Source organism: Labeo rohita, chromosome 6 (assembly GCF_022985175.1).
Source record: "Labeo rohita strain BAU-BD-2019 chromosome 6, IGBB_LRoh.1.0, whole genome shotgun sequence".
NCBI classification, from domain to species: Eukaryota; Metazoa; Chordata; class Actinopteri; order Cypriniformes; family Cyprinidae; genus Labeo; species Labeo rohita.
Window position 1 is genome coordinate 7,512,447 of NC_066874.1, and position 121,896 is coordinate 7,634,342.

Consider the following 121,896-nt stretch of genomic DNA (forward strand, 5'->3'; position numbering starts at 1 on the left):
TCCATCTATCAAAAGTACTGCACATGGCTCCAGGGATTAATAAAGGCCGTGTGAAGCAAATCGAAGAAAAATATCCATATTTGTGACCCTGGACTACAAAAATATTGTGAAATTCGCCTTTAAAGTTGTCCAAATGAAGTTCTTAGCAATGCATATTACTAATCAAAAATTAAGTTTTGATATATTTATGGTAGGAAATTTACAAAATATCTTCATGGAACATAATCTTTTCTTAATATCTTAATGAATTTTGGCATAAAAGAAAAATCAATAATTTTGACCCATACAAGATATTTTTGGCATTTGCTACAAATGTACCCGTGATAAGACGTGTAAGACTGGTTTTGTGCATTTTAAACATTTTAAACATTTTAAAATGCAATCTCCAGTTTTCAGTAACTGTCGTATGCACGGTCATGAGAGAGTTGCGTTCCAACAGATGACGTAGGACAAAGGTGTAGCGTAAGTTCCGGTGGAAATATGCTATTCTTGCAAGAACCAAATTTTGTTTACAGCAAAAACCAGGAAAACCAGTCCAGATGGATGCACTTTACTTGACTTCAAAATTTCAACACCCACTGACTGCCAGGTATAATACTTGGAAGAGCAAAGACATTTTTTAATGTAACTACAGTTGTATTCATCTGAAAAAAAGTCATATGCACCTAGGATGGCTTGAGGGTGAGTAAATCATGGAGTAATTTTCATTTTTGGGTGAACGATCCCTTCAATATCTGCCAGGCTCACTGAATTACAGCTAATAATCTGAAAATAGCCAAATATTGATTGATTAATTGGCCTGGCCAATGAAATTCTTCCAGTTTTTTTTTTTAAATGTGCTGAAATGATATTTCATGTGGATTTTTTGGTAAGGGACAGAATGAATTGTGCAAGACTGAATGTGAGGCTGTTTTACAGCTAATTACTTTAAACAGAGTGTAATAATGTGCACTTCCTTTAAAATGACTTCTCTGTTGATTGTTACTTAAGCTTCCTGGTCTGTTGAAAAATATTAATCAAACAGATATTTGGCATTTACATTCGGTCTGGCTACATATCTGGTATTTTGAGTATCTAATCAATTCTTGAAGGACAAAAATGAAGCCCCACCCTATTTTTTTTCCTAGTTCCTTATCCTGTTTCACTCGGAAATACATCAAGATATGGATGCAGAACCGCAAATGTTAATTAACCTTAACTTCCATGATGTGTCTTGTGTGTTGCAGCAGTGGCAGCAGCGGCGGCAGTCATCCCAGCAGTCGCAGTAGCAGCAGAGAGAACAGTGGGAGTGGAAGCGTGGGCGTGCCCATCGCCGTGCCAACCCCTGCCCCGCCCACAGCCTTTCCCGGTGAGATTCCCGCTCTTTGCGTAATTAAATGAATCTGAGAACTGTCCAAGGTTCTGAAGGAAGTATCATTGTTACTGTATTGAAAGTTATCTCCTGTCCCACTATTAGCGATGATAATTTCTCTTTCTGTTCACTGCCTCTTTATTTCTTCTCTTTTGACTCACTGTACCTATCCCTCCTCCCTGTGGCCCTGTTTCTCTTTTCGACCTTTCTTTCCTCTGTTCTGTCACTCTTGTTCTCTTCTCCCCTGGGCTTCGTGTCTCTGTATGGCGCGCTGGGCTGCAGGTACAGCACCTGCCCCTCCCAACCCTCCCAAACCCCCTCCAAGCGTTACTATCCCTGCCCCTCCCGTACCTCCGCCACCCCCCACCCCAGAACCAGTGCCCCCAGCCCCTGCCCCAACCCCTGCTCTGCCAGCAGAGGGCCCTCCAGAGATACCACCACCCCCACAGCTGCCCCCTAACCTCCCCGTTAGCACCAACACCAACCCTGCTGTTGCAACTAGCACCCCTGCTCAAGGTGAGTCCCCTCACCCCCTCCTCTTATCCATCTCCACACTAGTCCATTTCTGAGTGACAACCTGCACGTGATCATACGTGATTTACTCGACATTACCCTGGATTCATCCCTCCTCCACCTCACCCAGGCTTCACCTGCATGGGCTTGGTTTATCTTGGCTCGCTGTGTGCATCCTTGCTCCAGTTCATGGTTGGATTACATTCCCAGTGGTGTTTGTCTCCATCACATCATGTGGTCCATCTGTACTTCCTGTTTGTGCTTCTTAGGGATTATTTTGGGGTCTTTCTTTTTTTGATGAGATGCTTCAGGAGAAATCAAAGTGAGGAATTTATCATGGGTCAGCATTTTTACATGGACAGATTGGTTTGAGGGTCATGTTCCAAAACTAGTGAGCTGCCTACCTAGACAGTATTTTAAGGCATTGTTTTAAGACAGGGTACATGTTGCCTTTTAGGATGCATCTTTTAGGCAGCATTCCAAGTATCCTTCATGGTGAAGGTAATCCCATAATGCACTCTCACATAATGCACACAATATTTAATGGTATTGGCCAATATTGGAGTTTTTTTATATTAAAGGAATCGTTCACCCCAAAATGAAAATTCTGTCAGAAATTATTCACCCTCACAGGGTTTGTACAAGGTGTTTAAAGTGCTTGAAGTACTTAAATTTGACTTTTTGTAATTTGAGGCATTAGAAAACCCTTTGAAACTAGTAATGAATTATTGAAAGACAACGTATCTGTGAACAATGTATCAAAAACATCATACCCTTTTTTTTGGTTATTTCTGTTAATGTCAGATTGCTAGCAAGCTAATCTAGTAGTAGTACTGACAATGTCATGTAAACATGGCCGACAACACGAAAAGCAGAATACATGAAACAAATCAATTGAGTGAGTCATTTATTATCCGATTAATTTAAACTCATGACTTCGATCTGACTTCGATTAGAAAACTAGCGAGCCAATCCAGTAGTAGTACTGACAGTGGCATGTAAACATTGCTGAAGACGCAAAAAGCAAAATAGTTTTGCTGAATCAGTTGAGTGAGTCAATTATGCTCCGATTGATTCAAACTCTTGACTTTGATCATTTCAAACAATTCACTAGTAAAAAACAGATCAAATAAATAAACATTTATTTTCACATTTCAAATGATTTTAAAAAGCACGTAGGGGTGAAACGGAGCTTTTCGAAACTTTTCAGAATCAGTTAAACCATTGCGTCGCAAAATGATTCTCTCGGATCGCGTATTGCGAATCATTTTATTTAGTTTGGAACTTCATAGCAGGTTTGCGAATCATTTGACTTGGATCAGGACTTCAAATCGCATATCACGAATCATTTGATTTAGATCGGAACAGGTTCATGAATCATTTTGCAAATTGACTGATTCAAATCAAATGATTCACGATACAAGCTTTAAAGTCCCAATCTAAATCAAATGATCTGTGATACACAATTTGAACTCCCGATATGAAACAAACGATTCGTGTTACAGAGCGAATTTGGGAGTGTGCATGGCAAATCATTTGTTTCGGATCAGTATTTTGAAGTGATTTCGTAAATCTTTTTTTCTGATTTCTTTTTTTCTTAAACAGTAGAAAACATCAAACCATTAAGGCAGTGCAGTTATAAAAACTAAACAAAACAAAAAGTATACTAACAGTGGTAGTATACTTTGCAATACTTTGCATGTGCTTCTTTATATTTGCAATTTTTTATTAGTATACATTTATTTATCCATTTATCTTTTTTTTTTTTTTTAGAGTTTGAAAGATAAACATTGTTTGATAAGTGAGAAATCCTTGAAAATCAAAAAAGTAGGGCTTGAAAAGTCCTTAAAGTCCTGGAATTGAATTTTACAGTATCTGTATGAACCCTGCCCTCATGTTGTTCATTTGTTCATTGAAAACATGAACATTTGTTCATTTGACATTTGTTCATCTTCGGGAACACAAATTAAGAGTTTTGTGATAAAATCCAAGAACTTTATGACCTTGCATAGACAGCAACACAAGTGACAGGTTCAGATGGCCCAAAAATGTAGGACATTGATAAAACACACACACACACGTGTCATGGTACTATAGCGAGTGTGTCAAAGACTGACACGGAAGAGATGTAATTGTTGAATGAAGTTGTTTTTTTGTTTTTTTGTGCACAAAAGGTATTCTTGTAGCTTCATAACATTATGGTCGAACCACTGATGTTACATGGATTATTTTAACGATATCTTCACTACCTGGGCCTTGAGTAATTAATGAAAGAATTTAAATTTTTAGGTGAACTATCCCTTTAAGTGAGCACTAGTAGTGTCTCTTGTCAATTTATAGTAAGTGCTACTTTTGCAGACCTGCTGCCTATGAAGTGTTATCCAGATAAGTCAGTTATTTGTTTTATTTCGGATGGGATGCTGCCTGGGAAGGTAGCTGTGTTAGCAGAGAGTTAGGCGGCTCACTTGGCTTTGGTCAAAGCTTTTTTCCTCAGTTCATTCCATATATCGTTGAATGTAATGTGGTCTGCCTATTGTGTATCCCATATTATGATTCAAAATAGAACCAATAGAATTAGTTTTGTTCATTAATTTTCTTTTTGTCTCCCAGGCAATGGTCCTCACTTTTACAGTATGAACCGACCAATGACGCGGCACACCACGCCGTCTGTGGGGGGTTCCCTGCCCTATCGCCGGCCGTCATCAGTTACTGGACAGCCCAACAACATGCCTCAGAACACAAATTCAAACATGATCCAAAACCAGCTCAATGGAGGGCCACACTACAACCAAAACCAAGGTAGGCACACTAGACAAGTGTCCATATAATGGTAGACTGAAATACAATAACTAGAAGAGGAGCTCGTTTGTCATTTAAATCAGCGGGCTCGGTCTTACTGTCTTAATCTGATTTCTCTTTATCTCTTCTTTAACCTAAAATCTCCTACTGTTTTCTTGTCAACTTCCTCTCTTTTCATTTCTTTTGTTTCACCCACACACAAATCTTTTTTTGGTTTCCTTACTTCTGTTTTTCCTTTCTGAACTGAAATGCCTCTGTTGTTGGGGTGGGTAGCCCCTATGGCCCCTCCACCCCCCTCTATTCTCCAGATCACCCCCCAGCTACCGCTCATGGGCTTTGTGGCTCGGGTTCAGGAAACCAGTAAGTTATCGGTTTGGGAAAATACTCTCAAATATATGGAAGTCTGTTTCCACTGCAGAATAAAACAATAAAAAAGGTGTTTTATTTCACAGTTTTGGCTTTTTTCTCACAATTCTGAGTTTACATCTTACAGTTAAGACTTTTTTTCTCAGAATTCGGAGTGTACAACTCAAAATTCTATGGAAGCTTGTTTCAGGTAGTTGCAACTTTTTATCTCACAATTTAGACTTTTTAAAAAGAAAATGCAATTCTGTTTAAAAAAAGTCCAAGTTGTGAGATATAAATTCACAATCGCATTTACACTTACATTTAGTCATTTGTGACCCTGGACCACAAAACCAGTCTTAAGTAGCACGGGTATATTGGTAGAATTGCCAAAAATATATTGTATGGGTCAAAATTATCGATTTTTCTTTTATGCCAAAAATCATTAGGATATTAAGTAAAGTTACAAATGAGGGCAATAGAAGCTATCAAAATCAAATTGCAAGAAAAAAGTCTGAATTGTAATATTAGAAGTCACAATTACCTTTTAAAAAGAAAAAAAATGAATGGTGGAAAGAAATAAAACAGAATTGTGAGATGAGTAAAAAAAAGTGAGAAATCCCAGATGTAAACTTGGAATTACAAGAAAAAAGCCTGAATTGTGAAAAAGTCCCAATTACCTTTTTTTTATTTCATGATGGAAACAGGCATCAATGCAAATGTGTCTGTGATGGATTAATGAATGTTTTTTTGAGTGTTGAGTGTTTTAACAGGTTTTGCATGCTCTTTAAACGTGCATGTTTGTGTTTATGTATTAAAATACATCTTAATATATTTCACAGATCTGTTGCATGTTATTTAACATCTGATTTTATCAATCAATAATCTGCTAGAACGTAGTGTAATGCGCTACTAGTAAAAAGTTTTTGGTGGGTTTTTTTTTTTTTTTTTTTTTTTAAGTCTCTTTTGCTCAAAAGTTTTTAGTCGACATGTCTGCATTTATTTGATCCAAAATACAGAAAAAGCAGTAATATTGTGATATTTTTACTATTTAAAATAACTGCTTTCTATTTGAATATATTTAAAATGTAATTTTTTCCTGTGATCAAAGCTACATTTTCAGCATCAGTACTCCAGTCATCAGAGTCACATGATCCTTCAGAAATCATTCTAATATGCTGATTTGCTGATTTTTTATTATTATTATTATTATTATTATTATTATTATTATTATCATCAATATTTAAAACAGCTGATTACATTTTTTCAGGAATCTTTGAATAACAGAAATACCCAAAGATCAGCATTTATCTGAAATAAAAAACTTTTGTAACGTTATAAACTATACCACTCAAAAGCTTCAGTCTGTCAGTCAGTATAATTTTTTTTTTTTGTTTAGGGAATAAATTATAGAAATTAATACTTTTATTTAGCAAGGATGCTTTAAATTGATCAAAAGTAATGATACAGACATTTTATAATGTTACAAAAATATCAGATAAATGCTGTTCTGAACTTCCTATTCATCAAAGAAACTTAAAAAAAAATTCTACCCTGTTGTTTTCAACAATAAATTACATTTTAAAATATATTGTAATTAAAATCAGTTATTTAAAATAGTAAAAACATGTAAAATTTTTACAGTGTTTGCTGTACTTTGGATAAAAAAAATGCAGGGTTGATGAGCAAAAGAGACTTCTTTAAAAACATTTAACTGTTCAAAAACTTTTGACTGGTAGTGTACATGCATGGAGTTTCCAACAGTGTGTTGTAACCAGATGCAATGTGATAAGATACCAGCCACAAGTGATTTGTCTGTCCACTCCAGACGTGACATGGGTACAAGGTACAACAAAAACGATTACAAAATCACAGCCAATCAGAGCATGTGGGCAGGCTCATACTCTCAATGAAATGAGTACATGATCAAATTTATAAAAACAAAAATTAATTTTAACATTATTCAATATACATACTTAGTGACTTTGTCTTGCTTGTTCACACAGAGGTTACAATTAGAACGTTACAATTAGAACCGAAGATTTCAGCTAAATTATCCATTGTAGCTTTCAACATGGTTAGTTTGGTAATATGGTAACCCTTTTAAGATTGTGCAAAGCACATAATCAGTACCTGTGATCGTCACTGGACATATAGTTCGTATGTTCTTGTTCCCAGCCGTGGTGTTGCAGAAATAGAAACAGTTACAAAAGTAGACTCTCCCCTGTTGCGGCTGGTTAGGACAAACACACTGATTAATATGGAAAAGATAACTCTTTTGTGTGTTGAGGTGTCACGTTGCATCTGGTGAGGAGTGTTAGGCCACGTACACACTGAAGTTGTTTAGCGGTTGCTTTTTAACAGCCTGTGTGTTGAATATGAACCACTTCTTGGTTCATTTCAAGTCAGATATGATTCAAAGTAATGACTCAGGTTTCAGTTACTGATCATTTTTTGAGTAATTACATAGAACTGGCATATAAGAGTCAGACTAATCATTTGTTTGTTTCATCTCATAGCGTTTAAATATGACTAAAAGAGTTAAAAGTATAATTTATTAGATGTAGTGGTGGAGAAAACACTACTTTTGACTTTATTATCTGCAGTGTGTACGTGGCCTTAGTGAAGTTCCCTTTTCAAATTGCTTATTACTGCTCTTTTGAGGTTAGTGGTTATTCTACCCTCTCTAATTTTAATACTCCCTAATTTCTGTATTAACACATTTTCCACCTTAACTTCCCCATCCAGCATGAGTCATTTGTCTGACATCAGCAAACAGAAGTTACCCAAATTTCCCAGGAATAGCTTGTCTGAGATTTTTTGTTTATCTCTTTAGTCTCGGACGCTCCTCCACCACCGCCTCCTGCAGAAGAGGTGGAGTTTGAGGAAGCGACCCCGCCCCCGCCTCCTCCGGAGGACTATGAGGATGAGGAGGGTGATGATGAGGAAGAGTCAGCAGTGGTGGAGTACAGTGACCCCTATGCTGAAGAAGACCCACCATGGGCCCCTCGCAGTTACCTGGAGAAAGGTACGTTACTGTTTTACTGCTTGTAGCCGTTTCTCGCGGTGAACAGCAAACACTTGTTTGGCCAAATAAGAAAGCATCTATTTTTATTGTATGTAATAGGCAGGCAAGTACATCTCCAAATGATTTGAATTGAAAACGAAGTCTCCAACACTGTTGGTCATGATTGCATTTTAGTGTATATCAGATCGGCAAAGAAATCTGACAACGTTATCATAAATGTTGCTTGTTTAGCCCAAATTACAGTGAAAAATGCAGATGTTAAAAATTGCAGATGCTTTTTTATACATTTGGTTGACAATCTGGTAGCACAAGAAAAAAAAAAAGAAGCTTTGGTAAATAATAATTGTGAGATAAAAAGTTGAAATTGACAAGATTGACAGATCAGAATTAGTGAAATTATGAGAGAAAAACTCAGTGACACATTTTTTGTCATTGTGACTTTTGACCTTTTATGACATAATTATGATTTTATTTACCAAAGCGTGATTTTTTTTTTTTTCTTGTTGTGGAAATGGACTTCCATTTAAAAAAAAAAACAAAAAACTATAGGGTTTCAGTTTGTAGAGTATTAAAAATTTTGGCCAGTATAGGTTATTTTTGTATTACGGCTTACCACCCATAAATAATAAATAAATACAATAATATACATGAAATAATATAATAAAAGCTACATATATACTAAGAACTCAAATCAGCCACATATTACTTTTAAATAATAAATATGTTGAATTAAAAAATTTATTAAAAATAGTTTAAAATATTAAAAGTGAATTTAGGCTTTATAGTAATGTACAGTATGAAAATGGATACAGTAAACATTATTTGAAATAAACTTTAAATAAAATAAATACTGACTGAAATAATTGTATTTATTTATTTTAATTCAAACTGTAGGATATCACAAATTTTGTCCAGTGTAGATTATTTTTGTATTACTGCTGACGACCCATAAATAATAAATAGATACAATAATAGGTCAATGAAATAATATAATAAAAGCTACATATATTTAAAAAAAAAAAAAAAAACCTAAGAACTCAAATCAGTCAATTGAAATAAAAACCACATAAAAATAAAACAAACAAAAAAAGCATTTTTAATATTAAAAGTGAATTGAGGCATCACAGTAATGTATGGTATGAAAATGGATACAGTTAACGTTATTTGAAATAACTACTTGAAATAAAAAAAAATGATTTGTATTTATTTTATTTTATTGTAATTCAATTTGTGGGATATTAAAAATCTTTTTTTTTTTTTTTCCTTTTTTTTAATTAGGGCCAGTGACCCATAAGTAATAAATAAATACAATAATATATAAATGCAATAATATAATAAAAACTACATATATTAAAAAAACAAAAAAACAAAAAACACTAAGAACTTAAATAATTCCCATATTACTCATAAATGACAAATATATAATTGAAATAAACACTACATAAAAATAAACCACAAAACCATAAAATAATTTAAGATATTAAAAATGAATTGAGGCATCACAGTATTGTACAGTATTAAAATGGATACAGTAAACATTATTGGAAATAAACTTGAAATAAAATAAATATTCACTGAAATATTTGTATTTATTTAATTTATTTTCATTCAATTTGTAATAGGGTAATAAAAATCTGGCCAATGTAGTTTTTTGTTTTGTTTTTTTATATTAGGACCAGTGACTCATAAATAATAAATAAAGACAATAATATATAACTGAAATAATATAATAAAAATTACATATATTTAAAAAAACACTGACTCAAATCAGTCACATATTACTCTTAAATAACACATTATTGGAAATAAACTTGGAATAAAATAAATATTGACTGAAATAATTGTATTTATTTATTTTATTTTAATTCAGTTTGTGAAAGGGTATTTAAAATCTGGCCAATGTACTTTTTTTTTATATTAGGGCCACTGACTCATAAATAAAGAGAATAATATATAAATGAAGTAATATAATAAAAATAACACATATTTAAAAAACACTAAGACATATTACTCTTAAATAACATATTATAATTGAAATAAAAACTACATAAAAATAAAACACAAAAACAAAAAATCGTTTTAAAAATTTAAAGTCGAGACATCACAGTATAACATGGATACAGTAAACATTTAAATTAATTAGAATTTTTTACAGCAAGTTGTCAAGGCAACATTTCAAATTTTAATTTTACTAAAATAAAACTGAAATAAAAATGAATAAAAACTACATAAACGTATACAAATACTCAAACTACTAAAACAAAAACACAACAAAATTACTAAAACTTAAACTAAAATTAAAATGAAAGCGGAAAATCATCATATAACCAATTTAAAATATTAATAGGAACTATAGTAGTATCTCAATTATGTTACATTTAACAGTGGCATACATAATATTCACTATAAAGTCAAATGGGATTAAAAATCTGTAATATCGGCCTATAACCAATATGATACAGATGTGCATCTTTAAAAACTGTCACGTTTTTATGTAGTAAGCATTTTGAAATAGCATGAAGATATGAGAGGTTGTGTGAGTAGTCACAGCTGATCAGTTGTCTCTAACAGCCTCACAATACAAATATTAACAGTGTAGCACCGTCTATCATGCTGCAATACTTAATTACAGTAAAAACATAACCATGTTTTTCTTCTTTTTATCAAACCATTCCCATCAGTGGTGGCGATTTACGACTACACGCGCGACAAAGAAGACGAGCTGTCCTTCCAGGAGGGCGCGATCATTTACGTCATCAAGAAGAACGACGACGGCTGGTTCGAGGGCGTGATGAGCGGCACCACGGGCCTCTTCCCCGGGAACTACGTGGAGTCCATCATGCACTACGCTGACTGAGCCACCGGGTGGCGCCGCTGCTCCTCTGTCCATCATCTTCCTCATTCTTTTGAGTGCACACATACATACACACACAGACACAAACGAATTCAGCTACACTACGTCATGCACAGGCCTGATGCAGACAAACAGACTGAGAACGTGGTCGGAGAGCTGCGGTGGCGAAGATTTTAACGGGAAAAAAACTGTTCAAATGTGTAAGATAAATACATTAGGAACATTTATTCATCTCTTAATTTCAATAGAAACATGTATCAGAAAAGTGTTGGTTTGCTTGACTTGTGTTGATAGTGATCGCTTTGCTTTCGCTCCTATCCGTCTCTACTCTGGAGGAATGGGTCTGACTAGTTGGAAGACGGCCATCTTGGATGTGCATGTTTCCTTTTACGTCACCTCTTAACCGTGTGCTGTCCACTGACCAGCAAACTGACAGAAAAGCTCTTTTGCCAAGAATGACAGGACAGGGATTTTATGCATACTGTTGTGCCAGGTAATAGAGAGACGCACGGATTCAGGTGAGCTTCTTTTCTTTTGTTTTTCATTATGTTGGGAGTTGAATTGCGTTTAAACAGTTACATTTTGAGTGCAGTTTAGCAGGAGGATATACCAAAGGATTTCAGTGGCGTTTGGGATCACGAACGGGACCGACTACAACCTTAAAATACTTCTTTTTCACCATTCCTTTACATTCGTTTCTTTCCAGCGAGATTTTATTGCTTGAAATATTTGCAAGTATGTGTATTCTTTGTATGTATGATGAAAACAGAAAAAAAAAAAACACTATTAAAATGTTCAGGAAGTTTGTGCCATAAAGAAATGTTCGTAGACGGTCATAATGAGAGGTTGTTTCTTGAATCTCAGCACCGGATGTGGTGTTCTTCAGGAAGAACATGTGTATTGTGATCTTTAACCTCCGACTCATCCCTTTGACCAACTGTGGACTTAAAGATACAAGACTATTCTATATGTATGTTATATATTGATTTATATTATAGAAATACTATTGTGTTGGTGTATGACTGGCGTAGAGACAAGAGAACCCCATTTATCTGCAATAACAAAGGCACAGCTACAAATTCCTCAGCCGACGAGCTATAGAGATTTTTAAAGCACAAGAGATAAACAATGTGAAGAACTGTTTTTTTGGATGAAGAGATATTAAAAAAAAAAAAAACAGAAACCAGCCCAAGTTTTCAAACATCCTCGTACCCACATGCAGATAATGTGGAACCAACTGTACTAATGCACAGAGACTTTTTCTATCGAGTACTTTGATGTCTATATGTAAGTGTGTGAGTGCGTATGTGAGCGTGAAACTGATCGATTTCACTGTTTCTGGATCATTGGTGACTGACTTGCTTGTCTGTGTGCAAATCTTTATTTTCAATGAACGGTCTGTGGCGAGGGTGTGTGAATTGAGTCTTGCATGTTGATCATTTCTGTGATTTTCCTGCTGATGGAGAATAAACTGGATATATCTGGTCTGCTTGTTCACGCTTCATCTACAGCAGTCCTTGCACTGCCGAGGTCCTCTTAGGTAAGAGCAAATGCGGTAGTTTTACTATAACGTCTAGTATGTCATCCAAGATTGTTATTTCTTCAGTTGAAAAGAAATGAAGGTTTTTGAGGAAAACATTCCAGAATTTTCCTCATATAGTGGACTTCAGTGGGGAGCAAGTTTCAGTGCAGCTTCTAAAGGCTCTACACAATCCCAGCCAAGGAATAAGGCTTTTATCTAACAAAACAATCTGTTCAAATAAATAAAATTGTATGTACTTTTTAACCACAAATGCTCATCTTGAACCAGCCCGACCTCACACATTACATAATCGTGTTGGAAAGGTCGCACATGACGTAGACTGAAATACCAACCCAGTGTTTACAAAGCGAATGTGCAAAAAAGGCAAAAGCCCTTAACAAAAAAGCTAGAACAATAATTCTGGATGATTTTAAAGTTGTTTTTTCACCCCACCCTAACTTTTTGAACCAAAGTACACAGATAAAGAACTAACCACACACATGACTTCTAGTGACGAATCTTTAAAGGGGTCATCGGACGCCCATTTTCCACAAGTTGATATGATTCTTTAGGGTCTTAATGAAAAGTCTATAATATGCTTTGGTTAAAAATTCTCAAAGGTTGTGTAAAACAACACCCTTTTTACCTTGTCAAAACGAGCTCTGCAAAAATCATCCCATTCTGAGGGAATTGTTTCTTTAAATGCAAATGAGCTCTGCTCGCCCCGCCCCTCTCTTCTCTCTGTGGAGTGACGCGCATGTTTACTTTAGCTGCGTTTACCCGATAAACTTGATAACTAGCTCCTTATTAGGAAAGGCGATCACAAAGATTCATAAAAACCCTTATGCTCACTTCTGCTGTGAAGGCATCTTTACACAGCCGATTTAAGGCTGCTCTAAAGGAGGTCTGTGTCTGGTCAGAATTCAGTGTGAAGATGCAATGCCGCATTAAAGCAGACCTAAAATATGCTGGGTCTGACCTACCTCAGTCCCTAGTATCAAAGGCGATGCAATGCTGTTTTGATTCAGTGTAAATGAAACGCAAAACAGCGCCGCTGTCATTACTACTGATGTAGCAATTCATAATTGCTTTTAAGTGTTCTTTCCAATTTTGTTAAGAAAAAGAAAATAATTGTCAATACCACAGAAGCTAACATTGTGACAAACTGTCCAGCGCAGATACACTGTAGCACGCGCAGGAAATTTTAATTTAATGCCGTTACATTTTAAAAGGTTGTGTTTGTATGTATTTCTTGTTTTATATTATATTATATACATCCCTGCTCTGGCATCAAAACAATGGAGGCTGGACTGTTTTAGCTGATCTGAGGTAAGACGCTCATGTCAATCAACTATTGTGGGAGGGGCCTCTGTCAGGCATCAGAGAATGGCTCCATTTGAAAAAGGGGATGTTATTTTTACAGATTAATTAAAAAACCACTGCATGGATTTTTATCATTATAGATTTGTACATACACTGACAAAACATATTAATGTTCAAACAACATGTGAAAGTGAACTTTGCGTCCTATGACCCGTTTAAATTTTTGGCCAACTTGATTATGTAATGCGTCGTCATGCATGCATATTGCAGAGCTAGAGCAAGATGGGCATTTGTGGTTAAAATGTGTGTTTTTTTTTTTTCAGAAAATCACATTGTTTTGCTAGATAATAACTTTGCTAGATAATAAACGACTTCTAATTGATCATCATTAACATATAAAAGATCACCAGTCAATGTCCAAAAGCCTTCAATTTAGAACAGCGAGCTGCAAGAACTGCTTACATTTCCAAAAACCTGCAGTACTCAGACAAGAAAAAGTGTACACATCTGCTTAGACCCTGACGTGACGCTAAGCACTTTTCCATGTCAAAGGCGGTTGTTATAAATATGAGCGTTGGTGTAGATTTATTTCTCTTCTGGGACCATGTAGAGCCCTTTGAAGTTGCATTGAAACTGCAGTTTGGACCTTCAAACCGTTGGCTCCCATTAAAGCCAACTATATGGAGAAAAATGCTGGAATGTTTTCCTCAAAAACCTTAATTTCTTTGCAACTAAACATCTTGACATGAACATCTTGACATGGGGGTAAGTAAATTGTCAGAAAATTTTATTCTGGAAGTGAACGAATCCTGTAAATTACAAGAGCATACAAAGATTTTCTTTCTAAGAATAAGCAGAAATGAAGACAAGCAAACTGTTTGAGTGGTCAAATTTTTATTAGTATTAATATGTTGAACATTAAAACCTTTTGGGTTATGTGCAAAGTATAAATCATTCCAACTCATGTTGAACTGGTAGACATTTTAGTAATTGAAACAATCTTTACATAATTCATCCATCAGTTTACTCCCAAAACCTGCGCAGTCCCTAAATGACATACACGTTACATATTTTATTAGTCTGCACTTTGACATTTGATTTAAAGTTTTGGATTTTTTTTTCTTTTTTCTTTTTTTTAAGATTAAAAAAAAAAAAATGTTTTGCATCCTCTAGATTTGATCCTAGATTTTATTTCTCTACTATAGGATGTTTTAGCAGTGTATTAACTTACAGCAGAGCAAAATCTGTCTTTAAAATAAAAATCTAGACTAAAGTTTAACTAGTACAAAAATCAATTCTATGCGTATTTCTTACATGTAATAATTGGCCTTATATCACAAATCTCTAGTCAAATATATTTTCCAGTATATAATCTGGTATCTGTGACAGTTCACAGTTTTAAACGAACACTAAACATTTAGTGCATCTTTTTATAGATTTCATTGTACATTTATCCTCTGTCGAATCCTTCCCTCTCCCATGGTCAACTTTGCTACTAGTTATTTTTATACACTACATCCCACACACCCTGTTGGAGACTTTGAGCTCCCCGCTTAACAGAAACCCAGACACAGAAAAATGTTTACTAAGAGAGAGAAACTGGTCCAAATGTTTGCTTACACACACAAATGTTTCTACGCATTATATTGCTCTTGGCGTTCAGTCTCATTCTCTCTGTAATATTGATTGTTGCTATACAGAGAAACAAATCTGAGAGCCGCACACACTCCCGCACACACGCGCACACAAACAGGGGAAACAGGAAGAGGTTTAATGGAGGGAGAGGAAGGGTCAGAGTGGAATTTGTCAAAAGTGGTTTTATCTTGTTACCCAGCTGTCTTCACCCCACTACGGCTCACAGATAAGCGTCTCCACCACAAACTTGTTTTCAAAGTGGAGGATCTTGTGGCAGTTGAGAGCCTCACGCTTCTGGATACCTGTGAAGAGATAAAAATGAAATGGTGAATGTATGTGGCTTGTTTCACCATGTATTCAGAGTACACCAAATGATAAAATAAAAACAATTTAATAAAAAAAAAGGTCACTGCAACTATCTCATAATTTTGACAAACGTGCAATTCTGAGAAAAAAGTCAAAATTGTAAGATAGAATCAAACAATTCAAGATGTAAACTTGCAATTGCGAGAAAAGGTCAAAATTGTGAGATATGAATGCAATTCTAATGAAAAAAAAAGTCAACTGCAAGATACAAAAAAATTTACATGTCAATTCTGAGAAAAAATATTTACATCTTACAATTCTGACATTTTTTTTTTTCAAATGTCAGAAAAAAAGGTTAAAATTGTGAGATACAAAAGCAAGTCAGCGAGCAGTCAAAATTGTAAGATAGAAAAAAACAATTTTCAATTGTGAGATGTAAACTTGCATTTCTGACTTTATTTCTCAGAATTATCAGATATAAATATTTTTCTCTCAGAATTGCAAGATGTAATTCTAGTACAAAAGCAATTTTTTGTAAAAAAAAAAACAAAAACAAACAAAAAAAAAAAAAACCAACAAAAAAGTTGCGAGATACAGATACAAAAAAAAAAATTTTACTTGTCACAATTCTGAGAAATTTTTTTTTTACATCTTACAATTCTGACATTTTCTCAAATGGTTAAAAAAAAGGTTAAAATTGTGAGATACTAAAGCAAGTCAGAGTAGCAAGACGTAACTCACAACTGAAAGAAAAAAAAAGTCAAAATTGTAAGATAGAAACAAACAATTCTGAGAAAAAAAAAAGTGAATTGTGAGATGTAGACTTGCATTTCTGACTTTATTTCTCAGAAATGTGAGATATAAATATTTTTCTCTTTGAACTGCAAGATGTAATTCTAATACAAAAGCAAATTTTAAAAAAAAAAAGTCAGAATTGCGAGATAGAAACAATTTTGAGAAAAAAATATTTACGTCTCGCAAATCTGACTTTCTCTCAGAATTGAGATGTAAACTCACAATTGCGGAAAAAGATGACAGAATTGCGAGATGTAAACTCGCAATTGCAAGAAAAAGTCAGAACTGTGAGAGACAAATGCAATTCTGAATTTTTCTCTTAGAAAAAATTAATCAGAGAGAAATAATTGTGAGCTATAATTTTTTCCTCGGAATTGCGTTTCTCACAATTGCGAGTTTATATCCTGCAATTCTGTGAAAAAGTGTCATTTATTTGACTAAAAATACACAGTAAAAACAGTTATATTCTGAAATACATTTACAATTTTAAATATTTGTTTTCCATTTAAATCTAATTTACTCCTGTGATGATAAAGCTAAATTTTCAGAGTCATTACTGCAATCTTCAGTGTCACATAATCCTTCAGAAATCATTCTTAATACACTGATTTGGTGATCAATAAACATTTCTTCTTATTATCAAGGATAAAAACAATTGTGCTGCTTGATATTTTTGTGAGACCTTTATTTCAGGATTCTCTGATGTATAAAAAGTTTGAATGTTGAATGTCTAGTTTTGATAGCAAATATTGTTTGTAAGTTTAGTGTGTAATCAGTCTAAGACCAAAGGGACGCTGGACAAAAGTATAGATGAATGCACGTGCTTACCAAAAACGGCCTCTCTACGCTCCAGTTTGTAAGTGTCTCTCCCTCTGCAGAGGCCATAGATGAAGTAACCCAGCTGTTCCACATGCTCCAACTTCCCGGTCACTATCATCTGTTCACGCACCAGATAGGACTGCGGCAGATATGTTCCAGCCTGCAAACACACAACCAAAGTTACGCTGTCACTAGGGGCAGAACGGTTCAGACTTTTTTTTAGAACGGTTTTAGAGTCAAGGTTTCGGTATGTGCTATGCTTAAGGAAAAACTACATTGTCAAATAAAAATAAAGAAAATAAGAATAATCTAACTACAAGCAAGAGCACAAATAAATACAACAAAGTAAATATACAAATTAAATAAACAGCGATTTTCAAGGGTTTTTTTAAGTAGCTCTAACATTAGTTTCTATGTACAGAAATTGAATAAAGTAATCAAATGTAAAACAACATAGCGTATTTTACCGTATAAATTAAAGATTTCTCTTTATTAAAGCTGCCAAAGCTATTTAAACAAGAGCAGTGAGTGATTTCCTTGTTGTTGCTGTATGATTAGTATTAAGAAAGTGCTGTCACTTTAAGAGAACTAGAGTGAATGGTTTGTCTAAATTTGTTTTCCCCCACCATCGCTGTTGTAATGTACTGGGAAGCCAAAATGCATATCCATCAACAGAAACATACATTAGCCGAACCCTGTTTTACATGCTGTTATTTATAACAAACTGTATTGTGGGAGAACCGTACGGTTCGCAAGGGTTGGAACCGTTCCACCCCTTGCTGTCACATGCTTGAACACCAGACTTGTTCTACAACTGTGTTGCAATAGTTGACAACCTAGACTTCATTTCTAAGCATTGTTCAAATGCCTAAGTAAGCAGTTCAGAAGGCTTTGAGGCTGACAATACGAAGCAGATACAAGATAGCAGTGTTGTTGCAGTTACCTTGATGTTGACCAGAAGCTCCAGGAAGTCTTTGGGTGGCATCACAACAGAAGTGTTGAGGGGAATGACGTAGCATTTGTTCAAACGCAGATCCAGATAGGCTGTCAGTCTCTAAAAGCAGAGAAAGAAAACCGGCATGTTACTATTTTGGTACAAGTGGTTTATTTTAGGGAATCTGCTGAAAACGTATGGTTTTGTGAGGGAGATAAACGTCGGCTCTTACCCTGTTGAAGTCATGAACGATGTCAGCAGGGTCGCTGTCGCTGAACTTGGGCACTGGGATGTTAATGAGCTCCACCCCCTCATCCTCCAGAACTCTCACTCTCTCCTCAATCCTCTTGGATGCGGCTGGCAAATCCATGTCGGGGTCCTCCTGGCTGTCCTGCATCTTGTAATTTTCCTCACGGTAGTTCACTCCACAGAAATACATCCTCTCCTCCTGAAGGCCATCATTATGAATAGACACATTCTTTCACCATGATCAACTAGACACACATCATTCTGTTAGACGTTTCAGCAGGTTCAAGGAAATGGAACTTAAGACCTTAATGATATTTAAAACTGATTTTGTAACTAAAGATAAAAAAAAACATTAAATTAAATAGCATGGTTTTTACATCACTTCAGCTAGCTCAATCATATGGATGATACAAGTATCAATTAACAATTTTTTGCATTTTAAACGGCCCAGCCGAGAAAGAAGGGTCTTATCTAGCATTACGATCGGTTATTTTCATAAAAATAATACAATTTATATACTTTTTAATGCCAAACACTCGTCTTGTCTTACTCTGCCTGGACTGTTTTTGTTCCGGTTCATGACAGTTAAAAAAAACTCCCATCTCACGTTCTCCCTCAACTTCAAAATCGTCCTATATCACTGTTTTACCTTTTTTGTTAAGGGTGTTTGATTTTCTTTGCATGTTCGCTCTGCAAAGACTGGGTCAGAACTTCTACAGCAATCGTCTCGCTAGATAAGACCCTTCTTCCTCGGCTGGGATCGTTTACAACCGCATTTAGGATGGTTTGAAGCCGAATTTAAACTGTATTTTGGAAGTTCAAAATCGGGGCACCATATCAGTCCATTATATGGAGAAAAATGCAGAAATGTTTTCCTAAAAAACATAATTTCTTTACAACTGACGAAAGAAAGACATGAACAACTTGGATGACAAGGGGCTGAGTACATTATATGTGAATCTTTGTTTTGGAAGTGGACTTCTTAAAGTTTTATTTATTACAATGTTGTTTACATTGTTTCACCACTAGGTGGCATGGAAGCCCGTTGAACCACTGAATAAAAAAAGGTTATTGCGACTTTTTCTCTCACAATTCTGACAATTCTGTGTGAGATAGAAACTTAAAATTGTGAGTTATAAAGTCCAGTTTTGAAGGGAAAAAAAGACAAAAAAAAAGAAAAAAAAAAAAAAGACAATAACTCATAATTGCATGTCATTAGATATAATCTCACAGTTGTGAGTTATAATATCAGAATTCCGAGATAAACTCACACTACTGACTTTTTCCTCAGAATTGAGTGATTAAAACTCGCAATTCAAACCTTTTTCAGAATTGTGAAATATATTGGAGACGTTGCACGTTATTAGATATAAACTCGAAAGTGCAAGTTATAAAGTCCAATTTTGAGGGAGAAAAAGACTACGAAGAACTCGTAATTGCATGTTATTAGATATAAACTTGCAATTCTGAGTCAAATGGCAGATTTAAACTCACAATTGTGAGGAAAAAAAGTCAGAGGTGTGAGATAAAAAGCCGTAATTACCTTTTTATTTATTTATTTTTTTCCCCAGTGGCGGAAACAAGCTTCTGTACTGTGATGACAAGTGACTTAAAAATTGAATCACTCATTGAAGAGATTTGTTCAAAAATGTTAATTCATTCAGTAATGGAACAAGTGAAGCATTCATAAGTGAGTCATTGAATCATTCATTCAAAAAAAATGTTTTAGTTATTAATTCATTCAAATTCATTACATTTTTATAGATATAGATAGAGGCAATTAATATTTTGTAACAGCCTCTAGTAAACTACATGTTATTTTGTTCAGAATCATGGAAGAATAGTTTCTATTAGAAAAAAAGTGTAACCATAATTTGGACCAAATAGCAATTGTTGCAATGTAGACTAGTAACGTTTAAAGGGGTTATTCACCACTGACAAGATGGGATTTTAATAAAATAGAAAAAAAACAAAAAAATTTGTTACTACAACATGACTAGAGAAATGCACTTTCGATTCTCACAACTTAAAAATACACTGTAACAATACAAAGCTGGTTTAAAAAAAAAAAAATGCACATGCAAAAACTAAAAGAATAAAGCTAAAATTCAATAAAACCCTAGTTAATGCGCATTTTTCCTATTTTTTCCATGGAAGAATTTTAATCATACTGACGAAGAAATCACTAAATCTAAGTTTGGACTTATTTTAACAAGTAAACATTTTACTTTTTAAGGATCCAAAAGATTCACATTCTTACTGTGTTCTCATAGTTCTCAGCTGATGGAAAAGGTTCTCTCACCTCTATGAAGTAATACCTGTACAGGTAAGCTCCGCCCACAACCACACCAGACAGAATGAGGGCCAGACCCAAACACATGCACCAGCACCAGGCCCTGGACTGCTGCCTGATGCGCAGACCATCTTCCAAGTCCTGTTTGCACAAACACACACAGGAAGAAAATATGATTTATGTGTTCCTTATGTGCTGCTTTTTACGCAGTTTATGACTTTATAGAAACAATCTAAATTTATATACGTAATATATGGTCTCACTTTATGACATCATGTGTTTAGGAACTACTACTTGGAACTGTTTTTGTTTCTAAATGTTCACCATTTTCTCTCCGAATTCCCTAGAGATCCTAATCACTAGTGCACCTGCATGTGCTTATTTGTGTTAAAGTAGAGAGTTTTCATGGATTTATGTGCAAGTGCATTTAGTCTGGGTGTGTCTTTTGTACAAAACAATTGCATTGTGTGCAACAGATACTGGGAAATTTCCAACATCCCTCCAGAGACCAACAGGAACAAACACACTGCATGATGCAAATGAACAAAACATCAGCTGACACAGTGACTGATGAACAAGACGAAAGTGAAAACAAATCAGACCGAATATGACGACAATTTGGCACCGAAGCATTTCGGTCCTCGTTTGTTTTTGTCATATTTTTCACATGCAACATAATGAGAGCAAAAGAAGATAAAGTAGCCAAGCTTTCCTGTGTTTACAACAGCCATCATATTGCAGACTCCAGGGAAATCATCAGCAACAAAAACGAGTTTATTTCAGCTATAAGACTATAATATACATAAAGGTTTGTTTACAGGTGTGTCTAAGGGATGCTGTCGGTGCTAAATTTCCCATGACAATGCTGCAATTTAAATGAGTCTAGTCATCATTATCTCTCCTTCCAGGTCAGTAAACACCAACCTCATGATCTCACACAGACATATTTCATGTGAGGTTGTGTCTGTTTGAAAATGATTAGGGCTGCAAACACTGATCAATAATGAAAATAGACAACCAACACATTGTAATATTGATTAGTCATTGCTCTGAACCTCCATCGGTCAAAAAGTTTAACAGGGAAATGGAAGACTTATGATGATTTATTATTATTATTTGATCATTTATAATAATGATTATTTATTATGATAATGTATTATTATTATTCATATTTCTTCAATTAAATAAAAAAAAATGTCTAGCTGTATTTTTTTTTATAAAAACATTAAAATATTCTGCTGTTTATTGCATTTGTTGTTACACACACAAATATTATATATATATATATATATATATATATATATATATATATATATATATATACACACACATTATTATTATTATTATTATTATTATTTCTTCAGTTAAATAAAAAATACTTATTTATTTATTTTTAAATAAAAAAAAAATAAATACAAAAAAATACAAAAAAAGCCTTCATATGATCATTCAATTATTATTATAATTTTTTTTTTTAAGTTATTTACCCAACAAAAATCTACATACAAAAATACACATATACACACCCTGATTATGCAAATATTTGAAGCTGCATATTAAAATAATCACCTACTGAATTACTACTAGACACTGAAGTTACAGTTTTTAAGCCATAATCTCGGACCAATCCAAAATTTACATTATATGTGAAGGAACAGCATCTGCACAACAATGCTTTTAAAATTACTCTAATGCAATGTTTGGCAAAATCCGTTTATGTTTTAAATAATTTCAGAGTTAATTTCTTTTGATCTATTCAACCATGCACACGCTTCAGTATCTTACGGTCATGTGACGTTCTGTTTGCATAAACACACTTCCTGTTGAGGAGTTTGTACAAAATGAGCCTAAAACAAAAGGCTTCAAAGATTCACTTGCACGTTTACTCACAAACACACCTGTTTCAAATACACACCATCTCACCCTCGCGCACACACAGACACACACTGCAGATTACGGCTTAGCTAACAGAGACCGTCTTTGTTTAAATAACCAGAGCCTTCAGGAGTTTTTCCAAGGAACAAAGATGGCTGTTTTTGGTAGTCGGCTCTAGCTGCAACTTCAGTGAGGCTTTGATCACCTGTGTGACAAGAGGATTTCAGACCACACAGCATGATCTGTACAGCTTATCTCATGATGAATTGATAGCTTCTAACTAATTTAGATAAGCATTAGAGTCTCTGATTGGTGGAAATGTCTAAAGGAGCATTGCTCCATGCATGAAACCTTCCGAATCAATTTCTTCCTCTTTTCTAAGACATATGCTTGCCGAAGCAAACGCTCCTTGCTGAAACACTGCCAGTGAGATCAGGCTGCACCGTTGGTCTGATCGCAGTGGCAGTGTTTCAGCAGACACAACAGTGTCTTATGAATGATTCACGACCTCTTCTTCTTCATTATCAACCCGATTCGCACACTAGGCGCTGACTCATCCTCAGTGGCAGCTGATGATCGTATTTGAGGAACAGAAGCAGCCAGACGGTGCATGCATCTGAGTGGGAGCTGGTCTCGCACTTATGAAAGTCTCCCACGATAAGCTGGCTAAACATGTCTTTCCTCTTCCTGATTTTACTATGTTTATGACTGCAACCTATTCAGGAAGTGCAAGGGACAAATTTACACATCCACACTTGTGTTTCATTTTAACTATCGCAATGATTGCACAAACATGCATCAGGCTACTAGAAGAAGCATTTAAAAGTGCAATGCATGATTATATGCATATATACACCTTTGTACATGCATTTCTTTTAATGCAATTTTTTTGAACATTGCATGTGCATGCATTGGAAATCTTAATGGAAAACATCTTTAAAGTGCAATGCAATAAGATTTTTGTGTATATGTCTTGGTGTTTGTGTTGGACTGTCGGCCATTTTCCTGTAAGCTCAAAGCTGTCTGACATTCACTCACACACACACACATACACACTCTGAAACAAGGCAGGAGATGGCTTCCCTCTACACACACAAAAACAAAACTATAAGACAAAAACAGGTTAGAATCCTCACAAAGCCGAAACAAACACTCTCTATGTGTTTCAGTCACAATGACGTAAATAACGTCCATATTCAAACATCAACAATGTTTATTTTTTACTTTGAATGTTTATTTTTGTTCAAATCTTTTGTTTTTTTTTCTTCTTGTATTCGCTTTATGTTGTCGTATGTTTATCTATACACTCTGTCCGACCACTATTACAAGAAACAAACACGTTAAGAATTTAATAGCTAAAAGCAACGTTGTTATCGAGGTTGTTTTTAATCTCAATAGCAGGTTAGCGTTTGTGCTAACAAAACTCACCACATCTTGAGGGATCAAAGCTTCATCCTTCTCCTCTTTTTTTAAATCCTTCTGTCCGAGTGCGGAGTTAAAAGCGAGTTTCACCATGTTTGTCTATGCCTTTTTTTTCACCGAACTATAGCGAAAGCTTGACAAAGCCGACGACCTCTCTGTACTCTGCGGCTTCACAACTTGCTGTGGCGCATTTAGCTCGAACCGATCGGATTCAGAGTGTGTGTTCATCAATGGACAGAAAGGGGGCGCTGTTTCCATCATCGTTCAAAAACCATCGTTTCTTTTTTAATACACTTATATTTCAATATAATATAATATAATATAATATAATATAATATATAATATAATATAATATAATTAGTTCACGGAAAGGGGGCGTGGTTAAAAAATACAGACTGTCCAACCTACCAGGTAATGCTTATCTGAGTGCACGTAAGGTTTATGTGGAAAAATAATATGTTACGAAATCCTTGCAGTAGTATTACAAAGGTAAAGGGTGTTGTCTGATGGGAACGGTTAGAGTCATTTATGTCTGCGGAAGTTATTATGAAATATTGCTAGCACTTTACAATAAGATTCAATTTATTATTAATAAGGTTACCTTTATGTATTATTTGAAATATGAACATGTATATGTAGAAATTAGCATTAAGCTGAATTAATTCAGTAGTGTTAACAAATTTGACTGTTGTAAACTGTTATATAAATATTTTAACCTAACATCACCTATAACATGCTGTATACAGACCAAAATAAATACATGACTGATAAGACCTAATATCTTAATAGCCTTAGATATACACTACCGCTCAAAAGTTTGGGATTTAATGTTTTTTTTAAAGAAGTGTCTTATGCTCATCAAGGCTGCATTTATTTTATCAAAAATACAGAAAGAACAGTAATATTGCACAATGTTTTTACAATATAAAATAATGGGTTTTATTTTAATATACTTTAAAATATAATTTATTCCTGTGATGCAAAGCAGAATTTTTTTAACTGCTGTTACTCCAGTTTTAAGTGTTACATAATCCTTCAGAAATAATTCTAATATGTTGATTTATTATTAGAATGATCAATGTTGGAAACAGTTGTGTTGCCAAATATTTTTTGGAACCTGTGTTTCTTTCAGGATTCTTTGATGAATAACAAGTTAAAAAGAACAACATTTATTCAAAATATAAATCTTTTCTAGCAATGTAAATGCTATCACTTTTTATTATTTTAACACAGTGAATAACAGTATTAATTTCTTTCAAAAAAAAAAAAAAAAAAGAAGAAAAATTTACTGACCCCAAACTTTTGATCCATAGTGTGTATTGTTAGAAAAACTTTCTATTTTAAATAAATGCTGTTTTTTTTAACCTTTTATTGATCAAAGAATCCTGAAAAAAATATCGGAGGTTCCAAAAAAATATATTAACCACAACTGTTTCCAGCACTGATAATAAATCAGCATATTAGAATGATTTTTGAAAGATCATGTGACACTGAAGACTGGAGTAATGATGCTAAAAATGCAACTTTAATTACAGATATAAATTAAAATTTTAATGTATATGAATATATAAAAAAAACATTGTTTTACATTGTAATAATATTTCACAATATTCATTTTTTTCTGTATTTTTGATCAAATGAATACAGCCTTGATGAGCATAAGAAATGACTTTAAAAACCATTAAAAACTTCCTAATCCCACATTTCTGAGCAGCAGTGTAACTTAGTACATGTGTGTTCAATAAAATCACAGGATATTGAGAAGCTGGAATAACATTCAGTAATTAATTACACATAACAGTCAATATGAAAGTACAGAATGTCAATCTAACAGCTTAAGGTCAGGGCATGTGTCCTTTCGACAAAATGAGTGAGAAAAGACCTAGGGTGAGTTCAGTTCACCTGATCCTGAATAAGGACAAGTCAGGAAGTGATAAGGTTGATTTCTTAATTACAGAAAATCCTTTTAACTCTTTTTAAATGGCTGAAAGTCCTGCTGCCTCAGGTTGGCTAATGGCAAGAATAGCTGCTCTTCAGGGGGGAAATCTTCCCACCGCATCCATGTCCAACCTAAGAAAGAAACAACTAATGAATCTGAATCTTTCAGTGAAATACTGCAGCAGTACTGCAGCTGCTTGGCATTTGGGCAGATACAGTAAAATAATTAAAAATGAATCATTTTTTTAGTATTTGCCACACTTATATAACTAACTGAATGAACTAATTTATACCTGTTCACTACTTACTCATGGAAAACATACAACATCCAAAAATTCAAAGCACATGATTTGGTTTTATACAGTGCATGGCTATGGAAATATCAAGTAAATGGTTTTTCCCTCGTGTACCCATATTGGGTTGTTCCTGTTTCCTGTCCTCGTTTAGTCATCATTAGTTAACATTGTTTCACCTGTGCCTTAATTATGTTCATCATTATCACCTGTCTTTATAAGTTGTATTCAGTTCTATGTCTGTGTGCGATCTCAAGGTTATTTTGATGTGTGTTCTCCTGCCTGTCTTGGATTTACCTGTTTGGATTTATTAAATACCTGTCGTATTATTCTCGTCTTTGTGTGCTTCCTTGAAACACACATCCGTGACAATATGAGGTGACCAAACAGTATTTTTTTTAACCTGCTGTTTCTTTCAAAGTTAAAATATAGAAAATATAAAATAATAGTATATGTTAGCACAATTAATTGAATTTAACTCCAACTCGTAATGTCATAATGTATGATTGTAATTGAACGATGTAATCCAGAAGGTCAAGACTTTGAAGTTGAGACGGTGTGTAGATCTACTTTAATGTCTTCTTAATAGTTTGTCTAACATACATTTGAGATCAAAAGTTTACATAAACATTGCAGAATCTGCAAAATGGTAATGATTTTTACCAAAATGAGAGGGATCATACAAAATGCATGTTTTTTTTTTATTTATTACTGACCTGAATAAGATATTTCTCATAATAGAAATTTATATATAGTCCACAAGAGAAAATAATAGTTAATTTTTTTTTTTTTTTTTTTTTTTTTTTTTTTTTTTTAAAAAACCCGTTCAAAAGTTTACACACACTTAATACTTAATACTGTGTTGTTACCTGAATGATCCACAGCTGTGTATTTTTCTTTAGTGATAGTTGTTCATGAGTCCCTTGCTTGTCCTGAACGGTTAAACTGCCTGCTGTTCTTCAAAAAAAAAATTCAGATCCCACAGATTCTTTGGTTTTCAGAATTTTTGTGTATTTGAATCCTTTCCAACAATGACGGTATGATTTTGAGATCCAGCTTTTCACAGTGATGACAACTGAGGGACTCATACGCAACTAGTACAGAAGTGTTAAACACTCACTGATGCTCCAGAAGGAAAAACATGCATTAAGGATGTGAAAACTTTTTTTTTTCAGGGAGTGAAAATTTTTGGAATTTGAAGATCAGTGTAAATTTAACTTATTTTGTATTTGGGGAAACATTTTAAGTATCTTCTGTAGCTTCTGAAAGGCAGTACTAAATTAAAAATATATATTTAGGCAAAATAAGAAAAATGTACACATTTTCATTCTGTTCAAAAGTTTACACCCCTGGCTCTTAATGCATTGTGTTTCCTTCTGAAGCATCAGTGAGTGTTTGAACCTTCTGTAATAGTTTCATTTGAGTCCTTTAGTTGTCCTCAGTGTGAAAAGATGGATCTCAAAATCATATAGTCATTGCTGGAAAGGGTTCAAATACACAAAAATGCTGAAAAACCGAAATACTTGTGGGACCTGAAGGATTTTTCTGAAGAACAGGGGGAGTTAACTGTTCAGGACAAACAAGGGAGTCATGAACAACTATCACTAAACAAAACAAAACAAAACACACAGCTGTGAATTATTCATGTAACAACATAGTATTAAGAATCAAGCGTATGTAAACAGGGACATTTTTATAAATTCAACTATTATTTTCTCTTGTGGACTATATGTAAACATCTTTTATGTGAAATATCTTATTCAGGTCAGTACTAAATAAAAGATAACACACATTTTGTATGATCCCTCTTATTTTGGTAAAATGATTAACATTTTACAGATTCTGCAAGGTGTATGTAAACTTTTGACCTCAACTGTATCTATTAATTTCAACCATAAAAAACATGTAGTTTAAGCCTTTAGTGCTTTATAAAAAGCATTGTCATCATTATCTTATACTGTATTCAAAAAACATTTGAATATTTGCTCAAAACTGCTAAAACCTGTTGTAATGGTGACTGCCAAGTTAGTGTGAGACAGGCAATAGTCTCACATGACAGATTTTTATCACTATCATGAATGATCTGTGGGTGGGCCATCTGGGTTTGAGACAACACATGCAACAACACATCCAAAGAAAAGGTTTACCTTCATTCTTCTCCGGCTCCAAATTAACTGGTTCAGCAGTGAAAGACCTGTCTATTTCTCCCTGCATGAAGATTGTGACATAATGGTAATTTTCCTCCAGCTTGATGGAGTTGACGACAGATGCAAAGCGAATGTTCTTCAGTCGGATGCCAGCTTCTTCCATCACCTCTCTCTGGGCGCATTCCTCCCAAGTTTCTCTGATAATTGAAATTAATTTACATACAACCCATGTGTATAAATGCACTAGCACATAAGAAAAGTTAACATAAATAAACAGGACTTATAGAAAAACATAAATTTGAGAGTGTGATGATGGTTAACATTAGTAAAAGGTCACACGGATGCACTTTTGTGGCAGTAAACTCACCCGAATTCAATGTGACCTCCTGGTAATTGGTAGGTGCCTTTCCCAACTATGGTTTTTCTTTTTCCTAACAGGACACATCCTGGATTGGAGAAGTCTGTCACAAGAATCCCAAGTCCCACTCCAGGACGTTTGAGGATGGGTTGTCCATTTTGAACGGCCCCAGACATTGTATTTAAACTGTGTTTAAACAGATATATAGTTGAAGTCAAAAGTTTACATAAACATTGCAGAATCTGCAAAATGGTAAATATTTACCAAAATAAGAGGGATCATACAAAATGAATGTTAATTTTTATTTAGTACTGACCTCAATAAGATATTTCTCATAATAGAAATTTATATATAGTCCACAAGAGAAAATGATAGTTGAATTTATAAAAATGACCCCGTTCAAAAGTTTACATACACTTGATACTTAATACTGTGTTGTTACCTGAATGATCCACAACTGTGTTTTTTTTAATTTGTTTAGTGATAGTTGTTCATGAGTCCCTTGCTTGTCCTGAACAGTTAAACTGCCCGCTGTTCTTCAGAAAAAAATTTCAGGTCCCACAGATTCTTTGGTTTTTCAGCATTTTTGTGTATTTGAACCCTTTCCAGCAATGACTGTATGATTTTAAGATCCATCTTTTCACACTGAGGACAACTGAGGGACTCATACACAACTATTACAGAAGGTGCAATCGCTCATTGATGCTCCAGAAGGAAAAAACGATGCATTAAGAGGCAGGGGTGTAAACTTTTGAACGGAATAAGGATGTGTACATTTTTCTTATTTTCCCTAAATATCATATTTTTTTCATTTAGTACTGCCTTTCAGAAGCTACAGAAGATACTTACATGTTCCCCAGAAGACAAAATATGTTACATTTACCCTGATCTTCAAATTCAAAAAGTTTTCACCCCCTGGCTCTTAATGCATTGTTGTTCCTTCTGGAGCATTAGTGAGTGTATAAACTTTTGTAATAGTTGAATATCAGTCCCTCAGTTGTCCTCAGTGTGAAAAGATGGATCTCAAAATCATACAGTCATTGTTGGAAAGGGTTCAAATACATAGAAATGCTGAAAAAACAAAGAATTTGTGGGATCTTGAGGATTTTATTGAAGAACAGCAGTGAGTTTAACTGTTCAGGACAAACAAGGGACTCACTAAACCAAAACAACTGCAACAACAACAAAAAACTCAACTGTGGATCATTGAGGTAACAACAGTATTAAGAATAAAGTGTATGTACACTTTTGAATGCGCCCATTTTTATAAATTCAACTATTAGTTTCTCTTGTGGACTAACATCTTTTATGTGAAATATCTTATTCAGGACAGTACTAAATAAAAAAACAACATGCATTTTGTATGATCCCTTGTATTTCGGTAAAATAATTAACATTTCACAGATTCTGCAAGGTGTATGTAAACTTTTGACTTCAGCTGTAGTTGTAGTCCATACTTTATGTCTGCTGAATCCCTATGTCAAAAGTCAACCCAAGAATTTGACATGGTGGAGGAAACATTAACAGATCTGTTTAATTGCCAATTGTGGGTAAAACACTAAATATATTTTTTGATAATAGGTACATGATTCAATAACTTGTCACAACTCACAAAAAGACACTCACTTGCTGCCATCTACTGGCGTAAGGATGTAAACAATCACAGAAGGAATCTTTTTAGTGAGCCGATTGAAAAGATTCGAATCACTGGAATGAATCAAAACCCCCTTCACTAGTGACAGGGAAGGACATGTGCAATACTGTGGACCCGCATGAGCATAATTAAGCAACACTGCTTTAGTGGAAACCACATCATAGTCTAAACTTACCTAAATCTTACTTGGTAGATGAATCTCCTAACAGAAAGCATACCTTTCACGATCTGGTTTAATCGAATTGTCCACTATGAGATTTACAAATGATAATAAATCATCTTTCCAAAAGAAAGCAAATCTTTTGTACAGTAAACACGTGAAGTGATTAGAATAGTCAGCTTTGGCTCATGGGAAAGGAAATAGCTAGCTGCGATTCTCGATGTGCAGTTGCGCAGTTGACGTACGTCCTGACGCAGGCGCGTCCAGTCATTTGTTTTTCTGCTGCGCTGCTTGTGCACAGAGCAACATGGCGACGTCCCTGATCTGTGGCCGGTTGTCCGCTGGACTGTGGAATTCCGGCTCCAGGACGACTTTAAGCTCGGCAGCTAAGGTCAGTTTTGCGTACACACATCAGATAACTATATCCGACTGTCATTTGTAAAGTGGCTTGCTTTTTTGATCACTTTAGTGACACTGAGCGGGCGATTCTGCTTTGACATTAGCCTTCAGGCTAACTGCCTGTCATTACTAGTAATGCTTAGATTAGCAAATCTATTCATTATCTACTGAGCGGATGCTTTTTGGTAGCTAGGCAGATTTAAGTTAAGTTAAATATGTGGGAGTTCAGTGTAACGTTATCTCTTTGTTTATATGGTTATCATATACACTGTACATGTCATCTAGGTTTCCGAGTTAACTTTGACCTACATGAACAGAGGGGCAGTCTGTTTTGTTTCACTTCAGTGTTTCTGTTCAGCTGTGGTGCCAGCTGGTTAATAAAGTTAACTTCTAAACCACTTAGAACTGCAAAAATGCCTGTTATAATGAACAAAACTATAGTGTGCTTAACTGTAAACCTTCCTAAATCATACATTTCATGTCATTAAATGTCTTATGTTTGGTCATTAGAAGGTTGTACCCTTGAGTAAGACACCCAGGTTGCTCCATAAAGGATTATTCCTATGTTGAGTGTGCTGTATGCCACTTTGGATTACAGCAAATTATTACTTAGTTTAGTTAATCATCTTTATATTGCAGGTGCAGACAGTCTGTTTCAGTAGTTATTATAATACCACATATTCTGATATGCCAGTTTTTGAAAAGTAAGATTTTTAATGTTTTTAAAGAAGTCCCTTCTGCTCGCCAAGCCTGCATTTATTTGATCCTGAGTACAGCAAAAACAATAAATAGGGTTCCTACAGGTACAGGAAATCCTTGAAAGTTTGTGAATCTGAAAAAAAAAATCAAGGCCCTGAAAAATAAATGTACATAGATACAGGTCCTTGAAAGTGCTTGAATTTATTTTGTGCAAGACATTTTCTGGAAAAAAATTCCACATTATTCCCTCCGGTACGCTAATGTGTTATTTCGCCAACACTTTGTGGCCTGTGCATACTGGCTTGCTTGATTTACATTAGTTATGCACATTTACACATCATGTTATCTTAAAGTTACATGAGCCTAAGAAGTATACAGTATGGGATGTACCGAATATTCTCCAGTTTTATGCAAAAGAGAAATACAACAAATAGAATATCAGATCTCTGTCATATGGCCAAAAAAAAAAAAAAAGGCACAAAAAAAGCTTTTTTGCATAGTGGTGTTTGACCCATGAAAGCTGTAACAATGTATCTTACAAGGTAACACGATGTAACCTTGCTCTCACTTGAAATGTGTCCCCACATTAAGTCTGAATTTGAGGGTATTGGCCCCGGAAAGTCCTTGAAAGGTCCTTGAAATTGAAGTCAACCAAGGCGTGGAAACCCTGAATAAATTTTGAAATATTTTTACTATTTAAAATAACTATTTTCAATTTGAATGTATTTTAAATTGCAATTTATTCCTGTGATTTCAAAGCTGCATTTTTAGCATCATTACTCCAGTCACATGATTCTACAGAAATCATTCTAATATTCTTATTTTGCTGCTCAAAAAACATGTATTATTATTATTAATATTAGTGTTAAATACAACTGAGTAGTTTTTTTCGGGTTTCTCTGATAAATAGAACGTTCAGAAGAACAGCATTTATCTGAAACAGAAATCTTTTGTAACATTATAAATGTCTTTATCATCACTTTTGATCAATTTAAAGAATCCTTGTTAAATAAAAGTATTAATTTCTAAAAAAAAAAAAAAAAAAAAAAAAAAAAGTTATACTGACTCTAAACTTTTGAATGGTATAGTGTATAATGTTACAAAAGCTTTTTATTTCAGATAAATGCTGTTCATTGGATCTTTTCATCTCTTCAAAGAATCCTGAAAAAAATGTGCTAAACTGTTTTAAATATTGATAATAATAAAAATGTTTAATTAACAGCAAATCTGCATGTTAGAATGATTTCTGAAGGATCACGTGACACTGAAACCTAGAGTAATGATGCTGAAAATTCAGGTTTGATCACAGGAATAAATTACATTTTTAAATATATTCAAACCGTTATTTTAAATAGTAAAAGTATTTCACAATATAATTTTGCTTTTGTTGTATTTTGGATAAAACAAATTCAGGCTTGGTGAGCAGAATTTTAAAAAACAAAAAAATCTTACTGTTCAAAAAATTTTGTCTCGTAGTGTATTACTGAAAGACTCTTGACTTGGCGTCTACTTAAGTCAATTAATTGTTGAACTATTGTGAAAGGGAAAATCCTTTACCTTGTAAAGCTGAGACATTGCTTGTTCTTGTTTCCGTTTGTGGATTCCATTTAGCAATCCACAAAAGTTAGTGTTTGCACTGTAAATATGACCATGGCTTTGTAGCAGCAATATCCCTTGTTTAGTCTTGTTTGCCAGGGTCACTAGAATTTGTATTGGATTTAATTTGTATTTGCTCTCTTTACTTTTAATTACCAGGTACTTGGTGGGACATCGGGTCTATTTGGTAACCATGGGAACCAGCCGTCTCCAATGCTGTCAATGCAGCAGCAGAGGAACCTCTCTCTGCATGAATACATGAGCATCGGGCTGCTGAAGGAAGCGGGCATCTCTGTGCCCACGGGTATGGTGGCCAACACGCCTGATGAGGCTTATTCTGTTGCCAAGCAGATCGGTAAGAACACATGAACATATGCTGGCCACTAATTAAGGAAAGTCGTCAATATTTATTCTCAACGGGATGCTGGCTGCATAACTATTCAACAACATATGCACACCAACTCATTTGTATTTTCCACTGCTTACATATTTTACACAATGGAATGATCTTGAGTAGTATTTCAAAACAGTTTATATAAATTAGGGGAATACCATTGCTAACTTTACGCCGGTCAGATTACAGTGTTTTGAACAGGACAGCCAGATTACCCTATTTTATCCTCTTGAATTTACTGTGTTTGTGTTTCAGCTGTTGTGCTATTCCCACACACACTGCAGTCTAAACATAGATTTGCGCCACCTCTGGAGAATGTGGCTGGCCTAACCTTTAATCTGACTGTCAGCATATAGGCACCACCTGCACAGACCCGTGATAGACAGGCAGTGCTGTTAGCTGGAATAAAGGAGGATGGGGTGTCACAAGCATGGGGGGGCTAGCCTTAGACAGAGAAACATAAATAAACAATAGAGAGTTGGTTTATGTAACCCATTCGTTTGAATCTAGGTGTGTCTCAGATCAGCATAAGATTGGACTTTACCTCTTAAAGTGATAGTTTACCCAAAAATTAAAATGACCTCATGATTTACTTACTCTCAAGCCATCCTAGGTGTATATGACTTTCTTCTTTCAGATGAATACAATCGTTATATGCTTCTTCCTAGCTTTATAATGGCAGTGAATGGGTGGTGAGATTTTGAAGTCCAATAAAATGCATCCATTCATCATAAAAAGTGCTTCACACAGCTCCGGGGGTTAATAAATGCCTTCTGAAGTGTGAATTGATGTGTTTGTGTGAAAAATATTCAGATTTAAAACTTAATAAACCATAATCTTTAACTTCCGCTAACTGTCGTATGCACGTTCACGTGATGATGTAGGACGTAGGTGTAGCATAAGCTCCGGTGACAATGTGCTAGTCTCTCGAAAACCAAGTTTTGTTTACAGCGAAGGAAAACCAGTCTCCTCTTGGTTTATATTGAAATCCTTCAACATTTTTCTTTACAAATCCTCGTTTGTGCTTCTAATTCGTGACCGGTGTTTTGTTTTGCTCTCTGCACTGTGCTTTCTAGATCCTATGTCATCCGCCACTCTCTCGTGTACGCGTGTATGCCAATTAGTGGAAGCTAGAGATTGCGGTTTATACAGTTGTAAATATGAACATTTTTCATACACAAATGCATCAATTCACTTCATTTTTTTTATTAACCCCCCAAAGCCGTGTGGAGTACTTTTTATGATAGATGGATGCACTTTATTTTGCTTCAAAATCTCAACACCCATTTACTGCCATTATAAAGCTTGGAAGAGCCTCAACCTCTTTTAATATAACTCTAACTGTATTTGTTTGAAAGAAGAAAGTCATATACAACTAGGATGGCTTGAGGGTGGGTAAATAATGCTGAACTTTCCCTTTCATTTACTGTTCCCAAATCAGTAATCACTTTACTGTGCTTTTAATTTCTGGTAAATGCACCAAACTAAACATTCAGGGTTGCAAAATGTGGGAGTGTGTTTTTTTTTTTTTTTTTTTTTTTTTTTTTTTTTTTGCAGAATTGCAACATGGACAAAGTGGGAAATATCTATAGTTTCACAATGTCAAATCAGCGGTTTAATGGCGTTCTGTGGGGCACTTCTCTTTTTCGGTCTGCCAACATGGTATAACTTAAGTTTAGTTTTGCTTAAAGCTGAAAATTCTGTCAGCATTTATTCATCCTCTTTTCATCTGATTCCCCATAACAGATGTTCTTCTTTGGAACACACAAGGGGGTTCATCAGGATGTTAATGCCACCATTTTCCATACATTGAAAGCAAGCATGAAAAAGGACTAAACAATTCCAGAAAAAAAGATAAAAAGTAATATTGTGAAGAATTATTGAAAATGAATAATCTTTCTATTTAAATGTATTTTTAATGTAATGTGTGATTCAGTTAACTATTTTGAAGAGATTATTAACAGAGTTTAGCTAAATACAGTTACAAAAATACAAAAATAAATTGTAAAAACATGATATAATTCAGCCATAATATTTCTCACCATGAAAATAGCCGTAGAAGCTGCAATGGCGTTAAACACAAACAAACACTATTTTTTTTAGCAGCCATTACTCAAGCCTTCATGATCCTTCAAAATTCTTTCTAATATGATGATTTGGTGCTCAAGAAACATTTCTTGTTATTAAAAATACTGAAACAGTGGTGCTGTTGGTGACACCGTGCCTTCTTAAATCATTCTTACTGGCGTCATGTGTCTGCTTTTTTCACCCTGGTTATGCAGTTTAAATCCTAGTGAATCAAAACTGTTTAATCCTTCCCGCTCTGTTATGAGGCATTAGATTTATCATAACATTCAGGTGCAGCCTTTCATAAGCCTGTTCTGTGTGTCTGCACGGCAGGTCTGTGCAGGTTTAGAAACTGTAATTAATTACGGTGTGACTCACTGGTTGAGGATGCAGCAGTTCTGTAGTGAATTTTTCTTCTCTGTCAATTAAAGTGTTATTTGTTTGTTTGCTAATGAGCATGCCTTTGAGCATGGCAGTTTTGTGTACTCCTGTCTGTTTGGTTTTTCTCATTCTTGTTTATTCTTTCTCTTTTTTCAGGCTCTAAAGACCTGGTGGTGAAAGCCCAAGTGTTGGCGGGTGGTCGAGGCAAAGGCACTTTTGAGGGAGGACTGAAAGGCGGAGTTAGAATCGTTTACTCGTGAGTGTTTGTGCCTACTTTATTGTTCATCACTTTATTACTTTTCCAATTTCCTCTTTGTCTTCTAACTCGCTTTGTGTCTGCAGGCCAGAGGAAGCGAGAGAGATCTCCTCTAAGATGATTGGCAAGAAGCTGTTCACTAAGCAGACAGGAGAGGCAGGGCGGATCTGTAACCAGGTGTTTATCTGCGAGCGCAGATACCCACGCAGAGAGTATTACTTTGCCATTACCATGGAGAGGTCCTACCAGGTGAGAAGGCTATTAATTCATGGTAAATCTATGCAACTGCTTTGCATATATGAGCATTCAAGTCTTTTTGCAAGCATTCCAAAATGACATCATTACTTTACATGCTGCAGTAAGCAGACTGGCCAGTAGAGGGCAACTTTTACTGTGTCATGACCTGAAATGTTAGCACTTTTACTAGTTTCACCTGCCCTTAGAATGATTACATGGGTTCTGCTCCACCTCTTACAGGGCCCTGTGCTGATTGGCAGTTCTCAGGGGGGTGTGAACATTGAGGATGTGGCTGCAGAGAATCCTGATGCCATTGTGAAAGAACCTATTGATATCATGCAGGGAATAAAGATGGATCAGGCTATTAAGGTGAGGTGCAGAGTATTATATAGCTCTGTAAGATAGTTCCCACACTGACCCCTGCATGAAATGAAATGTTTTTATTCTTTTTTTTTTTTTTTCCTCTCTCTCTCAGGTGGCAGAGAAGATGGGTTTCCCTCCTGCATTGATCAATGAAGCTGCTGAAAACATGCTGAAACTTTATGATGTGTTCATCAAGTATGATGCATCTATGGTGGAGATCAACCCAATGGTGGAGGATTCATCTGGCATTGGTACACTAAATCAGACATCCTGCACTTTACGTCATTATGTACACATAATGACACAACCAAATCCTAGAGCTGCATGGTGTAATATCAATACTGGCGATTTAATCAAATAAATATTTAGATTTAAACGCAACACTCAAAATCCAGTGTTCGTTTTAGCATATCAGTGTGGCTTGGCCTTGTTTGCTGTAAATTGAGCTACTGAAACACTGTTATCATGAACAGCATGAGTCTAAAATACAGAGTGCACTGCAAAAAATGCTTTTCTTACTTAGATTTTTTTTTGTCTAGTTTCCAGCCAAAATATTAAAAAATTCTAAAATCAAGAAGGATTTTCTAGACAAGCAAAAATTATTGTCTTGTTTTCAGAAAAAAGACATTAAATTTAAGTGACTTTTTGCTTAGAACAAGCAAAATAATCTGCCAATGGGGCAAGCAAAATAATCTTATTTGAAGTAGAAAACAAGATTATTTTGCTTACTCCGTTGGCATATTATTTAGCTTGTTTCAAGCTAAAACTCACTTAATTTTGACTTGTTTTTTTCTGAAAACAAGACAATAATTTTTGCTTGTCTAGAAAATCCTTCTTGATTTAAGAATTTTTACATATTTTGGCTGGAAACAAGACAAAAAAAAAAAACATTTTTCGCAGTGTATATTAATTTGCTGGCAAACCGCAAACATAAAACCTTAATAAACTTTAAATATATATATATAAGCTTTCCATTGATGTATGGTTTGTTAGGATAGAACAATATTTGGCCAAGATAAAACTATTTCAATATATAGAATCTGAGGGTGCAAAAAAATCAAAATATTGTGAAAATCACCTTTACAGTTGTCCAAATGAAGTTCTTAGTAATGCATACTACTAATAAAAAAATAAGTTTTGATATATTTACAGTAGGAATTTTACACAATATCTTTGCAACATGATCTTTACTTAATTTCCTAATGATTTTTGGCATGAAAGAAAAATAATTCATTTTGACCCATACAATGTATTTTTGGCTATTGCTATAAATATACCCCAGCGACTTAAGATCTGTTGATCTTTGTCATCCAGGGTCACATATATTAAAATATATTTCTTTTTATGCAATAACAACCACATTAAAAATCATTATAATTGGTATCTTATAGTCATGTTGAATGGCAAAAGTTTTTCACCAAATTGTTAAGCCTTTAGAATGTGCCTTTTTTTTTTTTTTTTTTTTTTTAGCTTTTTAAAAATTAATTTTATTTTTTACGCAGATGCACTCCCCTACAGGCTTCTGCTGGAAATTTCCTGTATTTTGTCATATCACAATATATAAACACTGCAAAGTCAGTTTTGTTCCAATGTTGTGCAGCCCTATCCAACAGTAATATCACGCATTCCTAAATGTTTTCTTTTGTGCTTTACAGTGATGTGTATGGACGCTAAGATCAATTTTGACTCAAACGCTGCCTATAGACAGCAGAAAGTGTTCGATATGCGAGACTGGACACAGGAGGATGCCAGAGATAGACAGGCAGCCAAAGCAGACCTCAACTACATCGGTCTAGACGGCACTATTGGCTGTCTGGGTCAGTACAAAAACCCACAAACATCCATTAGAGAAACATTATCACACCATTGTGTGAAAGATTTAAAAAGCAAACTCACTTATCATCATTTTTCATATTTTGACATTCATATTTAAAGAATTAGAACTAAAGATCTTTATATATTATATTTTGCATAATACATTTTATCTATACATGTGATGTCACCTGTATTTAGTCAATGGGGCTGGACTCGCTATGGCAACTATGGACATCATTAAACTACATGGTGGAACACCTGCTAACTTTCTGGACGTCGGAGGCGGAGCCACTGCACAGCAGGTGACGGAGGCCTTCAAGCTTATCACCTCTGATAAAAAGGTAATGTCATGGTCAAAGGAATTACGTTGGCTTGTGTTTTTATTGCACCTCTCAGAAAGTGTTCAAAGTTTATCTGTTTTCTCTGCGACAGGTCCAAGCTATTTTGGTGAACATCTTTGGTGGCATCATGCGATGTGATGTCATCGCCCAGGGCATTATCATGGCTGTCACTGACTTAGAACTGAAAATCCCCATCGTGGTGCGGTTACAAGGTGAGAGAGACTGAACTTTATACTATGATTATGACTGATGGTGCAGGTGACTTTGATTAATGTAGAGGTGAAGGAATGGTTTGAAACCCATTAAAAATATTTTCAGTTCCCATACTTTATTTAAAAGGGTGATGATCTGAAAAATGTAATCATATTATTAGTTATACCCATAAGAAGCAAGATCAAGTAGGTTTGATTAAAAAGTCACATGAACAGGAAACACAACAGTGCACATACTAGAAACCTAGAAATGCCTTATAGAAAGCTTTGTTTTATTTATTTTAAAAAGGGCAATAGCAATTAAAAATTACTGTAGTCAATATTGATTTTTTTTTAGTTGCACACTACTTAAAAATGTGTCATGTATAAAGTTAACCTTGCTTGCATGCCATTATGATATTTAAATTGTTTCAGTTTCTTCTTTTCAAAGAATGAACCAGAAGAACCAGTTTACACACTGGTCAGAATTCTTTAGAGAAGTCTGAATGATTAAAAATCCTTATCCAGTAACTGCAGATGACTAGAAGGGTCATGGAAAAGTCCTGGAGATTCATTAGTCATTCATTAGAGAACAGTGTACTGTCTACATCAATAAAAAATCCCCCGAAAAGACACAAAACACAAATCCCCCGAGAAGACCTGGAATGTCTGAGAGAGGGGAAACATTGACAGAAGTGTGACATAAAGAAAAAATGGTGTCTGGAGAGGGATATTTGTGCAGGTGGCTTATGTTTTCTGTCCTTCATCTCACTCTCATCGTGCTTGTCTGATCTCCAGGAACAAGAGTGGATGATGCCAAGGCTCTGATCGCTGCCAGCCCTCTGAAGATCCTGGCCTGTGATGATCTGGACGAGGCGGCAAAAATGGTGCGTTGCTCTTATTTATGCATGCATATGGGCAAATCGAAACTGACTTAGGGTGAAATTGCTCAGAAGAACCTGCCCATCATGGTTCAACTATCAAATTGATAGTTCAAAGAAATATGAGGTTTTAAAGGAGTTGTTCACCCAAAAATTAAAAATGTGTCATCATTTAGTCACCCCTGAGTTGTTCCAAACTCATGTCACTTTTTCTTGAGAGATGGGACAAAACTTTCAATTCCTTACCTGCCATTTATGTTTAAAATGGCAAAAGTTCACATGCATAAGAAATAATGGGTTTTACAACACTTTTACAACAAGGTTCAATTATTTGGGTAGTATTAATCCATACATACATTTAAGTTATAAATAAAAAAGTAAATACATAATACATATTTCAGGTATAAATTACAAATGGCTTAGTATCAAAATTAATATTAATTTTAATATTAAAATTAACGTATAAGTTGATTATTGAAATTTATAAAATTGATATTATGCAATTAATAAATATAATATTAATTTCTCGTATTAAATATTTGAAATATTTCAAGTTAAAAATAAAATACATAATACATCTTTCAAGTATAAATTATAAATGCTTAGTATCAAAATTAAAATTAATTTTAATATAATAAAATATAATAATATAATTAATATTGTTGAAATCTATAAAATAAGTTTAATGTTATACAATTAATATTATAAGTTAATTATTAAAATTAAAAAATAAATTATTTTATTAATTATTATTATATAATATTAGAAATATTAAGTTATAAATAAAAAATAAATACTTAATACATCTTTCAAGTATAAATTAAATGGATTAGTATCAAAAATAAAATTAACTTTATTCTTAAAATAATTTTAGTATTATTAAAATCATAAATTAATGTTTAAAATTAATATTACAAAATAATTATTAAAATGAATACATTTAACATTTATTCCTTATATTAAATATTAGAAATATTTCAAGTTATAAATAAAGAAATTGTTGCAATTACAAATTAATATGTATTACATGAGTATTATATATTAATATTATTTATTAATTATTAAAATTATAAAATTAATAAAATTAATATTTCTAATATTGAATTATTTCAAGTTATAAATAAAAATAAATACATAATACATATTTTAAGTATAAATTATAAATGGCTTAGTATCAAAATTAATATTGATTTAAGTTTAATACTAATATTATAAAATTAATGTTTAATATTAAGATAATAAAATGAATACTAATTCTACATTCATTGTTGCAATTATAAAATGTATAAATTTATATTAATTTCTATTGTAAATATTATAAATATTTCAAGTTATAAATAAAAAAAAAATAACACATCTTTCAAGAATAAATTATAAATGGCTTAGTATCAAAATTAATATTAATTTAACATTAAAATTAATTATTTTAATATTACTAATATTATAAAATGAATACATTTAATATTAAGAATATACAATTAATATTAATATTATGAATTCATTATTTACAAATTATACAATTAATACATTATGTTAATTTCTAATTGAAATATTAGATATATTTTAAGGTGTAAATGTAAAAAAATAAATAAATATGTAATACGTCTATAAAGTATAAACAATAAATGGCTTTAATCTATTATGAATAAGTTTATCCAGATTAATATATTGTTAATTCATGCCATGTAATCCAGTGGACCTCTGTCATTTAAAAAGGGCAAAGTGTACTAAAGGAAAATTGAAAGCATATGTTGCTGTCCATACAACTGTACATCAATTCAAAGCAATTCAAATCAAAGAAAATCTCATTATTCTACAATGACAAACCAGATTTTCGGCTATAAGCAATTTGTTTTTCTGGAATACATGATCACGACAGCAACAGTTTTCACTTTTTGTGTTATAATTAAGCTGATCATAATTAAAAGTCAACTATGAACCACTTACCATAACTTTCTCTCTCCTTTTCTCTAGGTTGTAAAGCTTTCTGAAATTGTATCGTTGGCCAAAGAGGCCCAGGTTGATGTCAAGTTCCAGCTGCCCATCTAACAAAGCAAACCTACAAGCCACATCACTATTCAAACCATCTTATATAAACTGAATCTAAGCCCACCACTTGAGCTTGTCTAGTCTCAGACTTTCAGTAGAGTTCACTCCACAACCCCGTGTCCTGGTCAAGCTTTCATCTCTGGTTTCTGTCTCTCTGTGGTTGCCCCCGTTCCTTCTGTCTCATCCGTGCTTTCAGATTGTAAAGGCACATGTGTATCTGCATGGTGCAACTTTCATTTCATGCAAGTCAACCTCACCCAGTGCAGAGCCCTCAGACCACTCCACTAACAAACTGTTGGTTTTTTTTGGTTCCATTGGTTTAGATGGGGTCAGTGTTACAGCCTACTGTTGTTCGTTTCGTCAATGTTATTGTTTGTTTGATTTCTTAAGTGGAGGATGTATTTATGTGGGACTGTATTTATACTGTTGAAATGTACGGAGATCCGACTCTTTGATAAAGAATGTCTCGGACACACTGGTCCTATCTTTGCCACACACACATATATATATATATATATATATATACACAGTATCATTAAAAGAAAATCCCACCCCCTCGTTCTTCATCCCTCCATCCCTCCCTTCCTTCTGTTTTCCGACGGGAGTGAGTGTCACTGCAGGATGTCTTCTCTGTTCTCCTGAAGAGAAATGCACCATTTCCCTTTTAAGTAAACGCACAAGCACTCACAGGGAATATGTGTGTTATTGGTGTTCTCTCAGTCTGACATGGAGCCACCGGTGCAGCGGCTGTAGAAAACAATAAAAATACTGAAGCGTCTCAGAGGATGATTTCTGATTCCACTCAAAGGCTCTGTCACTGTCTATTTTTGAAATGTAGAACATGTACTTTGGCAAAGTAAGTCCCTTGAATCATCTTTCATTTTAGAGTGGGTCCTGTAGTGAGAATTCAACTCTCTACAAAGGAAAGTGCTCTGAATGTGGAAGCTCACAGTTTAAAATACCTCAGCCATCCAGTAGCATTCGTGCTCATCTCAATGGCAGATGCCCACATGGTGCAGGACTTCATGAAAGTATATGATTTATGTTTAAAATACTAGATTTAGGTCTACAACTACACCTGGTGAAATTTCAAATTGCTCACTTTTAGCATCTGACCAAAGGCTGTATTTCACGGCTTTTAGTCCAAGGTTTGACATCACAGATTATGACATACTGTTAGATAAATTACAGAATGACACTGGTATTCAGGAACAGGCATTAAAATGGTTTAGATCAGTTGTGCAAAAAACTCTGCAGTGTTTAGCTTCAGCTAATAAATTCCTTCAGGCCTGATTTAAAACTACACCGTATGTGTGTTGGAGCTAAACTCCAGGAAATGAGTTTGTTTAGATTCTACCTGTCTGACATTTACTATTTTGTTTCTGTAAATGAGGAACCATCTAACCTTACAGTGGTAAAATATGGAGTGCTGCAAGGATCTGTGTTAGGCTCTCTGCTGTTTTCATATATATGCTGCCTCTTGAAAAACATAGGATTAGTTATTAGTTATTAGAAAACATAGGATTAGTTTCCACTGTTATGCTGATGATACTGGGCTTTTACATTTCTTCAGAATAGATGAGATTTATAAATTAACAGGGTGTTTTAAAGATATTAAAGACTGGATTGCTTATGGGTAAAACAGTTTATGCAGTATTTATCACCAACTGAGCTTGAACTATTCCTTTAAGAGTCTTAAAAATAATCGTCACTTACAAAACATCTGCTGTACACTCATAATTTAAATGTAAGATTTATTTAAACTTAATATAACATTTAAATCTCTTTGATTACACAGTTTTAACATAAAAAAATGTCATTTTTCAGGCATACATATTTCTGTAACTGTGTTAAATTGCTTTAAATACATAATAACAAGGTTTATCAATAGTTCTACAGCTAGCCATATTGTAACATTCATAGTTTTAACTGAAAGTATAAAGTATATATATATATATATATATATATATATAGCTTATATGTATCATAATGACACTAGCTAGGTAAACAGCTAAATTAAGTGTTTAATCACACTCACAAATTGTTTTGTAATGTCATACTGTTTTATAATGATATTATCATGCTGTGTTCACCTAAATTTTTCTCAAAGACATTTTCTTCCACTACCGATGTGATTTTAACAGACGAGGACGTTTAAAGGGGAAACGCTGATAATGTTTTATCTAATTTTTAATATGTATTTTACAACGTCAAATTGATTTATAGTGATATTTATGTGCTGTGCACTCCTAAACTTTTTCTCAGAGAGATATTTTCTTTCAGGTAAGATGCAGAGAAGATGGGGAAGTTGGTTTTCAAGGAAAACACGGAAAGTAAGTGTTTACATGTTGTATTTTGTCATTTAAATGGGTGGAAATTTGTTCAAATACATAAATATGTCATTTAAATTTTAAATATTTCTAAATGCAATAAAACAAAATCAATGCAATATATTTGTTGCTTTCAATACAAGTTACTTTTGAAAGCCCATCAATGAAGAAAGATGTTTTTGTAGCCAGACCGTTTAGTTACAACATTTTCCTGCATGATCTTCACCAGCCAAGCCTATGTTGTGCTAGCTCAGGTAAATATTGATATTAGATGCAAATATTACCACTTCTGTAATTATGTTATATTAGTGCTGATTTGAAATCAGTTTAAATGTCTTTAAAATGCACTATTCGGACAAGCGCTTCAGCAGGGAAGAGTTTGGCTTCAGGCTGCCTGTTTTAAATGCGTCATGCTTTAAATAAATTAAAACAATATTTTTCTTTGCCAAGGGTGATGTACACCAACCTATTAAAAAACAGTTTCATATGAACAAGTTTTAATTTCATGCAATCTTAGAGATGTTCTATCATAATCCCTAAAGGACTTTGGAATGTGTTTAAATGTTTATGGGTAATATGTTAAAGTTTAAAGATGGGATCAGGCAAACTCATTTTGATACAGTCCCTTCTGTGAGCACACATAACCTCTCCAGCTCATCTGTCTGTCTGGATGTGAATCAATACTGTGCTGCTTCATATTTTTTAATTATGTCACACAGTAGTTGGTCTTCTACACCGTATAATTTAAATGCTCTCCTAGCATGCTTAGGATGAATCTATTAATTCTTTGTAAAGATATATTTTTATTAGTAGTTATGAAATGCAGTTATGGTGGTGTATGGTGTATAATAAAATATTAAAATAAATATATGAAAATTAATTTTCAAAAGATATCTTTAAAAAAAAAAATTTCATCCCTGTGGTGTTTTTTGTTATTTTTCTTGTTTTAAGCATAAACCTCAATAAACTGCATTAGATTCTATACTTAAACAAAAATTTACAGATAATGTACTCACCCCCTTGTCATCCAAGATGTCTTTTTTTCTTTAGCCTTAAAGAAATGATGTTTTTTACAGGATTTTTCTCCATATAATGGACTGATATGGTCCCCGATTTTGAACTTTCAAAATGCAGTTTAAATGCAGCTTCAAACAGTCCCAAATGCGGTTGTAAATGATCCCAGCCGAGGAAGAAGGGTCTTATCTAGCGAAACAATTGGTTATTTTTTATTAAAAAAATACAATTTAAATACTTTTTAATCTCAAACGCTCGTCTTGTCTTGCTTTCCCTGAACTCTGTGTATTCTGGCTCAAGACAGTTAGGGTATGTCGAAAAACTCCAATCGTATTTTCTCCCTCAACTTCAAAAATCATTTCAAAATCATCCTACATCACTGCAGAAGTACCAACACAGTCTTTGCAAAGTGAACATGCAAAGAAGATCAAGCACCCTTAACAAAAAAGGTAAAACAGCGATATAGGACGATTTTGAAGTTGAGGGAGAACATGAGACGGGAATTTTTCGACATACCCTAACTGTCATGAACCCGGAAAAAAACAGTGCAGGCAGAGTAAGACGAGACGAGCGTTTGACATTAAAAACTATATAAATTGTATTATTTTTATGACATAACCGAGCTGGGATCCTTTACAACCGTATTTGGGATCGTTTGAAGCCGCATTTAAACTGCATTTTGGAAGTTCAAAATCAGGGCACCATACCAATGAAATGTTTCCCTCAAAAAACATAATTTCTTTATGGCTAAAGAAAGCAAGACAAGAACATCTTGGATGATAAGGAGTGAGTACAAGCAGCAAATGGTTACTGAAGTGTGCAGCTCCTCACCATGGCGAATCTGCAATAATGAAATGAATGAATGCCGCCTGTTTGCTTCTCATTACCAAACTATTTATATCCCCAAATTTTAGTCAATACTTACATTTCTGTTGCAATGTAATACACTTCTTAGCTGTTTGGAGATATATATCTCTGTTGACAGCCAGTCGCTACTGTGGTATTTTTACTTCCATGATCGGTGTAGCTCAAGTCAAGATTCACCTCAGTGGAAGTGAAATTTACATAATTTCCCACCATGCCGCAGGCTTGCTCATATTTACCTGTTTATTTTTGGTGGAGTGGGGCCTCTGAATGTTTTCTCGCAGCACTGAGGTTGATTCGCCCCTGAGGCTGAAATTATCTTCAGCTTTCAGAGAAGAACTTCTTCAGGGCTCTGCCTGTGAACTCACTGGGACTAAGTTGAAATGACATCCTGGAACATTTTATATTGGAGATTTGCATTTGTCTGTGGGAACGTTTCAGAAAGCAATTTGTGGATTTAAGCAATTCTTATTGTATCGGAATGTATCATTCACACCATTGCCCTATGAATTTCAGTGACAAAAATAGGGTCCTATGATTTACACAATGCGGAAAACGCGGACTGAATCATGGAAACCATTAATTAACATGAAATTTATTGTCTGACGGAATTGGGCAAAATTTGGATAAATTAATCACAAGTAGGGCTATACACTTAATCAAACCATGGTATGAACTAGTGTCTGTGAGTACTAAACTGCACAAAGAGTGCTGGAAATCTGTGAGACACTAAGTGTGCGTGTCTCTGTGTAAATGAGAGGCACAATTTTGGCTACTGCAAATACATTACCCTCTTGATGTTTTCATTCTCTGCCTTCTCACTATAAACCATTTCGCTAGATATAAACATACTGGTCCCGATACACTTCCTGTTTCTTTTTTTTTTTTTAGTTTACACAAACATCACAAAAAATACAACCAACATAACATTTGACTGGATGAAAATGTTACATTAGCACCTTTAAGATATGTGAGATATGATGAATGTGAATTTAAAAAAAAAAAGATATGTGAATTAAAAAAAACAAACAAACAAAAAAAAAACGGAAGCGCTTCTGGACCAGTGCTGTTTACATCTAGCGAAATGGTCTATAGGACAATTCACATGAACATCATGTCAAGAGCTGCTCTGAGACGAGACCAGCATATCACCATTTCATTTGATAAAAAGGTAAGTTACCTATCATTGAAATTCACAAACGGAACTCAAAAGTCTTCACTGCCACCTGCCAAAATAAAAGTTCGTCTTACCTTGAAAAAATATTGACAGAAATATATCACTATTGTACAGTAGTACTATTGTACTTCTCAAAGCAACAACAACAATAAAATAGTTTATTCAAATATTTAAAAAAAAAATCCCAATTTTGCTTTAGTGTTTATAAACAGTAAATATATGTTCATGTTTTGCCCCCCACCAAAAAATAAAGGAATTGTTCAAATTTAATCTGATTACATTTTAAAAGATTAATTATTAATTAAATTGTTAACATTGTATGCATTTATTTGATTATTTATTTTGATTATTTTTGATCATGAAATTGTTAAATCATAAAGCACAGAAGACAACAGAATTTCTCAAAACAATAAAAAACATTTCATATGCACAATTGTTGTTAAAAGTTTTATGCACATTTTTTTTACATATTACCTGTCCTGTAGCCTACATTTGACTTGTTATTGATGTAGCAATTCTATTGTATGCAATGATACAGTCTTTGCACTATATTAGGTTTATTATGTTTATCCTTCATATATTTTATGCACAGCCTATGGCGTGAACCAGAACTACATTTCACTACAGGCTGTATTCTGTATGTAACTCTGTGAGACAAATAAATAATCTTGATTTTTTAAAGTTTTATACATTTCTTAGATTAAAAATGTAGTTAACCCATTAGAACCAAATTTAGAAAAATGTAAAGAATCTGGAAATATTATAATATGGGGCCCTACAAAGGTTATGGTTTCAAATGGATTTTGAAAAGAGCAATATTTGTAAGAACTAGTGCCGTCAAATCAATTAATTGTGAATAATCACATCTAAAATAATGTGGTTACATAATATATATGTGTGCGTGCTGTGTATATTTATATGTATATATGAATACACATACACATGCATGTATATATTTCAGAAATATTCTATATTCATAAAATTGATTAATTGTGATTTAATCACATACGAAATAAAAGCTTGTGTACATAATATGTGTGTGCTGTGTACATTTATATGGTTATATAAATACACATACATACATTTATATATTTCAGAAATGTAATATATTCAGAAAATCGATTAATCGTGATTAATCACATTCATAATAAAACATGTGTTTACATAATATATGTGTGTGCTGTGTACATTATATATATATATATATATATATATATATATAAGCACACACACAATCGTGTATATATTTCTGAAATATTAAATATTCATAAAATTGATTAATCGCATCCCAAATAAAAGCTTGTGTTTACATAATATATGTGTGTGTGCTGTGTATATTTATATGTATATATAAATACACATACATTCATGTATATATTTAAGAAATAATATATTTTAATTTATGTATCTTTTATATTATATATACATATAAATATATATTAGATATATTTCTTAAATGTATAAATGTATGTGTGTGTATTTATGTACACATATAAACATACACAGCACACACACATATATATTATGTAAACACAAGCTTTTATTTTGGATGCGATTAATCGTGATTAATCGATTTGACAGCATTAGTAGGAACAGATTGATGCAGATATCTCACCTCACTTGCACCCCGATCCTTAAAAATCGACCTGACCAAAAGCCTCAAATTGAGCCTTTAGAGTCGACCTCTCTACAAAGCCATATCCCTTTATTAGCTATTCTCATCATATTCCCTATAGTCTTTCTGAATCCATTCATCCCTCTCTCCCTCCCTCCTTCTCTCGCCCATCTTTTCTCTCATTAGTTGTGCGGCTCTGACAGGGGTTCATAAATCTTTTGCTGAGAGAGGTGAGAGAGGTGAAGTTGAGGATGTCTCCGCACCCCTCCCACCTTACCTGCTGTTATGGAGCGATGTGTCAGGTGGTCTCTGGAGACTCACCCACTGCACATGTGCCGACTGTTTTTCTCTCTGTGCTCTCGGTTTGTCAGTTGCTGAATGAGACGTGCTGCATCAGTCATGCTGCTTTCACGCTATTAAAGACACAATGTGTAACTGTTAGCACGAAGCCGCTATTGCCTGAGGGATCTGATGCTAAAAGACTGTCTTGTGAAAGTCCTGTCTTTGTAAACACACAGGGGTGGAGTCATTTCAGTGGAATGTTGTTGTTTAGAAGTGTCTTCTTTTGTTATACAGCTAGTCGACAGCTGGTTGTAGAGTATGCCTTAAAGGCACTACTCAATTATCAATTTTCCGAGGTCGAGATAGAGAGATGCTACTGATATGGGTGTAAAAAAACACACTGAGTGACATGAGTCTTCGACAAACTTGTTCATCAGTTTGCGGCAACAGAACTGACACTCTGTTGCCTTGGTAACTGTAGATTTCAGCCCCCTTTTCGACCCAACACTCTCACACACTATTCTACCAGGGGTGTCAATTATTTTTATCTGTATTTTGTCCTCTCCTCTTTTGACTTTCCTAATAACTCTTTCCTGATTGACCATATGGAGCATTTTTAAAAGGGCAGCCCATGTTTCACACATTGTGATACAACATGTATGATGTTTATATCGCTCCATATATGCAGACAGATAAATAATCCAGTATAATAAAGAAGTATTTTTTTAAATAATTGTTTAGTTCATACATAATATAACAGAATACCCTAAAGAACTCTTTGCCAAAATTAAATTTAAAAGTCATAGGAGGGAGTAGATGTGATAAAAGGTCTTAAGTCCTCAAGTTAGCCTTTTTTGATGATAATATTAAATACATATAAGTCCTGTTTAAGCCTACAATCAGGATTTCCCCTTAAGTGTGATTCTGATTTATTTTAATATGTGAAATTTAAATAGTTTCAGCTCATATAATAACTTTTTAAAGTTGGTAGGAGTCAGCAGATATTAAAGATAGGCACTGTGCTTCAAGGTGGGGTGCCTCAAGGTTCAGTGCGCGGTCCTCTACTTTTCTTCACTTAAACAACTTCACTGGGCACGATCAAAGGCACTTGGCTTCTCCTACTGCTGCTGTGCAGATGATGTGCTGCTCTTTCATTTCAACCTGATGATGCCACTGTATCTTTGAACAACTTGTATCTTTACCAGCCGTTCAGACATCTAAGTTTAGATCAGTGCTTCCCAACTAAACCCTTTCCTTGGGGCACATCAAAAGTACACATTTTTGATGTCTTCCTTACCTGACCCATTTATTTTAGGTTTTGGAGTCTCTACTGACATGCTGATTTAGTTTTGTTTGATTGATTTGGAAGAGTTTAAAATTGTGTAGTTTTGATGTGCCTCCAGGGACAGGTTCAGGAAACACAGGCTTAGATAAAGGAGCAACATCCATAGCTCAGTCTTGCAAAGATGGAGACAACCAGGACAGCAAGGAAACAGGGAGTAGTGTTTGATGACCAACTGAGCATTTACACCCACATTTCAATGACCTGGTTGTGTAGGTTCACACTTTACAACATTAGATAAATCAGACCCTTACTGTCAATGTATGTGGTGCAGCTCATTGTCCAAGCTCTTGCAATTTCCAGATTGGACTACTGCAATGTTTTACTGGCAGGCCTTTCAGCCAGCGCCACTAAGCCTCTGCAGATGATGCAGAATGCAGTAGCATGTCTGGCCTTCAGTCGGCCAAAGAGAACCCACACCCCCCTGATCTAACTCCACTGGCTCCAAGTTAAGGCCAGAATTAAATTTGAGATGTGATCTGGAACAGCACCTCCCTACATCAAATCACTCCTACAAGTATACGCTCCCTCCCACCAGCTCAGGTCACTGAATGACCGAAGCCTTTTTGTTCCTTCACAACAAGGCAAAGTCACTTTCCAAAACCTTTATCCTCTCAGTTCCTCTCTGGTGGAATAAGCTGCCAACCTCCAAATGAACTGCTGATACCCTCACATCTTTCAGAGGAGACCTATTATGCCCCTCTTTACAATATGTAATAGTCTCAGGTGTCCCCAGAATGTGTCTGTGAAGTTTCAGCTCAAAATACCTTACAGATCATTACAGATCAGATATATTATTTTGAAACACCCATTTTGTGTTGAAGCAGAAACATGCTGTTTTTGTGCATGTTTCTGTAAATGCAAATGAGCTCCTGCTTCCCACCCCCTTTTACAGAACAGGACTGTGCCTTTACAGCTCCCAACTCAGATATGCTGCTAAAAAACATCTGTTTGGTTTCCTTAACATTTATATTGCACTGAAAACTAAAGTTCTCTTTCATGTCTTATTGCGCTTAAACTGTCAAATACACACAAGTTTATGTTAAAAACACACATGAGTTACAAAAAAGATGGTTATGTCTGTGAAGGTGAACAGATGGGAAAGAAATCACGTTTATATTAGATCTGTGTGGTAGCAGCGTAATATACAGTAAATATACAGTCTCCTCTGAAGCTGAGACTCTAAATAGTGTTCTGTGCTCGTCTGTGTAGCCAACGACAGAACAGTTAGCATGCTTTGCTCGAACTTTTGCCATGGCATTAGAACTGGTATACTGTAGTTGCTTGCAAAAACAAAATGATGGTGCCGTGGGTGGAAATGTGCAGATTAAGGGGCGGTAATATTATATAAGATTCCCTTACCACACCACGGGGGGAACAAAATCTGACACGCTTGTTTTTCACATGCTTGCAAAAAAAGGCTTACCAAAACAAAGTTACTGCATTGTCCTTTTTCAAGTTTTCTGGGTTGGTAGATACACTGGGGAACCAATTATAGCACTTAAACTTGGAAAAAGGCAGATTATCATGATATGTCACCTTTATGAAGCAGATGAAGACATATTTTTCACCTTAACCACTTAACCACTCCACAACTCTAAACCAATGCACGTACACACACTTCACAAAAAAATTTCTACAGAATTTTCTACATTTCTTCTCTTGTCTAGCTTGCTTCCTTGTTGTCTAACAAACCTGACATTGTATATTTCCAATATTATTGGCTCTTTGACAAATTGCTGTGTTCCTGCTGTGCCCTTTCTAAAGTTGCTTTGGATAATAGCATCTGCAAAATGCATAAATGTTTTGACATAATTCCCACAGTTGTTTTGTGTGTGTGTATGTATGCATGCATTTGTGATTCCCTTTTGAGCCTTACCATTACCACATGTACTACAAAACATCTTCATCACAGTTGCACAAGTCGCTAATATAATTCAAACAGATTTTAATGTGATTGAGGGCTTGTATCTGAGTACACATGGGATGTGCTAATTGTTGCCATGAAGTATTTATCAGATAAATGAGAGCCAACAGTCTCCCCAGCTGGTGCGGGCCTGTCGACTGTGGGATTGCCTAAGCAATGTGTGTTTGTGAGATCACACTGTGTTTGTGGGAACCAAAGGAGTCTACAGAGATTCATGTATTGTAGCAATGTTTGCCATTGCTTAATTTTGTTACACCTGGAGAATATATGTGCATTAATGTGTATGTAAAGCCACAGTCCTTATTGCTGTAAAATATTGTGATTACTGGGGTTTAAGCGCTTTAAGGCATTTAAGCACATAAGGAAAAAGACATTAGCAAGCTTGCAACCACCTAAATCAATCATTTAAAAAAGCATTTTTGGCCAATCTGGGTAATTTACCATAGAAATATTACGTGTTTGACGGTTATGACTGTTATAGCACCAGCTGTTGTCCGATCTCCTTAAAACATTGCATGCTTGTTTAGAATCACCTGATGCATGTGCTCACCAGGTTTCATAAAGTTTTTGAGTTTTCCATTAGGCTTTATAGGATTTTAGGTAAATTTGGAAAGACCCCCTTTTCTAAACGACGCCGCTATAGCTTTCCAACGGGTACGTTTAAACATTTTTTTGATAATTATTGACCTAGAGAATCCAGAGCATTGCCCTGCAGTGTTTTTTTTTCCAGACTGCAAAAGGATGTTTTTTACATCTCAATCATTTAACAAACGATTTAACTGACAGCAGTGGTTCCAGAGGCGAATCATATGATACGAATATCACGTGTATGAGCAAAAAACTGCACAATGCACAATCGTTTACCCCAGGGGTTCTCAACTCTGGTTCGCGAGATCTATTTTCCTGCAAAGTGGGAGTTGGTGAACTTGTTCAGGTGTGTTTGACTAAGGCCGGAGCTGAACAGGAAAATGGATCATGTGGGCCAGAGTTAAGGAACCCCTGGTTTATGCCCTTGAAAAACATGATATCGCCCCCCATTGGCTGACTTCTTTCAAATTTCTCAGACCTTTGGGGCTGTGATCCAAACAGGCCCACCAAGTTTCATTCCAATCAGCCTCCATTAACCTTGTCTAAAGCTGGCCACACTCTGCGATTTTAAGGCCGATTTGCATCCCCAGCAATCAGGGGTGTGGCCAGATTCAAGGCTTGTTGCCCTCTGTTGTGTGGTGTCATTATGATTATTTAACTGCTCCCGATTGAGACCGAGTGTCTCCGAACTCAAATTGTAAATATTAAACATGTTTGATATTTAGGATTCTTGATCGGGCTGCCTCTGACATGATACCCGCAATAGCCAATAAGAGTGAGCAAGCAACACTTACCGGATGTTGCATGCTTATGTAGCTGAAACGTGGCAGCCACAAAAAAGCCACGAAAGCAGAATACATCACCCATATCCTTTTTTATACTTTGTTTTTTCACTGTGAAACAGAACGCACACCAGGAAAGCCAGCTGACAACGTCGATTGTCCTCCTTTTGCTTTTCTCTAGTCACTTTTGATCTCACGAGTCTCTGTGTCACTGTGAAATCATTCCTACAATCAACAAGTGTGTGGTCTCGTGGTCTGATCAGGTTGTATAGTGTGCGTGTTTAGAGGAGTATAAGGTTAAGAACCGGATAAAACTATCTTCATGTCTTTTTACTACATTTTTACTAAAAGTGGCCCCGTCCCTTTTAAACGTTTGCAACGATGAGTGGAAAGTTTGACTTTTTTTTTTGATAATTATTGATATTTGCTCTCCACAGAATCTTCCTGTACTGTTTAGGTTCCGATTGGGCGAAAAACCTAGTGCTGGTTCGCAAAAGTAGGTTTTGCAAAAAATCGAATATACCCAAAAATTTCGCCAGGCTCACGATCAAATCTGCATTTTGTCTGGCGTGAGCCAAGGATTCCAGTGACATAGGAGCCTGCAACTGACGGTTTAGAAGTTATTAGCGATTTTGGACTTTTGATTGCTGTAGCGCCCCCCCTCAGCCCGATTGGGGCAAGCCTGGGTGATGTTATTATCTCTCCAAGTTTCAAATCTCTACGACTTACAGCTTGGTCTGCACAATAAGTTTTACATGAAGATTGCAGATCCTTGGCCAAATATCAACAACTGCAACAAATTGCATTCTTTTTTGCTTAGTTTGGGCCTCTGAAAAATCAGAAAGGTTTTTATGAGGTATTAAGCTCCATATTCTTACAAAATCATATACTATTGAGCCATTAAATGCCTGATGTGTCAAATATGATATACATAAAAAACACATACAGTATGCTAACTTAATTTTTTTCTTATTTCAAACAGTTTTCTGACTATTATTTCATATGCCAGGATTATTAACTACTGTTAAAAAACCTTCTTGTAAAGTGTTCCCAGATAATCTCATTCCAAACTCTCCTCAGTTTAATGAGAGATGAGTTGGATGACACAGCTTTGTACTTTATTTGCCATAGTCACATAAGCACCAGTTTTGCAAGTCTGGGATTCTGCTTTGAACAGATCACATTCAAGATGAAATCAGTTTTTTGTGAATTTGATACTTTTTTGTTCAGGCACTGAATAGTACAGTACAGCTTTGGTTCTGCGCTTCTTCCAGACCACCTACAGTTAAACATATCATGTTCTCCAGGCCTGGTAAGTTTTGGAACGCTGATGAGGTTCATAATCACAGCAGTGTGTGCAGAACAGAATCTGACACCTGAACCGCATCTCGCTCTCCTTGTCTCCTACTGCTCCCAGGTGAGCAATTACAGGACAGCCGGGAGCCTCGTGACACACACACACACACACACACACACACACATTCTTGATCCGGCTTCTTCTTATTCTCACACACACTACTTCCATTACTGAGGAGTGAGTGAAAGAGAATGCTCTATCAGTCTGTCTGCCAGTGCGAGCGATCCATCATTTATATGGATGGAGACAGGCGAGGTGGAGTTTTTCCCCTATTCTGTCCTCTACAGTTTGAGCGCTTCCCTTCTGCTACTGTACATCTGTTTACCCTCCCTGCCACCCTCTCTGGCCTGTCCTTCACTTTGCCTTTTTTCATCGCAAACCTTGGAGAATTAGCAGGACCAGTGTTGTATGGATTTTCTGCTTTCCCTCTTTTCCCTCCCAGTTTGCCTCTCATTGTTACTTTTCTGTAACACTGTGTTTACTCAGCTTTTACTTTTTCTCAGTCCTGCCTTATTTTTACTCTTCTTTCCTTTCTGTATCTATTTCTACCCCATCTCCAATTTTTACCTCTATCCATCTCTCATAGTTTTGCCTAGAGGAAGAGGTGTATCATTTTTTCCCCATTTTTAATAAAAGTGAGGATGTATTTTTGGAAAATATTAAATATTAATTCATGATGTGTATTAATAATGCATTATTAATATCCTGTGATGGCAGAGGTCTTCTGTGGAAATTTATCAATTTACCTGGATTATTTTAGGTTATATCCTGAAGGAAGGGGGATCAGTGGAACACCTTTCGCAGGTTGATGTACACTGTGTTCTTTTTATAAATATTTGCTTAATTAATGAGACAATCAACTGTTTTTGCTGTATAAATGCATTTAAACTTCAGGATAAAAAGGATAAATGGGACATAAATGTGAATAAAGAGATGTTTATGTTATATCATGCAACTAATTGTCAGTTAACTGAAATTGCAGGTTCAAGAGTAAAATGTAACAGCGAAGAAAGGGAATGAGAATGTGTGCAATACTCTATTCCAGGGGTCTCACATTATAGTTGATTCTTATATTTACCCCACAAAAAGGGCTTTAATATCTGGGTAGAATATCTGTTAACATTCTCAATTTTCTCAATGGCAGTTGGTCGACTGGAGCAACTGGATGGGAAATACACAATTTGATATCTGCCATCTTTGCTATCAGAAGCCACAGTTTTGAGCCAATCACTGGAGATGAAATGCCATGTGACTAAACAGCTGTAGGAAAAAATGACATCATGATATTGCTGATTGGCAGATGGCACCATAACATAGCGCACAGTCCCAAATCTGTGTGATGTGAAAGGCTGTAAATAAAAGTCATGTTTTTAAGAGCCTTTTAGAGTTGAAAAGTTGAAGAGAGGTTGAAGCAAATTACAAGGGCGTTCACAGTGAGGTGTGTTTACATTAATTTTGCGTCATAAATCCATTCTGAGCCGAGAAGGGCTCATGACTCATTTGGGCTATGTTTCCCAAAAGCTTAAGTACATCTTAAGTACACCTATTGAAACCAATGGAGCTACGATCAACTTAGGTTTACAATGGTTTACTTAATGAACATTTCTGAATCGATTCCAGAGAGAATCGTGAATGCATTCGGAAAATCTTAGGCTATGTATAGTGCGTTCTCATTTTAAGAAGCATAGATTTCACTATGGTTACGCCTGTCGTTTACACTACTCCGGCATTTTAAGCGTTCAAAAACAGATACTTTCAAAAATGCTGCAGATCCTGTTTTAGTTTGAAAACCCCGGAGTTGTGTTTCAGTAAACAAACCAAACCAAAACAATAGTGTGGTTCCCCACATTCACTCAGACATCAACAATGACATCATACTCATTTGTTGCATCTCATTTTGGAGGCTCATTTAAGAAAATTAACCTTTAAATTGCAAAGTGAAAAAAGAGAAATGACAGTATTTTTACACCCCAAGCAATAACAGTCAATTTTATTACGGTTACTTCGGATGCAAAACTAACTTGTTTGAACATAAATGTGTGTTGGCAGTGTGTGTACACAACCACCCTATTATGATAAAAATCCACCCAGTGGTATTTTTGTAATCTTTATAAGAAATATCCCCTTTTTCAAATCAAGCCATTCTCAGCTCTTGTCAGTGTGACGTCACACCAACAATGGGCGCTCCCATAATAGTTGATTGACATGACCGTCTTACCTTAGACCTGCCCTGAGTGAGCTGTGAACAGTTGGACTCCGAACACCACTGTATTGTCTCCGGTGCATGGGAAGACAAGAATGTCTCTGATTGAGGTGTTCTGTTGTTGGATGCTATAATGATCATAGCAGTCATCATTTACTCCCGACATCTGAGCCACTGAAGCCACAGAAGATTAACGTTACTTTCGTTTTAGAAGGAAATGCGCCCAGCGATCTACATAAATGCGTCTATGTTCACACGAATCATTTGTGATCCAGCTTCACCTAGCAGAAGTGAGTATAAGGGTTTTTATGCATCTTTGCAAATCGCTTTTCGTAATGTGTTAGTTAGCAAGTTTCACGGCTAAATGCAGCTAAAGTAAACAGACCGGCTCGTCACCCCACAGAAGAGAGAGGCGGAGTGAGAGCTCATTAGCATTTAAAGGAACATGCTATAGAATGGCTCACTCCGAACAGGGCTGATTTTGACAAGGTAAAAAGGGTGTTTTTTACGCTACCACTGAGAAATTTTAACCAAAGTATGTTGTAGACTTCTCATTAAGACCCTAAAGAATATTAGCTTGTGGAAAATGGGCATCCGATGACCACTTTAAATAAGACATGCTCAATGACATATGCAGCCTGAATGGTCATGTGACATGTGTTTTCAGATGTGTAGTGTAGATGGAGATCGTTTCTGAAACGCAGTGAAAATGCAAGTGTAGATGAGGATTGTTTTTATTTTAAAACGACGACAAATCGCGATGCATCAATTTATCGTCGCAGGTACTAAAATATAATATTGATGCTACCAATAAAATAAATCAATTGAAACATTATGTCTATTTATATTATAATCAACCTTAAATTTTATCAGTGCAATTTTTAATCCAGTGCTCTGCATGTCTACTCATAAATATTACATCATACAGTATGTGTGAACTGGTGCAGTATTATATTAATTAATGTATTTTTAGTATTCAAATAATTTTTAGCTACGCTTATTAATGCTAATGATACTTTTGGAACTATTTCTCTTAAAGAAATGCTTCACCCTTAAATAATTATTCTGTCATTATTTACTCACTCTCATTTTGTTTCAAACCTGAGTTTCTTTCTTCTGTGAAAACACACTGCACACAAAGATATTTTGAAGAATTCTGGGGTCCAAACATTGACTGGTTTTTAAAAAGAGACCCTTTTCATCTTTTTTTTCCACCTATGAAAGAAATGCATACAAGTTTGGCACAACATGAGGGTAAATAATGTAAATGATAACAGAATCTCATTTTTGTGTGAACTACGCTTTGATGGTCTACCTGCCATCCGCATGGTTGTAAAACACTTGAATCTGTTGTTTAACTAGCCCCTTGTGGAGAACACCACCTGGCTAGTGCTGCCGTAAACACCTGATTTATTCAAAATATTGCTGTATATTTGTAACATTTCCATATTTCCTGAAATTACAATACAAGTTTAAAAGGTTAAATGGGACATTCCATCAGATCCCCCTTCAGTTTCCTGCCTGAAGTGCTTATTTGAATATGTGTAAGTGTGTATGGGAATAAAAAAGGTTCATATGTCTTTGTTGCAGCTGACAAGCACCAAAGGGACCACTCAGAGGCAAGTCTTTCTGGAGGGAGCTCAAACAGTCTGGCTTTAGTTACAGCTGGAGAGAACTATCTGCAAAGAGAGAGAGAGAGAGAGGGGGGGGAGTGAGAGAGAGAGGGAGGGAGGGAGATAAGAGACCGAAGTGCTGAAAGGAGAAGAGAAAGGATGAATGGAATAGGACCACATGTTGGGTTGATGTGAGAGGCACGCATCATCAGTGGCTCATTCTCCAGCTCTGGTTTTCGGGGTGTCTGCAAACAGGAAAACTCTTTCAGATTAAGCGGTAATGTATATAAACATAACATAAACAGAGTTTGACATTCTACATTGTTAAATGAGTCTAGTTGTGAAGCCACTAGTCTGAAATTTCGGTTGCATGCAATATGGTAATGAAGCATGTTTTTGTGTGTTTACATGGTGTTTTGTTTAAACCAGGACAGCTGTTAGCATAAAACACCAGTGTGCTTCAGTCTCTCATGCGTTCTCATTCTTTCTCATTGTAAATGCAGCTGTAAAGTTGCCTCCTCCGAATCACAATCCATCTGCTCAAGGAGCTCTAAACATCCGTGTACGACAACCGGAGTGTGGAAAACAGAAGGCTCTTAAAGGTGACTGTGAACATGTTGTTGATCTCAAACTGGAATGTTTTGCCTTGCGCAGACTTGGAGTGCAATGCTTTATATGGACTTTGGGTTCCACAAATAAATTGATGTCGCGCTTGAAAAAATTGTGCATTAATGGCCCTGAATGGGACGACTGCTGAACTCGGGTCGTCTGGGATATCAGCTGAGATTTCAAAAGACAAAAGCGCAGAACATTGGCTCATGGAGCAGGAGGTGTCTTTGGGTAATGCAGTTCTCAATAACTCCATGGATTGCAATGGTAGTGAAGACAGAAACAGGTCAGACTCGTTGACCTCTGAGTATGTCCAGAAGAACTGGGTGGCACTTTTGATTTCGCTGGTCATAATCATCACAGTGACGGGTAACATCCTGGTCATCATGGCGGTGAGCTTGGAGAGGAAGTTACAGAATGCAACAAATTACTTCTTGAGGTCTTTAGCCGTCACAGACATGCTTTTGGGTATACTTGTAATGCCGGTAGCCATGGTGACGATCGTCTATGGTGAGTTTTGTTTACATGTTTACATACTTAAAATTAAATTAACAGTAATACACAATGGAAGTCTATGGGGCAAGGCATTTCACCAAAGTAGCTTTTGAATATATTATTGATGCTAATATGATAAAATTGCTTACTAATCTTGCAATGAAAAGTTTTATCCAATCTTTCAATTCCCATAATACCATCTTAAGTCAGTGCACATGATATGCACAAGGGTACCAGAGAGGGAATTGTTTACAGTGAGAAACATCAACAGGAAACTGAGATCCGGGATCTAAGGGGCCACAAGGTGGTGCAAAGGGGTCAATGTTTTTAGGGCTGTCAAAGTTGTGTGTATTTTTTTTTTTTTTTAATAAACATTGTAGCATTTGATATTATCACAGGTATTGGTAATTTTGACCAAATAAAAACCATATGGTTTTATAAATAAATAATAACAGTACACTCTAAAAATGCTGGGTTAAAAACAACCCAACTTCGGTTATTTGGCAACCCAGCGCTGGGTAAATATTGGACAGAACACATGCTGGGTTATTTTGACCCAGCTGCGTGGGTTAAATGTTTTTACCAAACATGCTGGGTTATTTAATTTAGGTCATCTATTGTTTAAAAATTATTATATTGCTGGTTTAAAATGGACTGGAACTTATAAAAACACACAGAATTACTAGAGGCAACAGCAATAATTAAAAGATGAACATTTATTATTAAGCAAGAACACATGGACAAAATACAAGACAAATTGAATTTATTTGGGTGAATACAGCATAGTTTACAATATTATATACATGTAAACTTGTTTAGCAAGCATTTTAGACATAAAAAATTAAACATTTAAAATTAGAATTTTAATTTAGTGTATTCAACTGTGCTCTGTAATCACTTTTTGCCGAAATAGCGCTAGTTCTCATGCCGGTGTGTTGCCAAAATCTGAGCTGAAAGATGCCATGACTGACTCCGAAAACTCCCCATAAACAAACAGTGCTGACATTAGAGAACATATTTTAAGATTTAACTCAGTACAATAACGAATAAAATCCATTTATTTTGTACAAGGCAAAAGGCGTTTCCATTCTGCGAAACAACCACTGCTGACTCGTCCTTATGTTGCGTTGCATGAAATAATACAATTTACAGTACAGTAAAAGGGTTATAAATGAAATAAAATGTACACAAAACTTTATTTCGTAGAAGAAGTGCAGCAAGTTTGTGGCACTAAGAACTTCTCTCTCCTGTTGAGAACTCAAAAATCAGCAGCTGGGTTGTTTTGTCAGAGACAAGCTCAACCCAGCGGTTGGGTGGAAAAAAATAACCCAGCGTTAAAAATGACCCAGCAACTTAGTTACAATTTTTTTAATATTACCCTATTTTTTAATAACATTTTTAAAATAATATAATATCACCTTGTTTTTCTCATATAGTGGTAATGAGTATTTTTATATATTTAAATATATACAACTGCCGTTATATTTTTATATTTTTCTAAAATTTATTTGGCATCATAAAGTTACTGATTTGAATAGATTTAGTCCAAATAGTACACTTTTTTGGTACAGAGAAAACAACCTGCACATCTGCCTTGAACCACTGACTTCCATTCTAAGTGTTTTACTGTAAATTTTTCTTTGTTTTTCCAAACTCAGGGACAAATCATAATTATTTTCTGCCATAATCAGAATCTGTGTCATGCCGTTTACTACTACAAATAATAATTCGTGTGTTATTGTCTGTGGTTGTCGACAACGTGCCACAAATGCTGTTTATAGACATCAAGTTGTTTAGAAGCCAGAACATTCCTTAAATTTGTGTCTGGGGTCGTGCACACGATTTTTTATTTGAGCTGTTTTACTGAATCAGCACTCATCGGAAGCCCCCAGTGAATTTCTTCCCTGGTCAAAGGTGTAAACTGTAAACTTTCTAGTGTTGTAACATTTGTATCTCTGGAAAATGATGCATTTCTCTTTAGTACAATAATTAGGCCTCCATACATTTTGCTGGAAGTTGATTTATTTCAGTGCATAATGAGTGTGTGTTGGGCCGTCTGGTGTGTCCTAAATTAGCCTGCTTGTATTCACGCATGGGGAGAGAAATCCCTCTTCCTACTCCTTCCAGCGCTTTGATGAGGAATTAATTATGCAGTAACGATGCTGCGCTTTGGTGTGTTTGTGCAGTAAAAATTGTTATGCTTCCTATTTGATGTCCTGAATAGTTTGACCAAGGAGAATAAAACATGCCACTTCCGTGTTCTATCAGGCGTACGTGGTTTTGGTGTTATGACAGCTGGCCTTCAATAAATGACGTACGGACAGATTTACGATAACACAGAGCTAAATTATTTATTCTCCTTCTTTCTTCTTCCTTTAGTGATGAAATTTGTCATTTAGGGATCAGAATTGTCAATGTAAACCTAGACAAAACAATGTCTACCTCAAACTTAACACATTGTTTTGAAATCAAACATGCAAATACACAATGCAGAACTCATTTTGAGTGACCACAACTAATGCACAGCTGGTATCTTCTTTTGCCCCCTGAAACATGTAATTCCCACATCTATGATGTAATAGTATTATATAACTGAGTAAGAGTAATTGAATTTATATAACCATATATATATGGTTGTGTTCTAGAACACTCCAGGTGTTAAGAAACAGCTCTCTATTTCAGCTGAACCTGTTGTGAGAATTCTGGGAGATTCTCAGACTTTTGACAGTTTGAAGCACACCAATGAGTGTGATGGTTCTGCTGATGACTACCACCGTCTGTATTTGCATCCGAGAGACTTCTACTCTTTAATTTCACATTCCTTTGCGCTCAGACCCAAAGGAATCAAACACAGACACAGTGCCTTCGAAAATATATCTGTTCTTTGTGAGTCAGCAAAATAAAAGGCTGAAGCTTGTGAAATACAACACTTTGTTTTGCCAGTGACTACTGGTACCCACTTTATTCGGGGTATTTATTATTGGCGGTAATGAAGATTAAAGAAGCAGATTAACAATGATCTATTACACTCCAAAAAGATGTTATGCCATAAAAAGCAATATAAAACGATTTTGGGTTCCCCAAAGAACCTATTAGTAAACAGTTCCTAAAAAACCCCATTTATTTTCAAAGTGTGAAGAACAGTTTAATAATCTAAAGAAACTTATGTGCAATGGAAAGTTTCCATGGATGTTAAAAGTTCTGCATGGAACAATCATTGCCAAAAACGAGCTTTTATTTTTAAGAGTGAACATTTTTGTGTCAGTAATTCTTAAACAATACAGTTCTTGCCTCTGTATAATGCAAATTCCATTTAAAAAGATTATATAACACATGTCCATTATTTATGTTTTTCTCTGAGGTCCACTTATAATGTAAATGAGGTTTTTTGTGGGCAAAACACACACTTTATAACAACTATTTTGGATTTTCATTAGCATTTTTGTTTCTGTTCCTTTAAGACAGTTTTAATTCATTCCAGTGATAATAATAATAATAGTAATAATAATAATAATAATTATTATTATTTTATACTGAAAGGATACATTAAATTGATCAAAATGACAGTAAAGACATTTAGAATGTTTCACAGGATTTCTATTTCAAATTAATGCATTTCTTTTCAACTTTCTATTCAAAGAATTCAAGAATGTATCATAATTTACTCGTTATGTTAAGGGGCACAACTATTTTCTGTATTGATCATATTATGAATTGTTTCTTGAGCACCAAATGAGGATATCAGAATGATTTCTGAAGAATCATGTTACACTGAAGACTAGAGTTATGGCTGCTGAAAATTCAGTATTGCCAACACAGGAATAAATTACATTTTAAAATGTACAGTATTGTTGGCGCCGAAAGGGAAGCGTGAAGACATATGGTGCAATTGCGCTTCGGGCGTCCCGAGTTCGAATCCCACCTTGTGGACCCCCTCCACCTCTCTTTCTCCCACTTGCTACCTGTCATATCTCCACTGTCCTATCAAATGCACCAAAAAAAAGTAATGTATTAACATAATAATATGTCAGATTGTAATAATATGTACAAAATGACAGTTTTTTACTGTGGTTTTGACTGTGTGAATGCAAGAATGATTTTCTTGCTAACATAGCTCAATGGATTCCTAGCATGTTTAACTGTATTTTACACATATATTTATATATAAATATTTAATACGTTCTGTGAATACATTATAAATACAATACATTCTACAGTCATAGAACATATTAAATATTTATACTTATATAAATACTTGTCCACAATGTGACACTTTTTGTGTCTTTGATATGTTAGGTTACACCTGGCCACTTCCCTGGGCCCTATGTCCAATCTGGATCTACCTGGATGTTCTCTTCTCCACCGCCTCCATCATGCACCTGTGCGCCATCTCTCTGGACCGATACATCGCCATCCGTAACCCCATCCACCACAGCCGCTCAAACTCTCTAACCAGAGCCCGTGTCAAAATTATAGCAGCCTGGACCATCTCTGTGGGTAAGTTCTAGATTGCACCAAACGCAGGCGGAAATTGCTTTCTGAAATGCTAAACAACTGAGACTGCATCTATTAGCACTGGTATGCCAAACCATAGCTCCAAGCTGTCTTCTCACTCTCATTTTGTCTCCATCTGTCTCAAGTTATCTCCATGCCTGTTCCAGTCCTCGGCCTGCACGATCACAACAAAGTCTTCCGGAATGAAAGCTGCCAACTGATGGACAACAATTTTGTTTTGATTGGTTCTTTTGTGGCGTTCTTCATCCCGCTCATCATCATGGTTGTCACCTACATTCTCACTATCAGTGCTCTGCAAAGCGAAGCAACTTTGTGCCTGGACCAACTCATCGTACGACCAAAATGGTCGTCCACTATTGGATTCCTACCACGTGGTTCGCTGTCCTCCGAGCGTCTCTTCTCGCGCTCGTCTCTCTGCCGCGACGGGGCTTCCAGAGGATCTGGCCGTCGCTCCGTACAGTCCATCAGCAACGAGCAGAAGGCGTCTAAAGTGCTTGGTGTGGTCTTCCTTCTCTTTGTGATCATGTGGTGTCCATTTTTCGTGACAAACGTGATGGCGGTGGTGTGCGGTTCGGCGTGTGATGAAGATTTGGTTGGGGGACTGATGAATGTGTTTGTTTGGGTGGGTTATCTGTCATCGGCGGTCAACCCTTTTATCTACACGCTCTTTAATAAGACTTACCGTGCCGCTTTCGCCCGGTACATGCGGTGCCGCTACCGTGAGGAGAGGAGGCCTCTGCAGCTGATCCTGGTCAACACCATCCCTCCTCTGGTGTACAGCTCCTCTGGGCTTCCCCTGAAGGTGGAGAACTCATTAAAGAGGAGGGCAGAGGGCAGCCGGTCTGGGAGCTTTTCCAACACAGACAGGTCAAACTCTGGAAACACACAAAACAAGCAGGAAAGGGAAGAGGTAGTAAGCCATCTGTGAGACTCCAGAGAGTTTTTAATTATGGTTCACATCAACAGACCTTAGAGACCGTCTTTGTAGGTGTATAAGCTTGAAAAATGAAGTCTTTTATTTTAATGTGTGTCCACCTGTGCAGCACTACACAGTCAGCAGATGATACTACCTATGGCTCACAGCCAAAAGAGAGGACAGATGCTTTAAAATTATTTAAACTGAAAAATAATCCATCCCCTCTGAGTCTATATATTGCAAGTGGATAGGTCCCTTAAAGTTGGCGCTCTAAAAATCATGAAAAAACACAAGGCTTAGTTCATGCAAACTCAGTTGATGAATCAGTATCTTAAACTTTCTATTTTGCTACAACTGTAAACTGAAAGCATCTGTTCTGCTTCGGGTGTATACGGGTATGAAGGTGTTCATGGCAAAAATGACTAGGAAACGATGGTGGACGGAAGATTATGTTTTCAAGCAAAGTGTAAAAAAAAGGTAAAACTGCTTCTTAAAACAGAGAAGTTGAACATGTTTGTTTTCTTGGCAAAAACATGCAAGCAATGTCACCAACAGTGTATCATTTTCTTGTTTTCATTTTGAAAAACCTGTTGTCTGTTTACCTGATGTTACGCTACCAAAGCTTTTTTTTAATTAGTTTTTATTTATTTATTTGATTCCACAGTGTTTGCTAAATTATCTGTAATTTATTAGTTTATTTATAAAACAGCATGTGGTGTAGGCTATGCTATGCCTTACTGAAAAAAACAGCATATGCTGGTTAGGTATGTTTTGAAGCATGACTGCTGGTTTGAGCTGGTTTAAGCAGCCATGCTTCAAAACATACCTAACCAGCATATGCTGTTTTTTTCAACAGGCTCTTATTTGTTTTTGTTAATAAGCGTTATATAACATATGCTGAGTAGTATGTTTAGGCACAATGCAATCCACGCAATTGTGCAATTTCTATACCTATCCCCCGACATGGACCACAGTTTTTACGGAGGGTAAACAAAGGCGATTTCTACCGAGGGGGGCCCCCCGGGCCACTATTTCTAAAAAAGAGGCCCCCAAAACACGATTTCTAACGAGGGTAACCGAACGCAATTTCTTCTGAGGGGGATCTCCTACCAAGGGGTAAATGAATGTGATTTTACTGAGGGGCCCCCCAGGACCACTTGCTGAGGGCCCCCAAAACACGATTTCTACCGAGGGGGATCGTCATACCCCCCACCTCTAGGCTGCGATTTCTACAGATGGGGGCCCCCAAAACACGATTTCTACCAAGGGAGATCCCTATACCCCCCGTCCCCGCAGCGCAATTTCTGCCAAGGGGGTCCCCCCGGTACCCCTTGCTGAGGGCCCCTAAAACATGATTTCTACTGAACATAACTGAATGTGATTTTCACTGAGAGGGATCACTATACCCCCTGCCCCCAGACTGCAATTTCTACCGAGCGTAATCTAATGCAATTGCTACCGAAAGGTTTGCTACATACCCCCACCACCCCCCCCTCCCAAAATGTGATTTGTACTGAGGGTTACCGAATGCGATTTCTACCTAGGGTGGCTGCCAAAATGTGATTTATACCAAAATTTTCTATACTCCACCTCCCCAAACCCCCAACCCCCCTGGGTCGTGATTTCTACCAAGGGGTCCCCCAAATTGTGTTTTATACCGAGGGGGCCCCCAAAATACGTTTTTTATGATCACTTTACCCCCGCACCCCAAAGCCCCACACCGCCTGAGGGTAACCGAACACTATTTCTACAGAGGGAGGCCCCCCGGGACTATTAGCTAAGGTCCCCCAAAACTCTGCCTTTGCTAGTTTGTCATACTGTATTAATGTTGTTTTTCATTAAGAATAGTAATAAACCCATCTTTAAAACAATGGTTTAGTCTCAGAAGGGTAAAGGTTTATAGATATATAGTGCAACAGACATCTATTGTTACTTGTACAAGTTAAACTGAAAGCATCCAAAGTCTGGTCCCCACAGTGTTACCGGTAATACCGGTTTTGTTCGAAGTTTATATACCAGTGTAAACATTTCTACATTGTCACATCCCCACTTTCTATTTGCATTATATGGACTCACAGAAACTGATTATTTCTAAAAATCTTTGCGTTCATCTAAGGAAAGAAAATCATATACGTCTGGGACAGTATGATGGTGAGTAAATGATAAAGGAATTTTCTAAGGAATTTTTTGGTAGTATTATTTTGATTATTATTATTATTATTATTATTTTATTTTTTTTGCAATTTATCTTGCATCTGGACAGAAATAGTTTTATGTTCATTAATTTATTAATATTATAGATTGTATTGTGAAGACCTGTGTATAATATGGTGGGTAGATTAAATAAACCTTACAAGGAATATTTTGTTGCTTTATTTATACAGATGGATTTATTAGGGGTGTTCAATTTACTTTACATCAAAACAGCTCAGGAACACAAGATTCCAGTCATTATTAGACAATGTATTTTTCCCTTACACAATGCCTTAAATTCCCCTTAATAAAACAACACATATAGAGTGACTGTCCACATTAGTCTAATTTATGAAATCAAACTTTATAGTATTTACTTTGTTAGCACATATTACTAGTCTTGAGAGAAACAAATATTCCGTGCAAGTTAATCCACGGAAAAATTTTTTTGGTCTCGGTAATGAAGAATTTGTTTCTACTCTGGAATGCCATTCCTTCTCTGATGATGCCAGTTTGACAGCTTGGGCTGAATATCCTTAACCACGCCCCTTCAACCGTTAGTTTACTGCGAACAAGAGGTGGAGAGGAGTTGCGCTAAAATAAAACCCCGCCCTCTATTTTTTTTTATTGAAACTAAATGTAAAACTAAAAAAAATGTACAAACAAAACAGTATCAACAGTGTCAAATGAACAGTAATAATACATATCAAGTTACAAGATTAAAAAAGACAGACATAAAAATGACAACATATGACAGTGGTGAAATTTGAAAGCAAATTTCACTACTATCAAAATAAAAGATTAAGCAAATAAAAAATGGTTAAAATCAAATAAATAAACAAATCTACAGAAAGGGTTATAAAATCTGCAAGGCATTCAGTTTATCAAAAAATTGGCTACTATAATAACTTATACATTTGAGAAAGTGCAGAGGGACGAAGCAGGAATTTTATACTCATTTACAAAGTGAGAAAAGGAAGGGGGAGTTTTCAAAAACCTACATTTATCAATAAAGAATTTAGCAAATCCATGAAGATGTTGTGTACAATCTTTTTTAAATATGTCAAACTTAACATGTTTATAGCTAAAAGGGTTGACATGGACATGGATGCAGGACAATTTGCTATTTAACTGAGACCAAAACAGCTTTGAGTAATTACAGTTAAAAGAAAAATGTGCTCAATCTCACAAAATTGACAAGCGTTTTCCTCAAAATCAAATTTTGACTAAAGGAATTATTTTGATGGACATATATCTTTCATTATTTTAAGTTATTTTACTTCAGGAAAAGTTGAAAAAAGTGAGGTAATTCATTCTGATCTCTTTCAACTCCTTCGGATCAAAATCTTTAAAAATATAGTGACGACTGAGTCGATTCGGATGAAGTCTATCAAGAAAAATAGTTCTAATATACAAATTGTGACATTTTTGATCTCTGATAGAACAGTCACCCAAACAGAAGAGAAAGTAACAGAATGAAGTGAATGAATTCCTTTGAGCAATTCACCATGCTTTGAGGCATTTACAACCGTGTACAATCTCCTGGCTTGATTTTTAATGTTTAACAGTGAGTGCTGCATGGTTTTAGACAATATTTTATTGTTTAGTATTAAGCACTGTACTCGTACAGCTGAGCCTGTAATTTTTGTATGCGGTTTTCCTTATTCGTCATCCTAAAACTTTGTCACACACAGAAACAGTGCACACTTAAGCTGATGATAGATTGGCCAACCTTTTGAGCAATGTTGCCAGGCAACTTTGGGCAATGTTGCTGTCAACAATCAAACGGACATTTTTAATGACGGATGAAAGTTTTGGAGGCAGTGTATAAACGTGATTGGCACAATGTGAGCTCGTATTTATTTTTTAACATGCCAAAATTTCAGATGAGAATTTTGGACTCAGTGTGCAAGGACCTTTATTCTGCCTGACAGATTTAAAAGGTCTGATTTGACCAATCAGATGAAAGAGGCGTTTCAGCGCTAGACACATGTGCGAATAAAATATCAAAAGTATCCACCTTTTTCATCAGTGCGGTTCATTATCTGCTAAAGAGAAATAACAAGAACAATAAATATGTGCAGTAACCAGTAAAACTGTTTGCAGTACAAACCAGTGTGCTTATAATTAAAACAACACATTAAAATAATATGGTAAGACACACCTATTTGCAATATCAAGCAGCAAAACGAGCTGTTTTGTACAGCTAAAAACAGCTGGACGTGGATGAGAGCGGAAACCAGACCCATTAAATTTACAAATGGCTATGCCCGCTCTTATGGAAAAATAATATGGATAAACCAATTTATAAACCACAAACGAAACATGTCAAATCGAGCCGAAACGGTCGTCTTTTCATTTCTCCTTATTCCATTATGAAAAGGAAATGAAATTATCAAAACGTACATTGTAAAAAGATAATCACAATGGCAAGAAATTGTGTAAATGTTTTGTTTGTGTTAAACAGTCGCGAGTCATAGTGCACTAACTGTGCTGCTTCTGCACCGCACCATACGAATCACAATACGGAATGCACTGCAACCGGATCCTTAATTTCATTCACTCTTTGATTAGCCTTCTTTTGCACTCGACTGCCATGCAGTATATCCCAGCTAACAATTTTTGGTTCCCAGAACGTTTTGGGAACGTTAGTTTTTGGTTCCCAGAACGTTCCCATGAACACTTCCTGTTGGTTAGCCAGGAAAGTTTTCTTAACGTAAATAGAACGTTCCCTGTAGGTTAGGGGAACGTTCTGGGAACCTACTGGGAAGGTTCCCTGAAAGTTTTCTGAAGGTTCCCAGAACGTTCTCCTAACCTCTTCACTCCGATACCGCTGCTGTACGTCAGCACTCCCGCGTCCCGTAAGCGGCATGGAAGACGGACGGATGTGGACCGCAATAATCACTACTACAAACCATGTCTTGTTTTAAACTATTGTTTAATCCTTACAGATAATCAGAGCACATTTAACCATCATAAGGAGCATTAAATGAGATTAAATATGTATTCGTATTCATTAATATGTAAGATTAGAAGTACCATATAATAACCCAGAGTTTATTAAGACATTAAAACGAAAAACATTTATTTGACTTTAATTAGAATAACATTACATTCGTTTCTTACCGCTAAATTAACGATTATGTGCTTCTCTCTTTTGATCAGAGTACAAAAACTTCTCCATTAACATCATGTTCTCTTCAATTAGACGTGTCAAATTTCCCTGAAATCACAATATTCACTCTCGTATATATATTAACTATAAGTAATTATTCATTAAAGAGATCAGCGTCAGTCAAATCAAATGTTAGTCTGTCAGTAAAAGGAAATGACCGTTAATTTTTAAATTACGCGAGTGCGCGGCTTTCTGTGGAAGACAGGATGCACGTGCTAGAGAAGCGCGTGCAGATCAGAGGCGCGCAGTGAGGAAATATACAAAGACAGTGTTTATGGTATGGTCTTCTGACTACGCTTAACCTTGGCTTAATTTTGGCTATGAAATTGGAATTATATTATCATTATAATGCGATTTTACCACATTGATGTCTACACTTTATTAAACGCTTATTTCAGACATGAAATTCTGCACAAAAAAATGTTTATGATGAAAAAATGATACATTTTCGCATTAGAATAATCCGAAAAATAAAACCTAAAAAATAACCTGCAAGGAACGTTCTGGGAAGGTTCTTTTTAGGTTATAAAATTAAACCAAAAAATAACCTGCAGGGAACGCTCTGTGAACATTCTTTATAAGTTATTAAAAAGAGAAACTACAGGGAACGTTCCTAGAATGTACTCATTAGGTTCCCAAATAAATAACCAAATAAGAACCATATTGGAACGTTAGGGGAACGTTCTGTGTTTGCTGGGATGATCTGTGAATACGTCAGCTAATTCGGAGTTGACTCAGGCACTGGAATCTACTCTCGCTTACGACTCCGAAATCGCTTACGCATTCACACACGAATCGGTTCTTTTGGAGTCGACACCCAGTTACTAGAATTTCTCGTCTGGTTAATTAGATGGATGCGATTTGGCAAATGAACTTGGAAACAAATCACTCTGAATCACTACATGCCGTCTAAATGAAAAACAAATGCAGACAAAGTAAAGTGGGTGGCCAATAACAGATCCATTTGGGACACTGAGGAGTGGTAAATGAAAGTGTCTAAACACTATTTGACTTTAGTCCTGCCAGACATGCGAAATGTTTTGTTCTCAACAGATTTGCTAGGACATAGCAAGGCGTTTTTGTAGGGCAAGTGACTTGTGTCACCAACCTTGGCTGTTTAAATTCAGGGCTGTATATCACCAAATAATTTTATTTACCCTGGTCAGACTTTTGAAATGACTGCATGTCATTGGTAATTAAAGACAATTGAAAGTTCATGACAGTCATGTGACTGATGTGAGAAGTCCAATTATCTCAAGTAGTGCTCACTGCAGAGCCAAATGACCTCCAGCTCCCCCTCTCTGGATGTCCAGCTCCACCTCTGTGGAACTAAATAGGTGCAGTTATGTTTAGCCATAGGGGAAGGGGTAGGGTTAGGGTGTGGTTGGGGTGTCAACCTCCACCCATTACATCCTGTGAGGGGGAGCTAGAGCTCCAGCACATCCCATCTGGCTCTGAGCACCCTCTCTATTATCTGCCATTCATGGAAATAAAGCAACAACGTGAACGTGTGCTTCTCTGAAGGCAATATGTATGAAGATCATCCTGGTGTACGGTATGAGCAAGGTAAGATTTGGCACAATAGTCAAAATACTGAAACTCTGAGAACATTTACAAAAAGAACAGTGGTGGTATGTTTTTATTACCATGATGTAAGTCTATAATACCACTGTAATTTGATTATAGCCTATAGCACTGTAGACTGCCATATTCATATATGTGGTATGTTTACTTTACATAGTACGCTAAAGAAACTTAATGAATTACGTACAGACTTTAATTTAATTTAATTATTAATGCTGTAAATAACCATGTGCAACTCTTGAGTGGGTAAAGCTTTGCACGCATGCGCCCTAGTGGAAAACACAAATACTACATCTGTCTCAATTGCTTTGACTTGTTCACCGCTGGTTGGCGCTTATTCTACTCAGTATTTCAGGAAGTTGTTGCACTCCTTCCTATTAATTCGCTGTTTGACAACCATAGATATATATGGTTTGACAACAGCATTACAACATTTTTCCTTAAAAAACAAAAACCACCACAGCATTTACCAAACACCAGTTTGTCTCTACAGTATGCACCATTTCAAAAGGATACTTTTGAGGTGATTTTATCCTTTAACCAATCATGATACAAATTTGTGTAACAAATAAGAATCCCAATGTAACATATTTATATAACGCACTAACTGATCCAATCACAATGCAGATTCATTTGTGAAATATGCCTGTACATTTTGCAGCTCCAAAATAACTCGTATATGATATTTCAGAAGTATTTCATATCTATTATAACTATTAGCTACCCTTTACCTACAATTTATCAATGTGCTATCTGGTTTCGTGGCTTAGGGGATCTGTTGGGAAAGAATAAAGAAAGAAAGAAAGAAAGAAAGAAAGAAAGAAAGAAAATTGACTTTTAATGTTATTTTTATAATAAAGTAAATCTGATCCCACCCTTTACAGAAATCTTTAATTTTTAGATTTTATCTATAAAACTAGTCTATTTAGTTTAAAGTTGTTGTACCAGTTTGGCCCATAGGGAGGTTCCTGTTGTGTATGTCGTTTTTTTCCAGTGTACAAGCCTGACAGAGATGAATGAACACTGGAAACACAGAGAAGAGTCATATAGCCGTGTTCTTTGCACGGACCTGATTTATAACCTTTATTTATTTACGTTTTGCGCTCGGTAACATAATTTAGTTTAATCATTGATAGATAATGTGACGTGAAAAGTTTGGCCGGCGGAGGCGAGTGCAAAATCCACAGCGGCAGATGAGCGATGACACGCGGAGCGCAAAACCTGCGGAGATTTAAATAGGCTTCGCGCGGACCGTCACGCCACGGGACAGTCGTTTCACTCAACAGCAGCGGTATGCCACAAACTAGCTACTTTTGGGTTTCGATTGTTGGTTAAGGAAGGGTAATCTAAACTCCAGGCTTGGGTCTTCTGGGACACCGGTACAATGAGTAAACTCAGTCGTTTTAGTAACCTTGCCAAGTTTATCTCAAAGTCGCCTGATAATGGGCCAGTCAGTGGGGAACAGCTCTGCATGGAAGACTGCAAACCTGTGTGCCGCTGCGGGCCGGAACCATGTGTTTGTCCTTTCTCAACAAATAGAAAAGATGGATCCAAATATAAGGTTAGTTTAGTTTCATTCATGACAATTTGAACAGGACACAGGACAAGTTTCATTAAGAAAAAAATGTGTTCACGGTAAGATATTTTAAAAGTATATTTTAAAATTATTTTGTTTGCGTTACTTTTTTTTTTTAAACAAATAAAAGCCTAAACAGGCATATTATCTACGTAGCCATATGTATTATAGGGTGTACATACACTTGCCAAAATTTAGACACTTAAGCATCACAAAAGTGCTGTCTTTGTGTTTTCATTTTGAATTGTGTGTGTGTGTGTATATATATATATATAAAATCTAACAGTAGATTTTTAATGTTTTTTAAAGAAGTCTCTTCTGCTCTCCAAGCCTGCCTTTATTTGATCCAAAATGAAGAAGCAGTAATATTGTGAAATATTTTTACTAAAATAACTGCTTTCGTTTGAATATATTTTAAAATGTAAATTATTCCTGTGATCAAAGCTAAATATTCTGTGTCATTACTCCAGTCTTCAGTGTCACATGATCTTTAAATCATTCTAATATGCTGAATTGCTGTTTGAGAAACATTTATAATTATTATTGTTAGTTTAGTACTTTTTTTGGGATTCTTTGATGAATAGGAAGATACAGATATCAGCATTTATTTGAATTTAAAAGCTTTTGTAACATTATACACTATGCCATTCAAAAGGTTTTTTTGGAGGGGGGGGTAATTTAGCAAGGATGCTATATTGTCATCAAAAGTGATGATAAAGACATTAGAAAGGATTTCTATTTTAGTTAAATGCTGTTTTTCTGAACTTTCTATTCATGAAGAAAACCTGAAAAATTCTACTCAGCTGTTTTCAACATAATAATAATAAATGTTTTTTGATCAGCAAATCAGAATATTAGAATGATCTGAAGGATCATGTGACTGGAGTAATGATGCTAAAAATTCAGTTTTAAAATAAATCAAAGGATCAAATTTTAAAATATATTCAAAGAAAACCGTTATTTTAAACAGTAATAATATTTCAAAATTCTACTGTTTTTGCTGTACTTTGGATCAAATAAATGCAGGCTTGGTGAGCAGAAGAGACTTCTTTAAAAAACTTTACAAATTTTGACTGGTAGTGTACATGAGTATGTGTGCAATATATCAGTATAACGGTCCGTAGACACAAGTTCCAGTGTTCAGTAATCACAGCGTGCCGATATACAGCAATGTGGCAGGGCTACTTCTGTAATACTGCGTTTATACAACGGTTCGATGGCGTGAGTGTGTAAATACATAAGAAACAACTATGGAGTGTGTTTAACAACCCTCTTTTTTTATAAAACTACTTCCTTCCACTATGGATTCAAATCTCAAGTTGTCAGTTTAACAGCTGAGCCTAAGCCTCCGTTACTAATTCAAAAACATCACATTAGAACTAGTAACGGAGGAGCGTTTAGTTGCTTCATTAAAAGCTTATTGTATTACTCTATTACAAGTTCACTGTATTATTTAGAGTAGAGTATTATGAAAGAGAGATGGACTGAGCGATCGAATGAGCGAGCATTCATTCTTCAGCTCAATCTCATATTCACAATAAAACATTAGTTTGAATGAAAAACGAACAGTATTATTTATATTATTATGGTGGATTTGGGTGTCCACCATGACACTTACTGTGAGATAGTAAGTGGTCGAAACACTAATGTAAAGTACAAATAAATGAATCCAAAGTGATCAACATTCAATAGTGCAAAAGTAATTTGTCATAAAATAGTAATTCCAAGTCTTGTGATTGTTCAATTGGACAACCTTTTCTAATCTGCTCTTTCATGCTGTGCAATGGAAAAATTTTGCGCTAAACCTTCTGTGTGAGATTAGCAAGTGCTTTGTAGTGCCTCAGATTTAGAGCAAATTTGTTGGGTTCAGTTGAGTGCATATATGTGTTTCCATTGTTTAAATTGTCTTGAAGTTAGCATATGTCAATAATACAAAGTTTTTTTTTTATTTGTTTAGGAAAACGGAAGTCCCCCCGGAAAACTGGGACTCTGGAAAACATGCTTTTGATAATCTTGGCTATGAACCAGAGAGCCACAATGCACAGAAGCGCAATTTGGGCAACCAATTAGCAGTCAAGGAGAGCGAGGCGAAGATCCGGGTGCTGGGAATGACCTGTCAGTCATGTGTCCGATCTATTGAAGAGCGGATTGGACATCTTGAAGGTGTTGTTGGTATCCGGGTGTCTTTGAGCGATAAAGAAGCCTCTTTGAGGTTTAACCCTGCAAAGATAACACCAGAGGCTTTGAGAAAACATATCGAAGATATGGGGTTTGATGCTTCACTTCTGGCCGTGTCAAGTCAACCGCAGCCTTCGGTGACTGATTGGTCTGAGGTAACGTTAGGCGTTGAAGGGATGCATTGCGGGTCATGTGTGAAGAACATAACAGAGACTTTGTCGGGAGTGGTGGGTGTCAACTCTGTATTCGTTTCACTGGAAAAAGGAAGTGTGGACCTCAGATTTGACCCATCGCTGCTAACCCTGGAGACAGTTAAAGGGATCTTAGAGGAGATTCCACCAGGGAATTTTAGAGTTTCCATTCCTGGTTGGAAATCTAGATTGAATTCTGCCAGAATTCAGACTGTCACCATTAGAATAGAAGGAATGACATGCAAGTCTTGTGTTCAAGCCATAGAGGGAATGGTGTCCCAGAGAGCTGGTGTATGTGCTATTAAAGTATACCTACAGGAGAAGAAGGGAATCATAACATTTGACTCCAGCGTGACCTGTGCGGAAGAACTGCGGGCGGCAATTGAGGACATGGGATTTGAAGCCAGGCTGGATAAAGGTTGTGAATACATATCAAAATACATATCTTTCTCACAGGGACCATATGAAACTAATCCTTATACTTGATAAGTGAACACATAAAGCTCACTGTTTACGAAATAGCAACTACAGTTGAGGTCAAAAGCTTACATACAACTTGCAGAATCTGCAAAATGTTAATTATTTTACCAAAATAAGAGGGATCATACAAAATGCATGTTATTTTTTATTTAGTACTGACCTGAATAAGATATTTCACATAAAAGATGTTTACATATAGTCCACAAGAGAAAAATAATAGTTGAATTTATAAAAAATGACCCTGTTCAAAAGTTTACATACACTTAATTCTTAATACTGTGTTTTTTTTTTTGTTTAGTGATAGTTGTTCATAAGTCCCTTGTTTGTACTGAACAGTTAAACTGCCCGCTGTTCAAGTCCAACAAATTCTTTGGTTTTTCAGCATTTTTGTGTATTTGAACCCTTTCCAACAATGACAACTGAGGGACTCATATGCAACTATTACAGAAGGTTCAAACACTCACTGATGCTCCAGAAGAAAAAACAATGCATTAAGAGCCGGGGGTGTAAACTTTTGAACAGAATGAAGATGTGTACAGTTTTATTATTTTGCCTAAATATATGATATATAACTATTTTTTTTCCACTTAGTACTGCCCCTGAGACGCTACAGAAGATACTTACATGTTTCCCAGAAGATAAAATAAGTTAAATTTACCCTGATCTTCAAATTCAAAAGGTTTTCACCCCCTCGGTTCTTAGTGCATTGTGTTTCCTTCTGGAGCACCAGTGAGCATTTGAACCTTCTGTAATAGTTGCATATGAGTCCCTCAGTTGTCCTCAGTGTGAAAAGATGAATCTCAAAATCATACAGTCATTGTTGGAAAGGGTTTAAATACACAAAAATGCTGAAAAACCAAAGCATTTGTGGGACCTGAAGGATTTTTCTGAAGAACAGTGGGCAGTTTAACTGTTCAGGACAAACAAGGGACTCATGATCAACTATCACTAAACAAAAACAAATTCAGGTAACAACACAGTATTAAGAATCAAACATATGTAAGCTTTTGAAGTACTACATAAAAAAATAAACATTAACATTTTGCAGATTCCACAAGGTGTATGTAAACTTTTGACCTCAACTGGTTCTATTAAAACTTTTTGAAACATTGCCATATATTTATTTTTATTTTACTAAATGTGTAGTTTAGAGGCTTTAGTGCTTTAATCTTTCACTGACTGTAAAACTAATAGATATCACAAAATTGGCAAAATCTTTATCTTGTCTAGACAGCGGCTTCTCCTCTGCCAGCAAAATCTATCCAGAACAATGGTTTCCTTGGATACCACACAGGTTGCCATTCTAGAATAACATGAAGTGTTCTTGAATGACTTAAAATCCAGACATGGCAACCTTTAAAAGGGAAAGTGGGAGAGTTAATCAGATTAAAGGGGCTTTAGGCAGACTGCTCTCTCGCTCTCTCTCTTCAAAATGTTCATAACTTTAAACTGTGATCCTAACTAAACTTGAAGGCAAAAATACATAGTCTGTAGGGATATTAAAATCATTATAGCAAGCTATAATAAACATGTATTAAAATGACTGTGCATTCATCAGTTATGTTTAGTATACGAAACTGAATATCTTTCACACTTTTTTCTTTCTTTCAAAGGTTCTGGAAATCATGAAGCTTCATCAAGCAGTCACATGTCAAGTGCTTTAAAAAAGAAACATAGATCCAAATCCTCAGCAAGTGAAATAACCAAAGACAACCCCGGTGACTCAGAGGAAAGTGAGGCCCAGAAATGTTTTATTCATGTGACAGGGATGACCTGTGCATCCTGTGTGTCCAACATTGAGAGAAATCTGTTGAAAAACAAAGGTAAAATGGCATTAAAGGACTAAGTACTATATATATATATATATGTGTGTGTGTGTGTGTGTGTGTGTGTTGCTGAGCAGTGGTTTATATATGTGTGTTGATGTATGTCTAGGTATTAAATCGGTATTAGTCGCTCTGATGGCTGGTAAGGCAGAGGTGAAGTATGATCCACGGCTTCTGGACCCACCACAGATCGCCCAACTCATCTCTCGCTTGGGGTTTGGTGCCTCGGTGATGGAGAACACAGTCCAGGACGGTGTCTTGGATCTATCTGTGAGTGTCTGGGTGCATTTGTGGGTGAACCAAAAAATAATATATTCTTTTTGTCTTAAGGCATTTTGTTAGGTGATATGTTCTTCTTTTCCCCTTTTGGTATTTGTGACTGATGTTGGACCCTAACTGTAATTAATAATTTATTTAATGTTTTTAAAAATGTCTTTACCACCACATTATTACTAATTTATTATACAGTACCAGTTTTTAAACAGTAAGATTTTTAATGTTTTTTACAGAAGTCTTTTCTGTTCACCAAACCTGCATTTATCTGATCCAAAATACAGCAAAAGTAGTAATATTGTGAAATATTTTTACTTTTTAAAATAACTACTTTCTATTTGATACATTTTAAAATGTAATTTATTCCTGTGATCAAAGCTACATTTTCAGCATCATTACTTCAGTCTTAAGTATCACATGATCCCTCATAAATCATTCTATGCTGATCTGCTGTTTAAGAAACATTTATTATTATTATTATCAAGATTTTTTAAAAGAGCTGCATACCTTTTTTTCAGGATTTTTTACATGAATAGAAAGATCCAAAGATCAGCATTGTTCTAAAATAAAAAGCTTTTGTAACATGCACTTCTGAATTTTCGATTCATCAGAGAAACACAAAAAATTCTACTCAGCTGTTTTCAACATTATAAAAATAAATAAATAAATAAATAAATAATAATGATAATAATAATGTTTTTAGCACCAAATTAGAACATTTGAATGATTTCTGAAGGATCATGTGACTGGACTAATGATGCTAAAAATTCAGCTTTGAAGTCACAGGAATAAATTATATTTTATAATGTTCAAATAAAAAACAGTTATTTTAAATAGTAAAATATTTTGTTATGTTTTTGCTGTACGTCGGATCAAATAAATGCAGACATGGTGAGCAGAAGAGACTTCTTTAAAAACATCAAAAATCTTAAAAACTTTTGCCTGGTAGTGTATATATTATATTTAATATTTAAATATTACCTTATTTATTTATGTATTTATTTATTTACACTGTGGTAGTGATACTTTGTTGCAGTAATGAAGTTGTGAAAGTGAAATTAAATTAAGACAATTAATAATAGTATCATAATAACATGTTAACAATATTCATGATAATATAATTAAACAATAATACAAAAATTAAAACTAAAGTGTAAGTGCATGGACATTTATGGGTTTTTTCTCCCTTTTATTTCTGCCAAATATCATGATGGATTCTCTTTCCCCAGTACCTGAAAAAAAAAAAAAAAAAAAAAAAAATCACTGCTTGGATTGAAAAATGCCTGTATTTATAGAGCACATGATCTCTACGAAAGGCAATATATTTATGCATTGGAAAGAAAAGCGAAAGAAAAAAACTTTACTTTGTCCCCTTTTTTATATGAACCAGTGGGAAGAGAGATGAAATGGAAATCCTTATGAAGGCCTAATGTAGAATTCAACAAAAGAATGGTTTGATATAAGCAATTTATAGGCCTGTGAGCCTGTTTCATTCTTGGATTTCATTCTTGACACTGATATTTCATCAGGTCACTGGTATGACATGTGCTTCCTGTGTCCATAACATCGAAAGCAAACTTCTGAGGACAAAAGGAATAATACAAGCCTCTGTTGCTCTGGCCACAAACAAAGCTCATGTGAAGTTTGACCCGGATTTAATAGGCTCTAGAGATATCATCCGAATTATTGAGGTAAAATATTTATATTATTAAGAAGGATTTAATTAAGTGATAATAATAAAGTTATTTCATTGTTGTATTGTTGTTATTCTTATTCTCTCGTTTCATTTGTCTATTCTGTCTTTGTTCTCTAGGGTTTGGGTTTTGGAGCGTCTATGATAAAAAATGAGGGATTGAACAACACACTAGACCACCGAAAAGAAATTCGACGGCAAGTGTCATTTTTTAAAGGCGTCATCGGATGCTAAGTTCACTTTTACATGCTGTCAGAACATTAATGTGTGTTGGCAGTGTATGTACAAATCTACCCTGTAATGATAAAAATCCATGCAGTGGTTTTTAATTAATCTGTAAAAATAATATCCCCTTTTTCAAATCGAGCCATTCTCAGATGCCTGTTGTTGTTGCGTCACACCCACAGAGGCCGCTCCCATAGTTGATTTACATAGGCGTCTTACCTCCGATCAGTTGTAACAGTCCAACCTCCATGTTTTGATGCCAGAGCAGGGATGTAAGTTAAACAAGAATTGAGCAATTGAGTTGTGTTGCTGGATGTAATAATGAACGTAGTGGTCGTCATTTACTCCTGATATCTGAGCCGCTGAAGATGCAGTGGATTACGTTGTTTGTGAAGGGAATGCGCCTCCCGATCTACATATATCCGTCTATGTTTGCGTGAATCATTCGTGATCCAGCTTCACTTACAGCAGAAGTGAATATAAGGGTTTTTTTTATGAATCTTTGCGATCGCCTTTCCTAATAATGTGCTAGTTAGCAAGTTTAGTGGCTAAACACGGCTAAATGCGGCTAAAGTAAACAGGCTCGTCACTCCACAGACAGAAGAGAGGGGCGGGGCGAGCAGAGCTCATTAACATTTAAAGCAGCCTTGACCAGAATGGGATGATTTTTGCAGAGCTGATTTTGGCAAGGTAAAAAGGGTGTTGTTTTACACAACCATTGAGAATTTTTAACCAAAGTATATTATAGACTTTTCATTAAGACCCTAAAGAATCATTTCAACTTGTGGAAACTGGGCATCCGATGACCCCTTTAAAATGTATCCTTACTTACTTCTGTGTGTGTGCATGTGTGTTAGAGAGAGTGTAAGTTTATGTATTGCTATAAGTTATTGTGTAAACTGATCTGTACTGGCAGATGGAGGAAATCGTTTCTGCTCAGCCTGGGTTTTGGGGTCCCAGTGATGGTTCTAAGGTTCTACATGATGGCGGCGGACAGTCAACACAAGGAACATGGTGGTTCTGTGGTTTTGGAACAGACCTTCCTACCTGGTCTTTCCATCATTAACTTCATCTTCTTTGTGCTCTGCACAATTGTTCAGGTATTTCCACTGTAGGTTTTAGAGGAACTGTCCATTTTTTTGTGGGCATACCAGGTTCTCATGCAAAATTTCAATTTCAGAATTTCGTCTAGCCTACAGCGTGCATTATTATGCATTGTTTCATGTGTTTTATGCAGGTTGATTTTGTTACTCTGAAATAGGATTTAGTGTAGTGTCACTTCTAGTGATGTAATATCTAAACATGATGACTAAGAACAATATAAATATATAAGAATTTAATATATTAGTATTCCTGTTATGGCAAAGCTGAATTTTCAGCATCATTACTCCAGTCTTCAGTGTCATTCCAGTCTTATTCCAAAATGAATCTGCAAAAATATTAGATATTTAGTCATTCAGATTTAGTGTCTATTACATGTGTAGTATTTATCATATTAAGGTCATACATAATAGTTTAAATTACAGCTGATGAAAAGTAATAGATTTAAAATGCATTTATTTTATACTAAGTATAGTTCAAGTCTATATATTTACTGACATATCGCTCAAGACTTACTGATATAAAAATTGTAATTAAAAGTTATTTGGAGTACTACTTGTGCACAATGCACATTTGTTAATATTAAGCCTAAAGTATGTTTTACTGTCACTATTGATGAAAATTGTATGATCTTTAAATAATATCGGTCTTTAAATGCAAAATATTTAAAGTGCACCGAAAGTGTACATGCAGTAGTTCCTTAAGTATATTTTTAATTGGACTTCAGCACTACTTATGCACAATTAAAGTGCATTAAGTACAAAATTAGTTGTTCCAATTTAGCAGACTTTAAATATACCAGTTTAGTATACTAAAAGTACAATTGTAGGGTATTAAGTACATAATATGTAAATGCATTCGTAGTATACTTAGCATGAAATAAATGTATTTTAAATACAGTTTAGTATATTTATTTTTCACTAGAGGAATAATCAGTAATATAGTATTTCTCTTTTTTTCTGATTCTTTTTTCCTATTTAGTTTATAGGTGGCCGATACTTCTACATACAAGCATACCGTTCGCTAAGACATGGTGTAGCCAACATGGATGTGCTCATTGTGTTGGCGACTTCCATTGCTTACGCGTATTCAATCGTAGTGCTGATCGTAGCCATTATTGAAGAAGCCAAAGAGAGTCCTCCTACATTTTTTGACACTCCTCCAGTGCTTTTTGTGTTCATCGCTCTGGGACGCTGGCTGGAGCATATTGCAAAGGTAAATGGACTCTCAAATATAAAGTACTTATGGTTCAGAGGGCAGTCAAATAATGAGTCTCTCTTAATTATTAGCATATCAACATATAGCATATCATACATACATACAGGTGAGGTCAAAAGTTTACATACACCTCGCAGAATCTGCAAAATGTTAATTATTTTACCAAAATAAGAGGAATCATACAAAATGCATGTTATTTTTTAATTTAGTATTGATGTGAATAAGATATTTCACATAAAATATGCTTACATATAGTCCACAAGAGAAAATAATAGTTGATTTTAATAGCTGAGCCTTTTAACCTTTTGTAATGGTTGCATTTGAGTCCCTGAGTTGTCCTCTAAATACAGTTATTTTTGGAAAGGGTTCAAATACACAAAAATGCTGAAAACCAAAGAATTTGTGGGGCCTGAAGGACAAACAAGACACTCATGACCAACTATCACTAAACAAAAAAAACACAGCTGTGGATCATTCAGGTAACAACACAGTATTAAGAATCAATCATGTGAAAAGGGTGTGAAAAGGGTTTGAAAAGGGTCATTATCTTCTCTTGTGGACTGTAACCGTTTTTTTATGTAAAATATATTATTCAGGTCAGTACTTAAGTAAAAAATAACATGCATTTTGTATGATTCCTCTTAATTTGGTGAAATAATTAACATTTTGCAAACTCTGCAAGGTGTATTTAAACTTTTGACTTCAACTGTAAAAGTAGGAAGCATCATGGTGTATCAACAGTAAACATGCATTCTGACATTAACTGGTGCTTTGGTTAACAAAGTGATATGAGCTTTAAAAATAACCTAATGTAGTCTATTGTTGATTGGTCATCCTAATGTATTTTACATCAGTCATATTAAATTAAGTTTTTAACTTAAAAAGGCAGTTCATTTAAATGTTACCATAACAATGAAGCATATCCACATTTTAATATCCGCTTATTTTGATATTTTCCATACAGTCTAAATTATAGCAAGCTGATAAGGCCATAGCACAGCACTAGCCTGTACACTGAGGTTTTTGGTTGTTTTAAAAATGCAATTTTTGCTGCTAATTAACTCGTTATTCCAGAAAATTTAAGTTTATACATTTAATTTTATAAATTTAATTCTGCAAAAAGAAGTGGTTTATGACCATGTGTTTACTACTCTATGTCTGGTGCTGTAATTGTAGTTAGTTATATACTTTATTGTTCAGCCTTAGCTGAAAATTGGTCTTTGGTCTGTCTTACATACAACAATGACAATGCAATTCCACATACCCATACAATCCACACAGCACATCAAAAAAATACTTCATACATTCACCCCTTCTAAACCCAGTCCTACCCTTTATTTAAAAGACCTATTGCATATGGCAAAAAGGTTTGTTTATATATTACTTTGGTTGCCTTTGGTAGCTTTCCTCCTAACTGCTATATCATACAACTGATCAACTGATTTAGCTTAGACTCTGTTATTAGACTCACTCTTTCATGTACTCTGTCACTGACTTTCTTCATGTGACGGAGTTATCATTATGTTATAAAAATGCTGAAATAATAAATTGCTCTTTGGAGATCTGATGACTTTTCTCAAGCTGCTCTTTTGTTTAATCAGTAACAAGAACAGCCACAAAATATATCCAGCAATGTGTGTTTTGATAATACACAAGTTTTTTATGGTTTCACTATGTACAACGGCTTTGTAGTATAAAAGTTAGAATAAGGTACACATTAGTAGCTAAAGTGCACTACCTTTTGAAAGAGTGGCAGCTTTTGCACCATTTTTTTTTTGTGTATGCAATTTAGGTGTGTGTTTATCTAAAAATAGATCATACCACTACTGTACAACAAACTGGCAACAAACAATGAATACAAATAATGACACAGTAGCCTCGGTGAACAAAAAACAGGTGGTCTTAAGGCTGGACTGTGTCTGTCGGCTTGCTATTTAATGAGAAAAACATGATTTTTTGGTTTTATTTTTCCTTGCAGAGTAAAACATCTGAGGCTCTGGCTAAACTGATGTCACTTCAGGCCACAGATGCCACTATAGTTTCCCTGGGGAGAGACAACACCATCATCAGGTTCACTTCACTCTATACAGAAGTCATTATATGTGACCCTGGACCAAAAAAACAGTCTTGAGTAACATATTTAAGTACTTAAGTATACTTAGGTTTATTTGTAGCAATAGCCAAAATACATTGTATGAGTTAAAATTTTTCTTTTATGCCAAAAATCATTAAGATATTAATTAAAGATCATGTTTCATGACGATATTTTGTAAATTACCTACTGTAAATATATCAAAACTTAATTTTTGATTAGTAATATACATTGCTAAGAACTTCATTTAGACAAATTTAAAGGCTTTAAAAGCTAATAATTAAATAGGTTGATTATAACAGGGGTCAGCCACCTTTTGACATGATTTTGACGTTGACATGATTTTTTAATTTCGCATTTTGATATCAGCCACCATACATGTATCAAATGTAGTGTTATCAAAATGAACACCTTAACTCCTGTGATAAGTTTCTCTCCCCAAGACCCCATCCTCCAAGGACATGCCAGCAACTCTGAACACACACAATGATTGACAGGCAGGGAGCATTTCTGACAAAAATAGGCACTGCTTCTCCAACTCCTCTTTTTTCTGTTTACAGAGGGCTGTCACAGAGACAGCTATGATTTCCCAGGGCACTTTTCAATGACATCTGCCAGGTGTTAGGGACACTGCATGTACAATATATATATAAAAACTGTATCGCACCTTTATTTATTATCAAAACAAGTATTAAGCATTGAATTTGAAAAACAGATTCTAAATGCATTTTATTTGCAATATAAACCTTTAAATTATTCATTTAAATAAACATTTAATACCAGCAATTATTTACACTATTATTACACAACGTTTGGAGTTGGAGTATATGTATGTGTGTATAGATAGATAGATAGATAGATAGATATAGATATAGATATGTGTATAATTTTTGAAAGAAGTCTCTTTTCACTTGCATTTATTTGCTAAAATTAGTAACAACAGTAATATTTTGAAATATAACAAATTCCAATAACTCAAGAAACTTTAATTTCAAATTACAATTTGTGCTCAAGAAACTTTGATTTCAGTTAATTATCAATGTTATTTACTTCATCGCCTAATCAATTAAGTGTTCTTGCTGAATAAAAATATCATTAAAAAACATTCTTACTGAATTCAAATGTTTGAACAGTAGTGCATATTATATCGATATTTTATTAATTTAAATAAATTACAGAATTTACAGAATTTGAGACATTTTTACTGCACTATATTTTGTAAACCTGCTTTAAAACAACATCAGTGTATGCAATAATATACTATAATAAGCATATACTAATAAACAAATTAGCGATTAATCTGATCCAAAATAAAAGTTTGTGTTTACATAATATATGTGTGTGTACTGTGTATATTGATATGTATATATAAACGCACACGCACACACACACACACACACACACACACAGACACACATACTTTTTCTTCAAACTCGCTAAAATACCAGCCTCAGCCCAATCAGAAGTACTGGTACTTACATAGAAACCTATACATCTGAGCCTGATAAAAATGCATTTTTTAAAGAAAGACGTCAGATGGATTTAGCTGGTTTTGCATCTGAACGCTTCATATATATATATATATATATATGAAGCGTTCAGATGCAAAAGCCTCTGGTGCTGGTACCTGGTATCCAGCGCTACTTTTTATTCTGTACTGTGCTCTCAGTGTAATAACGAAAACATTCATTTCAGTGAAAAAAGTAGTCCCAAAATTCTCAATTTCAACATTTAAAACAACAGGGCCCTACAATCTTTTTCTTTTTTTCCCAGAAATTCCCAAAAAGTTTTAATAATAATTGTAGTATTTTTTTTTTCTAAAATTAAGTGGTTAATCTTGTAGTAATATTTATTTTTATGATTTAATTGTTTCATTTAAATATGGCAGAAATAGGAATATATACAGAACTACATTTTACTGTACAAAAGTAATACAGGACTTCTATATTTCTGTTACATGTTAAACTGTACTTTTATTTTAATAGGTTGCCGTTTAATTTCTGTTTGTATACAGTATGATATGATGCTAGTTTTCTCTGTAAAATTCACATGAAGTGACTCTCACAGCAAGATTAAGTTCTTGTGTTCATGTCGTCATATAGTGAGACGCAGAGGCCGGAAATCACTGTGAGCGTCACGCGTGCTTCAGTATTTGTGTAGTAAACAAAACCGCGTCTCTGCCATTCATACATACAGAGGCAAACGAAACATTCATATTTAAACCGTCTTTTTGCGTTGCAATATTCACAGACACTAGTGCATATTGCAATCCGAATTAAGTGACAGACCAACTTGTAATTTATTTATCTAAAAATCGACAAATTCCTTGGCATTCTGCGCTATAGAGTAAATGCCATTTTTATGAATGGACTCGCAATCCTGTCCGTGTTTTTGGAGGAGGAAATATAGATGCGCGTCCATGTAGAGGTTGGGGTATTGCACCCCCTAATATAATAATAGGGGAAACACTGTAACACTGTATATATGTGTGTGTGTGTATATATAAATATATATATATATATATATATATTATTTTTAAGGAATATATGTAATATATATAATATAACTTATTTATAAATATGAATATATCCTAATTATCCTAAATATACTAAATATACACATTTCTGTGTATATATTTTTATATACATATAAATATAGGCCTACACAGTACACATGCATGTATTATGTAAGTACAACCCTTCATTTTGGATGCGATTAATCATGATTAGTCGATTTGACAGCTTTAAAGTAAATACTCCAATACAACAAATTCTTTATTTACAAATAATTATTAAGTGGCCAAAAAGCAAAAAAAAAAAAATGAATTAGTGCAACAGCACTGCTGTGAGTGCGAGAAAGATGTTGGTTCAGTTAAATAGCTAGCAGTACAAATGGATGCATGCTTTGGGTTGTCAACTTCTGAAATAGAGTTCAGCTTTCAAAGGAGCAGGATTGAGCACCCATAAATGAATTTCTCTAGCTCTAGTAGAACCTCAGAATACCAAATGGTGTTGATTGATGTGTGTGCTGTGTAGCTCAAGACTTATAAAACTAAACTGTCACTTTGCTGTCATGTGTCAGAGAAGAGCAGGTTTCTGTGGAGCTGGTGCAGAGAGGCGACGTGGTAAAGGTGGCACCAGGGGGAAAGTTCCCTGTTGACGGGAGGGTCATTGAAGGCACATCAATGGCAGACGAGTCCCTTATCACTGGTAAGACTTTGACTCAGTCAGCGGGGGTTTGTGTGGATTAGGATGTTAAATATATCTACATTTGTAAACAGTGTCATAGTGCATACTTTGGGTTTTCCCAGTGATTTACTTGGAAAAGGAAAAGCAGCAGTACGTCATGTTAGTTTGCATTTAAAGGTACAGTGTGCATATTAAGCCGGGATTAAAAAAAAGATGCCAAAATTACACAAATCAGCTTTGTTGAAGTTCATTTTTCATATAGACTGAGTGTTATGCCTGCTCCATTTCAAAGCATGATTTTTGGTTTCTGGCTTCACCTCCTCTTTAGCTTGTTCTGCTTTTTCCTAGTGATCTATCATGTTCATTAGTTACACTGGCATTATATTGCCCCAAAGGTCCAAAGCTGCCTGATGGATATGAATCTGAAATCCTAACTGAAAGTCTATTTGTCATTCCAGGGGAGCCGATGCCGGTCATTAAGAAACCAGGCAGTTGTGTGATTGCAGGCTCTATTAATGCTCATGGAGCTCTGCTAGTGGAAGCCACACATGTAGGGGCAGAAACCACACTCAGCCAGATAGTCAAACTAGTGGAAGAGGCTCAGACATCAAAGGTAGCTCTTGTGCACAAACATAAAACACACACATACTGTATGCACAAACCAACCTTTTAGTGCAGGGGTTGTGAGGGAACTGCAGGGGGTTCACAAGTTGATAATAATTAAATTAAATGTAACATTAAAGGGATAGTTCACCCAAAAATGAAAATTCTGTCATTGATTACTCACCTACATGTCCTTACAAACCTGTAAGACCTTCGTTCATCTTCAGAACACAAATTAAGATATTTTTTGATGAAATCCAAGAGCTTTTTGACCCTGCATAGACAGCAATGCAACTGACATGTTCAAGGCCCAGAAAGGTAGTAAGGGCTTTGTTAAAATAGCCAGTGTATCATCACTGGTTCAAATGTAATTTTATAAAGCTATGAGAATATTTTTTGTGTACAAAGAAAGTAAAAATAACAACTTTGCTTCATTAAATTACGGTTGAACCACTGATGTCACATGTACTATTTTAATGATGTCCTTACTACCTTTCTGGACCTTGAACGTGTTAGTTGCAATGCTGTCTTTGCAGGGTCAGGAAGCTCTTGGATTTCATCAGAAATATCTTTATTTGTGTTCCAAAGATGAACAAAGGTCTTACAGGTTTGGAACAACATGAGGGTGAGTCATTAATGATATAATTGTCATTTTTGGTTGAGCTATCCCTTTAAGTGAAAAGCTACATGTAATGAATCTATTATTAAGTAACTTTAAACAGTCAGTTCTGGCCACAATAGTCCATACAAACATTAAATGAATGACATTAAATGATGGACTGCAGCTGTTTGAATTACTTGTGATGTTTTTATGAGCTGTTTGAACTCTTATTTTCACAGCAAATTTTAATTTTTGGTAAACTGCTCCCTTAAAATTAAATATTTCTTAGTTGTATTTATGTGGAAGGAAGAGAATGAAACAATAACATGTCACATGTAAACTCTAACAGCACTCATTTTGAAACAATCATTCATGTTTCTCCATAAATTTTTGATTATGAAACATGTTAGTTATTATTATGGAAGGTTGTAATTGTGTTGTTACCATCCTCTTCTCTTAAAAGGCACCGATTCAACAGTTAGCTGACAAACTGAGTGGCTACTTCGTTCCATTCATAGTGGTCATCTCCGTGCTGACAGTGGTTGCGTGGCTCACTGTTGGCTTTCTGAACTTTGACATTGTGGTGAAGTATTTCCCTGTGAGTTACTGTAATTCATGAAATGACATTACAGAAAGATCTGTGTGTGAGTAAAAAACAAGGAAACATCTTTAACCTAAGTATGATCTCTGCAGGATTACGACCAAAACATCCCCCGAACAGAGGTGATCGTTCGGTTTGCCTTCCAGGCCTCCATCACAGTTCTGTCTATTGCGTGCCCCTGCTCTCTTGGTCTGGCGACCCCCACTGCTGTTATGGTGGGCACAGGGGTGGGCGCTCAGAATGGCATTCTCATAAAGGGAGGAGAACCTCTGGAGATGGCTCACAAGGCAATGCTCAATCATAAGTCCTTCTTTTAAGTCTGTATTTATTAGGTTGTAGTGGTATCTGTAGGAATTTTGCTGGATATTTTAATGTATCTACGGTATATATGCTAGTGTTTAAAAGTTTTTTTTAAGCTTTTTTAAGTTTTCCTTTTATTCAGCAAGGATGCATTAAACTGATCAAAAGTGACAGTAAACGTTTTTTTAATAAATGCTTTTCTTTTGAACTTTCTAGTTTTTTTTTTACAATAGCATATTACAATGATTTCTGAAGGGTCATGTGACACTAAAGACTGGAGTAATGGCTGCTGAAAATTCAGCTTTGCCATTACAGAAATAAATTACATTTTAAAATATATAAAAATGGCAAACAGTTATTTGGATAATAATATTTTAATGTCATATTTCATATATTACTATTTTTTTAGTTTTGATCATATAAATGCAGCACTGTTAAACATAAGAGACTTCTTTTTTTCTTTCAAAACTTAATTTGCTCATTTTTGTTTTTTCATAAACATTAAAAAACCTACTGATCATAAACTTTTAAATGGTCATGCCCAGTGTTAGGATCATTTAGTGTCCATCTGGCAACATTTAGATACAATTTTTACTAGTTTTACTACTATTTTGAATAATTTTTTATATTTTCTGTCTTCATTTTAATTTTAAGTTAAAGTTTTAGTAATTTTGTTTAATGTTTCTGTAATTTTTATTATATGTATATTTTTAAAATTCATTTTTAATACATTTTAGTTATTTTAGTCAATACATTTTTAGTTATTTTAGTTATTTAGCCAAAAATACATTGTATGGGTCAAAATGATCAATTTTTCTTTTATGCCAAAAATCATTGGGATATTAAGTAAAGATCATGTTCCATGAACACATTTGTAAATTTCCTACCATAAACATATCAAAACTTAATTTTTGATTAGTAATATGCATTGCTAAGAACTTCATTTGGACAACTTTCAAGGCAAATTTCTCAATATTTAGATTTTTTTTGCACCCTCAGATTCCAGATTTATAAATTCCAGGGTTATAAAAAAAAGATACAAAAATAGAAACATTTTCCTTATTGGAATATATATATATATATATATATATATATATGTAATTTCCAGTAATGAAAATGTTTCTACTTTTTATCTTTTTTTATAACCCTGGTGTATAAAAATCCAGCATAGTATCAAAATATGTATATAACATTCTAAAATAATTTTTTATCATTAATATATATTACTATTTTACAAAATTCTGTGTTCTATTTTTACATTTGTATCTGTATTCATATATTGAGTGATAAGATGCAGTTATGAATATACCTCAGACAAAAATGTTCAGATTCTTTAAGGATTTACTGGATAGTCTCTTAGAATTTGACTCTCTTCCTTGCTGTTCCTGCAGGTTAGGGCTGTTATGTTCGATAAGACGGGCACCATCACTAATGGTGTGCCGCAGGTGACCCGAGTACTGGTCCTGTGGGACCGAGCAAGGCTTCCTCTCCGGAAGGTTCTGGCTGTGGTGGGCTCCGCTGAGGCCAGCAGTGAACACCCGCTGGGCATTGCTGTTGCCAAGTATTGCAAAGAGGTTTGGGAAAAGCAGCAGACACAACAAACTTTGAAACTTCAGTTTTATATGATGCAGCCTCTGGGAATTATGTGCCATACATACAAAGTCCCAAAATTCAGGAAAACCTGTTTTCCATCCACTTCTAGTTAAAGCATCTGTTTATATAAATAAAACTACTCTTAGGTGTTAAAGGAGGTTTCTAAATCGGTTTGTCTGCTTCTAAATCTGTTTCTCTGTAGGAGTTGGGAACAGAAACTCTGGGCTACTGCCATGACTTCCAGGCTGTTCCTGGCTGTGGAATCAGCTGTAAAGTCTCCAACATTGAGGATCTGCTGCAGAACAGCCCAGAGACACAAGAAACAAACACATCCAATGCAAAGCAGACACGACTTCTTGTTACCCTCCAAGGAGCCACCACAGATGAGAGCAGTCTGGTGGCAGACACAGATTCAGGGTCAGGTAAGGTAAATGTGTGTTTTTGCTGCCTCCTAGTGTGAGTTTTGTGCATTACTCTGTGCATTTCCAGAGCCTTTTTGTTCAAATATTTTATATTAAATTAATAATTAAATGAATATTGATTTGTATGCTACCAAGACTGCATTTATTTGATGAAATATTATTACAATTTAGAAGAACTGTGTTCTATTGTAATATGTTTTAAAGCTGCATTTTCAGCAGCCATTACTCCAGTCTTCAGTGTCATATGATCCATCAGAAATCATTTTAATATGCTAAGTAGATGCTCAAGAAACATTTCACAAACATTAATTTTCAACCTTGATAATAACCATTATTAATAACTGAACACCAGATTACACTGTAAAAAATAAAAAAACACAATTTAAGTCAGCTTAACATAATTTGTTACCCTGCTGCCTTAAAATTTTAAGTTGAGTCAACTAAAATAAGTTTAGTCAGCTTGAAATGTTAAGTTATACTAAGTAACAACTTAGATATTTGTGTTTGCTAAACTTAACAGATGGGTAAGTAACCAATCTGCCTTAAAATTTTAAATTGATTCAACTCAAATATCTAAGTTGTCACTTAGTATAATTTAACATTTCAGGTTGAATAAACTTTTTTTGAGTTGACTGAACTTAAAATTTTAAGGCAGCCAGGTTACAAATTATTTTTAAGTTGACTCAACAAATTGTTTTTTTACAGTGTAGAGTAATGCTTCTGAAAATGTAACTTTGCACCACATGAATACAATTTTAAAATATATTTAAATAGAAAACTTTATATTACAATTTATACTGTATTTTTGTTTAAATAAATGCAGCTTTGGTCAGACTCTTTCAAAATGTCTTAATTATTTAAAACTTTTGACTGCTAATGTATATAATATTAACATAATATTCATCATTTAGCCAAAGTTTATCATTTTAAAGCATAAAACCTTTATGTTATAAATGTTAGAAAAGGTCTGCATGCCTTATTTTTTCCACGTGTTTTATCTGATATGTTCCTTTTACTTATTTCCATGTGATTGTGCCTCAGATTTCCTTTAAACTCTTAATATATGAAGATACTGTATAATATGTGTGTGTGTGTGTGTCTGTGCGTATTTCCAGGTAGCCCTTCGTACTCTGTTTTGATTGGGAACAGAACGTGGATGACAAGGAATGGTTTGGAGGTCACAGCTGACGTGAATGATGCCATGAGCAGCCATGAGACTAAAGGACAGACGGCCATACTTGTGGCCATCGATGGTACATTATGTTTAATCTAAAAGGAGACATTATTAAAAAAAAAAAAAAAAAAAAAAATTTCAGTTCCACCTATGATGTTAGTATAATGCCATATTTTAGCTGGTTATTATTAGTCAAACTTCTAATAATCTCAAGGTTTTTTATTTCAGAAGATCTTTTTCAGTCTTTTTCTTTGTCTTTCTGTCTCTGTTTCTCAGGTGTGCTGTGTGCTATGTTAGCTGTGGCAGATACAGTAAAGGAAGAGTCAGCTCTAGCTGTTCACACCCTGAGCAGTATGGGAATAGAGGTCTTCATGATCACTGGAGACAACAGACGCACAGCCCGGGCCATCGCCACACAGGTGCATATACATACACACATTTGCATTTTGACTAGTACCATATAAAATCATATCATATAACAACACAGATTAATGTAAAATAAAGGTGCAGTCATATTATTAATTCTAGATGCTAATGTGACAGAAGATTTACTGTTGTTTGGCAAATGCAGTTCTGTCATGACAACTCTTAGAGAGTTTAGCATGGTAATATACATGACAATGTTAATGTGTTTAGTCTTGGTGGAATAGATCTGCTACGCTGTTGCTGCGACAGAGCAAGTACCGAGACTTGCTACTGCCAATACATCCACAGACATGCTGCTGTGAGCATGTAGAAAATACTGCTGCTGCACAAATAACCCCAATATACATGAAATTACCCCATAGCAGATCTATACAGGGGGAGCTGGGGAAGATGGAGGGTTTTTGAAGTGCGCTGCAGCTGCTACAGCTGCTACAGCAAAGACTAGCAGAGTATGTTAAAGTTGGCTGCTGATACGAAAAGCAACCAATCAGCTGTGCATATGAATAATGATGTCATTATATCAGAATGAGTTAGAACCAGACTGTGCCATCTAGAGTTTCATGACAGAACTTTTAATTTATTTCAGTATTTCAGAAATTTCACATGAAGGCAAAAGATTTCACAAGGAACATTTTATAAAAGTTGGTCACGTTGATTTGCCGTGTTGACGAATAAAAATTGACTTGGTTTGAAAGTGACTTTTTTTGTGAGCTATGCTTCATAAATTGCTACACTGCATAAATTGCTACACTGCTGACAATGGCTCTTTTTGCCTGAGAAGCATCACTAATTGAAAAGCCACATTTCTGACATCCAGTTTGCATGTGTGCTTTTGTACACTGTTTCAAAAAGGTTGGCATCAGAAAGGTGTTTGCGGAAGTCTTGCCTTCCCATAAAGTGGCGAGAGTCCAGGAATTGCAGCAGCGAGGTCTGAAAGTTGCAATGGTGGGCGATGGGGTCAATGATTCGCCCGCTCTTGCCCATGCCGATCTGGGCATTGCCATAGGAACAGGCACAGACGTTGCCATTGAAGCAGCAGATATTGTCCTTATACGGGTGAGTCTGTTTATTTATCAGCAAAAAAGGTGAGATTCTAAATGATCAACAATTAAAAAGCCCAGGCCTTCATTATGTGTTTTGTTGATGTAGAATAATTTGCTGGATGTGGTGGCCAGTATCGAGCTGTCTAAAAAGACGGTGCAGAGAATCCGGATAAACTTTGTGTTTGCTCTCATTTACAACTTGCTTGGCATCCCTGTTGCAGCAGGTAAACAAAACCAACCACATGGTTGCCATTGTTTTCTTATTTTAGCATTTACTGTATGTTACTGTGTGTTTCTGTTAGGGCTGTCGCGGTGAGGGAATTTACCTTGCTGTAATTTTAAGTGGCTCAGTACCGTGATATGCGGTATAACCACCATGTGTGTGTATGTATATATATATATATATATATAATCTTGTGTATATGTGTTACGATGTAAGGAGCTCATATTCAGAAATTAATGAAACTAAATCGCGTAGAAACAGGAAGTGAAGTAAACAGAAGAGAATGACAAAATAACTGTCTACATAACAGAACATTATGTAGCTGTCAGTCAGTGTGGTTTCATTGTTACGCATCAAGATGGTGGCAAGGGACTGCATTGAGTCTTTAAAATGTTCATTCAACTGCACGTTAAAAAACGCTGATTCACTCAAAGAGAAATTGAAATCATTCGCTGTCTGTTTAGGCTTGTTAATGTCACAGTTGGGGTGTAGGGAAGAGGCAAGGACTCAAGTTGCAGGAGAATGGGCTTTTTATTTATATAAAAATAAAACAAAAACCACAACAAAAATTACCCTGTGGGGGAAAAACACTGCTGGCAGCTCGGCAGGACAGGATCAGGACACAGACAGGGAAACATACGATGACGAACTCGCACAGGACTAAAAACACAAGGACAATAAATAGAGAGCAAACGAGGCAGGAAATGAGGAAAACACAGGTGGGGCAATTTAACCAATTATCAGGAAACAAGATGGGTGGGGTCAAGACAAATTGACATGAGAGCACATGGCACATGAAAACAGAACAAAAGCCATGTGCTCACACAAAAACAAAAACATGAGCACATGGCTAGCAAAACAATTTACCAGCCATGCGCAAAACAAGACAAACACGCAGCTAATGAGAAAGCTCATAAGCTGCGTGTTCGCACAACACACGACATGAAAGCACGCAGCCAGCGAAAAACCAGCTGCGTGCTACACATTACAAGACATAACATAACAGCACGCAGCCAAAAACTTGAGCTGTGTGCAAAACCAGCACAAGACAACACAAAAATCACGTGGACAGAAGAGCATACAGACCGAGCAAGCTCGAGACCGCATGCTCCCATAATAAGACGGAACATGGAGCATGAGTGTCCGAACCCCGCCACGAAACCGAAACTCAAGACATGAGTGGCGGGATCCGAACACCATGCTCCAACAAGAAACAAGGCACGCAGACAACATGAAAGCAAGACATGATGGGAGTGCCAGGGCTCTGTCACAAATCACAAGAAACCTAGACAGAAGTGACAGAACCCTGACACTACCCCCCCTCAAAAGGGACGCCTCCGGGCGTCCCTAACGAGGAACACCAAAATGAAACCAGAACATGGCATGACAACACAAGATTGACACAGACAACACAAGACAGGGAAAAATCAAGACACAAAGACAAAGAGGGGAGGGAGGGAGGGAGGGGAGCCAAGCCAGCACTGACAGGAAGCCCAGACAGTCATAAATGGGACCAGGGAGGGGCGGGAGGGTTGAGCCAGGGAGGCTCAGGCAGTTCAGTAGTCCCAGCAGGAGGCCAGGGCAGAGCTGGAGGAACAATCCAGTGAGGCTCTGGCCAAACAAGAACCCAGGCGGCCGACCAGGGCGGAGCCAGAGGGACTGACCAGGGAGGCTCTGGCCTAACAGGAACCCCAGCTGAAGGCCAGGGTGTGGCTGGAGGGACAGACCAAGCAGGCTTCGGCCAAACAGGAACCCCAGCAGGTGACCAGGGCAGGGCCGGAGGGACAGACGACACAAAAGACTTGAGTGGGGCCAGCAGGACAGGGAGCTTGAGCAGGACAGGCCGATCAGACTCTAACAGGACTGGAATCAGGGTAAGGAAGGGGAACCCCACATAGATCACTGCTCCAAAAGTAGCTTGGCTGAAGTAATGGGCACAAGGCAGGTAGTTCTCTGGGACAGGGGTAGACTCAGGGGTGGCCTCTCTGACTGAGATAGCAGGTGGCTCTGCTTTGGCTTCCTTGGCCATGGCCGATTCCAGAGACTTCAGGGCAGAAGTTAAGGAAGCCAGGAGGGATGCGTGTGTGGCCCAAACACACAGAAGAGCAAAGGCATAACAGGAAAGAGTGGCTTCAATGGCTTCTTTGGTCATGTCAGGGAGAGCAGACTGTTCAGTGGCAGCCTCCTTGGCTGTATCTGGGAGGACAGGCTGCTCTGGGGAAGCCTCCAGGCAGGCAGTGGGCTCTGGGTGGTAAACAGGTTCAGGTTCATTAGCATCCAGCATGGAGGTGTGCATGACCTTAGCACGCAAGACGGCCACAACATAAAAGGCAAATATGGCCCTCTGGGCCATGGCAGGACTGACAACAGCGACCTCCGAGTTTGTGACAGGAAGCTCAGGGACCACCAGACTGGCAACATCCTGGTCCACTGGACTTGGGACCCCCAAAGTCAGGTCATCCTGGACCACCACACATGAGAGCTCTGGGACCACCACATTCAAGGGTTCAGAGACCACCACACTGGAGAGCTGTGGGACCACCACACTTGAGAGGTCTGGGACCACTGTACTTGGGGGCTTTGGGACCACTGCACTCGAGGGCTCTGGGACTGCCAAGTCCTTGAGAGCCACTGGAATAGTAGAAACAACAGGAGCCCTCTTTCTTCTGCGCTTATGAGAGCAAGGTGCTCTGGCCGCCTCTGGGGGCACTGCAGCATCTCTAACCACCTCTGGGGGTGCTGCAGAAAAGAGTAAGGTGGGGCCATTCTTCCTCCTCCGTCTTCGTGAACAGGGCACTGCAGCGTCGTCAGCAGCCTCTGGGGGCAATGCAGCATCATCAGCCGCTACCAGGGGCACTGCAGCCTCTTTGGCCACCATTTCAACATCCACCGCCACTGGGGGCACTGCTGCCTCTTCAGCCATCACCGGGGGCGCTGCAGCCTCTACAGCCACCACTTGGGGCACTGCAGGTTCTTCGGCTGCTTCTTGGGGCGCTGTAGCATCATCAGCCACCACTTGGGGCACTGCAGGTTCTTCGGCTGCTTCTTGAAGCGCTGTAGCATCATCAGCCATCACTGGGGCTGCTACAGCTTTGTTGGGCAGCACTGGGAATGCTGCAGCCTTGTTGGCCACCACAAGGGGCGCTGCAGCCTTTTCTGCCATCACTGGAGGCACTGCAGCCTCTTCTTCAGTACAGGTGGCAGAAGAGGCAGGCCCAATCTTCCTCCTCCTCCGTTTACGGGTCATCAGAAGGCTGGGGCTCCCACTGACTGCAGGTGGAAAGGGGGAATAGTCAGTAAGGTGGGACTTCGCTTGGGGTGGGGTTTCAGGCTCATCACGATGGAAGACGTGGTAAACGAAGTCCCAGAATCCAAGATTCCCTAGCTTCTCCATCTCCCACAGGCTGACAGGCTGATCAAGGCAGATGTTAAAAACCTCTTTAATATCAGCCTCACTGTAGTCCAGACTGTTCATCTCGATGAGGAAGTCACAGGCAAAGTCCCTCACGTCAGCCCCCTGCTGACGGAAGTAGCGAGCATTTACATGCTGGACCATTAGCTGGCGGGTGGACAATCCAGTGGTGGGAGATGGAAAAAGGAAGATGCCCATCTCTGCTGAATCCTCTTTTGGCGAGTTCGTACTGTCAGAGTTGGGGTGTAGGGAAGAGGCAAGGACTCAAGTTGCAGGAGAATGGGCTTTTTATTTATATAAAAATAAAACAAAAACCACAACAAAAACTACCCTGTGGGGGAAAAACACTGCTGGCAGCTCGGCAGGACAGGATCAGGACACAGACAGGGAAACATACGATGACGAACTCGCACAGGACTAAAAACACAAGGACAATAAATAGAGAGCAAACGAGGCAGGAAATGAGGAAAACACAGGTGGGGCAATTTAACCAATTATCAGGAAACAAGATGGGTGGGGTCAAGACAAATTGACATGAGAGCACATGGCACATGAAAACAGAACAAAAGCCATGTGCTCACACAAAAACAAAAACACGAGCACATGGCTAGCAAAACAATTTACCGGCCATGCGCAAAACAAGACAAACACGCAGCTAATGAGAAAGCTCATAAGCTGCGTGTTCACACAACACACGACATGAAAGCACGCAGCCAGCGAAAAACCAGCTGCGTGCTACACATTACAAGACATAACATAACAGCACGCAGCCAAAAACTTGAGCTGCGTGCAAAACCAGCACAAGACAACACAAAAATCACGTGGACAGAAGAGCATACAGACCGAGCAAGCTCGAAACCGCATGCTCCCATAATAAGACGGAACATGGAGCATGAGTGTCCGAACCCCGCCACGAAACCGAAACTCAAGACATGAGTGGCGGGATCCGAACACCATGCTCCAACAAGAAACAAGGCACGCAGACAACATGAAAGCAAGACATGATGGGAGTGCCAGGGCTCTGTCACAAAAATCACAAGAAACCTAGACCGAAGTGACAGAACCCTGACAGTTAAAGGAGAAGTCCACTTCCAAAACAAAGATTCACATATAATGTACTCACCACCTTGTCATCCAAGATGTTTATGTCTTTCTTTCTTCAGTCGCAAAGAAACTATGTTTTTTGAGGAAAACATTTCTGCATTTTTCTTCATATAATGGACTGATATGGTGCCCCGATTTTTAACTTCCAAAAGGCAGTTTAAATGTGGCTTCAAACCATCCCAAATGCGGTTGTAAATGATCCCAGCCAAGGAAGAAGGGTCTTATCTAGCAAAATGATCGGTTAATTTCATAACTTCATTCAAATAATAATTTCACAATTTCATAATTTCATTCATTCAAACTCCAATCATATTTTCTCCCTCAACTTCAAAAATCATTCAATCAATCAAAAGTCATCCTACATTGCTGCAGAAGTACCGACCCAGTCTTTGCAAAGTGAACATGCAAAGAAGATCAAACACCCTTAACAAAAAAGGTAAAACAGCGATATAGGGCGATTTCGAAGTTGAGGGAGAACATGAGATGGGATTTTTTCGACATACTTTAACTGTCATGAACCGGAACAAAAAGCAGAGTAAGACAAGACGTTTGGCATTAAAAAGTATATAATTTGTATTATTTTATTAAAATAACCGATCATCACGCTACATAAGACCCTTCTTTCTCGGCTGGGAACATTTGAAGCTGCATTTAAATTGCATTTTGGAAGTTCAAAATCGGGGCACCATATCAGTCCATTATATGGAGAAAAGTGCTAAAATTTTTTCCTCAAAAAACAATTTCTTCGTGACTGAAGAAAGCAAGACATGAACATCTTGGATGACAAGGGGGTGAGTACATTATTTGTAAATTGTTGTTCTGGAAGTGGACTTTTCCTTTAAGTGCAAATCTACTGAGCCTCTGTACAAATCAGCATGGTGCACGTTATGTTATCATTACTAACTTATTTAATATTCAGTACACATGCACGAAGTGTAAAACGAGAAGGGTATAACCTTACAAAAAAAGAAAACACAAGTATCGCGGTTGTTGCATTCTTCTGCGGTTATGGTCTTCAATATCGCGACAGCCCTACATTCTGTAATAGATGGATGTGATTTACTGGTTTTGGGTTTACTGATTTTCAGGTGTTTTCATGCCAGTTGGGCTGGTGCTGCTGCCGTGGATGGGCTCTGCTGCGATGGCAGCTTCATCTGTCTCAGTTGTGCTCTCCTCTCTACTTCTGCGGTGGTGAGTGCACACTAAACTACACTGTGATGAAGTCTTCGAATTCTACACACACGCATCAGTGAACACTTCATAGCCCAGTATAGTCCTGCCATCACAGGAGTCCCGACACAAGCAGTGGGCAGGAAATAATACTGCTATATAAGATGCAGAAAATAGCAGCACAAAACACTCACACAAAAGATGGATTACAGGAGTTATCTTAGCAACATGCTAACACCAGAATTTTTCCACCTTATATCAAACCTAAGTGTGCAAGACTTCCAGTCTCAGCTGGCTAGCTTTTTAGATGTACAAGATCAGTCTGTTATGCTGGTTGATGTTGCAAAATGGTATTTATAATATATATATTTTTTTAAGTAGCATAGTATAATCACTGGGTGTATAGATCAATTTGGAGTAGACGTCACAGTTACGTCACTTGCAGCTGCACATGCATTGTGGTGGCAGAAAAACAAGTGCAGTGAAATGGGTAAAATCCACTGAATAAGAGGTAAAATGTATATTTGTGCCTTTGGATTTTAGATCCTGAATGCAAATCATTTTTATACAGTAGAATATGGTCATCAAAGACACCACTTGAAGCTAAACGCAGATGATTAAACGGACAGACTATGGATGAAACCTGCTATGATTATTCCTACTCTACTTTTAAAGCATAAATTTGATTTAAACAATAGGTCTACATAATATTCACATATACATTTCATAGGAAACATCTTATATTAGCTCTACATTTACATCATGAAATATTATTTTAAACCTATAACATTTAACAATTACCTATTTTATCTCACAGTTCTGACTTTTATCTCGTATTTTAGACTTTATAACTCGACAGAACTCAACAATAGCGAGTTTGTCAATTCTGAGGGGGGAAAAAAGTCAGAAGTGTGGCATATAAACATGATTCTGTGCCTAGCAAGTTGATTTTTCTTATCAGAACTGTGAGATATAATCTTGGATTTGCGAGAATAAAATCAGAATTTTGAAATATAAATTCAAATTTACCTTTTTAATTGTTTAATTCCGTGGCTTTCATAGACTGCTACTTGAAAACGGCCATTTTCCGCCACTAGATAGGCTCCGCCCACAAAAAACATTACTGTTTGTAAACACTGCATTGGTCTATTTGAAACAGTTTCACCATTTACTTAACTTCATTACTCTTCTAGTTATTTAGTTATAGTGGTTGATGAATCAGACGTTTCACACATTCACAGGAAATAGCTTACCTCTGCATTGAAAACTACACTCTTAAAAATAAACGTTCTTTATTGGCATTAGTGGAATCTTTGGAACCTTTCAAATGCAGAAAAGGTTCTTCGTAGTCGAAAAAGCTTCTTTTGATTTTTAAAATGTTCCACAAAATGGTTCTTTTAGGAACTGTTCACTCAAACGTTCTTTGGTGAACCACAAATGGTTCTTCTATGTCATCACTGCAAAAACACCCTTTTGGAACCTTTATTTTTAAAAGTGTAAGTGGAATGGAAACATCTATGCACTTCCCATGATGAACGCTACTTCAAATACTGTAACTTATGACACGAGGATACTGTCTTGGAGAGTTGTTGCCCATGTTCTGCTCTAGAGGTTCTGAAACAGAGGTCTTCATCTTTCTTATTAGCTTTTCCATGATGATTAGACACTGTAAATATCTTTCCCTCTCTCTTTTTTAGCTACAAGAAGACATCAGTAGAAGAATATGAGTCCAGAGCTCTGAATAATAGGCTCAGTCTCAGTCCGTCTCAGGTCAGTACCCATGTAGGAGCAGAAAGCCCTCGCTGCAGCTTGGACAGGCGAAGCCGTTCAGCCTCAAGCTCCTCCTCCCTGAAATCAAACTCCTCCTACCCCTCCACAACAAAGCCATACAGCACCTCAGAAAGGGACATTGTATAAAGCAACTAGACATGAGCAAACTTGATGACAGTTGACTGGAAATATGCTATCATGGAACAACAGCTGTGAGGAATACATATACAAGTTTATGAATGTATCATTTTATATCATTTTACAATTATAGGTTTTAACTACTGCTGTTTTAATAGGAAACCATGGCATTAAGGGTGACAGATTTCCTGTTGCATATTCAAGGAAGGGGTTATGTTGATTCACTGTGATTCCATTTTTTCTGCTACCAGTTTTACTCTTTAAAGTTGTCTGCTGTATTTTTATCAGAGTTTAGCAACATAATCATACTTTCTTTATTGCACTGGAGGAGGGCAATGTAAATGATGATCATACATGTAAAAGCAGTTTTGTACTAAAATGGTCATAAAAATGTATGTATTGCTTGTTTTCTTTACGTGAAACTTACCTTTTTTTCTCATGGCAGAATTTAGAAGCCAGTGTCCAATAAAGAATGCAGAAAGCAACCAAATATTGGTAAAACTGTGCCAACAATTTCTAACAGAAAACTTGACATTGCTCTCTTGTGGTTTGGAGAATTAATAGATGGATGGATCGTTTTGTACCTACCGTAGAAGGTTGATTTGGCATTTCTTGGCCAACAGGTGTCAGTAACGTTGAACAGTTTAACAGTAGAGTTTGTGGAAACTGAATCGCCTTTGATCCAACAGAAGATTCATACAATCTGACCGTTTGTATATAAAACCTTTAGTGACACTTTTGCTTAAAAAAGTGAATATGTTTATTTAGTATACAGTTAGCAGTGTAAAACGAGCCTGTCTATGAGTTTTCAGATACAAAATAAAGTGCATGGTCCCAGCATGGCCTTGTCATATGTGCTATATGTCATTTGTGTTACATAATTACAACACAGGACAGATTTAATCCCCGTCCTGTTTCATTCATCCATCAGCAGTACAATCAAATGGCTAAATGTACAGTAATGCAGCACACACTGCATCACTCAAGATGGTCGTCAAAAATACAAAGTACCTATTATTTGTAAAAGTGAAAAATTGACTTTTTTGTTCCAGTTATATTATGGGGTTACATTATGCTCGGGCGATTGGTTTAAGCATGTTTCTCAAATTTAGCCAGATTGCTTGGAGTATTTTGCATAGCTCCTTATGTAAAAGAGGTCATCATGAGAAATTAAATGTTCATTTTTTTTTTTAATAAAACGTTAATTATACTATGAAAAATATTGTAACTTTCAGATTTTAAAAGTTTAAGAGATTGGAAAATAGTCACAAACTAAATTTAGGTGCAAAAAAATGAAGTAAATATTTACAAAATCAATTATATAAAAAACAATATAACAAAATATACAATTTAAATAATAATAATACAAAAAACAATACAACCCCTTTACAAAAAAATGTAAGTACTGCATGCAGAATTAAAGGGTTCACCCAAAAATGAAAATTAGCTCATAATTTACTCACCCTCCAGACATCCTAGGTGTATATTACTTCCTTCTTTAAGACGAATCCAATTGGAGTTGTATTAAAAATTATCCTGGCATTTCCAAGCTCTATCACTGCATGGGCAGGTGTTTCACTTCATCAGTCCAAAACAAGTCCAATAAAATGTATCCATCCAAAATAAAAAGTGCCTCACACGGCTCCAGGGGGTAAATAAAGGCCTCCTGTAGCGAATCGGTGTGTTTTTGTAAGAACAATATCCATATCTAAAACGTAATAATCACTTTAATCTAGCTTGTGCCAGCTGGTCGTACCCCGACGCAGCACCGGGTGGATGAAGTAGGACGACGGCGTTCCGCATGCGTTGGTGTGTCTCGTGAAAACCAACGTTTGTTTACAGGAGGAAAGGAAGCAAAGTTTCTTTTGTATATCGAAATCTTCTAAATCTGCGCAGTGCATGCGCGACGCCGTCCACCTGGCGCTGCTTCCGGGTACGACCAGCTCTTCCGTTTTAAATAGAGGGTTTGCACCGACGTCACATTCTGGTCAGTTACCCGGATGCGCGGCCATTGCGGCGATACTCATATGTAAACAGAAGCATTGATTGCATGGTTAGTGTACCACTGAAGACCTTGCTCTACTAATTTTTGCTGTCTAAACCACGGAAAATGTGTGGAAGCTGCTAAATCATATAGAGAAGGACTTAGTAAGCAGGAAAGGTCGTTTTATTTTGACAAACTAAAGTTAATACAGGGCTCAAGGCTAAGCAGCCATAGTGTTTCCTTGGTTACTGCTGTACACAAAGTTTCGCTATGCGGGTTTATAACGCGTTATACAGCTGCTAGATGAAAAGATGCCATGTAAACTTTTCTGAAAAAAAGACAGTTCCCCTCAGAGACACATTCATAAAAACTCCTACCCCTAATTCATTATTATGGGTTTCTTCCAATATTTCGTGCATTGTGAACAGTGAGAGTGATCTGCCTGCTATAGTATTTTCTCCCGTTATGTCCGTCTTCAGCTGTTAATGGCCTTTTACAGACTAAATATAATAACAAGGTAATATTTCCACACAAATGACATTTTGGAACACGAATGCAGTGCAGTAAATGTACAACTTGCAAAGGCCACATGGCAGTCCATATTGTCCAGCTTTGTAATAGGTGATAAACATCCATACGATCTGCCCCCGTTGTCGCAGGCTGATGATCCGATAGTTCTTCCTTCTATTTCTTATCCTGACATAATGAATTACTTCCGTTTCTTCATTTTTTCGCCAAGCCTGTACGTGAGTTCCGTTTGGTTCAGTGGCATTGTTTACACTCAATGCCGCTGCAATCACCAACTTCCAGATTGATGACGTAACGTGAAAACATGGATATTTTTCCTACAAAAATGCATCAATTTGCTACAGGAGGCCTTTATTCACGGATGGATGGATGCATTTTATTTGGACTGGCGAAGAGAAACCCCCATCTATGCAATGATAAAACTTGGAAATGCCAGGATGATTATTGATATAACTCCAACTGGATTCGTCTGAAAGACTCAAGTCATGTACACCTATGATGCCTGGAGGGTGAGTAAACTATAGGCTAGTTTTCATTTTTGGGTGAACTAACTCTTTAAAGTGTGTGTGTGTGTGTACACCATCTATTTCTGCATTCATTATATAATTGTAACCTAAAAAGCTAAATTTTCCTACCCACAGTTATGAAACTGAGCTCTACTGCTTTGCAAAGGCTTGAACTACACATAAATATGCATTCTCATGGGTTATTCTAGTTATCATTCATTTAAAGAGAGATGTAAATGTAGAATAAATGTAGAATAAATGTAGTTTATAGCAGACATCTGGAATAGTAAATACTGCACTGCTATTTCTCATAATATGGTGTTCATTTGAAAGTTGGCATTATTAATATAAAGCATTTCACAGCGGCCTGGTATATGAATAATGTAAATATGTAAGGCCAAAAACACCATTTTATAACCATTGGAAATACCTTGTGAATCCAGTTTGTCCCTGCGCATGTTGTTCAACAGCAGTGGTTCCCAACCATGTTCCTGGAGGCCTCCCAACACTGCACATTATGTATCTCTCCTTTGTCTGACACACCCATTTCAGGCCTTGGAGTCTCTACTAATGATCTGATGATCAGAAATCAGGTGTGTTTGATTAAGGAGACATGGAAAACATGCAGCGTTGGGGGGCCTCCAGGAACGTGGCTGGGAACCACTGCTCTACAGACTGACATCGGCTTTATTAGTGTATTCTGTGTTGCACGTATACAGACTGTATTGCTGCACCAGGCCAGTCCTGTTAATACCAGTAAATAACCATGTTTTCAATATCACATTATTCCGCAACCACCTCACATTCGCTAGCATTTGAGATGTTTCTTATTAGACATATCGTTCCATATTCTTAATATCTCCTCTGGTGAGATCTGATGTACAGTCAAGACTTTTCGGTAGCGGCAAAGACTGTAGGTCATTTTCCAGTGATTGAATCCACTGTTCTGGAAAGGCTGAATGCCTAGTTTCCGCAGGCACATTCCCACGTACACATCCTCCAAATGTAGGAGTCTCGTATGGAGGGAGGTCTTATAAACCAGCTCTGCAATGTCTCCGGAAAAGACGTATCCAGTACCAGAGCAAAACGGTGGGTACCTGCTATCAGGGTAAAGCTCTCTGGGCATGAACCACTTACTGTGAACATCACGTATGGGTCCACCGTTTATCACATGCCCTGTGAAAAAGCGCCGCCTTGGTTTGGAGTTGGGTCTCAGCAGGTTAAATACTAAATTGTCCATGTTGACAAAAATATCACTGTCTGTTTTCATGACGTACTGCGTGTTGGGACAAAACAAGGACACCCATCGCATACCCATGAGAGTCTTCAGAGTCAAATTGTGGTAGGAATCCACAAAGTCCTCCACTAGGATGTCATGGAAGATCTGGCTTTCTTGTTCCACCATCTGGTTGAGGACAGGTTCAGGGCTGTACCCAAGAAGGAACAGCGTCAAAATGCGAACATCGCCGAATGTGTTTTCATCTCCCCACGTCTCCCGGATCGCCTGGCGGGCGTCAAACTCCTTGTGGTTGGTGCTGATGAGGAGGACAAGGAAGGGTGTTATGCTTTCGCATTTGTTGGGCTCGTTGATGAGGAACTTGAAATTGTGAGGGTTGAGAGTGCGCGTTCGGATGTTGCTGAACGAGTCGTTCTTCGAGAGTCTCGGGAGCGGTTTGCGAGGGGTGAAGGTCATATGACCCACGTAGGTGGTTGAGGGCCGAGAGCCACTGAAATACCACAGCGCACTGGCCCAGCAGACCACAGTCAGCAAATACAGGCATGACACCTTTGAAGGCATCTCGTCAGTGGCTGGATCACCTGTCAATCACACACGTACAGCCCACTGGCCAATCACGTGTAGTTATTTGGAAAACATCGCTTAGTTAAGCACAAACCATCCATCTTTTGATGTCAGTGCTGGTTTAATTGTGTTCAGAAGCGTTCTTTCTAGAAACACAAACGTTACGGAACATTTTCCTCATGGCCTCCTTTACTCACATTATTCACATTCTAGATCAGATGTTCTCAACCAGGCAATCCCACTAGGGCCCACAAGGGGGCCACAGGATGACTTAAAAGTATTCTGTTGAATATGATTTATTCAACTGATATTAATAATTTTGTTAATACATTAACATTTTATTAAAATGCTTAAAATACATGAAATCAAGAAATCATATTTCTTTTTCCCCTCATTTTACTATTTCTGCTTGTTTCCCAATTTGTTTACGAGCAATCTTACAGCAGAAATATCCTACCTTAAGCATTGAAAACTGCTGACAATGAGTCAAAATAGTTGAGAACCACTGTTCTAGCTGTTTCTAGAAGCTTCTGTACTCTTCCGATTGTGCTGAGATTTGCATCCACTTTCCAATGATTGACCTTCTATCACTGTAGGTCATCACTGCATTGCGTCTGTTCCGACATCATTAATAAAGCATATAGGATGGAGTGGACAGAAATGCTTCTCAGTTCAGGTGCTGCAGGATGTCTCTTCGTCTGTAGGTCACAGAAACCCGAGATGTGCTCTTCGCATATGAGGGGGTGTTTGTTTTCTTCAAAGATCCCGTTTTTAGGCTGTATGCGGATCTAAAATAGAAAAACAGAACAATACAGATGTAAAGTGCTTTTGAATGTTGCGTGTAGTGTAACACACACAAATGCTGTACTGATTTCTCATGATCATTATTCTATATTTAGCCCTCTCAGCATGTTGGGTTCTCCAGTTACTGTATTGCATCTGAATTATTACACTGACAAACAAATACAGTAAGCGCAAAAAAAAAAGTATGCAAGTAGAAATTTAGCATCTCTTATGTGTTTATATGCATACGCTGCAGCACACAAAACATAGCATAAACATACATATACATAAAAGAATACTTCATAGAACACTGAATCCCCCACAAACCGAAAATACACATAAACAGATGGTGGTAGTATTACGGGTGGGAGTGTAAACTAAAGGAAGACCTGGTGAAAGGATCTATCTGTCTCTATTATAAAATAGCACTTCAGCAGAATTTTTGCACCTGAAGACACAAAAGACGGCAAACAAACAACATCAGCAGCAATTGTCTGGGAACGTTTCCAACAGCAAAGCCAGAGGCGATTTGTGGGCCCCTCAGCTCCTTCAGAACCTCACTTGGGAGAGAAAAGTGACTCATGCCTTTTTTCTGGGGTGTCGGTATTGTATTGTTTCTATGAACCTCTATTAACCTTAGTTAGATACAGGAGTGACTGAGGCACTGCTGTGTTTTCTGTATGAGTCAGTAAAAAGCATCTTTAATACATAACAGACCAGACATAACCATAATATCATAATATTACTGCCCTCCAAAAGTTTGGAAACACCCTAGAAATGTGGGATTTTGGACAATATTGGCATGAATCCATTTTAATTTGTGATAATTTTGCACTGACAAGGGACAACACAAACTATGAAAACATTTTATTACATCAACAGTTTATACATAGAAAAAACTTACATTTTCGATTCATCAAAATATCCATTAGCAGCTATTACAGCTCTGCATAATCTGGGCCTAAATTCGTTGTATTCTAAACTTAATTGGCAAACAGTTGCTGAAGCGATTAAGGTGTGCTGACCCAAAAACTTTTAAAAACCTGGGCCAAGTTTATCACAGCTGGCAAAGGGGCATGTCTGACTTTGACATGTATATATTGCTATTATTATGTAATCAAAATGAAAATTATTATTGCTGGTCTTCAATGATAATGTCAAGTTACTTTAATGTATTTGCACCAAAAAATACGGATTTATGCTGATATCATCCAAAACCACACTTTGCCAGGGGTGTTTTATATTTTTTAAATAATATTTAGTTTTTATTTACATTTTAGTTCAAATGTTTTATTAATGCCTATACAGTTTTTGTCATTTTTCAGTTATACTACACTTAAAAAATGCTGGGTTAAATGCAACCCAGCACTGGATAAAACATGGACAAACCCGACTGGGTTGTGTTGACCCAGCGGTTGGATTAAATGTTTAACCCAACCGAGTAGTATTTTTTATCTCAACTGTTGTTTCAAAATTACTATATGGTTAAAAATGAAAAATAAGACACATAATTACTTGAAGCATCAGCAATAATCAGGGTGAGCGTTTATTAATAAGCAATTTGAAAATGTTTAGCATTTAATTATTTATTCAACTTATTAATAAATGTTAATTTCTAACCTATTTTAAGCAAGAAATACAGTATTTTTTAAGCAATGCCTAAGTTAAATAAAATTACCCAGAAGGTTGGGTTAAACATTTAAACACTTAACGCAACAGCTGGGTCAAAACAACCCAGTTGCTGGGTTTTAACCCAGCATTTTTTAGAGTGTACAGTTATTATTTATATAATCTGATATCTGGCCACGTAAACATTATCAACTTCCATGCCGTTACCAGCTTCCAACAATTAACAAAAGTGTTTCTTTTCCCTTGTGACAGTTTGAATAGCTATTGATAGCAATGTCAATGACTAAAATATTTTGTCTAATATTTAAAACGTGGTACACCTTCAATGCAATGTAAATCACTTTGGATTAAAATTGACTAAGCAATGTCCATGTATATTAAAATAGAAAATAGTTATTATACATTGTTATTAAAAGTCAAATAAATTGTAATAATGTTTTTAAATATTAAAGTTTTATTGTATTTTTGTTTAAATACATGCAGCCTTGGTGAAGAGACTTCTTGTACTGTATATATGTAGCATTTGTACTGTATAAGAATAAAATGTATTCAAATTATAAATCTTTTGTAACAAGTCTTTACTATCACTTTTTATCAATTTAACATATAACTGATGAATAAAAGCATTAAAAAATGTACTGACCCCAAAGTTTGGGATGTTTATGTTAAGTTCATATTAAGAATTAGCCATTTTTATTTATATTAAGACTCTTATGGTCATGAAGGCTGTTTTACTTGATCAAAAACACAGAAAAAGCAGTAATATTGGGAAATATTATTACAGTTTAAAATAATGGTTTTCTGTTTTACTATATTTTAAAATATAATTTATTCCTGTGATTCAAAGCTTAATTTTCATCAGCCATTACTCCAGTCTTCAGTGTCACATGATCCTTCAGAAATCATTCTTGCAATACTTTTTTCAGGATTCTTTGATGAATAAAAAGTTTAAAAGAACAGCATTTATTCAAAAGTATTAATTTTGTCTAAAAAAAATTACTGACCACAAACTTTCAAATGGTAGTTTATGTTGTTACAAAGGATTCTGTTTTAAATAAATGCTGTTCTTTTTAACTTTTTATTAACTTTTTATATCCTCAAAAAAGTATCACAGGTTCAGGTTTTTTCAACATTGATAATAAATCAGTATATTATAATGATTTCTGAAGGATCATGTGACACTGAAGACTGGAGTAATGATGCTGAAAATTCAGCTTTGCATCACAGGAATAAATCACATTTTAAAATATATTCACACAGTAAACAGTTATTTTGCATTGAAATAACATTTCACAATAAATCAAATAAATGCAGCCTTGATGAGCATAAGAAACATCTTCAAAAAAAATTACAACTCTTAATGATCCCAAACTTTTGAACGCCAGTGTGTGTATATATATATATATATATATATATATATATATATATATATATATATATATATATATATATATATATATATATATATATATATATATATATATATATACACACACACACAGTATATATATTGTCACGGGGGCGGAGCAAAGCGACAGACACAGTGGGCGTGACGTCAGGCCTCGGAGAGGCTTTTATTAAACAATAAAACAAAGTGTCCAAAAAGGGGGAAAAAGTGTCCAAAACAAAAGGGGGATCTGGTGTCCTCGAAGTGACGGGGTTCCGTGAAGGAGGGGTAGTGTTCCAAAAGGGAAGGGTCCAGGTAAGGGGCGGAGTCCGGCGGCCGCACGCGCTCCCCGCAGGTCCGGGGTGCGAGGGGCGGCGGCTTCTCTAGCGGCATCGTCCTCCTCCACCTACGCGGCGCTTCTGGGGGATAACACGGCCCGGCATCCTGGCCCGTCAGCCGTTACGGGTGCGGTCCTCATCCGGACCCGCGGGGTCCGGCAACTCGTCCTGCGGCGCTGGTTCCCTCTTCACCCCTTCCTGGACCCACGAGGACACCAGCGTGCATGCACGGGGAAGAGACCGGTCTCCTGAGGAGAGGCGCGCTCGGCATTTTAACAGCGGCGGTGATGAGGCTTCATTCACATCAGGTGTGCCTCATCACACGCCGCCAGACCTGGATGTTTCGGCGCCCCTCCTCCTCCCACACGCCCACTCCCGTCGGGAGCCTGGTGAAGGGCGGCGATTACCGACGGGGTGCAGCTGACAATAAGGGGGAGGCAGTCGACTCGTCACATTCCCCCCCAGCGACATCCCCGTCATCCGGTCGCCGCCCACGCAGGAGTGCTACCTTCCTCAACCAGGCTCCAGCGGTCGGAGTGGGCGGGGATTCCTCTCCGGGCGACTCCCTCTCGCAACGCCACCGGACCGGGACAGAGAAACCGGAATTTAGTCGACAGCCTCAACCAACCGCAGGGTAAGTGATATTAAATGAAACAAGTCACTTACCCCTTTAGCGGCTGGGAGGCCGTCACCGTCGTCTCTCCGTCCTCCGGGTCCGAATCTCCATTGACTTCTTTTGCGAGCGAGAGGGGATGACGTCACCAGGTGATTCCCACTGCGCTGCCTAAGCTCCGCCCATGCCCGCATTCTCCACCACTTGTCACGGGGGCGGAGCAAAGCGACAGACACAGTGGGCGTGACGTCAGGCCTCGGAGAGGCTTTTATTAAACAATAAAACAAAGTGTCCAAAAAGGGGGAAAAAGTGTCCAAAACAAAAGGGGATCTGGTGTCCTCGAAGTGACGGGGTTCCGTGAAGGAGGGGTAGTGTTCCAAAAGGGAAGGGTCCAGGTAAGGGGCGGAGTCCGGCGGCCGCACGCGCTCCCCGCTCAGGTCCGGGGTGCGAGGGGCGGCGGCTTCTCTAGCGGCATCGTCCTCCTCCACCTACGCGGCGCTTCTGGGGGATAACACGGCCCGGCATCCTGGCCCGTCAGCCGTTACGGGTGCGGTCCTCATCCGGACCCGCGGGGTCCGGCAACTCGTCCTGCGGCGCTGGTTCCCTCTTCACCCCTTCCTGGACCCACGAGGACACCAGCGTGCATGCACGGGGAAGAGACCGGTCTCCTGAGGAGAGGCGCGCTCGGCATTTTAACAGCGGCGGTGATGAGGCTTCATTCACATCAGGTGTGCCTCATCACACGCCGCCAGACCTGGATGTTTCGGCGCCCCTCCTCCTCCCACACGCCCACTCCCGTCGGGAGCCTGGTGAAGGGCGGCGATTACCGACGGGGTGCAGCTGACAATAAGGGGGGGAGGCAGTCGACTCGTCACAATATGCATTGTTAACGTGTATTAATAGGTGTGTCAAATGTACATTTACATTTAGACATTCAGCAGACGTTTTTATCCAAAGCGACTTACAAAAGAGGACAATGGAAGCAATCAAAATCAACAAAACAGCAATAACATGCAAGTGCTATGACAAATCTCAGTTAGCCTAACGCAGTATACATAGCAAGGGTTTTTGTAAAATTATATAATACATAAAAAGAAAACAGAATAACAGAAGCAAGATAGTGTTAGAGGCCTTACAAAAAGAACAAAGTTTTTTTTTTTTTTGAAAACAAGCAGTAAGTAAATGAATAGAGTATAGGTCTCAAAGGGCAATGTAAAATGTAGGTAGAAATAGCAGAGGATCCTGGGGGAAAGACGGTAGAATTGAAACGCAGAGATTGGTTAAGACTAAGAATGATGTTTTTTTTTTTTGGTCCTAAAAATAAAACGGTAAGCAAGGGTCTCCATTATACAAACATAAACTATTCTTTATCTTGATTCCCTCATCTTTGCTTCAGATCAACAGCAGTCTCTCTTTCCTTTCCTTTAAAAAGGTCAGAAACATGCAAATACTGCAAATGCCACAGTATGGAAGCTAAAGAACAAGCTCTGCAATGATATTACATATTATATATTTTTTCCCCCTGGAATAAAAGTGTGTGTGTTTTATGCATATTCACATACACACACATGCACGCCTACAAACTTTCACTCGATTTGTCAGTCACAGTCATATGCAACCTCCATCTTGCTGCTCCAGTCTTTTGTTTGGTAATTATCGCTCAGATGCGTCATATCGGCTATAGAAATAAGGATATTCTGATGAAACTTGTTACTTTATATAATAGATGAGATCATTACCATGATTTACTTTACTTTATTAATAGTAATAGTGTAAAAAGCATAATAAATAAAATTGTTTGTAATAATAGTATTTTACAAAAATATAAAAAGGGTTCAAATGAGTAATAAATAAGAATAACATTTACAATATACTGCCAATAATAACGAAACAGCCACTAATAACAATGACCTGTTCTGCAATAATACTTGCAACAGTGCTTTTATTTTTTAAGCAAAAAATGTCATTCTCTGCCAACTTTTCTGACGCACAGACCTTCGGTGGGTAATGACATTGAGGTCTTTATATATTATTAAATCATTTATACATAACTGTTTAACTGTTTAACCTAGCAACGACTTCACCTTACGCTGCCTCTGAAGTCTGTCCCAAACTGTTTCTGGAGTTGCCTTTGCAGCGTTCAGAGTCACTGTCTGATAGGGCAGCGAGGCAGCAAGTCAGCTGACTAGGCTTTCGGACGCAGCCTATGTATCCAAGTGATGGCACCATTTTGCTTTTCGGAATACAGAATTTGTCTTTGGTTGCCGTGGGATACTCTGCTGTTGCCATGGGGCATCCAGTCAAACAGTTCTGAGTGCAGTGATTAAACTTCAGCATTGCACATTGGCAAAACAAAGTAGGGCATCACTTTTATGAATGTATGAAACAGTAAATTTGCATATGCATGAAATTGTTTCTGGGTCATTAACCTAAAAAAAAGGAAAGCTATTCAGGATTGTTTTATAGCTTCTAAGACCACAATATATATGTGTCTCCTCATCTACAGCTCATTTCTCTCTCCTTCACCCTTAAAGGGATAGTTCAGCCAAAACTGAAAATTCTATCATCATTTACTCACCCTAATGTCGTTCTAAACCCATACACAGTATGACTATTACTTTCAAGTGCTTCTTGAAATACCTTTTCTATGACTTGGTATCTAGTTACATTGTCTACTTTTATGATTTTTTTTTTTTGTCATTTTAGAGCACAACTGCCCAAATCCACATTTTTATTCATCAAAATAAATTATGGATGGAAATGACTGGACAAGATATTTTTCAAAAATATCTACTTTGTGATCCATGGTACAAACAGCCCTGGGTGGTTAGAATTGCATAAAAAGAGTGAATAATTGTTTCCAGAATTTTCATTTTTGGGAGAACTGTCTCTTTAAAGGAGAGGTCCACCTCCAAAACAAAGATTCACAACTAATGTACTCACCCCCTTGTCATTCAAGATGTTCATGTCTTCCTTTCTTCAGTCGTAAAGAAATTATGTGTTTTGAGGAAAACATTTCAGCATTTTTCTCCATATAATGGACTGGTATGGTGCCCCGATTTTGAACTCCCAAAAAGCAGTTTAAATGCGGCTGTAAACGATCCCAGCCGAGAAAGAAGAGTCTTATCTAGCGAAACGATCTGTTATTTTCATTTAAAAAATATATAATTTTAATACCCTTTAATCTCAAATGCTCGTCTTGCCTTTCTCTCCCTGAACTCTTGTGTATTCTGGCTCAAGACAGTTAGGGTATGTCGAAAAACTCCTATCGTATTTTCTCCCTCAACTTCAAAAATCTCAAAATCATCCTACATCGCTGCAGACGTTCCGACCCAGTCTTTGCAATGTGAACATGCAAAGAAGATCAAACACCAGGAGAGAAACTGAAGAGATACATACATTGTGATCATAGCTATATATACATTTGGATATATTTTATGGTCTTTACATAACTAATTGTTAGTAACTATACTAACTGGACATTGACATTCAGACACATGTTACTGGCAAATAACAGGACAGGCTGATGGATGAGGATTATGTTTTAGTCTGGCAGATGTAATATAATTTGATTCACAATAGATTTAATTAGAGAAAGATACGCGTGTGTGTGGAAATGCTATCATGATGCTTTCACTGACCATTACTGTGACTATAACTTAATTTTGTTGCACTAAATGCACTGCACAAAATGTTTTCATCAGTATTTTGTTGTTTTCCAGTAAATATATTGTATATTTAATCATATATATAAAAAATAAAAATACTTTCATAAGTTTTCATACATTTTATACTTACTCTACTTTCTTACTTCAGCATGACATTTAATGTTTTTGCCATTCGAGTGAGAAAAATGAACACTAAAACAACTCAGTCATGGTCAGTGTTGTCTAGCTCTCTTCTCTGTCTTTGACTGACTCAATCTGTAATGCATAAAAGTAAATAATGTCTGCCAGAGTCTAAACCATATTTCTCGGTTCAATGGCTGCATATTTGTCATGTGTATAATTGTGTTTGCTAACGTAAGGCTTTCTGTGATTTACTGATCAATAAACAGATGGCTGGCACTGCTTCTCTCTAATGATAAATCTTGAGGCAGTGTGTGTATGTATGATCCTTCCTGAGCACTGGCTTCAACAGCAATGACTGTCATGTTTTTTTAAAATTCACTTATACTGTTCACTCAAAACAAAATTATAGCCTTGAAACCCTTCTAAAATATGCAGCTGTTTCAAAACAAAAAGATGCTCTTTCAAAGATTATTCATTTCAGTTGATGATTTGGAATTTTAATTGATTTGGCCACACGCCACAGGATGTTTAATTGTAATAGAGCTGTACAGTCATGCCATCAATTTGTAGGCCAAAACTGGAAGGCTAATTTGCCATAGATTCCCACAGGAAATTCCAGTGGGATTTTAGAATGGCTGTTGTCCATTTACAGTACGAATAAAACCAGGCTTGTGGTTATCGTATGATATTTTTTTAGTTCTACAGCATAAATTACACACAGTCATACATAAAATGTAAATTTGAAAGCAGCTAACAAGCTGCTATATAAGGACTACTTCATACCAGTCAAAAGTTTTTAACCAGTAAGATTTGATGTCTTTTTAAAAAGTTTCTTCTGCTCACCAAGCCTGCAGTTATTTAATCCCAAGTACAGCAAAAACAGTATTTTTTAAATATTTCACTATTTAAAATAACCTTTTTAAATATGTTTTAAAATGTAATTTATTCCTGTGATTTCAAAGCTGAATGTTTAGCATTTTTACTCCAGTCACACAATCCTTCAGAAATCATTCTAATATTCTGATTTGCTGCTTAAAAACATTTATTATTATTGATTAAAACAGCTGAGTAGATTTTTTTCAGGTTTCTTTAAAAAGAAATATTTATTAGAAATATTTTGTAATATTATAAATGCCTTTTGATCAATTCAAAGCATCCTTGCTAAATAAAAGTATTAATTTCTATAGTTTCTTTCCAAATAAAAAAAAATACTGACTCAAAGCGTTTGAATGGTATAATGTATAATGTTACAAAACCTTTTATTTTAAATAAATGCTGATCTTTGGATCTTTCTATTAATCAAATAATCCTGAAAAAAATGTACTCAGCTGTTTTAAATAATGATTTAAATATTGTTTTAAAAATCTTCTGACTGGTAGTGTACATAAATCAAATAGCAAACATCAAATTTACATGTGGTATTGCAAACAAAACTGATTAATTATTATAATTTAATGTAACAACATATTTTTCTGTAATTCATAATGAATAATTAATTCTTTTAAATTGTATTCTCTTGTTAATTCTGCTTCCTTAAAAATCGAATTACAATTCTGCATCCTGTTTTTCACATCAGTTCAAAATCAACATAAATTCAGGAAATTAATCTGAATTTTAAAAAGTATCCTCGATTCTATTTTGAATAAAAAAAAGGAAATGAACCCATTAGCCTAGAGTCAATTAGTTTGAATGCCATATTCACATTTACATTTCCACAAAGCTTAAGTTTAAAATTTTAAATCAATGATAAGTGATGAAACATAAACAAAGACAAACGTTTCAAGGTCAGAAATGGTTTAATTCTGTCTCAATACTGATTAATGTGTTTTACATTTATGGTAGCCTGTTGGGTTTTGTCTAATAACTGCTTTGAAATAAACCAGAATTGTTTCAACTGCACTTCAGAAATAAGACACTCTCCACTATTTAAATATTTATGTGGATAAGAGATGCTTAAATAAGAAAATGTGATTGGTATGCAAGTGGGTTTGTTCTCCCTTAGCTCTGGGAGAAGCTGCTCTACTTACACAGAAATCACACGCGCACACACACACACACACACACACACACACACAAACTAATACAATGACATTATATTACCAGTGCTGCGGTAAACTCATTCCTCAGAATGAAAAAGTCAGGGCAAAGTAATATGAATGGGAATGTATACTTCTCACTTCACAATAACTATGAAATATCACTATACGAGAACCAAAAAACACAGTGATAAACATACATGTAAGTCAATAAGCAGATGTGTTGCAGTCAACATGGAGAAAGTGTAACACTCTCAATAATGCATGAATCACATCACTGTGCTATAAATGTGCAATTATACAAGACCTTAGGAGCATACCTACAGTATGTGCTATGTCAGGGCCTCAGGGTGAAGGCCATGCGCTATTAAGGGTCATAACTATTTAATGGAAAAGTCAATGTTAAGGCATGCTCTTGGATACCTTATGAAATGTCATGTGTTGGATCACGGACAAGAAAGCTTAAAATAGCTACAGTACAACTTTAAAACATCCTCAAAAGTTTCCTGATTATGCAGGAGGGCGTGATTGCTAGCTCAGCAGAACTAATTCCCAAAAGAACATAATCAAAGCATGTCAACCACCCAAATCATGGCATAAAATATAGCTGACGGTATTATAAGGGTGCCAACCGCCTCATGAAAAAATAATCTCTCTCCACCAAACAAAACGTAACAGACCGAGGTCAGATGCATAGGAGAGCCTTCTTTCAAACTGCAAAACATAATGCATAGCAGTACTCGTATCAAAAAGCGCCAAATCAAGTACTTAGCGTCAAACAAAAAACTCCTTTCCAATCAGGGGGGTAACCACACAAAATTGTCTTTACAGTATTGTTTATACAACAGACAATGTATAAACTGAATGGTGACTAATAGACTGAATGGTAAATAAATGATGACAGATTTTCCAGTTTTGGGTGAACTATCCCTTTAAAGGGGTCATCGGATGCCCATTTAAGTTGATATGATTCTTTAGGGTCTTAATGAAAAGTCTATAATATACTTTGGTTAAAAATTCTCAATGGTGGTGTAAAACAACACCCCTTTTACCTTGCCAAAATCAGCTCTGCAAAAATCATCCTGTTCTGGTCGAGGCTGCTTTAAATGATAATGAGCTCTGCTCACCCCGCCCCTCTCTTCTGTCTGTGGAGTGACGAGCCTGTTTACTTTAGCCACATTTAGTCACATTTAGCCACTAAACTAATAACGCTAAGCGTTATTAGGAAAGACGATCGCAAAGATTCATAAAAAAACGTTATACTCACTTCTGCTGTAAGTGAAGCTGGATCACGAATGATTCATGCGAACATAGACGGATATATGTAGATCGGGAGGCGCATTCCCTTCACAAACAACGTAATCCACTGCATCTTCAGCGGCTTAGATGTCGGAGTAAATGACGACCACTATGTTCATTATTACATCCAGCAACACAACACCTCAATCGGAGATATTCTTGTCTAACTTACATCCCTGCTCCGGCATCGAAACAATGGAGGTCGGACTGTTACAGCTGATTTAAGGCGGGTCTGAGGTCTGACGCTCATGTCAATCAACTATCATGGGAGTGGCATCTGAGAATGGCTCGATTTAAAAAAGGGGATATTATTTTTACAGATGTACACTGCATGGATTTTTATCATAATAGGATAGATGTGTACATACACTGCCAACACACATTAATGTTCAAACATGTAAAAGTGAACTTTGCATCCGATGACCCCTTTAAAGAGTCATCAAAAAACAAAATTTTTCTATAAGAGTAAATCATATGTTCATGTTGATGGAATATAAAGGAAGACAATGATACTGCACATTATTTTTAATGTTTAGGGAGGAAATGGTAAATTCAGAGATTGTTTTAAAGGGTAAAAACAATGTTAAGTGAACATGAAAAGAATGTGATACACTGGATTTAAAAACACAGCCAATAGTTGTTATTCATGAGAAGGTATGGCCATTACCATTTAACAAAACAAAGATTTAGTCTAACTAAAAATTAAGTAGTAATATTAGCTGATAAATAATTACAAGTAAAACTGAAAACAGCAACAACTGCAGTAGATACTAGTAGGAAGTGTATAGTTGATATCAAAGGCAACATTTGCAAGTTGTTACCAGTGACAGTTGACTAGCAATTGAATAAACAGGCTAATACTTAATATATTAGTACAAGTAACTAATGAATAGCTACTTGCAGAAAAAAATAGCATACTCGTCTCTTGAATTGAATGCCAATGATTTACATAACAGTTACGTTTTTAAAAGAATATATGTTAAAATTACCATAGTTAAACCTTATATTATAACATCTATAAGCTATATTTTAAGCGATGGTGTCACAGTGTTTACGTTTTACGGATGAAAGCGGATGTATGCGGGTCTCCTGGTAACAGATAACAGATATACGCAAAGAATGCTTCATGCATCGCTCCATTTACCCCAAAACCCGAACGTAACATCACACGACTCTTTGTAGCGCTGCTCCTCTCACCTTAAAGAACAGGACGCTCTATAAACGCAGATGCTCGACACACTCGGTAAACTACAACGAGGCAGTGTGTTGAGAACCTACCTTTATGGTCGAATTATCCGCATTGGTGAAATCCTGCCAGTTTCCTCCAGAGCACAATGCGAATGGACGGTGTATGGAACAAGCGGTCGAATGGTTGCGAGGTGGTGCGCTGCAGCGGGTTATAGAACGCTGTCCAATCAGCAGCCCGCCCGCAGAAGCGAATCAGTGCTAGACCACCCCTACCCCTACTGCTGCTCACTTGACCAACCTACACTCTCCTCTTCATACTGCACCCTCTATCTACAAAGCACAGGTCAGGATTACGACTGCTCTTGACAAGGCAAGGTTGATAACTCAGTTCATTTCACTATAAATTATGAAATACATAACACATAAAAATATCGATAGTTAATGTGTATGAATAAAACAGAAGTTTAGTAACAGTTCTAACTATCGGACTGTGTCTTATATAAATGTGTTAATTTGTAAAATATAAAAT

General features: G+C 36.3%; 7 protein-coding genes across 15 annotated transcripts in view; 4 read left to right on the forward strand and 3 right to left on the reverse strand.

The window, feature by feature from the left end:
• Positions 1–12,375, forward strand: part of abi2b (abl-interactor 2b) — a 28,764-nt gene extending 16,389 nt beyond the window's left edge. For 4 of the 8 annotated variants that reach the window (XM_051111941.1, XM_051111947.1, XM_051111942.1 and 1 more), the window contains 5 exons: positions 1,227–1,348; positions 4,475–4,663; positions 4,937–5,023; positions 7,845–8,036; positions 10,718–12,375. In XM_051111941.1, the coding sequence (XP_050967898.1) occupies positions 1,227–1,348; positions 4,475–4,663; positions 4,937–5,023; positions 7,845–8,036; positions 10,718–10,893 (766 nt within the window). In that variant the 3' untranslated portion in view covers positions 10,894–12,375. Of the gene's footprint in view, positions 1–1,226; positions 1,349–1,633; positions 1,868–4,474; positions 4,664–4,936; positions 5,024–7,844; positions 8,037–10,717 lie in introns of all 8 variants that reach the window. The other 4 variants (XM_051111945.1, XM_051111946.1, XM_051111949.1 and 1 more) reach the window with 2 other exon arrangements.
• A 2,465-nt stretch (positions 12,376–14,840) lies between these two features.
• Positions 14,841–24,220, reverse strand: itm2ba (integral membrane protein 2Ba). The gene is made up of 6 exons (XM_051111858.1): positions 24,070–24,220; positions 20,776–20,907; positions 18,457–18,672; positions 18,234–18,344; positions 17,300–17,450; positions 14,841–15,672 (listed from the first exon to the last, which is right to left on the reverse strand). The coding sequence occupies exons 1-6, from the start codon at positions 24,154–24,156 to the stop codon at positions 15,584–15,586; spliced, it is 786 nt and encodes a 261-aa protein (XP_050967815.1). The 5' UTR covers positions 24,157–24,220; the 3' UTR covers positions 14,841–15,583.
• On the reverse strand, positions 24,076–30,813 carry nudt15 (nudix (nucleoside diphosphate linked moiety X)-type motif 15). 2 transcript variants are annotated; one of them, XM_051111859.1, is made up of 4 exons: positions 30,629–30,813; positions 28,809–28,985; positions 28,442–28,638; positions 24,076–26,133 (listed from the first exon to the last, which is right to left on the reverse strand). In XM_051111859.1, the coding sequence occupies exons 1-4, from the start codon at positions 30,667–30,669 to the stop codon at positions 26,030–26,032; spliced, it is 519 nt and encodes a 172-aa protein (XP_050967816.1). In that variant the 5' UTR covers positions 30,670–30,813; the 3' UTR covers positions 24,076–26,029. The 2 variants fall into 2 exon arrangements, with proteins under 2 accessions (XP_050967816.1, XP_050967817.1); XM_051111860.1 differs by having other exon boundaries at positions 30,672–30,811.
• Positions 30,814–30,847: 34 nt separating this feature from the next.
• Positions 30,848–43,060, forward strand: sucla2 (succinate-CoA ligase ADP-forming subunit beta). The gene is made up of 11 exons (XM_051111857.1): positions 30,848–31,004; positions 33,467–33,662; positions 36,306–36,405; positions 36,492–36,654; positions 36,883–37,011; positions 37,118–37,256; positions 38,661–38,822; positions 39,019–39,161; positions 39,253–39,373; positions 40,151–40,239; positions 42,208–43,060. Exons 1-11 carry the CDS (start codon positions 30,921–30,923, stop codon positions 42,280–42,282), a joined length of 1,401 nt encoding a protein of 466 aa, XP_050967814.1. The 5' UTR covers positions 30,848–30,920; the 3' UTR covers positions 42,283–43,060.
• Positions 43,061–59,547: 16,487 nt separating this feature from the next.
• htr2ab (5-hydroxytryptamine (serotonin) receptor 2A, genome duplicate b) lies at positions 59,548–66,795 on the forward strand. The gene is made up of 4 exons (XM_051112347.1): positions 59,548–59,653; positions 59,880–60,495; positions 64,777–64,977; positions 65,121–66,795. The coding sequence occupies exons 2-4, from the start codon at positions 60,108–60,110 to the stop codon at positions 65,921–65,923; spliced, it is 1,392 nt and encodes a 463-aa protein (XP_050968304.1). The 5' UTR covers positions 59,548–59,653; positions 59,880–60,107; the 3' UTR covers positions 65,924–66,795.
• Positions 66,796–73,876: 7,081 nt separating this feature from the next.
• atp7b (ATPase copper transporting beta) lies at positions 73,877–104,324 on the forward strand. Its single transcript, XM_051112346.1, is given in 22 exon segments — positions 73,877–74,424; positions 76,397–76,408; positions 76,410–77,226; positions 78,902–79,111; positions 79,224–79,384; positions 80,917–81,078; positions 81,201–81,277; positions 82,222–82,405; positions 83,388–83,621; positions 85,603–85,694; positions 88,798–88,925; positions 89,363–89,517; positions 90,572–90,706; positions 90,802–90,996; positions 92,401–92,583; positions 92,805–93,024; positions 94,140–94,277; positions 94,475–94,617; positions 95,477–95,680; positions 95,774–95,891; positions 101,495–101,597; positions 103,274–104,324. Coding segments are annotated over 22 exon segments (4,068 nt in total). The 5' UTR covers positions 73,877–74,247; the 3' UTR covers positions 103,494–104,324.
• Positions 104,325–104,379: 55 nt separating this feature from the next.
• Positions 104,380–121,586, reverse strand: b3galt1a (UDP-Gal:betaGlcNAc beta 1,3-galactosyltransferase, polypeptide 1a). Its single transcript, XM_051112348.1, has 2 exons — positions 121,458–121,586; positions 104,380–109,091 (listed from the first exon to the last, which is right to left on the reverse strand). The coding sequence occupies exon 2, from the start codon at positions 108,298–108,300 to the stop codon at positions 107,311–107,313; it is 990 nt and encodes a 329-aa protein (XP_050968305.1). The 5' UTR covers positions 108,301–109,091; positions 121,458–121,586; the 3' UTR covers positions 104,380–107,310.
• Between the last annotated feature and the right edge of the window lie 310 nt (positions 121,587–121,896).

What these genes read in the sequence shown, in the direction of transcription:
- itm2ba (XM_051111858.1), bottom strand. Translation starts at nt 24,156, where the DNA reads ATGGTGAAACTCGCTTTTAACTCCGCACTCGGACAGAAGGATTTAAAA. An exon ending in AGCTTCTGGTCAACATCAAG is followed by an intron (nt 17,451 to 18,233) that starts GTAACTGCAACA and finishes GTGTGTTTGCAG; the next exon opens with GCTGGAACATATCTGCCGCA. An exon ending in GCGTAGAGAGGCCGTTTTTG is followed by an intron (nt 15,673 to 17,299) that starts GTAAGCACGTGC and finishes ATCTCTTCACAG; the next exon opens with GTATCCAGAAGCGTGAGGCT.
- nudt15 (XM_051111859.1), bottom strand. Translation starts at nt 30,669, where the DNA reads ATGCTTTCTGTTAGGAGATTCATCTACCAAGTAAGATTTAG. An exon ending in ATCTACCAAGTAAGATTTAG is followed by an intron (nt 28,986 to 30,628) that starts GTAAGTTTAGAC and finishes GTTTAAACACAG; the next exon opens with TTTAAATACAATGTCTGGGG. An exon ending in GGAGCCGGAGAAGAATGAAG is followed by an intron (nt 26,134 to 28,441) that starts GTAAACCTTTTC and finishes TTTCTTTCTTAG; the next exon opens with GTTGGACATGGATGCGGTGG.
- sucla2 (XM_051111857.1), top strand. Translation starts at nt 30,921, where the DNA reads ATGGCGACGTCCCTGATCTGTGGCCGGTTGTCCGCTGGACTGTGGAAT. An exon ending in GGAGGATTCATCTGGCATTG is followed by an intron (nt 37,257 to 38,660) that starts GTACACTAAATC and finishes TGTGCTTTACAG; the next exon opens with TGATGTGTATGGACGCTAAG. An exon ending in TTATCACCTCTGATAAAAAG is followed by an intron (nt 39,162 to 39,252) that starts GTAATGTCATGG and finishes TCTCTGCGACAG; the next exon opens with GTCCAAGCTATTTTGGTGAA.
- htr2ab (XM_051112347.1), top strand. Translation starts at nt 60,108, where the DNA reads ATGGCCCTGAATGGGACGACTGCTGAACTCGGGTCGTCTGGGATATCA. An exon ending in CATGGTGACGATCGTCTATG is followed by an intron (nt 60,496 to 64,776) that starts GTGAGTTTTGTT and finishes TTGATATGTTAG; the next exon opens with GTTACACCTGGCCACTTCCC. An exon ending in AGCCTGGACCATCTCTGTGG is followed by an intron (nt 64,978 to 65,120) that starts GTAAGTTCTAGA and finishes ATCTGTCTCAAG; the next exon opens with TTATCTCCATGCCTGTTCCA.
- b3galt1a (XM_051112348.1), bottom strand. Translation starts at nt 108,300, where the DNA reads ATGCCTTCAAAGGTGTCATGCCTGTATTTGCTGACTGTGGTCTGCTGG.